This window comes from Oryzias latipes, chromosome 1 (assembly GCF_002234675.1).
Source record: "Oryzias latipes chromosome 1, ASM223467v1".
Taxonomy (NCBI): domain Eukaryota; kingdom Metazoa; phylum Chordata; class Actinopteri; order Beloniformes; family Adrianichthyidae; genus Oryzias; species Oryzias latipes.
Window position 1 is genome coordinate 921,638 of NC_019859.2, and position 128,810 is coordinate 1,050,447.

General features: G+C 48.8%; 8 protein-coding genes, 1 long non-coding RNA gene and 2 other non-coding genes across 17 annotated transcripts in view; 5 read left to right on the top strand and 6 right to left on the bottom strand.

Annotated features, from left to right (window-relative positions):
• The window catches only part of LOC101157104 (phosphomannomutase 2), a 15,307-nt gene extending 5,036 nt beyond the window's left edge, over positions 1 to 10,271 (top strand). The window contains exons 5-8 of the mRNA XM_023953849.1: positions 7,938 to 8,037; positions 8,116 to 8,191; positions 8,625 to 8,740; positions 9,674 to 10,271. Of these exons, the coding sequence (XP_023809617.1) occupies positions 7,938 to 8,037; positions 8,116 to 8,191; positions 8,625 to 8,740; positions 9,674 to 9,778 (397 nt within the window). The 3' untranslated portion in view covers positions 9,779 to 10,271. The remainder of the gene's footprint in view (positions 1 to 7,937; positions 8,038 to 8,115; positions 8,192 to 8,624; positions 8,741 to 9,673) is intronic.
• Positions 10,272 to 18,904: 8,633 nt separating this feature from the next.
• On the bottom strand, positions 18,905 to 30,179 carry LOC101157342 (myotubularin-related protein 7). The gene is made up of 14 exons (XM_023953851.1): positions 29,953 to 30,179; positions 29,030 to 29,155; positions 27,822 to 27,984; positions 27,591 to 27,748; positions 26,983 to 27,111; positions 25,955 to 26,089; positions 25,754 to 25,886; positions 23,792 to 23,901; positions 22,198 to 22,323; positions 22,061 to 22,110; positions 21,771 to 21,971; positions 20,989 to 21,123; positions 20,737 to 20,903; positions 18,905 to 20,403 (listed from the first exon to the last, which is right to left on the bottom strand). The coding sequence occupies exons 1-14, from the start codon at positions 29,974 to 29,976 to the stop codon at positions 20,342 to 20,344; spliced, it is 1,719 nt and encodes a 572-aa protein (XP_023809619.1). The 5' UTR covers positions 29,977 to 30,179; the 3' UTR covers positions 18,905 to 20,341.
• Positions 30,180 to 32,349: 2,170 nt separating this feature from the next.
• On the top strand, positions 32,350 to 77,708 carry LOC101169996 (microtubule-associated tumor suppressor 1 homolog). 6 transcript variants are annotated; one of them, XM_023953866.1, is made up of 19 exons: positions 35,950 to 36,073; positions 36,151 to 36,297; positions 45,351 to 46,418; positions 46,919 to 47,233; positions 50,971 to 51,130; positions 55,359 to 55,526; positions 56,359 to 56,463; positions 56,540 to 56,683; positions 64,741 to 64,868; positions 65,064 to 65,369; positions 72,832 to 72,898; positions 73,230 to 73,353; positions 73,419 to 73,509; positions 73,796 to 73,901; positions 73,971 to 74,044; positions 74,789 to 74,887; positions 76,311 to 76,427; positions 76,498 to 76,595; positions 76,666 to 76,879. In XM_023953866.1, the coding sequence occupies exons 3-19, from the start codon at positions 45,495 to 45,497 to the stop codon at positions 76,877 to 76,879; spliced, it is 3,240 nt and encodes a 1,079-aa protein (XP_023809634.1). In that variant the 5' UTR covers positions 35,950 to 36,073; positions 36,151 to 36,297; positions 45,351 to 45,494. The 6 variants fall into 6 exon arrangements, with proteins under 6 accessions (XP_023809629.1, XP_023809641.1, XP_023809625.1 ...); XM_023953861.1 differs by lacking the exons at positions 35,950 to 36,073; positions 36,151 to 36,297 and adding an exon at positions 32,350 to 32,475 and having other exon boundaries at positions 76,666 to 77,708; XM_023953873.1 differs by lacking the exons at positions 35,950 to 36,073; positions 36,151 to 36,297 and adding an exon at positions 32,350 to 32,475 and having other exon boundaries at positions 76,314 to 76,427; positions 76,666 to 77,708.
• LOC101169757 (fibrinogen-like protein 1) lies at positions 77,700 to 84,297 on the bottom strand. 2 transcript variants are annotated; one of them, XM_011492905.3, is made up of 8 exons: positions 83,924 to 84,297; positions 82,524 to 82,716; positions 81,754 to 81,922; positions 81,459 to 81,618; positions 79,631 to 79,728; positions 79,479 to 79,567; positions 78,089 to 78,279; positions 77,700 to 78,015 (listed from the first exon to the last, which is right to left on the bottom strand). In XM_011492905.3, exons 2-8 carry the CDS (start codon positions 82,578 to 82,580, stop codon positions 77,781 to 77,783), a joined length of 999 nt encoding a protein of 332 aa, XP_011491207.1. In that variant the 5' UTR covers positions 82,581 to 82,716; positions 83,924 to 84,297; the 3' UTR covers positions 77,700 to 77,780. The 2 variants fall into 2 exon arrangements, with proteins under 2 accessions (XP_011491207.1, XP_004084666.1); XM_004084618.4 differs by lacking the exon at positions 83,924 to 84,297 and having other exon boundaries at positions 82,524 to 83,747.
• On the bottom strand, positions 83,151 to 83,243 carry trnar-ucu. The gene is made up of 2 exons: positions 83,207 to 83,243; positions 83,151 to 83,186 (listed from the first exon to the last, which is right to left on the bottom strand). It is a non-coding gene; the product is annotated as a tRNA-Arg (tRNA).
• A 465-nt stretch (positions 84,298 to 84,762) lies between the features above and the next one.
• Positions 84,763 to 84,835, top strand: trnak-uuu. The gene has a single exon. It is a non-coding gene; the product is annotated as a tRNA-Lys (tRNA).
• A 3,837-nt stretch (positions 84,836 to 88,672) lies between these two features.
• On the bottom strand, positions 88,673 to 97,096 carry patl1 (PAT1 homolog 1, processing body mRNA decay factor). The gene is made up of 20 exons (XM_023953883.1): positions 96,992 to 97,096; positions 94,404 to 94,509; positions 93,770 to 93,952; positions 93,530 to 93,700; positions 93,344 to 93,414; positions 93,186 to 93,266; positions 92,912 to 93,112; positions 92,734 to 92,835; positions 92,581 to 92,658; positions 92,147 to 92,346; positions 91,926 to 92,070; positions 91,578 to 91,698; positions 91,411 to 91,508; positions 91,281 to 91,340; positions 91,067 to 91,212; positions 90,842 to 91,001; positions 90,348 to 90,473; positions 89,505 to 89,596; positions 89,285 to 89,434; positions 88,673 to 88,942 (listed from the first exon to the last, which is right to left on the bottom strand). Exons 1-20 carry the CDS (start codon positions 97,004 to 97,006, stop codon positions 88,921 to 88,923), a joined length of 2,328 nt encoding a protein of 775 aa, XP_023809651.1. The 5' UTR covers positions 97,007 to 97,096; the 3' UTR covers positions 88,673 to 88,920.
• Positions 97,097 to 97,119: 23 nt separating this feature from the next.
• On the top strand, positions 97,120 to 102,915 carry LOC101169262. Its single transcript, XM_004084616.4, has 5 exons — positions 97,120 to 97,241; positions 97,867 to 98,047; positions 99,922 to 100,029; positions 100,093 to 100,720; positions 101,164 to 102,915. Exons 2-5 carry the CDS (start codon positions 97,910 to 97,912, stop codon positions 101,379 to 101,381), a joined length of 1,092 nt encoding a protein of 363 aa, XP_004084664.1. The 5' UTR covers positions 97,120 to 97,241; positions 97,867 to 97,909; the 3' UTR covers positions 101,382 to 102,915.
• A 98-nt stretch (positions 102,916 to 103,013) lies between these two features.
• On the top strand, positions 103,014 to 105,951 carry LOC105357655 (CD209 antigen-like). The gene is made up of 6 exons (XM_011492902.2): positions 103,014 to 103,794; positions 104,460 to 104,576; positions 104,657 to 104,836; positions 104,984 to 105,123; positions 105,255 to 105,355; positions 105,472 to 105,951. Exons 1-6 carry the CDS (start codon positions 103,170 to 103,172, stop codon positions 105,677 to 105,679), a joined length of 1,371 nt encoding a protein of 456 aa, XP_011491204.2. The 5' UTR covers positions 103,014 to 103,169; the 3' UTR covers positions 105,680 to 105,951.
• Positions 105,952 to 108,199: 2,248 nt separating this feature from the next.
• On the bottom strand, positions 108,200 to 115,255 carry LOC101169013. Its single transcript, XM_004084615.4, has 6 exons — positions 115,142 to 115,255; positions 112,584 to 112,883; positions 112,154 to 112,432; positions 111,967 to 112,074; positions 109,566 to 109,627; positions 108,200 to 109,239 (listed from the first exon to the last, which is right to left on the bottom strand). The coding sequence occupies exons 1-6, from the start codon at positions 115,176 to 115,178 to the stop codon at positions 108,964 to 108,966; spliced, it is 1,062 nt and encodes a 353-aa protein (XP_004084663.1). The 5' UTR covers positions 115,179 to 115,255; the 3' UTR covers positions 108,200 to 108,963.
• Positions 115,256 to 117,644: 2,389 nt separating this feature from the next.
• LOC110013614 lies at positions 117,645 to 119,028 on the bottom strand. The gene is made up of 2 exons (XR_002288766.2): positions 118,245 to 119,028; positions 117,645 to 118,163 (listed from the first exon to the last, which is right to left on the bottom strand). It is a non-coding gene; the product is annotated as an uncharacterized LOC110013614 (long non-coding RNA).
• Positions 119,029 to 128,810: the final 9,782 nt, after the last annotated feature.

A 128,810-nucleotide genomic window follows, 5' to 3' on the forward strand; every position in this document is an offset into this window, starting at 1 on the left:
TGCAGTCATGTTCTGCAGTTATGTTCATGTTCTTCAGTCTTGTTCTGCAGTCATGTTCTGCAGTCAAGTTCATGTTCTGCAGTAATGTTCTTGTTCTGCACTCATGTTCTGCTGTCAAGTTCATGTTCTGCAGTCATGTTCTGCAGTTATGTTCATGTTCTTCAGTCTTGTTCTGCAGTCATGTTCTGCAGTTATGTTCATGTTCTGCAGTCATGTTCTGCAGTTATGTTCATGTTCTGCAGTCTTGTTCTGCAGTCATGTTCTGCAGTCATGTTCTAGAGTCATGTTCATGTTCTGCAGTCATGTTCATGTTCTGCAGTCATGTTCTGCAGTCATGTTCTGCAGTCATGTTCTAGAGTCATGTTCATGTTCTGCAGTCATGTTCTGCAGTCATGTTCTGCAGTCATGTTCTGCAGTCATGTTCATGTTCTGCAGTCATGTTCATGTTCTGCAGTCATGTTCTAGAGTCATGTTCATGTTCTGCAGTCATGTTCATGTTCTGCAGTCATGTTCATGTTCTGCAGTCATGTTCTGCAGTCATGTTCTGCAGTCATGTTCTGCAGTCATGTTCATGTTCTGCAGTCATGTTCTAGAGTCATGTTCATGTTCTGCAGTCATGTTCATGTTCTGCAGTCATGTTCATGTTCTGCAGTCATGTTCTGCAGTCATGTTCTGCAGTTATGCTCATGTTCTGCAGTCATGTTCTAGAGTCATGTTCTGCAGTTATGTTCTGCAGTCATGTTCATGTTCTGCAGTCATGTTCTGCAGTCATGTTCATGTTCTGCAGTCAAGTTCATGTTCTGCAGTCATGTTCTGCATTCATGTTCATGTTCTGCAGTCATGTTCTGCATTCATGTTCATGTTCTGCAGTCATGTTCTGCAGTTATGTTCATGTTCTGCAGTCATGTTCTGCAGTTATGTTCATGTTCTGCAGTCTTGTTCTGCAGTCATGTTCTGCAGTTATGTTCATGTTCTGCAGTGATGTTCTGCAGTTATGTTCATGTTCTGCAGTCATGTTCTGCAGTTATGTTCTGCAGTCAAGTTCATGTTCTGCAGTAATGTTCTTGTTCTGCACTCATGTTCTGCTGTCATGTTCATGTTCTGCAGTCTTGTTCTGCAGTCATGTTCATGTTCTGCAGTCATGTTCTGCAGTCATGTTCATGTTCTAGAGTCATGTTCTAGAGTCATGTTCTGCAGTCATGTTCATGTTCTAGAGTCAAGTTCTGCAGTCATGTTCTGCAGTCATGTTCATGTTCTGCAGTCTTGTTCTGCAGTCATGTTCATGTTCTAGAGTCATGTTCTAGAGTCATGTTCTGCAGTCATGTTCATGTTCTAGAGTCATGTTCTGCAGTCATGTTCATGTTCTGCAGTCATGTTCATGTTCTACAGTCATGTTCTAGAGCAGAGGTGGGCACTGAGGGCCGCAGTCCTGCATGTTTTCCAGCATACCCTGCTCTGGCATGTTCTAATTGGCTGGACACACCTGAACCAGGTAATCAGCCATGAGTAGGGCAAGACTATCTGGAAATCATGCAGACACACCGGCCCTCAAGGCCTGGAATTGCCCACCCCTGTTCTAGAGTCATGTTCTGCAGTTATGTTCTGCAGTCATGTTCATGTTCTGCAGTCATGTTCTAGAGTCATGTTCTAGAGTCATGTTCTAGTTCTGCAGTCATGTTCATGTTCTAGAGTCATGTTCTGCAGTCATATTCTGCAGTCATGTTCTAGAGTGATGTTCTGCAGTCATGTTCATGTTCTGCAGTCATGTTCTGCAGTTATGTTCATGTTCTGCAGTAATGTTCTTGTTCTGCACTCATGTTCTGCTGTCATGTTCATGTTCTGCAGTCTTGTTCTGCAGTCATGTTCTGCAGTCAAGTTCATGTTCTGCAGTCTTGTTCTGCAGTCATGTTCTGCAGTTATGTTCATGTTCTGCAGTTATGTTCTGCAGTCAAGTTCATGTTCTGCAGTCATGTTCTGCAGTTATGTTCATGTTCTGCAGTTATGTTCTGCAGTCAAGTTCATGTTCTGCAGTAATGTTCTTGTTCTGCAGTTATGTTCTGCTGTCAAGTTCATGTTCTGCAGTCATGTTCTGCAGTTATGTTCATGTTCTTCAGTCTTGTTCTGCAGTCATGTTCTGCAGTCAAGTTCATGTTCTGCAGTAATGTTCTTGTTCTGCACTCATGTTCTGCTGTCAAGTTCATGTTCTGCAGTCATGTTCTGCAGTTATGTTCATGTTCTTCAGTCTTGTTCTGCAGTCATGTTCTGCAGTTATGTTCATGTTCTGCAGTCATGTTCTGCAGTTATGTTCATGTTCTGCAGTCTTGTTCTGCAGTCATGTTCTGCAGTCATGTTCTAGAGTCATGTTCATGTTCTGCAGTCATGTTCATGTTCTGCAGTCATGTTCTGCAGTCATGTTCTGCAGTCATGTTCTAGAGTCATGTTCATGTTCTGCAGTCATGTTCTGCAGTCATGTTCTGCAGTCATGTTCTGCAGTCATGTTCATGTTCTGCAGTCATGTTCATGTTCTGCAGTCATGTTCTAGAGTCATGTTCATGTTCTGCAGTCATGTTCATGTTCTGCAGTCATGTTCATGTTCTGCAGTCATGTTCTGCAGTCATGTTCTGCAGTCATGTTCTGCAGTCATGTTCTGCAGTCATGTTCATGTTCTGCAGTCATGTTCTAGAGTCATGTTCATGTTCTGCAGTCATGTTCATGTTCTGCAGTCATGTTCATGTTCTGCAGTCATGTTCTGCAGTCATGTTCTGCAGTTATGCTCATGTTCTGCAGTCATGTTCTAGAGTCATGTTCTGCAGTTATGTTCTGCAGTCATGTTCATGTTCTGCAGTCATGTTCTGCAGTCATGTTCATGTTCTGCAGTCAAGTTCATGTTCTGCAGTCATGTTCTGCATTCATGTTCATGTTCTGCAGTCATGTTCTGCATTCATGTTCATGTTCTGCAGTCATGTTCTGCAGTTATGTTCATGTTCTGCAGTCATGTTCTGCAGTTATGTTCATGTTCTGCAGTCTTGTTCTGCAGTCATGTTCTGCAGTTATGTTCATGTTCTGCAGTGATGTTCTGCAGTTATGTTCATGTTCTGCAGTCATGTTCTGCAGTTATGTTCTGCAGTCAAGTTCATGTTCTGCAGTAATGTTCTTGTTCTGCACTCATGTTCTGCTGTCATGTTCATGTTCTGCAGTCTTGTTCTGCAGTCATGTTCATGTTCTGCAGTCATGTTCTGCAGTCATGTTCATGTTCTAGAGTCATGTTCTAGAGTCATGTTCTGCAGTCATGTTCATGTTCTAGAGTCAAGTTCTGCAGTCATGTTCTGCAGTCATGTTCATGTTCTGCAGTCTTGTTCTGCAGTCATGTTCATGTTCTAGAGTCATGTTCTAGAGTCATGTTCTGCAGTCATGTTCATGTTCTAGAGTCATGTTCTGCAGTCATGTTCATGTTCTGCAGTCATGTTCATGTTCTACAGTCATGTTCTAGAGCAGAGGTGGGCACTGAGGGCCGCAGTCCTGCATGTTTTCCAGCATACCCTGCTCTGGCATGTTCTAATTGGCTGGACACACCTGAACCAGGTAATCAGCCATGAGTAGGGCAAGACTATCTGGAAATCATGCAGACACACCGGCCCTCAAGGCCTGGAATTGCCCACCCCTGTTCTAGAGTCATGTTCTGCAGTTATGTTCTGCAGTCATGTTCATGTTCTGCAGTCATGTTATAGAGTCATGTTCATGTTCTGCAGTCATGTTCATGTTCTGCAGTTATGTTCATGTTCTGCAGTCATGTTCATGTTCTAGAGTCATGTTCTAGAGTCATGTTCTGCAGTCATGTTCATGTTCTAGAGTCATGTTCTGCAGTCATGTTCTGCAGTCATGTTCTGCAGTCATGTTCATGTTCTGCAGTCATGTTCTGCAGTTATGTTCATGTTCTGCAGTCATGTTCATGTTCTAGAGTCATGTTCTAGAGTCATGTTCTGCAGTCATGTTCTGCAGTCATGTTCATGTTCTGCAGTCATGTTCTGCAGTCATGTTCTAGAGTCATGTTCATGTTCTGCAGTCATGTTCTGCAGTCATGTTCTGCAGTCATGTTCTAGAGTCATGTTCATGTTCTGCAGTCATGTTCTGCAGTCATGTTCTGCAGTCATGTTCTGCAGTCATGTTCTGCAGTCATGTTCTGCAGTCATGTTCATGTTCTGCAGTCATGTTCTGCAGTTATGTTCATGTTCTGCAGTCATGTTCATGTTCTAGAGTCATGTTCTGCAGTCATGTTTTGCAGTCATGTTCTGCAGTCATGTTCTGCAGTCATGTTCTGCAGTCATGTTCTGCAGTCATGTTCTAGAGTCATGTTCATGTTCTGCAGTCATGTTTTGCAGTCATGTTTTGCAGTCATGTTCTGCAGTCATGTTCTGCAGTCATGTTCTAGAGTCATGTTCTGCAGTCAAGTTCATGTTCTGCAGTCAAGTTCATGTTCTGCAGTCATGTTCTGCATTCAAGTTCATGTTCTGCAGTCATGTTCATGTTCTGCAGTCATGTTCTGCATTCAAGTTCATGTTCTGCAGTCATGTTCATGTTCTGCAGTCAAGTTCATGTTCTGCAGTCATGTTCTGCATTCAAGTTCATGTTCTGCAGTCATGTTCTGCATTAAAGTTCATGTTCTGCAGTCTTGTTCTGCAGTCATGTTCTGCAGTTATGTTCATGTTCTGCAGTCTTGTTCATGTTCTGCAGTCATGTTCTGCAGTTATGTTCATGTTCTGCAGTTATGTTCATGTTCTGCAGTCATGTTCTGCAGTTATGTTCTGCAGTCAAGTTCATGTTCTGCAGTAATGTTCTTGTTCTGCACTCATGTTCTGCTGTCATGTTCATGTTCTGCAGTCTTGTTCTGCAGTCATGTTCTGCAGTCAAGTTCATGTTCTGCAGTCTTGTTCTGCAGTCATGTCCTGCAGTTATGTTCATGTTCTGCAGTTATGTTCTGCAGTCAAGTTCATGTTCTGCAGTCATGTTCTGCAGTTATGTTCATGTTCTGCAGTTATGTTCTGCAGTCAAGTTCATGTTCTGCAGTAATGTTCTTGTTCTGCACTCATGTTCTGCTGTCAAGTTCATGTTCTGCAGTCATGTTCTGCAGTTATGTTCATGTTCTTCAGTCTTGTTCTGCAGTCATGTTCTGCAGTCAAGTTCATGTTCTGCAGTAATGTTCTTGTTCTGCACTCATGTTCTGCTGTCAAGTTCATGTTCTGCAGTCATGTTCTGCAGTTATGTTCATGTTCTTCAGTCTTGTTCTGCAGTCATGTTCTGCAGTTATGTTCATGTTCTGCAGTCATGTTCTGCAGTTATGTTCATGTTCTGCAGTCTTGTTCTGCAGTCATGTTCTGCAGTCATGTTCTAGAGTCATGTTCATGTTCTGCAGTCATGTTCATGTTCTGCAGTCATGTTCTGCAGTCATGTTCTGCAGTCATGTTCTAGAGTCATGTTCATGTTCTGCAGTCATGTTCTGCAGTCATGTTCTGCAGTCATGTTCATGTTCTACAGTCATGTTCATGTTCTGCAGTCATGTTCTAGAGTCATGTTCATGTTCTGCAGTCATGTTCATGTTCTGCAGTCATGTTCATGTTCTGCAGTCATGTTCTGCAGTCTTGTTCTGCAGTCATGTCCTGCAGTTATGTTCATGTTCTGCAGTTATGTTCTGCAGTCAAGTTCATGTTCTGCAGTCATGTTCTGCAGTTATGTTCATGTTCTGCAGTTATGTTCTGCAGTCAAGTTCATGTTCTGCAGTAATGTTCTTGTTCTGCACTCATGTTCTGCTGTCAAGTTCATGTTCTGCAGTCATGTTCTGCAGTTATGTTCATGTTCTTCAGTCTTGTTCTGCAGTCATGTTCTGCAGTCAAGTTCATGTTCTGCAGTAATGTTCTTGTTCTGCACTCATGTTCTGCTGTCAAGTTCATGTTCTGCAGTCATGTTCTGCAGTTATGTTCATGTTCTTCAGTCTTGTTCTGCAGTCATGTTCTGCAGTTATGTTCATGTTCTGCAGTCATGTTCTGCAGTTATGTTCATGTTCTGCAGTCTTGTTCTGCAGTCATGTTCTGCAGTCATGTTCTAGAGTCATGTTCATGTTCTGCAGTCATGTTCATGTTCTGCAGTCATGTTCTGCAGTCATGTTCTGCAGTCATGTTCTAGAGTCATGTTCATGTTCTGCAGTCATGTTCTGCAGTCATGTTCTGCAGTCATGTTCTGCAGTCATGTTCATGTTCTGCAGTCATGTTCATGTTCTGCAGTCATGTTCTAGAGTCATGTTCATGTTCTGCAGTCATGTTCATGTTCTGCAGTCATGTTCATGTTCTGCAGTCATGTTCTGCAGTCATGTTCTGCAGTCATGTTCTGCAGTCATGTTCTGCAGTCATGTTCATGTTCTGCAGTCATGTTCTAGAGTCATGTTCATGTTCTGCAGTCATGTTCATGTTCTGCAGTCATGTTCATGTTCTGCAGTCATGTTCTGCAGTCATGTTCTGCAGTTATGCTCATGTTCTGCAGTCATGTTCTAGAGTCATGTTCTGCAGTTATGTTCTGCAGTCATGTTCATGTTCTGCAGTCATGTTCTGCAGTCATGTTCATGTTCTGCAGTCAAGTTCATGTTCTGCAGTCATGTTCTGCATTCATGTTCATGTTCTGCAGTCATGTTCTGCATTCATGTTCATGTTCTGCAGTCATGTTCTGCAGTTATGTTCATGTTCTGCAGTCATGTTCTGCAGTTATGTTCATGTTCTGCAGTCTTGTTCTGCAGTCATGTTCTGCAGTTATGTTCATGTTCTGCAGTGATGTTCTGCAGTTATGTTCATGTTCTGCAGTCATGTTCTGCAGTTATGTTCTGCAGTCAAGTTCATGTTCTGCAGTAATGTTCTTGTTCTGCACTCATGTTCTGCTGTCATGTTCATGTTCTGCAGTCTTGTTCTGCAGTCTTGTTCTGCAGTCATGTTCTGCAGTCTTGTTCTGCAGTCATGTTCTGCAGTTATGTTCATGTTCTGCAGTTATGTTCTGCAGTCAAGTTCATGTTCTGCAGTCATGTTCTGCAGTTATGTTCATGTTCTTCAGTCTTGTTCTGCACTCATGTTCTGCTGTCAAGTTCATGTTCTGCAGTCATGTTCTGCAGTTATGTTCATGTTCTTCAGTCTTGTTCTGCAGTCATGTTCTGCAGTTATGTTCATGTTCTGCAGTCTAGTTCTGCAGTCATGTTCATGTTTTGCAGTGATGTTCTGCAGTTATGTTCATGTTCTGCAGTTATGTTCTGCAGTCAAGTTCATGTTCTGCAGTCATGTTCTGCAGTTATGTTCAAGTTCTGCAGTTATGTTCTGCAGTCAAGTTCATGTTCTGCTGTCATGTTCATGTTCTGCAGTCATGTTTTGCAGTCATGTTCTGCAGTTATGTTCTGCAGTCAAGTTCATGTTCTGCAGTCATGTTCTGCAGTCTTGTTCTGCAGTCTTGTTCTGCAGTCATGTTCTGCAGTTATGTTCATGTTCTGCAGTTATGTTCATGTTCTGCAGTTATGTTCTGCAGTCAAGTTCATGTTCTGCAGTAATGTTCTTGTTCTGCAGTCATGTTCTGCAGTTATGTTCATGTTCTGCAGTTATGTTCTGAAGTCAAGTTCATGTTCTGCAGTTATGTTCATGTTCTGCAGTGATGTTCTGCAGTTATGTTCATGTTCTGCAGTCATGTTCTGCAGTTATGTTCATGTTCTGCAGTGATGTTCTGCAGTCATGTTCATGTTCTGCAGTCTTGTTCTGCAGTCATGTTCTACAGTCAAGTTCATGTTCTGCAGTCATGTTCTGCAGTTATGTTCATGTTCTGCAGTCATGTTCTGCTGTCATGTTCATGTTCTGCTGTCATGTTCTGCAGTCATGTTCTGTAGTCATGTTCCACATTCACGTTCCGCTGTGTTTCAGGGGAACTTTCATTGAGTTCCGTAACGGGATGTTGAACGTCTCGCCGGTTGGACGCAGCTGCAGTCAGGAGGAGCGGATCGAGTTCTACGAGCTGGACCAGGTAACAAATGGGGGGGGGGGGGGGGGGGGTTTGAACCCCCAACCGCTGCTGCTTCACCGACTGTTGTTGTTCTGACAGAAAGAGAAGATCAGAGAGAAGTTTGTTTCTGCGCTGAAGGAGGAGTTCAAAGGAAAAGGCCTGTCGTTCTCCATCGGTGAGTTCTGCGTCTGCCTGCAGAACGTTCTACATGTTCCAAATATTTGGGAACGAAATGAAAACTTAACCAAAAAGATAATTTAAAAAAAAGAATCACCCAGATGGTTTGGTGCTCCATTCTCCAGTCATTGGTTCATTTGTCATTTAAAAAAATGTACATTTTCCAATAGTTTTAGTTTCTGTGTTTGCACGACTCGATTATTTATCCATCAATAATCTGGAGGATTGAGGAGTCTGAGCCGTGCAGGAGACTGAAAACACCTGGAGCGGATCGGAGCCGGCTGTTCATCATAGAACGGCAGAAATGTTCCTATTCATGTTACGGGGCTTCAGCAGCAGGATGTGGGTGGTGGGATTCCAGCGGTCTGCCTGGATTCTGGCTGAGATCCGACGGTTTTCCAAACATAAACAGGAATTCTGTCCGTCTGCAGGAGGTCAGATCAGCTTCGACGTGTTTCCTGACGGCTGGGATAAGAGGTACTGTCTGGGCATCGTGGAGAAGGACCACTACTCCACCATCCACTTCTTTGGAGACAAGACCAAACCTGTGAGTGTGTCCAGCACAGCAGAACCTTTGGAACCCTAGAACCCATCAATATAAGAAAACCCAGGAAGTCTAAACGTTTGTTCTCTGTGACACTTGTGCTTCGTTAGCATGGCTAGCATCATTAGCATCGTTTCAGTCTGAAGCTTTATTTAACCATTTAAGGTTTTTATCTCCTGAACTCTTGGATTATCTGAACTGAAATCCCACTTTTCAAACATTTCGTCTTCTATTCCACGATCACGTTCTTTGTTTAGCTACTGTAGCATTTTAGCCGTTAGCGTCCTTCTCAAACAGGAAGTGTCCTTAACAGCTGTTATGCTGCGACGGAACACCATTCCTGCATCTGATTTTGCGTTGCTCGTCCAAAAACCTGTTCATAAACCCCGGACACCTGTGGGAGGAGCTAAAGACTGTAGCCTTATCACTACACGGCAGCATACCTCAAAAACAGTCCACGTGTGGACGACACAGATGATGCTGAGAGACCATGTGTGTGTATTTGAAAGAGTTCTTGAAAAGCATCGGTACTCCCGCCTTCTACTCTGGGTTCTTTTTGTTGATGCGCTAACACAGCGCGTCATTTTTAGCGCTCTAGTGTTTTTCTGTATTTGAACGTTGGATCTTCTATTCGTCTCAATAGGTTTAGTTTTCGTCAGTGAAGTTAGCATTTTGCATTGTCTATTTTTCTAACTGTCTTTCTCGAGGGTTTGGCTTCGTTCAGAAGCGTTGCGTTTTCTTGGGTCAGTTAGCATCGTTCTTGCGTTCCTGCGTTTCTTTAGAACGTCTCCTGACCCCAGAGCCGCACGGAGCCTTCAGCATTTCGTAAACTCCTAATCTTTTGTTTCCGTAGATGTACTCGGACTCAGCGTCTGAGTGGGACACACGAGTCAGAGTTCCGCGTTCGAGTTCCTGCTGATGCGTTTCCTGTTTCAGGGAGGAAACGACTACGAGATCTTCAGCGACCCGCGGACCGTCGGCCACGAGGTTTCCTGTCCGGAGGACACCAGGCGTCTCTGCGAACAGCTCTTCTTCTGCTGAAGCTACTGGAGGCTGAAGGGGAGGAGCCTCATCCTGACCTGGGGGAGGAGCCAAAGACTTGTTTCGGGTTTTCATTGATCAGTTAAATCTATTGATGTTCTTTGATCCGTCCCATGTGACCAAGAGAGCCAATCACCTGCAGCAACACGGGATGTGACCTCATTGCTTCCTGTGAGGGACACTACAGCAGCTTCCATGGCGGCGGCGATGAAGACTTTTCTACTGTAACCAATAAAGAGATCAAAGCACCTGTTGAAAATTCTCTCTGATCAATTCTTCATCTGATCGTCTCAGCAGTCCACCTCCTCCAATCAGGGATCACTTCTGCACATTCTGAGCGTTCTGTTACTTAATGTTACTGAATAGAATCGCTTTGATACTGAACTGCAGTTCAAACTATTATCTGTAAGATTGTGGCTCCATCTGTGAAGTTTTTAAGGTGGTAATGAAAACTGAATGCAGAATTAAACTGACTTTTACATTATTTCCATCAATCTGTGGTCACATTTGGTATTTTTGGACATCAATAAGCCCCAGCCCCCAAAGGAAACATTCCATATTTGGGAACCACAGGGTTGGACTGTCGGTTCTTTGAGTTTTACTGTTATGAAGCAAGGCATCAATTTACAAGGCAGTGGATGATGGAGTTTCCATGGCAACACTGATAATCATGATCTGCAGGTGAGGGTCAGTCTGTGAGACAACTTTTCTTTGGCTTCCATGTAGGTGAATGTCCCTCCGTTGTCATGGCGACGGTACAGAACCCTCAAAGTGTCCGTTTAACCCTTGTGCTATCCTATGACCCCCCCCTCCCCCCCCTTCCATTGAGGTGTTCTCCCTACCATGACAAAGGTGGATAAAGGTGGAAAGATTTCATGTAATCCATGGACACCAGTGAAGATCACAAACCATTGAAGAAAAAAGGTTCATAGCACTGTCTAGTGGGTCTAGATGACCCAACTCCCAACGTTAACCTTTGTGCCATCCTAGGCACTTTGGCAGAACACGTCAATGTAAGGGCGGGTCATCTAGGATAGCACAAGGGTTAGATGGTTAACAGACGGACATGCATTTCTAACAGGATGGCGTTGGATGTGTGGATGGATGCAGACGTTTCCATACAGTTCATGGTTGGATCGATATGAAGGCGGTTCTGGAAGGTTCTGGATCACACAGAAGCTCACGGATCTGAGTTTGAAGCTCAGGTTTCATGACGGGCTTCAGACTCACCTGTTCAGAGGAACCGACCCCCCCTAAGGATTGTCTCCCCCCACCCAGTCACCTGAGTCTTCACGCTCGTTCATCAGATCAGCTGATGCTCCGGTGACACGTGAGCTCTGATTGGTTGAGGAGAAACTTATATGGGACAGCAGATAGGAAGTATTATGGGATGTCAGGACCTTCAAAGCGCTCAGGAATGATTAACTATAAAAGGAAGGCAGACGTTGAAACGCTCTGCTGGTGGTGGACTAGCGTTCTCCACCCAATCATCAGAACCAAAGGCAGGGAACGGTTCTATAGAACTTCCAGAAGAGACCTTCAGTCTGATGTTTTGGAAACAGATCGTTTCAGAAACAACCACTAACTTCAGGTTAGAACACGTTAGCTTCCAGGAGCAACAAAGAGGTTCTGCTGGAATTGGACCACCAACTCAGACAAAATCCAGACCATTTTGAGAAAAGGACCTGGATCAGAATCTTCTGGTTCCTCCTGCAGAGTTTCTTCCTCGACTGAAGTCATCTTCACGCCCTGAGACGACCACAGTTGCTCAGGAATCAGTTTGAAGAGATTAAAATGATGCGACGGCTGACGTTCTGCAGCCGTTCATGGAAGAAACAAGCTTCCATCAAACATCTGAACCCAAACAGGGAAAATAAAGTCCAGAGTTCTGCTAGAACCTTCCTATTGGGAACCTGAAAGCTTCTGTCAGAGCTCCTCAGATGTTCTGTTGTTCCTCCAAAGCTGATCGGATCCGTGTCAGCAGGTCACTCGTGGTCCAGTCTCCAGCGTCTAAGTGTTGCCGTGGCAACTGCTGGTCCATACTTAACCCGGACCTTTAGACGGGTTCTGCAGAACCTTGAGCTGCAGATGATTCACCAACTACTGGAGCGTGGAACCTCCCCTCCGGCTGCCAACTTCAGAGTCAGCTCATAGATAAAAGTAGCACTTCACTGCAAAGCACTCTGGGTAAAAGTTTACATCCATGTAAACAAAAACAAAAAAAAAAAATCACCAGAATGTCACATTACCTTACAAGTCTGTTTGGAATTTCCTAATTTCCGTTATGACCAAAAGCGTTCCACAGAAACCATCTGCTTCAAGAGAAATATTTTGATTTAAAATATATTTTTCTTAAAAAGCTCGTCATTAAATATACGATGCCTCCAGGCGACTGCAGTCTGACATTGTGCATTAAAAACTAAACACAAAAAGGCTGTAACCTGGCAGTAAAAATGAGTTTTATTACTTTTAATTTCCTAGTAGTTTGAAGAAAACCGCTTTAATATTGTTTTTCCGTGTATTTTTTTTATTATTCAGACTTTTCAGTGATCCTATGGCAGGTCTGTAAATGTGAGTTTAATTTACACGTTATAAAAAAAGAAAAACCCAAAGAGAGCCGACCATGACCCTCGATTGGCTCAGTCCGATTGTTCTTTGAGTTTCTGACCAGAGTTCTTCCTGCATCCTGTTAAAGGAATCTGCAGTAGTGAAATGGAAACTGAGTCATATCGCCATGGCAACACTGATCAATAATATGTTAATTCATCGATTGTGCGGCCGATAGAAACACCAAGACCTTGATGTTCAATGGGACAGTTGGTTCTACAAACTGAAGACCGTCAGCAGGTCCTTTTCCAGTAAGCATCCGTTCTACATCAGGAACGTACTGTTGGATCAGAGGTTCTACCAGCAAAGACTAAAGTTCTGCATTCTGACCAGAAAACACAGGTTCTGGTTTTTCCTCAACAGCATCCTCACCGTTGAAGGAAACCCTTTGAGAAGACAGTTGTAGAGAGTTTTGGTTCTACAACAGCAGGAAGTTCCTTCCCACAAACAGAACCTCCCATTCAAACCAACATTGTGCGACTCCAAGAACCCATCTGAACGTTCTCATCACAAGTTTAGATGGACCCCTTCAAATGAGACAAACCAACACAGAATCCATGAAAAGTTCAGTTTTTGGTCAGGAGTCAAACCAGAGACCAGAGGCGTCGGACCGCCTCACCGGCTGACCGCTGTGGTTCCTGTGACGGTGCTTTAGAGGTGCAGACGCCTGGAGGAAAAGAGGCAGTTTGTTCTGCCTCCAGAAAGAACCACAACAGAAAGCAAACCCCAGAACATTCTACATGATTTTAGTAAATGTGTTCCACAGGAGTTTACCGATAACGACACGCATCACAGAACGACACAGCATTTTAGAAACGTCAGGTTATTCAGGTAAATGAGTCACAAATCTCCATCCAGTTCATATTCAATGGAGAAAACCAAACAGACAAATGTTTTAACCTGCAAGAAAGAATTTCAGGGTTTTGTGCAACTAGTTTGCTTGTTGCAGCTTTTTGTCAACATACAGGAATGACTGAATAGAGGTTAGTAGAGAGAAGACCAGCACACCTGTGAGCAGGTAACCAGGTAGAGCTTTAGATGCATCAACATGTCACTGTGGAGCTTTGGATTCAGATGGACCGACGACAACAGAATAAAAACATCTAAAACCTTTTGGTTTTAAGGTTTTAGTGGAACTCTGCTCCAGGTCAAACCTCCACACAGACCACCTTAACCATGAAACATAAAGGTTGAAGACCATTCAGAGGATGTTCCAGCAGGAACCGGACCTTCCAGACCCGGTCTGAACGAACTGACCCATATGACCTTCAGTCAAAGAGGACTGGCGCTGAGCAGAGTTTGTTCATGAAATGAAACTCTACCGGCCTGCCTGTGTTTGCAGCAAAACTGCTTTAGTAGTTTAGAAACCTGGAGGTTGTCGGTGAGAAACCCAATAAAACCAGAGGCAGTGAATGCAGAGAGAAACCTGCAGATTTAAAGGACAAAAGTTTGGACGGGTTATTCTTACAGTCGGACCAAAAACAGGTTTGACGGCTGTGACCAGACGAGGCAAAGACAGGAGTTATGTTCATTAAAGTGAAGAGGTCGGTGCAAAATATACACAAAATTCAGGACAGAATTCTCCACCTTTTACTTACCAGGACAAGCCTGTTGGTTCAACCAGAACCTCCTCAGAATTTATATTGAACCTGTGTAGAACCAAACCGAAAACAGAGGAACGCGTCACAAGGCGTGGCTCCTCCAGAGTCCTGAGTTTGTGTTTGAAAATGTAAGTGATTTCATGAACCACAGACATCCCATTAATGAGTCGCTACTGCCCCTTGCAGACCCAAACCAGAACATGGTTGGGTCACCTGAACTTACACCTGACGCCTCAGGTGTGTCGTCTTAGAACAGGATGGCTACAAACTTACCTGGAAAACTAGATCTCTGATCTGTTGTCTTCTTGGGTTCTTCAGCTGTAGGACACAGTCCACAAATTCTGATCAATTCTACCGACCGAACGTCCTCAGGAAATCAGGAGCAGAAACCGGAGAGTTTGAACTTTTCCTTTGGTTGAACTCTTCAGCAGCTTTTCCTTTGAAGGCTGGTTCCTGATCCGATGTCCAGTTTAGTCGTTGGCTAACCTTCAGTGGGGTTTAAGTTTTAGTCGACATTGATCCGGTTCCACATCGCCCCGCTGACAGTGATGAGTCTGTGCGGCTCCAGTTCCAAAGACTCAACCCCCCTCTGTGGGGCCTTTAGGTTGTTCCACAGGTTTCCATGAAGCGACCATCGTCTGAAGGTTTGGTTCCACATCCACCGTTCATGATCTTTGCTTACTTCAGTCCGCCTCGGAGCATCGTTCCGACGTTTGTCCACTGTCCCAACGGAGAATCCGTCCTGGATGTCGGAATCTGCAGAACGTTTCAGCTTCAGATCTGAAGTTCTCAGGAAGCGTTTGTTTACAGATGAGTAAAGCATTGAAGTTAAATCCTCTGCAGGGAGGCGTCCCGTCACTCTGCCGGGCGTTAAAAACTCAAACGGTCCAGGAGGAAACCTGCTGAAGACCAGACCAAACATTTTACATTTATCATTTTCAGCTTGTTTCATCTTCACACTAAGCCTTAATATTTAGTTTAATAAATTCATTTTTGTAACAACTAAAAGGTTTTTTAGAATTAGTTTTTAATACAGCTAAAGTTGAATTTAAAGTTTTAGACCAAGAGAAGGTCTGAAAGGAAAGATTGGTCTAGAAAAGAGAAAGAACGAGGACAGGAGAAGATTTAGAGGAACGTCTGAGGAAAAGAAAGAATCTACAGGAACCAGACAGAAAGATCCATGCAGCAGAACTTCAAGACAGAACCAAAAAACCCGAACCAGCGAGGAACAGACTGGTTCAACACTAAAGACCAGAGAAGAACCAGAAAGATCCAAAGTGAAATGAGAGATCAGAGGGTCTAAATGTGAGAACATTGACAGAAAAGAGAAGATTCCACATGAACAGAACCCGAGTGGACCCAGGAGAACTCCAGTGTTCTGTGACAGAAAGACCCACCCAGACATGCAGCACCAACACGGGTGTATGTGACGGGTGGAGCATGCAGTCCTCCCTCATCTACAGCTCCCTGGTTGTGGGCTGGGCTTTCACAATCATGGACACGACCGCACCAACAGAACCACAAGATCCAAGCCTTCAGACCAGTCGGTGTCCAATGATCCACCATCAACGATAAACTAGTGAACCATCGATCACGACTGAAACCCTTTCAGAGTCCAGAGGACCTTTGATGTTCTGAACCAGCTCAGTAAAACGGCTCAACCACGGCGGGAAGGCCGAGCACACGGACGTCATGAAGGAATAAAAAAATAAAAATTGGTCTTACCTTTCGTAGCACCACCTGAAAAAAAAAAAACATGACCTACCGATCCAACCACAGAAGAAGAACAGAATCTCTGATGGACCTCCAGACCAGAACTTCACTGATTCAGCTCCAGCCCAACAACCACAACCTCTGCGGGTCAGAACAGCTTCAAACTACAGACTTGCAGGAACCCAGCAGGAACAGAACCTTCCTGAAGATCTGATCCTGACCAGACTGGACTCAAAAATGTAAAACCTGACCCTGAACCTCGACCTTAACCTAACAGACAGGAAACGGCGTTGAAGGTGACTCTACCACAGATGAGGAGGAACTTGGTGGACCAGGATCCAAGAGAACCAGACAGACCATAAAACATTTAAAACTTGTAAGTGATCATCGCAATGATCAACCATCGATCAACGGGCGCAAAAACGTCGCAAAAATGGACACAAAAGCATAACGCTGAAAGTAGAGAGGCGGCACGGCGCCAGAAGGTGGTAGAGAGGCGGGAACGGCGCCAGAAGGTGGTAGAGAGGTGGCACGGCGCCAGAAGGTGGTAGAGAGGTGGGAACGGCGCCAGAAGGTGGTAGAGAGGTGGGAACGGCGCCAGAAGGTGGTAGAGAGGCGGCACGGGGGACTGAATGGAAAGAAAGCAGGAGAGTTTGATGGACATCCCTTCAGAGGACTCCGTGAGGGGTAATGTGGGTGTGTGCATTAAAACCAGTGTCTCACATACCTTCATGAAGATCACTCCAAAATGGAAGCGAGCGCGCAAATGGAGAAGTCTGGTCCACGCTGAAGAAAATTCTGGAACTTTTAAATCGGAAATCTAAGACCTACAGACTGATAAATCCTGGATGCGTGTTCTAGAATCCAGAACTGATTCCATTTTAGTTTACGGCCGCAAAACGCAGTTTCTATTCAGGAACTCCATGGCAGGAGGTCAGACAGGAAACAAAGTTTCAGCTGCAGCTACCGATCTGAAGATCTGCAGCTCCCAAAGACGGCAGCTGAACAGATCCTGAATCCAGAAGTTCCATCCTCATTGTGACCAATCAGATTCATGGAAAGGAAGTCACCTTCAATGCAAGCTTAGAGACGGAGGAACAGAGCGGCGTGGCGGCCAAAGCAGGAAACAACGACTTACCGGCTGAAGATCTTCCTGCAAAAAAAAATTAAAATAAAAATCAGTAAAAATCAGTTCTTTAGGAATGAATTAAACAAACATGGTTCTGTCTATTAACTTTAAATACCTCTTTGTTTTAGTCTGTTTGTGCTCCAGGTCCACTTCATTTTCCTGAGCAAGGCATCCTGGGAAAGAGAAGAGAGCAGCCGTGGTTACTCAGCAGAAAACTCTTCACTTCCTGTAGGAGTTTAAACATGGCCGACGGACACCGGAGCATTTAAGGAAAATAGAAACACTATAGAATCTAGAAATGGTGTCAAACTGCAAAAACGTCCCTTTTTTAAATCCAGATTGGTTTTGTCTAAGGACTTAAGCTAAACATTAGAAACATCTTGGTTCTCAAAGTTCTACTGCTTCACTGATTCTATTTAGGATTTTTTCTACAGAAAATCTGTTGAAATGAAAATCTGACAGAAGCAGGAAGCAGCAGCTGACTCCGTCCTGGAGCCTCTGAGCACCGGTTATTACTGTGTGTGAGTATCAATGATCCAGAAGAGGTTTGAATTGATCAGAACCTCCTCCTGGTTCTCATGTTCTCCATGAAGGAACCTCTGAAGTTCTCCCAGCAGCTCCAGAGAAAAACTTCCCATTTGACCCCAAAGTTCCGGTTTTTCACCAACAACCCAGCAAAGAGAAGAAGAACTGACCTGCAACTCTGCCTCAGACCCGCAGAACCGAACCGCTCGGACGCACCTGGACCCACTCACCTTAATGAGCTCTCTGCAGCAGGTGGAGCATCACGTGATCAGACGCACTTCCGGGATGACGACCAGTGTCTTGGAACCTTCGACAGTGACGTCATGCATCTGTCTGAAGCCCACCAGGAACCCCCCCCCCCCCCCTTATTCAAAAATAAGAAATACAATAAATAAATAAAATAAAAAAGCCGCTCAGTCGGTTTTTGAAGCCCCGCCTGTTGATCCAAACTCCGCCCGGTGGGCGGGGCTTGTTGGAGGAGGAGATCCAGACCAACTTCACAGCTTTTAATGTGAAAGGGAAGAAAACAACACGACTCCAAATAATCACTTAGGTGCGTTTTAATAATCATAATTATTATAACGACAAAAGTTATAATAAAAATAAAAGTGGTTTTTAGTCTCCGCGTCTGTAATGTTCTCTATGTTAAACTGTGACTGAGCAGCTTTTAAGCTCTTAATCTTATTTATTCCATATTTATTTATTTGATTTCTTATTTTATAATATATATAAATACAATATACAGATAGTTCCATACATATTTGCATAAATATTAAAAAAGTTTAACTTGTTACAAACTCAAAACAACATAAAACAAATGAAATTAAAACTTAATGTAGGGATCTGCCAGTTGGAAATAAAACATTTAAAGGTTTGAAGTTAATTGATTTTTGATCATTTGTGGATGTTTATTTTTTGTTAACTATATTTTTAAATCAGTTTCTTTAACATTTTTAGGAAGGGGGATTTTACTCGACCATTTTCATATTTTGCTCATATAATATATAATGTTTCATTTGTCATCAAAGACAAACTCTGTCCTTTGTGTGGATTTTTGACCCAAACATGCTCTGATTCTCACAGCTGTCAGCCTCCGTCTGCTTCTGTTTGTGTTGCAGCTGCTGCTTGTGTCCTGAACTTTGTGAGTCTCTCTGCGCCACACGTGTGTTTGGTTCCCGTGTTCTCAACATTTCTGCAAACTCACCCTGATGAAGATGAGCAGCTTGGAGGAAGAGGAAGCAGAGCCCTTGGACATGTGACCGGTCCAAACATCAACCAGACAGGACTGGCAGACCCAAAGCCAGATAGTAGCTGCACTGCATTATGGGAAACTGAGTTTGTTCTCTGGCAGACCCAAAGCCAGATAGTAGCTGCACTGCATCATGGGAAACTGAGTTTGTTCTGGAGAGGACCTTCAGAGTCTCTGCTGGACATGGAAGACCGTCCTCCAGAACCGGTCCTTCTCTGACGTTCTACACTTCTTTAAGCTCTGCAACCTTCAACTCATGTGAAAGAGCGATGACTGACCCAGAACCAGAACCAGAACCAGAACCAGGAAACATCTGAGTTTATTTAAACTCCCCACATTTGTACATCGATTTAAAACGTTTTTTAAAACACGGATCCTCTTGGTGGAAGACATGATCTCTCCAGGACGCAGGTTCTCCTGGTTCCTCGGGTTCTTTCAGAACTCCATTCAGGTGTGAGTGTATGTCTGTGGTGGATAAACCCCACATTCACCTGACAGCAGCTGGGATAGGCTCCAGCAACTGGAGTGGAGTGTGTGCTGCTGACTGGACTCGAACCCACAACCAGAGCAGGAAGAGACGTTCAGGAGCTCCAGAAGAGATGATTGGACAATCTGCTGGATTCCCAGAATTCACTTCGCTGCAGCTTCAACATTTATTCTTCCTTCTCGTCAGTCATGTACATCAAACACCAAACAGAAATCAAGGCTGTGAGGAAGACGAGATGAAGGTTCTTCATCTGAAACTCTGAAACCCACGCAGACCCCAAACGCACCATCTTCAAACACCAGCTTGAACTCAAACCCACCTGAGTCAAAGTCTTTCCTTTACAGATGAGGTTCCATCGTCGGGCCCTCAGAGGCCCGGCTCAGAGCCGGTTCTGTGACGTTTGGATCCCGAGTCACATCAACCAGCAGATCAAACACAACCAACGTGTTCCTGTTCAGAACCGAGCTTCAGCTCCACGAGACGTTTTTACGTCGTTTTTGCTTTGATGGCAGAATGATCTACTGTGGCAACAAACCCAACGTGGAGGACATCCTCGCTCGTGGGACGTCCTCGCTCGTGGGACAGCCTCGCTGGAGAACGCCGGGTCTACAGAGGGTCATGTTCTAGAATCACAGGTCCGTTTGTTCCAGCAGGAACTCCTAAGTTGAGGGAACCTTCCTGAAACGCCTTTGGAAAACATGGCGAGCTGCACTTCCTCACAGCGAACACCAGGGGGCGTCAACAAACGCTACGGACTCAGAGTGGAGAACAGAAAAAAATGCAGACGTGAAGATTTGTTAACGCTGCCAACAAACACCACGTCTCCCACGGTAACGCTCCAAACGTTCTCCGTTCAGGTGGAACGGCTCGGGAACACCGTTGGTGGAGGAAGACCCCGCTGCTGCAGCAGCTGTGGCCCCGCCCACAGCTGCTGCAGCAGCTGTGGGCGGGGCCACAGGGAACAGGTGCTGGTTAAAAACGTATAAAAGTTTTAATAAGTAGAGGGCACAGTGTTGAGTCTGCCCAGCAGGGGGCGGAGCTTCCCCCTCATTCAGTCAGCTTCCCGTTTTCCAGTCAGGCAGCAGCACGGACAGCCCCCCCCCTGCTGGGGGTCCTCGCTCATTTCTGGCTGTCTGTCCTCTGGGTCCATGTTTTAGGACACGGGCGAGGTTTAATAGAGCGCTGGTTGGTGATTGGGTCAGAGTACATTGGGGGGGGGGGCTCCGGCCCGCGGCGTCTGAGCTGCAGCCGGTCAGTCCTTCGCCTCTGGACTTTGCGCCTCGTGATTGGCTGCCCCGTCAGTGTGGAGATCCTCTGTGGGAGTGACACAAGACAGTCAGCTGACCCCCCCTGTAGCCAATCAGAGCGGAGACACGGCGCCGCCTGTCGCCTGTAACGCTGACAATAAAGAATTATTCAAAGAAAACACTGTGGGGGGTGGGGTGACTTTTAGAACATTGCTGACCCCCCAACTTAAAGGACCCTTCATTTGATTTCCTGCTCTCCCCCCCGTTAGGTCTGTGTCCCCTTAAGTTCTAATTTCCAAACAGACCCTGAACGCCTCATGTCTGCAGCGGTCAGACGTGCTGATTGGACGAGTCCAGCCAATCACAGCCTGCGGCGTGTGGGGGAGGGGGTGTTCCATACCTTGTCTGGGGCCGGAGTGGTGGTGGGCGGGTCCTCCTGCTGGCCCCTCCTTGTGATTTGTCAGCTCCTGCCCCAGCTGCTGGCTCTCGCCCCTGACAGCGGGGGATTGGCGAGGGGGCGGCGGCCTCTCTGGCCTCTGGGCGTGGTTGTAGAGCCCCTTCCACATTCTAGAACCATCAAGGCTCACAAGTGACTTTTGAATTGAAAACAGAGGAAGAGGGCGGAGCATCATGTGTGGGGGCGGGGCCTCACTTGAAGCAGTAGGGCGTGGTGTTGGGCCTCAGGACGCCCTGGCTCTGGCTCAGCTCGGCCTGGTACAGCGGGTTGGTGAACTGGGCTCGGTCCTTCCACAGCTGAGGCCAGACGGAGTGAGCGCGCTCACGGAGCCTGCAGTCATGCACGCACACGTGCACTCTCATCAGCACAGCCCCCACCCTTTGATCTGTTTTCAACGCCGTCTTTTCATTCTGATGACGCCGTTTTTAGCTCAAATTAAAAACCTGTGTGGTTTTCTAGGACATAGTTTCTGCAGAGCGGCAGGAGTTCATTAGAAATTCACCTCTGAGTTGGGGTGGAAGTAAGCCTCGCCTTATTTCCCATCATCCTCTTGTTTACACTCTCTCCCACTAGCTTACAGCCCCTCACCCCCCAACCTTACATTAGCAACGCAGCAGTCTCGCAGCTATCTGATCCGGTTCTGATCCAGATTCCAGGAAAACAAAGACTTTAATTTGTCTGCATAAGAAAGGGGCGGAGCTGGGAGGCATTGACTCCGCCCATCGTGGCTTCTGCGTAACAACTGAGCGTTTTCCAGCAGCATTTTTTCGTCGGCTCCTGATTCACATGGACTAGAAATAGAAATACATTCATCAGAATCTTAAACTCGGTTCTCCGTCACCAGAACAAATGCTGCTGGAAACCCAAACCCAGCCTTTTCTTTGGACTGGGTCTCTAAAGCGGTCCGGTCTTCCCGGGCCCAGAACCTTCAGGAACGTAAAGCAGAATGGCGGTTCCGGTGCCAGACGACGGCGTACCTCATGTCTCTGCGCTCCTTCTCACAGTTCCCCAGGAAGCTGCCGAACTGACAGGAGTACACGTGCGCGCGCACGGCGATGAGGAAGCGCTCGTTGAACTGGAAGGCACACGGGAACTGCTCGGACAGCTGCCACACACACTCCAGGAACTGGTCCATGACGGGGGACACCTCCTTGGGGTCCCCATCCAGGTGGGCGTACCTGCAGAGCAGCACCCATGACAAACTGTCCTGGGGGGTCTCAGCATTTACCTGTCGGTCTTTCTGAGACCCGGATCAGTCGGAACCGACCTGTGGGAGAACTTGTGACCAAAGGAAACCCAGTCCCTCTCAATCAGCAGCTGAAGGAGACGAGGAGAGAAAGGTCAACATCAAGAACCCAGCAGGTTTGGGTTTGAGGAGGTCCGGTTCTAGAGCGTGTGGGTCACCATGAGTCCTTTGATGGTTCTGTAGAACGGGTCCAGCAGGATGCTGGCCACAGAGCAGGCCTGTGCTGTCCGGTCCCAACCGTCAGAGCAGTGGACCAGAACGCTGACGCCTTCGTCTGCCACCGCCTGGACCAGAACCAGAACACCAGAGCGAATCAATGAAGGGGTCTGTGCCAGCGTGGCTGTGGGCCTGCATTATGTGCTATATATTGTGTGTGTGTGAATTGTGTCTGTGTTGTTTTTGTGTCGTGTCTTTGTGTTGTGTTTGTGTCTTTCTTTGTGTTGTGTCTGTGTTGTGTTTCTGTCGTGTCTTTGTGCTGTGTCAGTGTTGTGTGTGTTTGTGTTGTGTGTCTTTCTTTGTGTTGTGTCTTTGTCGTGTCTTTGTGTTGTGTGTGTATTGTGTCTGTGTTGTGTTTGTGTCGTGTCTTTGTGTTGTGTTTGTGTCTTTCTTTGTGTTGTGTCTGTGTTGTGTTTGTGTCGTGTCTTTGTGCTGTGTCAGTGTTGTGTGTGTTTGTGTTGTGTGTCTTTCTTTTTGTTGTGTCTTTGTCGTGTCTTTGTGTTGTGTGTGTATTGTGTCTGTGTTGTGTTTGTGTCGTGTCTTTGTGTTGTGTTTGTGTCTTTCTTTGTGTTGTGTCTGTGTTGTGTTTGTGTCGTGTCTTTGTGCTGTGTCAGTGTTGTGTGTGTTTGTGTTGTGTGTCTTTCTTTGTGTTGTGTCTTTGTCGTGTCTTTGTGTTGTGTGTGTATTGTGTCTGTGTTGTGTTTGTGTCGTGTCTTTGTGTTGTGTTTGTGTCTTTCTTTGTGTTGTGTCTGTGTTGTGTTTGTGTCGTGTCTTTGTGCTCTGTCAGTGTTGTGTGTGTTTGTGTTGTGTGTTTTTCTTTGTGTTGTGTCTTTGTCGTGTCTTTGTGTTGTGTGTGTATTGTGTCTGTGTTGTGTTTGTGTCGTGTCTTTGTGTTGTGTTTGTGTCTTTCTTTGTGTTGTGTCTGTGTTGTGTTTGTGTCGTGTCTTTGTGCTGTGTCAGTGTTGTGTGTGTTTGTGTTGTGTGTCTTTCTTTGTGTTGTGTCTTTGTCGTGTCTTTGTGTTGTGTGTGTATTGTGTCTGTGTTGTGTTTGTGTCGTGTCTTTGTGTTGTGTTTGTGTCTTTCTTTGTGTTGTGTCTGTGTTGTGTTTGTGTCGTGTCTTTGTGCTGTGTCAGTGTTGTGTGTGTTTGTTTTGTGTGTCTTTCTTTGTGTTGTGTCTTTGTCGTGTCTTTGTGTTGTGTGTGTATTGTGTCTGTGTTGTGTTTGTGTCGTGTCTTTGTGCTGTGTCAGTGTTGTGTGTGTTTGTTTTGTGTGTCTTTCTTTGTGTTGTGTCTTTGTCGTGTCTTTGTGTTGTGTGTGTATTGTGTCTGTGTTGTGTTTGTGTCGTGTCTTTGTGTTGTGTTTGTGTCTTTCTTTGTGTTGTGTCTGTGTTGTGTTTGTGTCGTGTCTTTGTGCTCTGTCAGTGTTGTGTGTGTTTGTGTTGTGTGTCTTTCTTTGTGTTGTGTCTTTGTGTTGTGTGTGTATTGTGTCTGTGTTGTGTTTGTGTCTTTCTTTGTGTTGTGTTTGTGTCACACACACCCTGGCGATGAAGACTCCGGCGTCCAGGATGGCTTTGATGTGTTTCAGCCATCCCGAGTTCTCCAGCCCCCACAGGAAGTCGCTCATGGACGGGGAGCGCATGTCGCCCACTGCAGGAGAGGAGGAGTCATGACACGTGGCAAGGCAAGGCAAGTTTATTTGTATAGCACAATTCGTACACAAAGTAATTCAAGGTGCTTCACAAAACAGAAAAATGCATTAAAATCACAATACATCATAGAAATAATCAACATAAAATTTACTTTAAAAGAAAAGAAAAAAAAAAAGATTTAAAAAGAAAGGAAGGAAAGAAAAGTGCAGATAGGACCTTTCAGTCATATACACGGCTAAACAGAAATGTTTTGAGTCTAGATTTGAACATGAACACAGAAGAGGCCTGTCTTACGACTTCAGGGAGGCTGTTCCAGATTTTAGCTGCAGAATATTGAAACGCTGATTCCCCTTGTTTAGTTCTGACTCTGGGAATCAACAGGAGGCCGGCCCCTGAGGTCCTCAGAGTACGAGATGGTTCATATGGCACTAACATGTCAGAGATGTACTTTGGTGCGTGGCCATGGAGAGACTTGTACACAAGCAGAGCTGCTTTGAAGTCTATTCTTTGAGGTACAGGGAGCCAGTGCAAAGACTTGAGCACAGGACTAATGTGATCATACTTCCTGGTTCTGGTCAGGACTCCAGCAGCAGCATTCTGGATGTACTGAAGCTGTTTTACAGCTCGTTTGGAGAGGCCGATGAGCAGGCCGTTACAGTAGTCTAACCTGCTGGAGACAAATGCATGGATAAGTATCTCCAGGTCTGGCTTTGACACTATGTTTTTGATTTTGGCAATGTTTTTCAGGTGGTAAAATGCCGCTGATGTTACTGACTTGATATGGCTGTTAAAGTTCAGGTCAGAGTCCATGATTACCCCTAGATTTCTGACTTGATTTGAGGGTTTAAGAGACAGAGAATGAAGGTAGCTGCTGACAATTTCTCTTTGTTTCTGTGGGCCAAAAATAATAACTTCGGTCTTGTCTGAGTTTAGCTGGAGAAAGTTGTTCTGCATCCACGCACTGATCTGTTGGAGGCAGTGGTTGAGTGAATCCACCGGCCCATATTCACCTGTTGTCAGTGACACATAGATCTGAGTATCATCTGCATAGTTGTGATAAGATATGTTATTACTGCGTATTAACTGCCCTAGTGGCAGCATGTAGAGGTTGAACAGAAGGGGTCCCAGGATTGATCCCTGGGGCACACCACAAGTCAAGGCCATGTAGTCTGAGACACAACTCCCAATTTCAACAAAATATTTCCTGTCTTCTAGATAAGACTTGAGCCAACTTAGGGCAGATCCAGAGATGCCAACCCAGTCTTGGAGTCTGTGCAAAAGGATCCCATGATCAACAGTATCAAAGGCAGCACTCAGGTCTAACAGGATTAAGACAGAGACTTTTCCATCATCAGTGTTCAGGCGGATGTCGTTGGTTACCTTGATAAGAGCAGTTTCTGTGCTATGATGGGGTCTAAAACCTGACTGGAAAACATCAAATGAATTGTTTAATAAGAGAAAATCAGTGAGCTGTTGGTAGACAACTTTTTCAAGGACTTTTCCTAAAAATGGCAGATTAGAGATAAGTCTGAAATTATTCAGTACAGTGGGATCAAGACCGCTTTTCTTCAGGAGAGGTTTAATGACTGCAGTTTTTAAGGCCTCTGGAAATATTCCAGATTGAAGAGACATGTTAACTATTTAATTAATTGATGGCAACACACTGTTCAGGACTTTAGAAATCTAGTGGGTAACACATCAAGGCAGCATGTAGACGAGCTCAGACGGGTGATGGTCTCTTGGACAGTTTGGTCAGTGACAGGTACAAAGTGAGTCAGCTTAGAGTGAGTACACGTGCACTGCAGCGTGCGCAGACGTGCACTACAGCGTGCACGGGCGGCTCCACTGACCGTCGATCAGCTTCTGCTGGCTGCTCCTCATCACGTGGATGTTCTCGATGCCGATGAAGGTCAGACGGATGTTGGTGTAGTGGTCCTCGTTCTCGTAGCCTTTTCCCGCCGCTCGGTTCGCCATGGCGTTCAGCTGCACACATGTTAGCGTTTGGACCGTGCAGGGCAGGTGTGTGCGTGTGCGTGTGCGGTGACCGTCACCTTTGGCCTGGTGTCCACGACGTAGATGAAGTCGCTGCCGGGGTTGGCCTTCATCACGGCCTGCAGCATCATCTCGTCCTCCTGACTGCGGCCGCTGAAGCCCGACAGCGGCTGACTGCAGCGACACACGGCAGCCTGCGGGGGGAGCTCTTCATCATCCTCATCATCCTCACTGTGCTTGTGTGTAACCCGGGTGAACCACCCCTCCCTCTGTCCTATGTTAGCATTGCTTCTGTGTGCTGCTTCACTCGGTCATGTGACTTCCGTCGGCCAATAGGGCCTGATGCAACTGTGTGGGGGGAGGGGGGACTGTGAGTGCATTGTTTATGCTAGCTTTAGCCTTAGCCTCACCCGTTACATTGGTTTCTATTTAGGTTAGCATGGATGCTAACGAGCTCCTGCTAGCCTAGCGTACTCCAGTGTGCGTGGGTACGTATGTGCATGCGTGTGTGTGCATGTGTGTGTGTGCATGTGTGTGTGTGCATGTGTGTGTGCATGCGTGTGTGTGTGCATGTGTGTGTGCATGTGTGAGTGTGCATGTGTGAGTGTGTATGTGCATGTGTGTGTGCATGCGTGTGTGTGCATGTGTGAGTGTGCATGTATGTGTGTGCATGTGTGTGTGTGCATGTGTGAGTGTTCATGTGTGAGTGTGCATGTGTGAGTGTGTATGTGTGAGTGTTCATGTGTGAGTGTGCATGTGTGAGTGTGCATGTGTGTGTGTGCATGTGTGAGTGTGCATGTATGTGTGTGCATGTGTGTGTGTGCATGTGTGAGTGTGTATGTGTGAGTGTTCATGTGTGAGTGTGCATGTGTGAGTGTGCATGTGTGTGTGTGCATGTGTGAGTGTGCATGTATGTGTGTGCATGTGTGTGTGTGCATGTGTGAGTGTGCATGTATGTGTGTGCATGTGTGTGTGTGCATGTGTGAGTGTGTATGTGTGAGTGTGCATGTGTGTGTGTGCATGTGTGAGTGTGCATGTATGTGTGTGCATGTGTGTGTGTGCATGTGTGAGTGTGCACACCACTGACCAGAGTGTCCTGGTGGAAGTAGGACAGAACAGGAAATCGCCCTCGGCTTCGGAACCTGGCGCTGCCCACAATGACGGTGGGCGTGGCCGACTTTGGGATGAAGAGCTGGGAGGGGTAGGTGTCGCACACCTGCGGGGAGATGAAGGCGGAGCAGGTGAGTGTGACACGTGTTCATAGAGGAGTGCTGCCACCGTTCCTCTTCTGATGTTTGAACCAACGGGAACTGTTGCATGTGAGGAAGAGGAAGATACAGAGAACAGATCATGAAGCATCAATCAGCCCTTTGATCTATGACCAATCAGCTGCAGGAGAAACAAAAATCTGCGTTCCTTCACAGGAAAGCTGGCAGCTGGAGAACGTCCTTCTCTTGTGGTTCTCTGGTCGTTGGAGGACATTGCCCTCTGGTGGAGGACGCCAGCCACTACAGAAGTGACGGTTCCTGCAGACGTGACGGTTCCTGCAGACGTGACGGTTCCTGCAGACGTGACGGTTCCTGCAGACGTCATGGTTCTTGCAGACGTGACGGTTCCTGCAGACGTCACGGTTCCTGCAGACGTCACGGCTCCTGCAGACGTGACGGTTCATGCAGACGTCCGGTCTCCACTTACCCTGAATTCACTGTTGGCGGGCGTGGAAACCCACAGGTTGTTGGGAACGCCCATCCTCCTGTAGTCCGCCATCAGGTCCAGGAATTTCCAGGACTCCTCGCGCTCCTCCTTGTTCACGCTGGGGTTGAAGGACAGACAGAAGAGCTCGCTGTACTTCTCTGAGGAGGAAGAGGAGTTCACGTCTTCATCACAGAGCAGCCTCAGGACACAAAGGCGCAGGCGGACTCAGACCTGGTCGCGTCAGACGGACCAAAGAGGCGTGGACGTCCAGACAGTCTTTCTCCTGTGGGATGAAGATGTGGAAGAGCCGGAAGTCTTTACAGCGCAGGATCAGCTGACCTCCTGAGGGCGTGGCGGGAGGCTTCTCCACGCCGTGGACCATGCTGTGCAGAACCTGTTCCACACGGAGAACCAGAGGAACGGAGAAGGTTTACGCTTTTACGCAGGTGTGTGTCCGCTCTGACCGTTCAGACTTTCCCACATGAACCACTGCTGTATCACGTTTACATCACGTTTACATCACGTTTACATCACGCATACGGCGCACAGATGACGTCCAAACGGCGTAATCGACACACGAATTACTGATGAATGAAATGATTTCATCACAGCTCCTGCTAAACGTCTGAGGAGACGGAGAGACGTGGAGGTCAGAAGGAAACGTTGGAGGAGAGCCCCCGTTTGCCCGCGTCCTCACATTAGTTTCAGGGGGCGGGGCCACAGCCTCTGGATCTGTGATGTCACAGAGCCTGATTAGTTTGATTAGTTCAAAACGGAAAAATCTGAATCTGGACTGGAATAGTTTCAACGCAGACGCTGAAGGAAGTTCACAGGAAGTCATTCCATTGCCATTTTCTAACCAGATGGACGCCGCCATGTTGGAGCCAGACGTCAGGCAGTGATGGATCAGAGTTGGTCTGAATGAACGTTTCTATGGCAACCACTCTCACCAATCAGGAGTGAGCCTGTTGGAAGGCCACACCCCCAACACTTGAATGCAGGCTACACGAAATCTGTCAAACGTTTTGAGCGTTGTGGAGGCCAGCAGGCTCCGCCTACTTTTGATGAGGGATCTGAATGGTCAGTTTGTGATGGAAAAAAACGAAAATCCAGAACGGTTCTACTGACCAATAGAACAACGGAGGAACAGCTGTTTGTTTCTCTGTAGACGCATGTGGGATTTTGGCTTCTTGGAGCCACTTCCTGTTTGGAACGCCAGGGGGGGAGGAGTCACAGTTCTCAGATACAGTCGACGATCTAAACTCGACTATGTCCATTTTTGGGACGTTTTTAAGGAGGCGGAGTAAACTCAGATCAGTGTGGCCGACTGAAAATGACATAAACCCTGGTGGACATAACTCGTCCGTCCGTCTGAGACCGCAGAGACGTCCATCAGCGGCCCGGGGCGGAGCCGGTCAGGAGGTTGGCTTCCTGCTTACCCACGTCTCCCTGCGGCTCTCGGGGTCGTTCTCCACAAAGATGGTGTGCGTGGCGGACAGGTACAGGGTCCCCACACGGGCTTTCCTCTGACCCGAGGACCGGTCCAGGAGACGGACGTGTTCCACCTGAGACACAGGACAGGAGGTTGAAACGGCGAGTCTGTCAGGGTTCAGGTAGTTTCAGGTGTTGCTCAGACGCGTGATCGTCAGATCTGGCAGAACCACACGGGTCGGATCAGGGTCCGCTTTAAGGGAATGAAACGCTCAGAGATTGGAAAAATGAGAAAATAAACTACAAATGAACAGACTGTAAACTTAATTATTGAACATTTGATGAATAAAATTGTAAATACAAATTAAAAAAAGTTAGAATTAAATAAAGACTTGAATAAAAAAGTAAATCAAAAATAGAATCATTATTTTTGGTAACAGCTTTAGGTCTAAAGTTTTTTGTAAATTTAAGTTTGAGATTTTTTACATTTATTTCAAGTTTAAAAAATATTTGTCTTCATATTTTTCAGTAATTCCAATCAGGTTTTGCACTTTCTCCTTTAAATGTGATTTTCAAACGATCCTGATGGAACCTCCCCAGAAGGCGCGCGCGGATGTTGCACAAAGCTCGCGCGCGCGCGCGCCTTCTGAGAACCATCCACCCCACAAGCTGGAAGCCTGATTCCATTATCGGACACTGGGTGCTCATCCCAAAGTTCTGGTTCCGTTCAGCCTCTGGAAATGAACCGAACCGGGATAAATAACGGGGGCCTGCAGGTGACCGCGACTGTCCCCCTCCTGAGATACCGGGACCGTGTTCATCCCGGTCCAATAACGGTGCCGTTACACCAAGACTCTCGCATCAATAAACTCCGGGATGAAGCGGAACAGAACCCGAACGGAAAGGACCCAAAGGGCGCGACCGTCCTTACCTTGGGTGTCCGGATGAGCTCCATCACCGACGGCCAAAATGGAGGAGGCGGAGAACCGGCCGTTCCGTTTTTGCTTTCGGTCCGTTAAACCCGCGGATTCACGCCGACAAACGCGCTCCGGTCTGGGCGGCGGCTGCTTCGGAGCTCCGCGGGGTTCCCCATGCTGGTACCGGTCCAGTCTCCGAGCCAGAACCGCTGCCCCTGCGCGCGAGACCCTCCCTTCACAATAGCAAGTGTTAGCATTTCCGGCTCCGACTTTCAAAATAAAACCCCGCTGAGCAAAAACGAGTTTAAGATCATTTCAGTCTCTGCAAGAACATTTTGTGTTTGATACAAAAAAAATCTTTATGTTTCCTGTTTTGTATAAATTTGTTATTTAAACAAAATTCTGTAATATTCGAGTTTATTTTGAAAAGGGACCAACTTCCGTCTTTCCATGGAGCCTTGAATTAAATTAGCATAAATAAACAATCCAGTTTAGAAAATAATACACTGACACAAACGCTGTGATGGTTCAGGTCTGTTTGTCTCCAAAGGAACCAGGACGACGGATCCGGATGAAGGACAGGATGAACGGGTCCGAGGATGGAGACACTTTGGACAAAACCCCCCTTCCATCAGTGGGAACACTGAAGGCCCGTACACACCGGGACGAATATTCGCCAGGCGTTATTCGCCAGCGTTTTTCGTCACGTTTTTTGTGTTCACACCCAGGCGATTTTCGCTGACGATGAGCCGAGCGAACATGCAATTTCATTCCCTGACATTAGATGGCGCTTAATGTAAAACAGAAATACTCCTGTACACAAGGTGGCGCTGCGCAACTTTACGCTTCTTAAAGTCGCTTTTCACTCAGAAGAAGAGAGCAAGTATTTACACGCTTGTCAGAATAATACAAAGAAAACATGAATATTTCAAGCATCAGTAGCTCCAACTGCTGCTTGGTTCGGGGATATTTTAGAATGTCTGTCATTATTTCGTCGCGGCTGTGTAGACGCTACTTGGCGTCTATCTTCTTCGCTGGTATGTTTGCTCAGAAAGGCAGTTTTGTGTTTGAGCGCCCCCAAGTGGTGTTTTACTGTAACTTCAGAAGCTCCAGACACGTGTGCAAAAGCGCCATTCTCATTGGTCGAATAGATCCATTAGACACGCGTCAAAAAAAAAAAACGAACCCGAGGCATTTTTTTTTTTGACGCGTGCCGTTTTTTCGCGTCAGTGTTTACACTCTCATTGGTGCCCTTTGTTTAGTCACGAGGCGTTAAACGTCGGCGAAAATCGCCGGCGAAATTCGTCCCGGTGTGAACGGGCCTTGAATGTGAAGCATCTTCCAGCAGGACAACGATCCAAACACGTCACCATGGCAACACAGGAGCGTCTACGTAACAAGCAGCCCGAATCTGGACCTCAATCCAACAGAGAATCTGTGGAGCTCTGGAAGAGAAAGCTGCTGCTGACCTTTGACCTCTGTCACTGGGACCAGGCAGCAGAAGCGGCTCCTGCAGCTCCATGCGGTTCTCGTCTGAGGGACGTTTCAGTCAGTCTGGTCTCGGCCTCTAGGTGGCAGCATTTACCTGCAGGTGGCTTCAGGCCCTGAACGCAGCAAATGCCCCGAACTTCAGGGCAAAGATCAAGTTCAGGCTGAGCAGCGCCGTGGATCATCCTGCGCCTTTTCAGACGGGAGTGTGGAGCTGTCACTCCTCCCAAAGCCCGGAGACAGAACTGGAAGGAAAACCTCCAGCTTTCACCTTTAGGACATTCATCCTGTGGTCTGCTGGGGGGGTGTCAGTGACCCAACACAACAGACAGAAGAAGCTGATCAGGAAGGCGAGTTCTGTCATTGGCTGCAAACGTTTGAATCAGTGATGGAGAGGAGGTCACTGAAGAAGACTTGTCCATCCTGGACAACCCGGTTCTGGACAGACAGCAGAACTCCTTCATAGGAGGCTCAGACAGCTCCGCTCCAGAACTGTCCGGTACCGGAAAGCCTTCCTACCAAATACAACAACACTGTACAATAACTAACAATGCAACAGATAACCTTTGCACATTTTTTGCACATCTTTTACCTGCACTGTCTGTAAATAGCTTTTTAAATTCCCACGTGTGGGATCAATAAAGTGATTCTGATTCTGATTTATGACGGACGGGTTGTGATGAAGAGCCGCTCCTCTTCCTCAGTTAGCCTGGGCAGCGTTTAGTCATCCTCCACCTTTGGTTTCATTTTTTCTTTTACTTTTGTGTTTTTATTATTTTCCTGTTGGAGGTTCGAGCATTTGAAATGTTATAACTTCAGTTTTCAGCTCTTTTCCTAAAAATAAACGCCAATTAAAAAAAACAGAGCCCCTTGCTGCTCCTTTGCGCGCGTGCGCGTTCTGCAGCCCCGTGAGCTCTCTTCCCTCAGCCATTGGCTGCCCCCCCCGCACAGGTGCGTGCGTGTTTTTCGTGACTCAGCCAATCATCCATGCGCCGCTGCAGAGACGATCCAGCTGGATGGGGGACGCACGCGGACAGCGGCGCGCTCAGGTGAGGGCGGAGACCCGCAGGTGTTCTTGCATGAAGTGGCGCTCGCGGCTGGTTCCGGTGAGTCCAGATTCTGCTCGTCATGGTCAGTTTGGGTAAAGAACCCGGGAATGCGCGTCCGTGCGCAGCGCACGCAGAGCGTCACGCACGAGGGACACTGCGTAGATGTGTAATTATCTCATGGTGGATGGTTTATTATGACGTCAGAGGGACCACGTGCTGCTGGTTAGTGGGGAAACGATCATCTCAGTGGAGGTTCTGTTTGCGCGTGCCCATTCGTGCTAAGCCTGCAGGCGGGCACACGCACTCACTCAGCGTGTCTTCAAGGTGCACGCGCACATCGGGGCGTTTGTGCTGCTGCAGCACTTTGCAGGTTACATAACAGGTTGTCCTCTGCAGAAATGACCCCCCCCGCAGCGACTGCCGCTATGCGGGACACAGTTTTAGCTTTGAATCAAACCAAACAAACATTAGTTTAATATTATTGTTCAAATGTTAAAGAGTTCTAAAGGTTCTACAGGAACCGCTGGTTGCAGGATCATCAGCTTCAAAATGGTGACTAAAAAACACAGAAAAGATGCACGAAAACCGTAAAACAAAAACTACAAAGTAAACATAAACAACAGATACTGAATTCTAAATTCAATAGAATTCATTTATTGACAAATCCTCACCATGGACTGTACCAGAGACCTGGACTGAGTGAGTGTGACGTCATTCCAGTTCTCATATACAGTCAATGGTTCAAGTAGCTTCAACGAAATTCTTTTAGAGAAAAAAAATATGGAAGAACATTCGGAGAACAATGGTAGGAAAAAATCAAAAACCGCCATCAATCAAAGTCCAGCAATGAACCCGTTGGGGGGTAAAATACTTTATGTCAGTCGAACAAACTCCCATGTGAGGTCATCACCTCCCAACTCTTTGAAGAGCTTTTTAGCGTTTAAAATGTTCATTCCTGACAAAAACAACCCCACGGTGGTTTTTGGATCCGTTCACGCATATTCCTGTAAAAACCAGCACCAGCCCCTCCCAATCCACGAAAACGAGCGGTTCCTCACGAGCTGATGTAGACCAGTGAGGAACCGCCCCTTCCAGGAAGAGTCTGCAGTGCCAGCTCCGCCCCCAGGCTGACAGACACACCCACTTTCTCAGTGGAGCGAGTGGTCGGCTGAACGCTGTCTTTACGTTTGCACAATCTGCACATCCATCTTTGCAAAAGTTCAGACGATGTTTGTTTTCGCTTGGAGACGCTGCTGAGACCGACTGTAGGTCATGAAATGGGCGGCACCCGCACGCAGCAAAGGGCGGGGCCTCAGAGATCGTCGTCTTACTTCCTGGTAGGAAAATAAGCTGCGAAACATATTTAATAAAAAATTGTTGTTTAGTGTGCTAATGGTAATTTATGATCATATGAATGGATATAGTTTACTATAAAAGGCTTAAGAATAGCATAATATAGTAGGGGTGTAAGAAAAAATCGATTGGGTAAAATATCCCAATACTTCATTCGGCAATACTTGTATGGATTCAAAATGCTGCCAGATCGATGTTTATTTAATTATTTCTGAGCGTCCTTCAGCGTCTGACTCTTGTTGTCCACTTCACCCTCCGACCTCTAGTTGGCAGCAGAGAACATGGAGCCTCTTTGAGCAGCTCTACTCTGCACAAGACAACAGGAAGACTGCAGCCAGAGGCAGCTGGTTCTGTTGTTCTGAGACATGAAATACTTCGTTTTTACTTGAAGGGATACTAGACAGAAACTCTGAGCCATGTTGCTGCCAGTAAGATAGAAAAACGAGGATTTCTGTGCTTTTTAGCGGCTCAGATAAATACGAGTGAAGCACGACAGCAGCTAATAGGCTAATGCGCTTAGCATCTGCTAACATGCTAGCAAAGCGGGCTAAAGTTCTGCAGAACCTCAAAGCAATGGATTCTAGTTTAGTGACCTGATGGATCAGAGGGATGTGTACATCGCTCTGAAAAAGGCTGACTGTGGTGATCAGTGTTACCAGTTCCTTCTGTGTGTGAGAAGCGTGTCTGCAGGCAAAGGTGCAGCAGAGCAGACTGTAAACATACAAAGCACCTTCTCTGTTACATTAAAGCAACTTTCCTTCGTTCTGTCCTGCTGCCTCATCATCACATTTTATTGTTTCTGGAAAGAATCAGTGCCCCCCCCCCCCCCCCCCCCCCCTTTATTTTTGAAGCACCATTCAGGCTCCAGAACCGTTGAAAAGCACTAGAGAAGCTACATTAATGCTGAAAATAAACAGCATTTTATTTCCCCAATAGAAACTTATTGGTTAAGGAACATTCATTCTTTGTTTTTTCTTACACTGATAAAAAATAGATATTTTTTAAATCAGACAATGTTGACTTTTCCCTTTCTTTATTTTAACTTACCAAAATAAAAGCACTGCTTTGGTAAACGCAACTTATATATGAGATACAACTGCAGTGTTTAACATTGTGATCATTAAACCGAATTTGACCATTTTATTACAGTGGAAGACATTAAAATTCAGGTTGAGTTTTTTCAAAGTCATTTTTAAAAAAACAGAAAGAAAACATGTTTCGGTAAAATATCGGGATACATATCGTATCGCCAGACTCTTGCCAATACACACCCCTATAATATAGGTCCTTTAAGCCACGCCCCCACCTTCCTAAACCAGGCAGTTCCTCCAAAGACCACTGGAGGCAGAAGGGAGCAACAGAACGTTAAGTTCCACACCCACATTCCATTTTCTAGATGTTGTGGAAGTGGGCGGAGTTAACTGTGGCCACCTCGCCCGTCCCACTTTAAGTTTTTCGGCGTTCAGGTGCTGCAGGTGACGTCAGACCCTCACGATGGTTCTGTGCAGGCCCCTCCCCTCGGGTGGTGTTGGGATGAAAAGCGAGCGCTGCAGGTATGACGCAGCCACGCCCGGCCTCAGGGCGGAGCCGGGCGTTCTCTGCTCAGACTTGTTTCTGGGATCGACTTGGTGAAAGTTCTTACCTGAGCGGCTCCTGCAGCCCCGCCCCAGACCACACAGAAGAGGAGGCTTGTTCTGGCAGCCCCCACCGCCCTAACGGATTCACCTCAGGGGTTCGTCCTCCACCTGCAGATGAAGCCACATGTCTGAGCTGTCAGTCGGGGAGGAATGCTCCGCTCCAGGCTGGAACCGCCAGGAGAACCGATGGAACCTGAAGGCAGCAGGAAGGGGAGTCCAGATCCAAAAACCTTTCATTTCTGGATTCTGCATCCGTTTAACAACAGTTGGGGGATTTTAACGAACGTTTATAACAAAAACTTCTTAAAAAATCAGCAGACCACTGTTGTCAATTCTCATAAATCCATGAAAAAGTCCAAACAGCTTTACATGTGGAGGATTCAAAATCCAAAAGGTTCTGATCCATTTTTAAAGTTTTGTTAGATGTTTAAAGACCTGTTCTGAGTTTTTTTTTATTTTTGCAGAAACTATGTCCTAAAAAGGACTCATGTGTTTTTAATTTGAGCTAAAAACGTCGTAATCCTCGTTAAAAGAGCACCGGGAACGCTCTGACAACGGATCAGAAGACGGTCGGAGTGGGACTTCTGGAACCAAACGGGAATAAAATGGTGATTTTTGGTTTAATGGAAGGGTCTGCATGGTTTCACATGGATGTAAACTCTACCAAACTGGTTTTAACTTTCAGGAAAAGAGTCCTAATCCGGAAAAAACGAAGAATCTCGTGTTCCAATGTGGGCGGAGCTTCTTTGTCTTCTTTCATCTCCTTGGAGATAAACTCTGTTGGTCATGAAGATTGAAGCGTTCCTTGTTTTTCATCACACAGCAGATGGATGTGAGTCACCCCCCCCCCCCCCCCACGCTGCATTCGTGGTTATTTTGAGCTGCCGTCGGTACAGGCGGAGGTGGAGTCAGTGAAGGCATCACGGGTTTGTGTGGCCTTCAGGATCTTCAGCAGCTTCATCCTGATCCTGGATTCTTCCAGAACAGTCACTCGTTCACTGAAACGTTTTATTTGATTTTCCTTCCAGTCTAAACTGGTTTGTTCTGCTATAAAGTTTTCTTTCATTCTTACATTTTTAAAATCAAACAGCATAAATTCATGGATTTGATGAATCCATGTTGCATTTTTATAGACGTCTCATTTAAACCACAGTAGCCCCGCCCCTCCTCCACCCCCCCTCCCCTGAGCATCATTTAAAAACCACAATGAGTAAGAAGATTGATTAGCTGTAATTAGAAATGTTCTGGATCTCTGGGTGGACCGTCGTGGAGGAACACGGCGTCCTCAGGGTTCCAGACGGCGCTGGTTTGAACCCCGGACACGTTTCAGGGCGATTTCTCAGCCGCTCATCAACGTCTGCTGCTTTGAAAAAACGGATTCTGTTGATGATTCAAAGAAACGGCGCCTTCAGCGTTTGCAGCGAGCAGAAACACGCCGCAGGTCTCCTGAAACCGTTCCTTAGTGTTTCTTTTTTCAAATAACTGTTTTTTCCAAAACCTTCTTAATTCTGCTAAACTCATGCTTTGGTAATCAGATTACATTTTTTTAATCAGGTTATGCTTTAGTAGATCAGATGACTCCATAGTTATTACATATTATGATGTGTTTAATAAGAGTAATCTGTTTAATTAGATTACATTGTGCTTCAGATTATGTGTTGAGGTAATCAGATTACCCTGTGTTTAATCAGATTTTGTTGTGGTTACTTAGATTACATTGAGGTTAATCAGATTATTATTCAGAATATAATGAGTTAAAAAAAACATTTAATGAGATTACTGTGTTTAATCAGATTATGCTGGTTTTACTGGGATTATCCCACCCCCACCATGCAGGGGGGGGGGCTTGGTGGGGGTGGGGTGGGGGGGTGGGGTGAGGAAGTTCACCTGATCTCAGGTTTGGACCAAACAGGAGAACTCTGATCCTCTTCAGTACCGGGTTCTCTGTTCTCCTTCAGATGAACTCAGTGACAATCCCTCAGTGAAAGTAGGCGGAGTCACGTCGAACGCTGGAAGGGTTCGATTGACAGATTCTTCCGAGCCCACTTTCAGTGGAAGGGGTGTTGTCTCCTAACAAGCTCACTCCTGATTGGTGATAGTGGTTGCCATAGAAACTCAGGCAGACTCGACCAATCCCTGCATATTGACGTCTGGTTCCAACATGGCGGCGGCCGTATTGCGAGGACAATGGCGACCGAATCGACGTCATTTGGTTGGAACTGGAAGTGAAATGTTATCCATGAGTGACGTCTCAATCACTCGGTCCAGGTCTTTGATACGGTCGATGGTTTGGAGGAGAACCAAACATCCACGGCGTGAATCTGAAGGTCGGAGATGTCTGCTGGGTAAAGGAGGAGCAGTGAGGAGCTGTGAGGAGCTGTGAGGAGCTGTGAGGAGCCGTGAGGAGCTGTGAGGAGCTGTGAGGAGCAGTGAGGAGCTGTGAGGAGCTGTGAGGAGCAGTGAGGAGCACTGAGGAGCTGTGAGGAGCAGTGAGGAGCAGTGAGGAGCACTGAGGAGCTGTGAGGAGCCGTGAGGAGCCGTGAGGAGCTGTGAGGAGCAGTGAGGAGCACTGAGGAGCTGTGAGGAGCAGTGAGGAGCTGTGAGGAGCAGTGAGGAGCAGTGAGGAGCACTGAGGAGCTGTGAGGAGCAGTGAGGAGCTGTGAGGAGCAGTGAGGAGCAGTGAGGAGCTGAGAGGAGCAGTGAGGAGCTGTGAGGAGCAGTGAGGAGCTGTGAGGAGCAGTGAGGAGCTGTGAGGAGCTGTGAGGAGCACTGAGGAGCTGTGAGGAGCAGTGAGGAGCTGTGAGGAGCAGTGAGGAGCAGTGAGGAGCACTGAGGAGCTGTGAGGAGCAGTGAGGAGCTGTGAGGAGCAGTGAGGAGCAGTGAGGAGCAGTGAGGAGCTGAGAGGAGCAGTGAGGAGCTGTGAGGAGCAGTGAGGAGCTGTGAGGAGCAGTGAGGAGCTGTGAGGAGCTGTGAGGAGCTGTGAGGAGCAGTGAGGAGCTGTGAGGAGCTGTGAGGAGCTGTGAGGAGCTGTGAGGAGCAGTGAGGAGCATTGATGAGCAGTGAGGAGCATTGAGGAGCTGTGAGGAGCAGTGAGGAGCTGTGAGGAGCTGTGAGGAGCTGTGAGGAGCAGTGAGGAGCTGTGAGGAGCAGTGAGGAGCAGTGAGGAGCTGTGAGGAGCTGTGAGAAGCAGTGAGGAGCTGTGAGGAGCAGTGAGGAGCTGTGAGGAGCAGTGAGGAGCTGTGAGGAGCTGTGAGGAGCTGTGAGAAGCAGTGAGGAGCTGTGAGAAGCAGTGAGGAGCTGTGAGAAGCACTGAGGAGCAGTGAGGAGCTGTGAGGAGCTGTGAGGAGCTGTGAGGAGCAGTGAGGAGCTGTGAGGAGCTGTGAGGAGCTGTGAGGAGCAGTGAGGAGCAGTGAGAAGCAGTGAGGAGCTGTCAGGAGCTGTGAGGAGCTGTGAGGAGCAGTGAGGAGCTGTGAGGAGCTGTGAGGAGCAGTGAGGAGCTGTGAGGAGCAGTGAGGAGCTGTGAGGAGCAGTGAGGAGCTGTGAGGAGCTGTGAGGAGCTGTGAGGAGCAGTGAGGAGCTGTGAGGAGCTGTGAGGAGCTGTGAGGAGCAGTGAGGAGCTGTGAGGAGCTGTGAGGAGCTGTGAGAAGCAGTGAGGAGCTGTGGGAAGCAGTGAGGAGCACTGAGGAGCTGTGAGGAGCTGTGAGGAGCTGTGAGGAGCTGTGAGGAGCAGTGAGGAGCTGTGAGGAGCAGTGAGGAGCTGTGAGGAGCTGTGAGGAGCAGTGAGGAGCTGTGAGGAGCAGTGAGAAGCAGTGAGGAGCTGTCAGGAGCTGTGAGGAGCTGTGAGGAGCAGTGAGGAGCTGTGAGGAGCTGTGAGGAGCAGTGAGGAGCTGTGAGGAGCAGTGAGGAGCTGTGAGGAGCAGTGAGGAGCTGTGAGGAGCTGTGAGGAGCTGTGAGGAGCAGTGAGGAGCTGTGAGGAGCTGTGAGGAGCTGTGAGGAGCAGTGAGGAGCTGTGAGGAGCTGTGAGGAGCTGTGAGAAGCAGTGAGGAGCTGTGGGAAGCAGTGAGGAGCACTGAGGAGCTGTGAGGAGCTGTGAGGAGCTGTGAGGAGCTGTGAGGAGCAGTGAGGAGCTGTGAGGAGCAGTGAGGAGCTGTGAGGAGCTGTGAGGAGCAGTGAGGAGCTGTGAGGAGCTGTGAGAAGCAGTGAGGAGCACTGAGGAGCTGTGCGGAGCAGTGAGGAGCTGTGAGGAGCAGTGAGGAGCAGTGAGGAGCTGTGAGGAGCAGTGAGGAGCAGTGAGAAGCAGTGAGGAGCTGTCAAGAGCTGTGAGGAGCTGTGAGGAGCTGAGAGGAGCAGTGAGGAGCTGTGAGGAGCCGTGAGGAGCTGTGAGGAGCTGTGAGGAGCAGTGAGGAGCTGTGAGGAGCTGTGAGAAGCAGTGAGGAGCACTGAGGAGCTGTGCGGAGCAGTGAGGAGCTGTGAGGAGCTGTGAGGAGCTGTGAGGAGCAGTGAGGAGCTGTGAGGAGCTGTGAGGAGCCGTGAGGAGCTGTGAGGAGCTGTGAGGAGCCGTGAGGAGCTGTGAGGAGCTGTGAGGAGCAGTGAGGAGCTGTGAGGAGCTGTGAAGAGCAGTGAGGAGCTGTGAGGAGCAGTGAGGAGCCGTGAGGAGCTGTGAGGAGCTGTGAGGAGCAGTGAGGAGCTGTGAGGAGCTGTGAGAAGCAGTGAGGAGCACTGAGGAGCTGTGCGGAGCAGTGAGGAGCTGTGAGGAGCTGTGAGGAGCTGTGAGGAGCTGCGAGGAGCAGTGAGGAGCTGTGAGGAGCAGTGAGGAGCTGTGAGGAGCTGTGAGGAGCTGTGAGAAGCAGTGAGGAGCACTGAGGAGCTGTGAGGAGCACTGAAGAGCTGTGAGGAGCACTGAGGAGCTGTGAGGAGCTGTGAGGAGTAGTGAGGAGCTGTGAGGAGCAGTGAGGAGCAGTGAGGAGCTGTGAGGAGCTGTGAGGAGCAGTGAGGAGCTGTGAGGAGCTGTGAGAAGCAGTGAGGAGCACTGAGGAGCTGTGCGGAGCAGTGAGGAGCTGTGAGGAGCAGTGAGGAGCTGTGAGAAGCAGTGAGGAGCTGTGAGGAGCTGTGAGGAGCACTGAGGAGCTGTGAGGAGCACTGAAGAGCTGTGAGGAGCACTGAGGAGCTGTGAGGAGCTGTGAGGAGTAGTGAGGAGCTGTGAGGAGCAGTGAGAAGCAGTGAGGAGCTGTGAGGAGCTGTGAGGAGTAGTGAGGAGCAGTGAGGAGCAGTGAGGAGCAGTGAGGAGCTGTGAGGAGCAGTGAGAAGCAGTGAGGAGCTGTGAGGAGCTGTGAGGAGCTGTGAGGAGTAGTGAGGAGCTGTGAGGAGCTGTGAGGAGCTGTGAGGAGCTTCTTGAGAGATGACAGTTACAGGGCGTGCAGGTGAGTGGGAGGAGCCAGGGAGCGTGGCGTGCAGGTGAGCGGGCCTCCAGGTAAATTCTGCTTGGTTCCGTGGATCAGAGGCCCGGCGGTTCTGCAGACGTTCTCCTCGTGTTCTGAGTGAAGCTTTGGGGTTTTTCTTTGGATTCTCCGCAGACGTGATTCTCTGATGTCACCCCCCCCCCCCCAACTACACTGCTTTCCATCCATAGAAGTTATTAAGGGGGTGGGGCATCTCAGGCACTGAGTAAATATTCATGAGGGAGGGGGCAGGCTCGGGCTGCAGCACGCTCCTGTTCCAAAAGGGGAGGTGCGCTCCTCCCCCTCCTCCCTCTCAGCCTGCGCAGCCTTTTCCTCGCCGCTCCTCACAGTCGGGTCGCCAGGCGAGAGGATGAAGATGAGCGAGGGGGGGGGCGTTTCACTGCAGAGAAAGTTGTGAGCTCTGCAACAGAGCCGCTGTTTAACGGACCTGTTTCTGGGGTCTGGGGTGGGGGGGCTGTTCTGCCGGGTGGGGGGGGGTGCTCTGCTGCATTCAGGAAGCATCTGGAAACGACGGCCTCCAGTTACAGTCGGGATCTTTCAGCAGCAGGTCAGTCTCTGTGTTTGGATTGAGGGTGAAGCTGGGGGGGGGGGGCATTAGTGGGGGGGGGGGGTTACCTCAAAGAAGAAGTCGATTTTTGTTCAGCGTTCTGTCCTCTTCTGAAGGACAGCTGGTTCTGGTATTGGAACCAGGGTTCTAGTGAATACTGAGTTATGTCATAAAAGCAGCTCTGGTTCTGATCCAGAACCTTCCCTGTGTCTCCTTGTGCTGCGTTCACTGCCCGTTTGAAAGTCCAGTTTCAGCTGAATGATGCAGGCTTTCTTTGCACAGAAGTGGTACTGCTCCGTTTTGAGGAGGTTCTGGATGAAGGAGAACACGAGGGTGGGGGGTGTGGGGGAGGAGGGTCAGACAGAGGAGGAGGATTGGCTGCAGACTCCCCTGATGAGAGGAGCTGACAGGCAGAGAAAAGGAGGTGATGCTGCTCTTCTCTGCAGGGTTCAGCTGCCAAACCCCCCATGAACGATGGAAAACCACATCTTTGTGCCGTCGGAAGGAAGAAGTTTCTGAAAGAAACTCAAAGACGATCCAGAAGGTTTCTGCTCCATCAGGAAGTCAGACTGATTTTCAGATCTTCCTAAAAACGATGGAGTTCCACTGAAACCAGCTTCAGGTTCAACTTCAACACGAACACAAGAAACAGAGAATTTAATCCATGATCTGCATTTAAACGTTTGTAAAATCACTAAAACATGCCGGGAAATTTTATTTTGAAAAGTAATTGCCTTGATGTGTGAGTGTGTAAATGTGTGTAAATGTGTGTACATGTGTAAATGTGTATACAAGTGTGTAAATGTATGTAATTGTGTGTACATGTGTGTACAAGTGTGTACATGTGTGTACATATGTTTATGTGTGTGTGTTGTTGGTCACAATTCCTGTTCTTCTGCTCAAACATCAAAGTAGTTTCTGAGTCAAAGATGAAAAACTCTGATCCTAGTGGATCCTAGTGGATCCATGCAGAACCCTGCAGAACCCTGCAGTGGGTTCTGGTACTGTAAAGCTCTGTGTGTGCTGCGTTCAGGGCCAGACTGAAACTGGAGCTTCTTTGTGTCACTGATCCCTGAAAGGCTGGACCTTCTGAATAATGAAGAAGCTGCTGAATGTGTTTGGTGTTTCTGGATGAAGATGATGAAGAGGATTCAGGAGGAGCTGCAGGATAATCTGCTGCAGCAGAATCTCTGATCCCAGAGCCTGAAATACAAGCTCCTCCTCCTCCTCCTCCTCCTCCTCCTCCTCCTCCTCCTCCTCGCTCGTGTCTGTCACATCCAGCTCCTGACAGGACCGGACGAGCGTTTCGGGTCAGAGGCTTAAAGGAAATCAGTTCCGTTTGAGGAGCTCCTCATCATAGGCGGCCGCTCCACCACTCCAGATCTGGGACGCCTCCTGACCGCTGAAGAGGAGCTCAGAGATGGGGGGGGCATGAACTTCCTCTCTGACTCCTGCAGCCTCTGTCCTCTGAAGGTGGAGGTCTGGACTGTTCTTGTCAGAGAACGTGGTTCTGGAGTCTGGGTGTGGGTTCAGTTCTATCCCCTCCTCGTCCTGCGGGGGGGTTGATAACAGGATGGGGGGTTTCTGAGGTGACCTTTTGGTCGTCTCAGGTCTTCCTTCTGACACGTGTTCCTCATAGATCTGGCAGGGAGGGGTTCCTGTTTACAGTTATGTCCAGTCTTCCATAAATGGTCTGGATATGATCAGATGGATTTCTGAGTTTTAAAGTGATTATCGGTCATCGGTGTCGGCTCATCGCTCCTTCATCAATCCTCAGCTCAGCAGCTCCAGACTCTGCTTGATCTGCATCCGTCTGCTTGTGTTCTGCTGTTTCCATCTTCTGCTGCGCCTCTTCCTCCTCCTCCACCTCCTCCACCTCCTCCTCCTCCTCCTCCTCCACCTCCTCCTCCTGTATTCTCCCAGAAATGGAGCCTCCTCTGCGGCTGCTCCGAGGCCCCCCTGTCATTTCTGGATAATAGAAAATCTGTCCTAAATCTGACGGCCTTTATTTAGCCGACCCGCTGCTCCGGGTCTGTGCTGACCCACATGCACCGACCCGCTGGAGGAGGAGCGTGCACGCCGCCGGTGTGTCCTGCACACGCTCTACGCGGTTTCATGAACACGCATTCAGCCGGTGAGGACCAGAACCACAGGTAGCAGGACGGAGGAGATACTTCTTCTTTGGTGTATTTACTGCTTCATAGCACCCCCCCCCCCCGCCTACAAAAGGTCAAAGGTCAAAGCAGTGAAAATCCTGCTAATCTAACAAAAAAGTTTTCACAGCTTTCTTCCTATTAATGCAATCCTGGTGTCATATTAATCTAGTCGGACATATCCATCCATCCATCCATCCATCATCCATCCATCATCCATCCATCATCCATCCATCCATCCATCCATCCATCATCCATCCATCATCCATCCATCATCCATCCATCATCCATCCATCATCCATCCATCTATCCAACCATCATCCATCATCCATCCATCCATCATCCATCCATCCATCATCCATCCATCATCCATCCATCATCCATCCATCCATCCATCATCCATCCATCATCCATCCATCATCCATCCATCCATCCATCCATCCATCCATCCATCCATCATCCATCAATCATCCATCCATCCATCCATCATCCATCCATCATCCATCCATCCATCCATCCATCCATCCATCCATCCATCCATCATCCATCCATCATCCATCCATCATCCATCCATCATCCATCCATCATCCATCCATCTATCCAACCATCATCCATCATCCATCCATCCATCCATCCATCCATCATCCATCCATCATCCATCCATCATCCATCCATCCATCCATCCATCATCCATCCATCATCCATCCATCCATCCATCCATCATCCATCCATCATCCATCCATCATCCATCCATCATCCATCCATCCATCCATCCATCATCCATCCATCATCCATCCATCCATCATCCATCCATCATCCATCCATCCATCCATCCATCATCCATCCATCATCCATCCATCCATCCATCCATCATCCATCCATCATCCATCCATCCATCCATCATCCATCCATCATCCATCCATCATCCATCCATCCATCCATCCATCCATCCATCCATCATCCATCCATCATCCATCCATCATCCATCCATCCATCCATCATCCATCCATCCATCCATCATCCATCCATCCATCCATCCATCATCCATCCATCATCCATCCATCCATCATCCATCCATCATCCATCCATCCATCCATCCATCATCCATCATCCATCCATCATCCATCCATCCATCCATCCATCATCCATCCATCATCCATCCATCCATCCATCCATCATCCATCCATCATCCATCCATCCATCCATCCATCATCCATCATCCATCCATCATCCATCCATCCATCCATCCATCATCCATCCATCATCCATCCATCCATCCATCATCCATCCATCATCCATCCATCCATCCATCCATCCATCCATCCATCCATCATCCATCCATCATCCATCCATCATCCATCCATCATCCATCCATTCCAAACAAATAAGACCACGCCCCCTTCAGAGCACAGCTTTGATCACAAACAAACAAAGTTCATGAAAATTCCATCATCAGAGATGAAAGATTATTAATCTGAAATATCCTGCTTTGGAGAAAAATGAGGACTAACTTGATTTTGAAACATGCCCCCTTGAGGCCATGTGATGAACTGATTTGACCTCTGAGGTGCTTTTATTTTGAAAGCAGCATCAATAAGGAAGTGAAAGTTTTGCCTTTGACTCACAGCAGAGCCGTTCCCTCTGCTTCATCTGCTGCAGGAAGACGGCGAAGCAGACATGTTTGGGTTTTTCTCAGAACTAACAGAACTTTTTCCCTTTTTTTCAGATTGGAGCCGCCAAGAACAAAAAGAGCTGGAAGAAGAAGAAGCTCCTCTAAGAGAACGTTTGTCTGACATCTGCATCCCATGAAGGTTCCCGAAGCTCAACGTACGACCGGATTTTTTTCAAGGTCCTCGTCGTGCAGTCGGAGATGAGCGTTCAGGAGCCCCCCAGTGGTTTCTGTGGCAGGGGGGGGTCCGGCATGAAGCTCCCTCTGCGTCGTGCAGGAGACCCCCACGGGCACGCTTTCCCCATCTCCTCTTCCTCCTCCTCCTGCTCCTCCTCGTCCTGCATGGGGGAGTCGTCCCCCGAGTCCCTCCGGAGCCTGAGCAGCCTGAGCGGGGGCCGCACCGAGAGCCCGGTGGGGGGGACGGACGTGGTCCTGTCTGAATGGACGCCTGAAGACGGAAGACAAGCGTGTGATGAAGGTGAGGAGGAGGAGTCTTATGGAAGAACCGCTGCTAAGTTCTCCGAATCCAATTCCGCCTCCATTTACCTGGACGCCAAAAGCGGCGAGTACCTGCGCAACACCTGGAAGGACCTGACCCTCAACACAGACAGCCGCAGCCATGGCAACTGTGGTCATCTGAGAGGCAGTGGGAGGGGGCGGAGCTCCTCAGACTCGGATGCAACAGAGATCCCGGCAGATGAGGATGATGATGACGACGAAGAGGAGGCTTTGTTTGTGTCCGTGAGCTCCGAGCTGTTTGTCCGAGGAGACGGCAGGACGCTCTCACACGTGAATCCGATGACCGAGCTCCACGCCGAGGAGGAGGCGGCCAAAAGTGAGGGCTCACGGGGGGAGCCAAAGGTCTCCTTCTGTCCGGATCCACCGTCTGATGACCTCAGCGAAGCTTTAGAGACATCCTATTCGTCACCGCTCTACTTTGACTCCGCCCAGGATGCTGCCACGCCCTCATCGCCACCTCCTGAGAGACCCGAGAGACCTTCAGGAAGATCTAAAACTGCTCAAGCCGAAGTGAAGCGGAAGGGCCCACCCTCAACAAAGAAAGCTCCAGAAGTGGACCTAAAATCCATCAAAGCCAAGACGGGGTCCAGCGGATCGGCCAACCAGGTACGGCAGGTCCAGCTGTGCTGGCAGTTCTGTCTGGGTCAGAACCAGACGCTGGGGTTCTGGGCTGGTGTTAAAGAGGTGTGTTTGTGTGACGTTAAAGCCTCAATAGTGACCAATAGTGACCAATAGGTGACCAATAGGTGACCCGCGGGAGACGGTGGTAGATCGCTCAACGGGCGTCCTGCAGGCGACTGGTCGTAGAGAACACTTATACAACATGTAAAGGTCAGTAAGGGGGAAATAGATGAGACGCAGTCCCTGCATCGCGTGCGTGCAGCGTTTGTGCGGTCAGTCAGGATTCAGAACTCGACAGCATCACCTGTACGTCATAAGTGTGTGGAATTTCCATTTTGTGTATGAATAGTTTACCATACATTCACCACACGCACCACAATGGTACGTTCCATTTACATGTCTGTGACTGTCAGTTCCTTTGAACTGAGATTCCCCAAAGATGCAGCCGCTCCTCTCATGGTCCCAATCCTGCCTTCTCCCTGCAGGCCAAGCCCTCCCCGGCCCACAACAAGAGGGGCTTCCCCAGGAAGGAGTGGTGCAGCGTGGGTAAAACGCCCCTGACATGTCCGGTCAAGGTGGCCATGGTGCTGAGACCAATGGGAAGAAAGAGCAGCAACAAAGCTCAGCTGATGGACAGGACTGGGGCTATCGCTGCAACCCCATCTGACTCAGCGGGGGTCAACCCAAATACCCCCAAGAGGGCTGTGCGGGACGTTCCTGACAGACCTGCCGACATCTCAGGAGAAGATCCAGGAGAATCTTCAGAGGAAGGTTCAGAGAAAGCCGGAAGTCCTGAAAAGGTGAGCAGAACTTAGGCTGCTTCAGTCCCAGCTGCTGCACCGAGGCTGTGCGATAGCGTCCGCATCAGCTGCTGTACGTTAGCGTCTGCATCAGCTGCTTTACTTTAGCGTCTGTATCAGCTGCTTTACTTTAGCGTCTGCATCAGCTGCTTTACTTTAGCGTCTGTATCAGCTGCTTTACTTTAGCGTCTGCATCAGCTGCTTTACTTTAGCGTCTGCATCAGCTGCTTTACTTTAGCGTCGGCATCAGCTGCTTTACTTTAGCGTCTGCATCAGCTGCTTTACTTTAGCGTCTGCATCAGCTGCTGTACCTTAGCGTCTGCATCAGATGCTTTACTTTGCGTCTGCATCAGCTGCTGTACCTTAGCGTTTGCATCAGATGCTTTACTTTAGCGTCTGCATCAAATAGTTTACTTTAGCGTCTGCATCAGCTGCTGTACCTTAGCGTTTGCATCAGATGCTTTACTTTGCGTCTGCATCAGCTGCTGTACCTTAGCGTTTGCATCAGATGCTTTACTTTAGCGTCTGCATCAGATGCTTTACTTTAGCGTCTGCATCAGCTGCTTTACTTTAGCGTTTGCATCAAATAGTTTACTTTAGCGTCTGCATCAGCTGCTGTACCTTAGCGTCTGCATCAGATGCTTTACTTTAGCGTCTGCATCAGCTGCTGTACCTTAGCGTCTGCATCAGCTGCTTTACTTTAGCGTCTGCATCAGATGCTTTACTTTAGCGTCTGCATCAGCTGCTTTACTTTAGCGTCTGCATCAGCTGCTTTACTTTAGCATCTGCATCAGCTGCTTTACTTTAGCATATGCATCAGCTGCTTTACTTTAGCATCTGCATCAGCTACTGTACCTTAGCGTCTGCATCAGATGCTTTACTTTAGCGTCTGCATCAGATGCTTTACTTTAGCGTCTGCATCAGCTGCTTTACTTTAGCATCTGCATCAGCTGCTGTACCTTAGCGTCTGCATCAGATAGTTTACCTTAGCGTCTGCATCAGCTGCTGTACTTTAGCATCTGCATCAGCTGCTTTACTTTAGCGTCTGCATCAGCTGCTTTACTTTAGCGTCTGCATCAGCTACTGTACCTTAGCGACTGCATCAGATGCTTTACTTTAGCGTCTGCATCAGCTGCTTTACTTTAGCGTCTGCATCAGCTGCTTTACTTAAGCGTCTGCATCAGCTGCTTTACTTTAGCATCTGCATCAGCTGCTTTACTTTAGCGTCTGTATCAGCTGCTTTACTTTAGCGTCTGCATCAGCTGCTTTACTTTAGCGTCTGCATCAGATGCTTTACTTTAGCGTCTGCATCAGCTGCTTTAGTTTAGCGTCTGCATCAGTTGCTGTACTTTAGCATCTGCATCAGCTGCTTTACTTTAGCGTCTGCATCAGATGCTTTACTTTAGCGTCTGCATCAAATAGTTTACTTTAGCATCTGCATCAGCTGCTCTACCTTAGCGTCTGCATCAGATGCTTTACTTTAGCGTCTGCATCAGCTGCTTTACTTTAGCGTCTGCATCAGCTGCTGTACTTTAGCATCTGCATCAGCTGCTTTACTTTAGCGTCTGCATCAGCTGCTTTACTTTAGCGTCTGCATCAGCTGCTTTACTTTAGCGTCTGCATCAGCTGCTTTACTTTAGCGTCTGCATCAGCTGCTTTACTTAAGCGTCTGCATCAAATGCTTTACTTAAGCGTCTGCATCAGCTGTTTTACTTTAGCATCTGCATCAGCTGCTGTACCTTAGCGTCTGCATCAGATAGTTTACCTTAGCGTCTGCATCAGCTGCTTTACTTTAGCATCTGCATCAGCTGCTGTACGTTAGCGTCTGCATCAGCTACTGTACCTTAGCGTCTGCATCAGCTGCTTTACTTTAGCGTCTGCATCAGCTGCTTTACTTTAGCGTCTGTACAGCTGCTTTACTTTAGCATCTGCATCAGCTGCTTTACTTTAGCGTCTGCATCAGCTGCTTTACTTTAGCGTCTGCATCAGCTGCTGTACCTTAGCGTCTGCATCAGATGCTTTACTTTAGCGTCTGCATCAGCTGCTTTAGTTTAGCGTCTGCATCAGTTGCTGTACTTTAGCATCTGCATCAGCTGCTTTACTTTAGCGTCTGCATCAGATGCTTTACTTTAGCGTCTGCATCAAATAGTTTACTTTAGCGTCTGCATCAGCTGCTGTACCTTAGCATCTGCATCAGCTGCTTTACTTTAGCGTCTGCATCAGCTGCTGTACTTTAGCATCTGCATCAGCTGCTTTACTTTAGCGTCTGCATCAGCTGCTTTACTTTAGCGTCTGCATCAGCTGCTTTACTTTAGCGTCTGCATCAGCTGCTGTACCTTAGCGTCTGCATCAGATGCTTTACTTTAGCGTCTGCATCAGCTGCTTTAGTTTAGCGTCTGCATCAGTTGCTGTACTTTAGCATCTGCATCAGCTGCTTTACTTTAGCGTCTGCATCAGATGCTTTACTTTAGCGTCTGCATCAAATAGTTTACTTTAGCGTCTGCATCAGCTGCTGTACCTTAGCATCTGCATCAGCTGCTTTACTTTAGCGTCTGCATCAGCTGCTGTACTTTAGCATCTGCATCAGCTGCTTTACTTTAGCGTCTGCATCAGCTGCTTTACTTTAGCGTCTGCATCAGCTGCTTTACTTTAGCGTCTGCATCAGCTGCTTTACTTTAGCGTCTGCATCAGCTGCTTTACTTTAGCGTCTGCATCAGTTGCTTTACTTTAGCGTCTGCATCAGCTGCTGTACGTTAGCGTCTGCATCAGCTACTGTACCTTAGCATCTGCTTTCTGAATTTGAACACTATGTGAATTCCTGAACTGGATCAGAAAAAAGCGACGAGTCAGCAGGAAGCTCAGGTTCTGAGGACGAGTTCTGGTCTGAGAATGTTTGGACTTGTTTTTCTGGTAACAGCAGCAGAGCGATGCTGACCAGGTGTGCCTGAAGCCAAACCAAACCAAAAAAAAAAAAGAAAAAAACAATAAACAAATCTGCTTTTCAGAGTTGTTGCTGTGGTTTGTATCTTAGTTCCTGTTGTAGTTTTGATTTTCAAGTTTCTGTTTTGAACTCTGTGATTCGATTTTGTTGAGACGCTGATCCACAGGCGGGTTTGAACCCCTCCCCTGGCTCAGCTCTGCAGGCCTGGCTGGCATCAAGAAGTTGGAGTGAACTTGATGAATTCTTCTAGCTTGTTTAGCAGTTTGTTGGCGGGAGCAGAGCGGTCAGCACGTGCTCCAACGGCCGCAATAATCAAGTGAAAGCTGCTGCACGTGCGGCGCGTCTCAGTCAGCGGCGAGCGCCGGCGCTGCCAGCGGCGTGTTCACACATGATTTACATGCTCTGCAGTAATCCTGAGAGGACCTGCAGTTCCAGAGCATGACGTGATGCAGGAAGCCGGACCTCCATGCAAACCAGGACCATGTGTGTGGGGGCTTAAGGGGGGGGGTGGCGCTGGGGGAAGCAGAACCCCCCCAGGGGGACACATACCAAACAAGAGGAACTTTTTGGTCTGCAGCACACTCCCAGTTCCCCTCCTGTAAGTTCCTCCTCTCCCTCCACTGGAGCTGCAGCACTCCTCCTCCCCAGCAGTTCTCCTCCCCCCTAGCAGGTCTCCTCCCCTCCCTCCTCCACAGCTGTGGAGTGGGGAATGGCGAACGCCGTGGTGTCGCTGCGGAGCGCCCAGCTGCGGCCGTTCGGCTGGAATCCCATCACTCACCATCATCTCCTTCTGCAGACGGCCCCCCCCAGGCCGGGGCCAAGGGCCCGCCAGCAGGAGGGGGGCGGCCGGGGGGACAGGGGGACGGCGCCACCCTCTGGCACAGGGACCGGACCTCCAGGACCGGCTGAGGGGGGAAGTGGATCTCCTCCCCAGGGGGAGCAAAGTCAGACCCAAAGTAAGTTGACATCAAACCTCCTGTTGTGTGTCTGTGTGAGTGTGTGTGTGTGTGTGTGTGTGTGTAAGGGGGGGCTCCTCTGCAGGAAATGAGTCGGCGTGTTTAAATGCGTCCACATTCCTGTGATTTCTGCTGGTTTCTCTGCGGCGCCGTCGTCATCCTCGCTTCAGTCTGTCTGCCCGAAGAACACAAAGCTGTTTGTTTGCAGTCCGTGTGTGTGTGTGTGTGTAAGTCTGTGTGTGTGTGTAAGTCTGTGTGTTGGGTTTTTGCGACGGTGCACGCATTTGTGTTGTTGATCACACACAGAACATGCCTGGACTTTCACACGTTTGCGGCTGCAGTCGGGAAGTCGTTTGGTCTGAAAAGTTGGTAGTGAGTTGGTAGTCCGTCCTCGCCGTCCGCCTCTGACATCAGAACCATCAGAGAATTCCTTTGGTTGTGAGTCTGTGTTTGTGTAGTTTTATTACCACTGTGAAAAAATGAGAAAAGAATTCAATTCATTGTATTTCTTTGCCTGATATTGCAACAACAGTCGTCTCAACGGGCTTCATGCCGGTGATTGTGTAATAAACAGGAATCATGAAGAACATGAAGTCAGAATTCAATAGGTAAAGACTACACTAAACCAAACCGAACCGAACCAAACCACATCAAACTAAACTGGGTATCTCCGCCCTTAAAACCTCCTTTTTGTACACAAAAATCTTTTGTAAACAAAACTTAACGATGGTTTTGTGGTTTTATGTTTTGTGTTTTTCTTGTTTTTGTGGTTTTTATGGTTTGTGTTTTTATGATTTGTGATGTCTGACGTCTTTCCGTATCGCCGCTCTTCCTTCTTAGAACCTTTTATGCGTTCGTCCGCTTTATTCTCGTACAGATAGGGGGCGCCGTCTCACTCGTGGATCCGGTCTGTGTCTTTTTAAACACTACGATACCTCAGTGCAAACACAAACAGGGTTTTCTTTTTTACTCAGAGAGTTTTAAGAAATGAATTCAGGTGTGGAGGTTCTCCAGGAGAACTTTAGACGAACTTACATGTCACATGATTGTAGCAGCCAATCAGATGTCAGCGCTTAAGGCTCGGCAGCCATAGTGCCGCCGCTGATCGGATGGAACGCCACGCACTCCGTCTGCAGCAAAACTATCACCAACACAGCAACAGTAGAAACCAGGTTTAAAAACACAAATTACTGGGAAATGTCGCCATGGAAACCATCAACGCCTCCCTTCTCCAAACTGTTTTCCTTCCGTTGAGCTTCATCAGACTCAAAGAAGAAGAGGAGGAAGAAACTCACACGAGAAGATTAAACCCAAGTAACAGTCAACCAATAGAAACGCACTCAACGTTTGAGAATCTGTCTGAGTAAAAAGTTGTGGTTCTTCGTATCTCATCTATGGTGGCCCAGGAGGGTCACAACACTTTAGATTCTTAACACAACACAAAATAACACACTAAAATTCATCACAACACAATAACTCACAACACAACACTTCATTGCTTCACTTTATCTCAAAACAGAAGTATACCTGCAACTATAAAGTATTGTGTTGTGATCCTTCTCGGCCACCGTACTCATCTTCATCACTTCAGACCTAGCTGAAGAGGGAGGAAACGGGAGGAGGAGGAGGGTTTCTGGCAGAAAATTCGTTTTCTCAGCTATCCGACGTTCCGTCAGACGGCAAACAGGATTTCTGACGTTTTTTCAGGATTACGGTGTTTTAACCTTTTAACACCGGCGACGGAAAGTGACAAAATCTCTGGGAACTTCTACCGTAAGTCTTGGACGTAACTCTACAGTAACTACCGTAACTTTACCGTAACTACCCGAACTACCATAACTCTACCGTCACTACTGTAACACCACCGTAACTCTTCGACGTAACTGTACCGTAACTCTAGCCTAATTCTTCCATAACTCTTTGATGTAACTTTACCGTGACTACCGTAACTCTACTGTAACTCTACCGTAACTCTACCATAACTACCGTAACTCTACCATAACTCTACGACCGTCAACGTAAAGCTGAGACTGTGACTTTCAGAGCATCAGCAGAGACGCCACACAGTGTTGATAGAAGATAGACAAAAAAATGAAAAAGTAATTAGAATGTGAAAAAATGTGTTGAGGCATTGAACCAGGAAGAGGAGCTGCTGCAGATATTTGGAGGAGGAAGAGGAGACACAGGGTGGTACTTTCTTCCAGATGCAGTAAATAAAACATTTTAGCACAAAAATGTGATGATCAGATTTACCAGAATAATGTAATAAAATATTTGATATATTATGTTATTTTATTGTTGCCTGTCTGTTCTCACAAAACAAGCTTTTGTTTTAGCTGAGATTCTTGCTGTTGTACATAAATGATACAGATTTGTTGTCAGTCTGCCCCAGGGCAGCTGTGGCTACAACCGTAGCTACCATCACCAAGACTTTCCTCTGATCGGGGGACATCAGGAAAAGGAGGGTTTTCTGCTACAGAGCCCCCCCTCCGATGTGTTTTGCCGTCAGCTGAACAGAAACTGCTTCCAATCCAGCAAATGACCCAAAAACGTCCCTTTCTGTTTGCACTTGAAGAAGCTGTAGCACGAACATGAAATCGTCCAGACCAACAAAACGTCCTGCGATGCTGCGGTTACAGTTCAGATTCTTTTCAGGTTTTAGGGAGAAAAACCTGAAGGGACAACAACAGCGCTCCCTCACCTGTAAACTAAACACAAGTTACGTATCTAGAACATTAAAAAAATGACTCTTTCTTGAAAGATTTTAGTTTTTTTTCTGAAAAAGGGGCAAAATATTTCACTCATGAACGTATTTTGAGAGATTATGTGATGAATAAGAATATTGAAAGGTCCAGGCTGACTGTTCCTATTATACGAGTTAAGGAGTTATGAAAAATGAAAAACAATGCCGTTGAAGTGTGCGTTATCAGAAATTAACGCCCGACGCAGAAGCCTGAAGCATCTTTCCGTGAAGTACGTTTTCTGATAATGCACTCTTCGTCGACCGTTAACCCGCTTATACCAGGGTCACAAATAGTTAACCCTTTTTCTGTCTTTTACTCTTTGGTTTGGATCGCTTTTTTCACGAAAAGCGGACACAAAGAGGGCGTTGTCACGTTACCATGACAACGCCCTCCCCCGTTCCGATCTCGACTGCAGCGGCACAGAAAAGCGACATCTATGCTGACGACCACGATGTGTTAAAGACAGCATCAGTTCAGAGAGAAAGTTCTCCTCTAACCGCTTGTTTTTTATGTCCAGATGATGAAGATAAAGTTTGTTTTAAAGAAGCCGGCGCAGTGATACACAACATTAAGGTTATGTGACCAGAACTGCTTTTTTAGGTATGCATTATCACTTTTTAATGCACACCCAGCAGCCAATCAGAATCGAGTATTCACCTGGTGCGTGGTATAAATGAAAGGTAATTTCTGAGTGTACCGAGTGGCGGCGGCGGTGGCGGCGGCGGCGGCGATGGCGGTAACAACCCTCTCCATCTCCAGAGTCTGTCTGTGGCTCTGAAGTTGAATTGAAAGCGACATACGGTCGATTCACTTTGGTTTTTATTGGAACGAGGATGGATGGACGTTTTTCTCTTTTAACACTCTGAGACGTAGAAATCACTCACTGACTTCCTGATTCCAACGGAAAAAGTTTCACCTCATTTCTGTTTTTCTGTAAACACCGTTTCCAGAAACACAGAAGGTTGGGGCGGTCCTGATGTCTCCTTCAGGGCTCGCCAGGATGTTCTGATGAAGCCACGCCTCCTGCCAGCCGTCTGGCTCCTGGACGCTCTTTGTGCTCATGATTCATTTCCTGGAAGGAAAGAATCTGATCCCACGGAGGATGAATGAGGCTCTGTTTCCCTGATGCTGAAGCTCCGCCCCCTAATGGAGTGAAGTCCAGATGAAGCTTCCGACACGTTTGTGGTTGGAATTCTTTCCAAACTCGTGAAGGTTTCTGTGGAACGTCCGGATCTGGCTGGTTGAAGAGGATCCGTCAGAGGAACAGAACCTAAAGTGCAGTCGTGTTTCATCACCGATGAGTCCGGCAGGATTCCTTTATGTCCAGAACATTTCAGTTTGTTCTCCTGGAGAACTCTGTCTTTGTTCTCCAGACGTTCTTCTGTTCCTGCAGCAGCGTTTTCATCTCTTCTGGAGCATGAAAGTTCTGTTGGAGTCCCGGCCCGTGGGCCTTTCGGGCGTTGACGTCTGCTGTCTTCCTGCAGGTGTCCCCGAGCTTTGCAGCGCCGCCGACCGAGCGCCGCAGAGTCCCGCGTCCAAACCAGCAGCCAATGAACAGTCAGCAGGTCGAGCTGCCGCCTCCAAACTTCCCGTCAAAGGGTGGAACCCGGGCCCGGCGGGGGGCGGCGGGACCAGCGGAGCCGCAGGTAGAGGTGAGGATGAGCTCAGGACCGGCGCTCCAGGCGTCCATCAGTGAGATGAGGTTTCTGGGAAAATCTGGATGTGATTGGATCAAAACTCTGACCTTCCTCAGAGGTGATGTCACGTGTCTCCATCCCTCCTCCATCTCTGACCACTAGATGGCAGAGATGTTTTGAAAGTCATGGTTACCATGGTTACCGCAGCTCATTCTGAGTTTCAGAGAAGTTTCCAGTTTACAGGTCGCTGTTGTCATGGTAACCAGCGGTGGTTTGAGGCTCCCCGTTGCCATAGTAACGCTGAGGATCCTCTTGGAGACGACGTTCCCACCTCTGTCAGGCCGACTCGAGGGCTTCTGCGGTCTCCTTCAGACCGGCGATGAAGATGGAGGAAGAGGCTGTGGGATCTGATGATTGAACACACCACTGAACTGGTTCAAGCTTCACATTTGCTCCCAAATAAGTGATAAACTGATTGGGATGAAGCCCCGCCCACTTCCTGATGTTTTTTTTCAGTTTTTGTGAGGCTAAATCAGATGATTGTTTTCTTTTGCTTCTCATGACGTTGAATCGATTCAGACGGACGTTTTTGACCCTTTAAACGTGAAGCCAAACAAATCCTTTTGAAAATTATTCTATGGATAAAAAACCTTCAAGGCTCCATTATTTTGACAGCATCTGCTTTGATATTTTCAAAATAAAGGCTTAGCCAGAGGCGTGTCTATGACTCAGTGTTTGTTCTAACTTTTTTTGTTTACAACTTTATCGACAAATACGAACAAAACCAGGAAACAACATCAGCCTCCGTGGGGGCCACAGTGCTTCATGCTGGGTTTGTTTTCTGCAGGATCTCCAGCTGTGAACCAGCAACCCCTCAGGAGGACGCTCTCCCCCCCTGGTTCCAGCGCCCCTCAGAGGCCTCCCGTCTCCAGGAGCAGAGCGTCTGCAGCAGGTGAGGAACCATCTCAGCTCTTCAGACGGCGTCCTGCAGAAGGAAACAGGTCTCACTGACGCTCTGCTGCCCACAGGACTCAAACCTCCAACCACCGCTAAAGCAGCCATCAGCCAGACTGCAGCCAGGGCGCCCCCTGCTGGCGGTCCGTTGCAGACCAAGCGGAGCGCCCCGTTCCAGCGGAGCGGTTCGGCTCGGTTCAGTCGGCTCGGCGCCGCAGGTTCGTAGGTTTGACTGTTTCCTGTCTGTAGGGAGGAGCGGCGGCCGTCCTCTTCTCTCTGTTCTTTCTTTGCATTTACTCAGCGTGTGAGGGGGCGGAGTCAAATGTCTTGGTTCTGAGAGCGCCCTCATAGCCTCCCGTGAGGCCTTCAGGGCTGCGTGTTCTCTGCATGTTCTGCTTGACTGCTGATGGGCTGCTGTAGCGTCCATCAGCAGGTAGAGAGGCTGACCTCCTGGTCCTGCTGCTGGTGCTCCTGCAGAGTCAGAGAGGTTCTGGTTCTGGTTCTGTGAGGCAGCGTCTGGTCTGATCTGGTGTCTGATCAGAAGGTTGCAGATCCTGTTGTGTCCATGGGCAAGGCATTGAAGGCATTAATCAATCAATCAAACTTTATATATGAAATAGCGTTTCTCATGCATTTGTGCAGCTCGAAGCGCTTTAGCATTAAAAGAGAAAACACATGGCCCCCACCTGCAATGAATAATGACTACATAACCATGTCAGGCTCGGCTCTGCTGTGAGGAAACAGTATTTGGGAATCTCTTCATTCCAGGAGCAACTCGCTCATGGGAGCATCGCCACAGCTTCATCAGCGGGAAGATTAGTCTTCCTCTCATTTCGAAGGGGAGGGGGCAGAGGGGGAGGGAACAGCAGAGGATTATTCTGGCCCCTCCCCCTGCAGCATCCCTCCCCTTGTGTGCGGCGGCTCATCTTTGTGTTGGTCAGTGGGACACAATGCTGCGCAGACGCTCTCACCCCCCCACCTCACACACACACTCCCCCCTCCAGCTGCCCTCCCCCTCTCGTCATTCGCTGTTGGATCTCCCTGCGAAACCTGAAGCACGCCTGTTTTTGGCGCCATTTTCTCCACGCTCCGCTCGCGCTGCAGCAGCTTGGTGACGGGCGGATGCCGGACTGACAGACGGGGATTTCCTTCGTCCTCGTTTCCATGGACACCGTGAAGATCGCCTCTCGCCATCACGTCCTTCAGAGCGCCGACGGTCTCCGTCTGAGGAGCCAAACAGACTTTCAGTCTCTGTCCTCCGCCGACCAGCGGAACCAGCAACTCTGGAAACTAGGTCAGATCTGCCCTTCAGCCTGAAGCCGGTTGTGTTTCACCTGACCCCCCCGGTCTGACCCCCCCAGACGGCGTCAGAGATGCTGTGGTCTCCACGACTGTCGCTGTCCAACTTCCACGTGAAGCTGACGGCTAAAGGGCTTTTCCGGAACCTTCAGCTGCTGCCGGGATGCCGGAAGAACACGGTGGTTTTCCACGCAGGTCTGGATCTGTCCATCACCCCCCCTATGCCCCCCCCATCCCATCTTCATCCTCACAGACATGTCATCCTCTTCATCACCTCCTCCTCCTCCTCAGAGCTGCTCATAGAGATCTTCCTCTGCAGGCCTGAAGCTGATGGATGCAGGTGTGTTTGTGTGGTTGGGGAGGGGGGCTTTCAGGGGGCTCACCTGCAGGGGGGGGGGGGGGGGGGGGCACGGGCACCCAGAGAAGCTGTACCTGATGAAACAGATCCTCTGAGGCACCGTAGCTGATGATAAAAGACCCCCCCCCCCCCCCCCCCCCCCGCTGTCCCTTAGCCGTCACGGAGGGGTGGGGCCCCATGTGCAAGCCCCTCCCTCCGCTTGGAGGACCCCTGCCCACGTGACCCTGGAAGCAGCTGCAGACTCCTTAAAAGGGGGCGGGGTTTGGTCCTCATCTTCACTATGATGAAGATCCGGCTGGTCCTCCAGGGTCCGGCCGGATCCTATGGTGCCCCCCCTCTGTGCAAGTAAAAGGTCAAAGGGGCGGAGCTAAAGTCAACATTTCCTTTAACAGATTTTGGGTCCTCAACAAACCCTTGTGGTCACACGTGGAAGTGCGGCGGCTTTACTTCCTGTCAGCTTGAACCCTTTCATGCCGCAGACGGCGCCCGCGGCACAGAGTAACTCGACCTCCAACTACTGTCACTTGAAACATCCGAATCAGCTGATTTGTCTCTAAGTGTTGTAAGGCGTCAGAACGGTTAAAAAGTTCTGGTGGTCCAAAGAGCGGCACACTGGAGATGAAGGTCAAACTCGTCTTCCTCTGGTTCCAAACTCGGCTTCACAGAGTTGGTTGCAGTTTAGAGGTCTGTGAGGACGGACCTCGTCTCTGCTGGACAAGCCAAGCGGCTTCAGTGACCTTTGACCTTCCGGCCTTTGCTTTTCTTGGCAGATAAACTCTCCGTGTTCCTGTCATGTCAGAACATCTACAGATGGAAAAGCTCTGCTGGGATTAAACTCACAGATTTCTGTCTCAGACCCTCTGACAGCAGAATGTGGATTAGCGTCTGCCCGCCGTTTCATGTTCAGGATGTTCCTCGTGGCGTTTGGGCGCCAGCGCCGGACCGCCGTGGCGTTTTGTCCATCTGAGCCCAGCTGCACGTATTCGCCAGTTTTCTGGGTCTGAGCGCCACAGACCCACTTCTGGTGCGGTCGCCCTCCAATCCGTGTCAGGGCAGGCTTTACTCGCCACACGTGCACGCCGCAGTCAGGGCCAATCAGGCCAGCTTTAATCTGCAGCTGCTCCAGATGTAAAGCAGATGGCAGGGTGGCTGCTTCGGCTGCTGTGACGTACGTGAAGATGTTCTGTGCTGTGCTGCTCACAGATCAGGAACCGGAGGCAGACGAATCCTTTTCCCTCATTCCTGAAGCGTTTATCCAGAACATCCTAACATTACTGGCTTCATACGATCAGAACGTTCTCACAGAATCACCAGAATTAAAAAAACTTAGGAATTACTTTTAAAACGTGATCACATCACCATGGCAACCATCCTAACTTTTGTTAATGGAGCACAAAAACCTGTCCAGGTGGAACTCCGCCTTGCCCCGACAGTAGCTGATAGGCTCCAGCAACAGTGGATGGATGGACAGAGAGGTGAATAAACTGAACTCTACTATTCCCAACAAACTCAACGAAGAGTAAAAGGACATCAATACGTGTGGCGGCGTCCTCTTGAAGACAGAACCCAAAAACCTTGTCTTCCCTCTTAATAACCGTCATGCTGCAGCCGGTAACTCAGCCCCTCCCACAGGGCTGACAGCTGCAGGTACCAGACAGACGTGAACTCCTCTGTTGAGTTTTCCTGCTCCTCTTTGCTCTAAACGCTGAGTCAACAGGCTCACCTGCTCCAGCGTTTCACCTGTCTGCGCTGAAGGTCATGTGACCCGCATCAACTCCACTCTTTTGGAATGTGACCATATTGCTGTGGGCGGAGTTTGTGTCAATACCTGTTTCTATGGGAATCGAATAGCAGTTCTTCAGCATAAAAACACCTCCATGGAGACTGGCCTCGCTGGAAGGTTGTTGGTGAGATCCCTGGCCTGTCAGCGCTGCTTCCTGTTGTTATTTTGGATCCTTCTACCCACAATGCAGTGGGTTTCTCTGTCTTGAAGGTCTGTTGTGTATGAAGCGCTCTGCTCATGCAGAAAGTGAAAGTGTAGTTGCTGAGAAACCAGATGATCTGGGACTGTGCTCCTAAAGACCTGCATGCCTGTTTCTATGGTAACAGGCCTGTGTGGGACCGTGAATGCAGCGATGAGTGAGCAGCTGCAGGAAAACACGCCAGGTTTCAGATGAACAAGAACGGAGCTGAGAAGGATGTCCAGAAGGACGTCATGGAGCTCTTCGGCGGTGTGGGGGCTTGTCCGGGATGATCCTGCAGAGGTCCTCTACCAGGTGTCCTTGTTTGTGCTGCAAACACTTGGACTCTGTAATCCTGCAGTAATCCCAGCTTTAACTGTGCAGCGCCACGTGGAAGCGTGCCAACCCCCCCCCCATGTGTGTTAACGAGGCAGCTCATTAAAGACGGACCGTCAACCAGTCATGATCTCATTAGGGTTTGGTGCTGATGGGTCAACCGTCAATCCGTTGGTTCCTTCCAGATTCTGCAGCCTCACTGGGAGTCTGCTGAAGGATCTCAGGAGATTCCTGCTGGTCCAGAAACAAACTTACTGCCACTTTGTTTCCGTTAGCAGCCTTTCTGCCTTACAGAAAGAAAGAGAACTCAGGAAGGGGAGGTGAGGAGCCCCCACGGAGGAGGGGGGGCAGGTGAGCAGCCCCCACGGAGGAGGGGCTTCCTGCGGAGATGATATGCCTGTTAATCCACGGCTGCTCTGAAGTGTTGCTGAGCTTCAAACAGATGCATTGGTCCCAGTTTTAGAGTCTTTCAGAGAGAGAACCTGAACTCAACATCCTCCCCCACCCCCCACCCACCGCTGACCTTCATCTCCAGACATCAGCTCATCTTATGAGGACCGTCCTGCTGGACGTCTTCTGGAACCATCCATTGCATTGATGGAAACAGATTGTGTTGTCCAGCTGGAGTTGTCCTCCATGTGAGCGCATCATGTGACCGCATCATGTGGCCGTATCATGTGGCCGCGTCATGTCACCGCGTCATGTCACCGCGTCATGTCACCGCGTCATGTCACCGTATCATGCGACCGCATCATGTGACAGCGTCATGTCACCGCGTCATGTCACCGCGTCATGTCACCGTATCATGCGACCGCATCATGTGACAGCGTCATGTCACCGCGTCATGTGACCGCATCATGTGGCCGCGTCATGTCACCGCGTCATGTCACCGCGTCATGTCACCGCGTCATGTCACCGTATCATGCGACCGCATCATGTGACAGCGTCATGTCACCACGTCATGTGACCACGTCATGTGACCGCATCATGTGACCGCATCATGTGACAGCGTCATGTCACCGCGTCATGTCACCGCATCATGTGACCGCATCATGTGACAGCGTCATGTCACCGCGTCATGTCACCGCATCATGTGACCGCATCATGTGACAGCGTCATGTGACCACGTCATGTGACCGTATCATGCGACCGCATCATGTGACCGTATCATGTGACTGTATCATGTCACCACGTCATGTGACCACGTCATGTGACCGTATCATGTGACCGTATCATGTGACAGCATCATGTGGCCGCGCCATGTGACCGCGTCATGGGACCGTATCATGTGGCCGCGTCATGTGACTGTATCATGTGACCACGTCATATCCCCGTGTCATGTGACCACGTCATGTCCCCGCGTCATGTGACCACGTCATGTCACCGCACCATGTGACCATATCATGTGACCGAATCATGTGACCGCGTCATGTGATTGCGTCATGTGACCGCATCATCTGGCCGCATGATGTAACCGTATCATGTGATTGGTCATCTGGCCGCATCATGTGACCGAGTCATGTCACCGCCTCATGTGACCGTATCATGTGGCCGCATCATGTTACCGTATCATGTGACCACGTCATGTGACCGCATCATGTGACCGCATCATGTGGCCGCGCCATGTGACCGCGTCATGTCACCGCGTCATGTGACCGTATCATGTGGCCGCGTCATGTGACTGTATCATGTGACCACGTCATGTCCCCGCGTCATGTGACCGTATCATGTGACCGAATCATGTGACCGCGTCATGTGACCGTATCATGTGATTGCGTCATGTGACCGCATCATCTGGCCGCATCATGTGACCGCGTCATTTGGCCGCATGATGTGACCGTATCATGTGATTGGTCATCTGGCCGCACCATGTGACCGAGTCATTTCACCGCGTCATGTGACCGTATCATGTGGCCGCGTCATGTGACCGTATCATGTGACCACGTCATGTCCCCACGTCATGTGACCACGTCATGTCACCGCACCATGTGACCGTATCATGTGACCGAATCATGTGACCGCGTCATGTGACCGCATCATGTGATTGCGTCATGTCAGCGCGTCATGTGACCACGTCATGTGACCGCATCATGTGACCGTATCATGTGACAGCGTCATGTCACCGCGTCATGTGAGCTGCATGCTAACGGTCTGGTTTCTCCCTCAGTCTGGGCTCAGCAGCTCTGCATGTCCACCTGGCAGCCTGCAGGTACATACGGCCACGCCCTCGCCGACCATGCTCGACACATACGCTGCACCATCACACATGAATCTGCAGGGTGAAAGACTCGCGTCTCTGAGCTTCATTGTTTTGTTCACTTGTTCCACGGTCTGACACCGGATTCTATGGAAAGCTACACGGCTAACGACGAGCTTTAGCTGGTATTTTTGGTGGAACTGAGAGACTTTATGAGCAGAATCAGAACAAGGAAGTGAAGACTTTAAGCACTTCTGATTGGTCAGACTGATGACATGTGATTAAGCCCTCCAAGAATGATTGGCGGAGACAGTTAAAGGGGCGGGACTTTTCCGCAAACTGCTATAGCTGCAGGTAAATCGCGGTACCGTCATTCTTATCAAAATGTCTTTAATAGAATCAAATAAACACAAAGAAAAAGTAATTTTAAGATTTTTTATATTCCTAACTACTCAGGGCCTGTTTGGATGAACAAAGAGCTGATATCCTGGAGATGGAAAATGTTGTTAGAGCAGTTAATGAGGGCAATTTAGTGACCTAAAGTGTGCCACGGCACACTAGTTGAAAAACACTGGTCTAGATGACCCAACGTTAAAGTACCTAGGATAGCACAAGGGTTACTGAAACGGTTGTTTTTCCAGCTTTAAAGCGTTTATAAACTGGAACACTTCTCAAAAGTCTCTACAACCGTCCCAACCTCACATCAGAGTTCAGTCCTAAAAAAAAATGTATTCATGGAATCAAAACCGGACGTTAAAGTCATGACTGGAAGTCTGATGTGACGAGAAGAGAACTATGACCTGGTTCAGACCTGTCCCAGAGGCGCATCAGTCCATAGCTGATTTATACCTGGTTCATATCCAGTTCAGACCTGGTTTGGACCCAGTTCAGACCCATCTCAGGCCCGGTTCGGATCTGGTTTATGTTTGGTACAAACACGGTTCAGATCTGGTTCAGACCTGGTTTACGTTTGGGTCAAACCCGGTTCAGATCCAATCAGATCTGGTTCAGACCTGGTTTAGACCCAGTTCAGACCAATCTCAGGCCCGGTTCGGATCTCGTTTGGTTTAAACACGGTTCAGATCTGGTTCAGACCTGGTTTAAGTTTGGGTCAAACCCGGTTCAGATCCGATCAGATCATGTTCACACCTGGTTCAGATCCAGTTCAGATCTGATCAGATATGGTTCAGACCTGGTTTAGACCCAGTTCAGACCCATTTCAGGCCCGGTTCGGATTATGGTTTATGTTTGGTTCAAACCCGGTTCAGATCTGGTTCAGACCTGGTTTACGTTTGGGTCAAACCCGGTTCAGATCCAATCAGATCTGGTTCAGACCTGGTTTAGACCCAGTTCAGACCCATCTCAGGCCCGGTTCGGATCTCATTTGGTTTAAACACGGTTCAGATCTGGTTCAGACCTGGTTTAAGTTTGGGTCAAACCCGGTTCAGATCCAATCAGATCTGGTTCAGACCTGGTTTAGACCCAGTTCAGACCAATCTCAGGCCCGGTTCGGATCTCGTTTGGTTTAAACACGGTTCAGATCTGGTTCAGACCTGGTTTAAGTTTGGGTCAAACCCGGTTCAGATCCGATCAGATCATGTTCACACCTGGTTCAGATCCAGTTCAGATCTGATCAGATATGGTTCAGACCTGGTTTAGACCCAGTTCAGACCCATTTCAGGCCCGGTTCGGATTATGGTTTATGTTTGGTTCAAACCCGGTTCAGATCCGGTTTGGATCAGGTTCAGACTCAGTTTGGATCTGGCCTCAGACTGGATTCAGAACCAGTTTAGATCACTCCTGCAGCAGCTGCTCTTCCCGTCAGTCTTGACTCTCAGAAACCTCTAATGGCTTTTCCTCGGTAATGGATCCTTAATGGATCATAGATTGACGCTCTGCAGTCAGAACATTCCCATGATGCATCTGTGTTTGCCGGGGCGTTTTCTAGCTGCTGTGTGGAGGTCTGTGTGAGTCTGAGCGAGAGTTTGGGGGGGTCATGCTGCTGCTCTGCTCCAGAGTGCACGTTAGCTTTGGAGTGCACGGTGCCTCTGGAGCGCACGTTCACGTGCGTGGTCACCATGCCGAATGTTGCTCCCGTTTTAAGACGTCGCCGCTCTCTTGCAGTGGACAGAAACCAAGCGCGGGAGGCGGCCCGACCCCCCAACGGCAGCTCCCAGATCTGCCCGTCTGCAGAAGGGAACCAGCAGAACCAGCAGAACCGGCAGAACCAGCAGAACCAGCCCCTGGAACTGGTACGTCTACTTCTTCGTTCAGCAGAATCTGACTTGGATTTACATTTAAAGCATCTCAGAAGTTCTATTGATCTGCAGTTTTTGTTTCTGATTCCATCGGTGACGGCCGGACTCAGCAGAACCGCTCTGAACAACTGGGCCCAAACCCAGACTCAAAATGTTCCTGAAGATCTGTCTCTCCTTTCTTCATCTCAGGTGTCGGACGTCACAAACGGAAACTCTTCAGGGTCTGCGATTCTGCCCGCTGCTGACCCCCCCAGCCCCACTGGACCTGCAGTTTCTGGGTTCAGAACACGAACCGGGCCCCGGTCGAACACAAAAACCGCATCCCGCCTTCAGAATGCATCCAGGCCGGCTGTGGGCGGCGCTGCAGATAAGCAGAACCAGAACAAAGAGACGGAGGGGAAGAACCAGGCGGTGGTCCAGCTGAGGAGGCTGCTGCTGCAGGGGAACCGCCGGGTGGAGGCTCTGGCCACTGTCATCCAGCACCTGTTCTCCGCGGTAACCCTCACCTCCTTCTGCTCTTTGCTCCTCCCACTCCCTCCCTTCTTTGATGGCACAACATCCTGTTCAAAGCTTCCCTGAGAATCACAGATAAATCTTTGTTTGAGACATTTTTAGTGTTTTAAAAACAACAAACAAAAAACGACGGATGCTGATGCTCCATCCCGTCTACAGGGGGCAGCAGTGAGTCAGAGAAAAGCTGGTTTTATCCAGACTGACAAAAATGCGAAGAAGCTGAAGATCTTTTCCAAACAAACAAACTCTGCTGACACGAATAGTTTGCAGGAATCTGCAGGAAACGCTGGCGGGGAGAAAAAGCCGTCCCTGCAGAGACTCTGCACAGCCGCTTTAGACGTTTTCAGAATCTGTTCTCTTCTATTTATTGCTTTTGTTTGTTGTAAACAATGAAACGTTCACGTCAACAAACCAACTTTTTAATATCTTTATAACAAATGTTTCAGACTAGAATGCTTCACAGAATAAAAATATCTTTTCACATATGAATAAGAATAAATGAGGCTGTATTTCAAATAAATGAAAACATATTCTACAGTTTTAAAATGTTCTAAAGCAGACACAGACGGCGTTTAGTGAACAGAGAATTCTGGTGGTTCCGTCCGTTTGACCCAAACCTGCTTATGGAGCAAAAAGAACAGAAGTTTGGTGGGAAACCGGCGGCGATTTGGTTCGCTGATGGCTCCTCCCACAGCGCCTTCAGGATGGGTGTTTGTGGGAGGAGCTGCAGGTCTATGCAGTGATATTTATGCCACCACGGTCAAACAAAGTGTCAAATGAAAATATTAAATACTTGCTTTCAGAAAAGCAGCTGATGGGCTTCAGATCTCCGTCACGCGTGTGAGCGGTTAGCGGCGTCCAAAGAGCGTGAACGGCGGTGAATCCAGGATCTGAAACCTTTCAGGCCTGAAGGGGTTAAAGTGAAAGTGGAAAGCAGCCGTTTCTGCATGGGGGGGGGGATCCCGTGCTGGTGACTAAGCCGTCACTCACCTGCCAGGTATTTGTCAGTGACCCAGCAGGAAATGGGCGGCGGTTTCCACAGAATCAGACGGAGCTCCTCCAGGTGACTCGTGGAAACGCCCGGATCACAGCTGCAGCAGGATGTTGGGGGCGGAGTCCCGGACGCTCAGTGTTTGCTTCGATCAGCTGGTGTTTGACATCACGATGCTGCAGCGCTGAAGCTCAACCCCGTTCCCTCAGCGGTGGGACGCTCAGCCACAGCTGAGCGACACAAAGGCTTCCTGCCGCCTCGCAGCGGCGTGTGTGAGAGGCAGACGCCGCCGCCGCTTCTCTCTGATCTTTAGTTGAGATGTTATCTCCAGGCGGCTGTTATCGGCGCTCAAACAGCTGAAGGTCACATGACCTCCCGCCCTTTGATCTCTGCTCCGGTTTGAGACGTTTGCAAGAAAATCAGTTTAAGGAACAAAATGAAAGAAGACAGAAAAGCTTAAAAGAATAGATTGAAAGTGTTTGATGTTTTTTATATTTCTAAACATTTTGATCAGTTTAGAAAAAATCTTTTGGTTTTTAGTTTGTATCTAATTTCAGACATTTTTGGGTTCATTTGTTTCCGGTCGTCTTTAATAAAGATTTTGTTAATCTAATCTGGGGGGGGGGCTGAATGGGGGTTGGGAGCAGGATAGGGTGGAGTTTGGAAAAGGGGTGGGGCTCTGAAGTGGTGTTGGAGATTAAATGAAAACTTCCGTTTGAAGTTGTGTGACTGACGTCTGCAGACAAACAACAAACCCGTGTGAGGAGATCAGAGGAGCGCAGGGAGGTGCAGGAATGACTGGCATTCTAGGAGGGGGGAGGACGGCCCCGCGGGGGGAGGGCCGCGAGGCCTGAACAGGTAGAGCGAGAGCAGACGCTTTGTGAGGAGCCGAGGAGCAGCGGCTGGTCTGGAGTCATGGGCTCCGCGGAGAGCAAAGCCCCCGCCGCCCCCGGCACGGCGGCCCCCCATCGCCGCAAGAGGAAGCGCAGAAAGGTCTGTTTACGCCCCCCTCATATGGATCCGCTCGCGTGGAGGTTGTTTGCAGAGAAGGCTGCTCCCGTCACGGTGGAGCGCGGCTCCTCGCCGCCGCTGCAGAAACTCCTGCAGGACGTTTGAGTGGCGGTTCAGGAGCGTGCGACAGGTGTGGGTGTGGGGGGGGGGCTGCAGATGTGCAGCTGCTGGATCACAATGTTCTGGTCTGGAGGGCAGCTGCTGCAGCTGCTGGGACGGCGTGCACGTGTGGCGCTCGGAGGTCAGGCGGGAAACAAACGGCGGCGACCAGAAAAACCAAACCAGCGGGAAGAAAGGCTGAGAAAACCTTCAGATTCTCCTCCAGAGACGACGCTGCCGATTTGGAGAAGAGAAAAATACAGACGGTTTCTGGGAAATGCTGAAAAGAACCGTAAACCTTGTCAGGAGTTCAGGAGTGAAAGTCAGAACGTTAAATGTTTCCAGCAAACATCAACGATCACTGAAGGTTAAACGCAGAAAAAGAGCCGAATGAAGAACAGGAAGCTGGTGTCTGCCTCAGCTGTAGAGCTGGACGACCAAACCAGCTGAAGAACACAGGAACTCCTGAAAAAGAAAGAACAGCAGCCTGGATGGACGAGTTTGGGGTTCGAGGTTCCCCTGTTGAAACCTGAAAACCAGAACAGAACCGCCGCAGAGGAGCACCAGTTCATCCTGGAGGAAAACGCTTCCAACAGGCAAACAAACCGAGCCAACATTCCTCTGCCATCATCGTGAGAGAACGCTGGATGACTGCGGGCGAAGATTTGGGAACTTCTTCAGCTGCAACCCGTCTGTCAGGAAAACGCCTGCAGCCGAGCTGAAGCCGTCAGACGCTGGCTGAGCTCAGCGGAACGCCGCTGTGGCGCTCCGGGTTAAAAACAGAGACGCCGGTTCATCGGAGGTTCACGGGGCAGTCCAGAGCTGTTCTAGTCCGAAGCTGTTCCAGTCCAGAGCTGTTCCAGACCAGAGCTGTTCCAGACCAGAGCTGTTCTAGTCCAGAGCTGTTCTAGTCCAGAACTGTTCTAGTCCACAGCTGTTCTAGTCCAGAGCTGTTCCAGACCAGAGCTGTTCCAGACCAGAGCTGTTCCAGACCAGATATGTTCCAGTCCAGAGCTGTTCCAGTCCACAGCTGTTCTAGTCCACAGCTGTTCTAGTCCAGAACTGTTCTAGTCCACAGCTGTTCTAGTCCACAGCTGTTCCAGTCCAGAGCTGTTCCAGACCAGAGCTGTTCCAGACCAGAGCTGTTCCAGACCAGAGCTGTTCTAGTCCAGAGCTGTTCTAGTCCAGAACTGTTCTAGTCCAGAGCTGTTCTAGTCCAGAACTGTTCTAGTCCACAGCTGTTCTAGTCCACAGCTGTTCTAGTCCAGAGCTGTTCCAGACCAGAGCTGTTCCAGACCAGAGCTGTTCCAGACCAGAGCTGTTCCAGTCCAGAGCTGTTCTAGTACACAGCTGTTCTAGTCCAGAGCTGTTCCAGACCAGAGCTGTTCCAGACCAAAGCTGTTCCAGTCCACAGCTGTTCTAGTCCAGAGCTGTTCCAGACCAGAGCTGTTCCAGACCAGAGCTGTTCCAGTCCAGAGCTGTTCTAGTACACAGCTGTTCTAGTCCAGAGCTGTTCCAGACCAGAGCTGTTCCAGACCAAAGCTGTTCCAGTCCAGAGCTGTTCTAGTCCACAGCTGTTCTAGTCCAAAGCTGTTCTAGTACACAGCTGTTCTAGTCCAGAGCTGTTCCAGACCAGAGCTGTTCCAGTCCAGAGCTGTTCTAGTCCAGATATGTTCTAGTCCAGATATGTTTTAGTCCAGAGCTGTTCCAGACCAGAGCTGTTCCAGACCAGAGCTTTTCCAGTCCAGAGCTGTTCCAGTCCAGAGCTGTTCCAAACCAGAGCTGTTCTAGTCCAGAGCTGTTCTAGTCCAGAACTGTTCTAGTCCAGAGCTGTTCTAGTCCAGAACTGTTCTAGTCCACAGCTGTTCTAGTCCAGAGCTGTTCCAGACCAGAGCTGTTCCAGACCAGAGCTGTTCCAGACCAGAGCTGTTCCAGTCCAGAGCTGTTCTAGTACACAGCTGTTCTAGTCCAGAGCTGTTCCAGACCAAAGCTGTTCCAGTCCAGAGCTGTTCTAGTCCACAGCTGTTCTAGTCCAAAGCTGTTCTAGTACACAGCTGTTCTAGTCCAGAGCTGTTCCAGACCAGAGCTGTTCCAGTCCAGAGCTGTTCTAGTCCAGATATGTTCTAGTCCAGATATGTTTTAGTCCAGAGCTGTTCCAGACCAGAGCTGTTCCAGACCAGAGCTGTTCCAGTCCAGAGCTGTTTTAGTCCACAGCTGTTCCTGTCCAGAGCTGTTCTAGTCCAGATATGTTCTAGTCCAGAACTGTTCTAGTCCACAGCTGTTCTAGTCCACAGCTGTTCTAGTCCAGAGCTGTTCTAGTCCACAGCTGTTCTAGTCCACAGCTGTTCTAGTCCAGAGCTGTTCTAGTCCAGAGCTGTTCTAGTCCATATATGTTCTAGTCCAGAGCTGTTCCAGACCAGAGCTGTTCCAGTCCAGAGCTGTTCTAGTCCACAGCTGTTCTAGTCCAGAATTGTTCTAGTCCAGAGCTGTTCCAGACCAGAGCTGTTCCAGTCCAGAGCTGTTTTAGTCCACAGCTGTTCCAGACCAGAGCTGTTCCAGTCCAGAGCTGTTCTAGTCCACAGCTGTTCTAGTCCAGAATTGTTCTAGTCCAGAGCTGTTCTAGTCCAGAATTGTTCTAGTCCAGAGCTGTTCCAGTCCACAGCTGTTCCAGTCCAGAGCTGTTCCAGACCAGAGCTGTTCCAGACCAGAACTGTTCTAGTCCATATATGTTCTAGTCCAGAGCTGTTCCAGACGAGAGCTGTTCCAGTCCAGAGCTGTTAGCATGCCAAGGCTTTCATGCTATTATTAGCCTGCTAAGGTTTTCATGCTAACCTTAGCATGCTTCTCTGCATTTGGCATGGTTTAAGCCAGAAGTCGAGCTGTGATTTCGGTTGGCTCGTAAACCTGCGGTGAACGTTTTTGGAGAACGTCGCTCACTCAGAGATCTGCTTAAAAATCTTTTTATCCGTAACCAAAGCTAGCGCTAGAGGGCGGAGCTGCTTCATGACGACAACATGCTAGCAGCTCCTAAACCTCTAAGACGTTTTTACAAACGGACAGAAGCCCTGTTTTTCCCGGGGCCAAAGGGGCCAAAGGGTCAAAGGCAAACAAACGGTCAGACGCTGCCATCTAGAGTTTAGGGCTGTTATTGCAGCTGTGAGGTCTCAAAGGTTCTGTTCACCGGAGCTCCAGGCTCCAACAGAAAGCAGCTGATCTTTGTTCTCCTATAACAGTTCTGAAGGAAAAACGTTGAAGGAAAAAGAAGTGCTCTAAGACCTCCTCCTGAACCTCCTCCTGAACCTCCTCCAGACCTTTTCGGGATTTGATCCTTTTTTAGGCAGATCTGTTTTCCTCAGTCAGAGTTATGTGAGGAAGAAGGTTCAGCGAGGATCTGAGTGGAAAATATTTAAGAATGTCTCCCAGGTGAGAGGAGAAGCTGCTGATGATTGACGGCGGCTAAACGAGCCCAGAGGAGGGTTCAGGTGGACGCCGCGCTCACAGCCGCCCAAATATGGGGTCCGAGTCGCCGTTCAGAAAGGAACCTTTTCGTAGGAGAAGCAGCAGAATCAGGAGATTCAAACCTGCGGACTCTGCTGCACTTCTGGTGACGCATTCAGGTGTCAGCGCATGTGTGGAACATCATAACATCCTGTGTTTTGGACGTGACGATGCCTCCATTGGACCTGCAGGTTTACGGTAAACACGCCAGTGTGGACGGTTGACACTCGATTCTAGAAACGGGTCTGAAACCTTCTCTCAGCTGAAAAACTATCTTTAGTTTGGTGAACAGCGTCACCACTAGAGGGAGCCGATGGGTTTACCTTCCCTGTCAGTAAAACGTCACACGTCAGAGAACGTTAGAGGTTAGATTCTCGTTGAGACTTCAGAAGGAAAGAGGTTCAAATCTGAGCCCCTGCCTCCTCTTGCAGGCGTGGAATTAGTTATTCTCAGGCTCCGCCTCCTCTTGCAGGCATTGGTTTAGTTATTTCAGGCTCCGCCTCCTCTTGCAGGCATTGGTTTAGTTATTTTCAGGCTCCGCCTCCTCTTGCAGGCATTGGTTTAGTTATTTCAGGCTCCGCCTCCTCTTGCAGGCATTGGTTTAGTTAATCTCAGGCTCCGCCTCCTCTTGCAGGCTTGGATTTAGTTAATCTCAGGCTCCGCCTCCTGTTGCAGGCGTGGGTTTAGTTATTTTTAGGCTCCGCCTCCTCTTGCAGGCGTGGGTTTAGTTATTCTTAGGCTCCGCCTCCTCTTGCAGGCGTGGGTTTAGTTATTCTTAGGCTCCGCCTCCTCTTGCAGGCGTGGGTTTAGTTATTCTTAGGCTCCGCCCCTTCTTGACTCATGTTTGGGAGCAGAACATTTCTTCTTACGTCTGCAGACGTTTTATTTCCGGTAGACGTTTAGTGATGGTGGGGAGTGGCCTGGAGGGGGTTTCCTCGGACCGGTTCGTGTCTAGGGTTGGGGGGGATGCACAGGACTCCAAAGGTTGTGGGGGGCGTCTTGTCTTGGGCTGCGGGGCTCTCCAGGGGTGGGGACCTGACCTGGGCCCCCTGGTGCAGCTGGAGGGCTGTTCTTCTGCCTTGGCTGAAGTTTGCATTCTTCCTGCTCCTGCACCCCCTTCTCTCTGGTGTTGGGGCCCCCTGTGGTGGTCCTTCTGGCTGTGGTCTGGGTAGCTGAGGTGGGTCTGGGGGGTCAAAACAAGCAAACAAAGATGGACGTGCTGTGGTTTGAATCCTTTTCGGGACAGTTCCCTTCTGAAAACGTTATACGTCGATGATCAGTTCTGAACGTCTGGAAGAAAACGTTTCACGCCTGACTTTGGTGCGATGTGGATCCGGTTTTAATGAGGCTGCGGTCATCCGACCACATCTCAGTCCGTTTCTGTGTCTCAGCGTGGATTTTAGAGAATTCAGTTCAGGAACTCTGAGGCAGCTTTAGGATGACGTCACTGCAGCGCTGCGGCTGGGATAGGCTCCAGCATCATCGTGACCCTGAACAGGAAAAAGCAAATTCAGAAAAGAATTTAACGAAAACTAACATTTAAACAAAACATGCTTTTCTGTTTGTGATAAATGAGTTGATGAGGTTATATCCGGATCAGCTTAAAGTGAAGGGAAAACCAGAAAAAAGAAAATCTTAATCCAGAAAAGTGTTTTCAACTCAAAGGCAGACGGTGTCAAATGTTTCCATGAAGCTCCGAGGCGCTGGAAGTGACGGCGGTCCGACTCTGCGATGGGTCCTGCTTCCTCTTCTTCCTCGTCCGTGACGTTACGTAACCTCTGTTTGCTGCAGACAACGTTCCTGCGGCGCAGTAAAGCCAGGCTCCTCCTCTTTTTCTCCCTGCAGCGTGAGGAGGCCCTGAAGCAGAAGACGGAGCTGTCTGCGCAGCTGAGCGGGCTGCGGGAGGAGCTCGGTAAGAACCCCCCACCTTCCTCGTGCAGATGTTTGGCGCTCGGGGCGGGCAGCAGGTCCTGACCTGCAAACGGGTCTGACAGCTGCAGGTCCATGAGAAACCGCACGCCATCATGAGTGAAAGCTGCAGACGCCGCAGCAGCTTCCCGACCAAAAGGTGGATCTTCTGCCTGCAGGACTGCAGCTGCTGCAGAACCTGCAGGCAGAAGATCCTTCTTTTAGCGGGAAACTCTGACGGCTCCTTGAACCATGGATCCATTCTGCAGATGTGTAACTCCGTTAGGTTCCCTCTGACCCTCCTCATCCTCATCCGTCTGCTGAATCCTCCTCAGCTGCGTCTGCGCAGAGCTGCCAGCGTCTGCAGAGAGAGAAGGAGGAGGCGCGCCTCAGTTTCGAGGAGTCCCTGAGGAGGCAGCAGGAGCAGCATCGGGAGGAGCTGCAGCAGCTGGAGGACAGGTGAGGTGCCCCCCCCCCCCCCCGGTTCTGTTCGTGTTCTGACTGCAGGTTCGTCTGCGTTTCAGGCTGAAGACCTTCTACCAGGCGGAGTGGGACAGAGCTCTGCAGGAGTACCAGCAGGAGGCCGACCGCTTCCAGGCCAGCATGGAGCAGCAGGTCAGCGCACGGGAGCATGTGCACGTGCACGCTCCTGAGTCACCAGAGCACTCATGTCTGCTATTCATGACAAATAAATGGAAATATTTAGCTCATTCAGTTCATTTGAACTTCAAAAACATCAGTTAAACTGATCTGAAAAGATTTTTTTTACTGAAATTAATTCATGTAAAAAAAATCTGTCAAACAGCTGAAAGTGGAACTAGAAATGTTGTTTTTCTTGCTGTAAACTTTATTTGTTTTTTTCTTGTGTTGGGTCGGTTCTGATCCGGCTTCCGATTTGCAGCTGGAGGAGCTGAGGAGTCGACATGAGGAGGAGCTGAGGAGCCAGGAGGCGTGTCACAGCCAGAGGGTGGAGTCTGTGCGGCAGCAGCAAGCGGCGTCCGTGGAAGGTGACCTCTGACCTGCAGCTTCTGCTCGGTTGTGTGTTTCTGTGGAGCTGAAGGGAGTTTGTGCTGCAGAAATGAGGAGCGTCCACCAGGGGGAGCTGCAGGAGCTGCGGAGCGCGCTGAAGGAGACGCAGACGTCCCTGGAGGTGAGGCGCCTCCACAAATAAACCCATCACTGCATAGAGAAATGTCAAATTCACTATTATTCCATTTTTATCATTACTTTTTAAAATAACAAATGCTGACATCTAGTGGTTGGATTGGAAATTGCAGCTTTTTGAACACGATGCGAACGTTTGAGCGCGCTCAGATCTGAAACTTTACACACAGGATGCATCATTAAAAAAAAAGAATCAAATACATAAAACTAAATTATAATAAAGATTCACAGAAGAAAAGTTTCTGTTCTTTAGGATCAACTTGAATCAAACCTCTGACATCATTACGTGGAAACATTTCTGTTCTTATTTTGAGAAAAACTGTAGAAACATCTAAAATCTCCAGACTAGAGTTTGGGAGGAAGTTTGTTTGAACCACGGATGATTTTTTATTTCTGAAAAGTGAGTCACAAATGTTTTAAAATAGTTGATGAAAGTGTAAAATAAGGATCATGTGAGCTTTGATGAACATCTAAGGTCTGATGATGGGATGGAAGAGCTGACAGAACTGAGCATGCTCAGATCTCATATTCTCCTTCATCGTCATCATCTTCTTCCTCAGCAGGAAGTGGCAGAAACGGCCGTTCTGCGCATCTCTCTTTACATTTTGGGTCTTTTTGGTTCTCAGTGCTGATTGGAGGAAACTCATTCAGAGACGAAACCTCCAAGTTCATGAGGACTTTAGGCAGGAAGTGATGTCATAGAGTCTAATGATGTCACCATTCCCTCCAGGACAGGATCTCGGCGCTGACGGCGGAGACGGAGGACCTGAGCCAAAAGCTGCGAGCAGAAGAAGAGAGAAGGCGGCAGATCCTGAGCGATAAGAACCTGGTAACCTTCATCAGAGTCTTCATCATCTGCAGCTGAGCAGAGGAAGACGTTCTGTCATCTTCATCGTCATTTAAAATCCTAAAATTGCTGGACGGTTGATGAGTTTCACGTGAAACGCCCCCTGGTGGCCAGAAATCTGCAGTTGTGGCGTTCGGTTCTTTTGTTCGGACGTTTTCTTACGACTCAAACCAAAGACGTTAGCTGTAGCTAAGCTAGCTGTAGCTAAGCTAGCTTTAGCCAGGAGAACGCAGATCCTGACGCCGAAGCTTCAGCACCGCCAAACCTGACGAGGTAACGGCGCCACAAAAGGAGGACCGCCATCGGTTCAAAGGTCAGGAAAGTCAAGAGCAGGAAAAACCGTCACCTTAAAGCCTCCGTCATCTGAAGCTGACTTCTCCAGTGCACCGCCGCCACGCCCACGTGACACTTTTGCCATTTATACGTCGTCAATGTCCGAACTTTAAATTGTCTTCACAATTTAAGAACTTTTTGGTACGCTAGAACCGTTAGCGTTAGCATCGCAGTGACAGACGCCGATGGCTGTTTGCTGGATGCCAACGAACAGACTCGTCCTAAAACGGCGAGCAGTCAGACGTGGCTAACTCCGTTTCTAAGGATTATTGCTCTTAACTGATTTTTTCATAAATTTGTTGAAAACCTACAGAAACGGCCTCGACGCCTTTTTGACCGTTTTCTAATGATAAGAAAACGATCAAACATAAAGAAATCGTGTCATTTACATGGCTGTCAATCAAACTGTCGCTTGACTTGATTTATTGAGCTTTCAAAGGTTCGATGTCCCGCAGAAACCAGAGGGAGAAAATAAAAACTAAGAAAATCAGGGACTTCCTGATTATTGTCTCCATGAAAACATGACAAATCTCCTAAAGTTCTGCGCCCTGCGACAGACTGTCCCGGAGTAGCGGCTTCACCTGACGGGACGGGTTCGGACGTGTACCAAATCCCACCGCGCTGCTGCCAGACGCCGCACCTGCCGCTCAAATCTGACCTCAGATGGCGTCCGTACCGTCAATGCAACTTTAAAACGCAGCGTTACCGTAACCCTGAAGTCAGGCCTTCCTCCTGATCTGGAAAAGGCTTCAGATAAACAGGAAATATGGATTTAAGGTTGTGCGATTTGGTTAAAAAACTTCATAATCAGAATTTTAAGATAGTCATGGGGGATTTTATAGAACGTCAACACCGTAGCTAAAGGATTCAGAAAACGAAACTCCCCGTCTCGGTTCACATCTGTTTAAGTTTCTAGGAGACGATCAGAGAACTGGGTAAAGTAGTTGATCATCCAGATCAGGGGTGGGCAAACTACCCGTGGGGCGTAGTTTGCCCACCCCTGATGTAGATGAATGTGTGCTGCACTGGTCTGCCCCCTGCTGGTCAGTCAGGAGAAGTGTCCTCTGTGCAGAAGGACTCGCACACCGTCTACCTGGAGAGGGAGCTGGAGAGCCTGAAGGTGGTTCTGGACCTGAAGAACAAGCAGCTGCACCAGAAGGAGAAGAAGCTGATGGAGATGGAGAAGCTGGTGAGTGATGAGGAGGAGGAGGAGGAGGAGCTCCTGGGTGAGCAGGGCTGAAGGTGCGACTCTCCTGCAGGCGGAGGCCAACGTGAAGCTGGAGGAGACGCTGACGAAGGTGCAGCAGGAGAACGAGGACTACAAGGCCCGGATGGACAAGCATGCGGCGCTGTCCAGGTAAGGCACACCTGAGGTTGGAGGTTCTGGAGGAGGTGCAGGACACTGACAGCCCGCCCCCCCCCCACAGGCAGCTCTCCACGGAGCAGGCGCTCCTGCAACAGACGCTCCAGAAGGAGTCAAAGGTCAACAAGCGGCTGTCCATGGAGAACGAGGAGCTGCTGTGGAAGCTGCACAACGGCGACCTGCTGGCGAGCCCCCGCCGCCTCTCGCCCACCTCGCCCTACGGCTCACCGCGGAACTCCGCCTCCTTCCCCACAGCGGCGCCACTGTCGCCCAGATAACCAGACCGGACTCAAACGCGCCTGTCTGTCCATCAGGAGGAACAGCAGATGCTCCTCAGGGTGTGCTGAACCCCCCCACGCCGTGGCTTCAGCTCCTCCTGGACCTTTAGGGCGGGTCAGGAGAAGGCGGGTCCAGGTGTGGTTCTGCATTCTTTTGCCTCTTCTCCCAGAGTGAAGCTCAGTCATGGTTCTGGACTTATATGGACCCGAGCGACCTTTGATCCTGTGGATCTGCCCCCCCCCCCCCCTGAATGTACCTGATCCGACTGGGACCGTCTGGTTTTATGGAGTCAGAGACGATCTCGCCACGTTCAAAGACAATCAGGCGAGTGGAATCCTCGACCTGACGGACGAACAAATGTTTGTCCCACAACCTGACCTGGACCTGAATGCATCAGTCACCTGTTCCTGAACGCTTCAGTGATGTGTACTTCAATGCTGGGTTACCTGGACCTAAACGCCTCAGTCACGTGTTCCTGAACGCCTCGGTCACGTGTTCCTGAACGCCTCGGTCACGTGTTCCTGAACGCCTCGGTCACGTGTTCCTGAACGCCTCGGTCACGTGTTCCTGAACGCCTCAGTCACGTGTTCCTGAACGCCTCAGTCACGTGTTCCTGAACGCCTCAGTCACGTGTTCCTGAACGCCTCAGTCACGTGTTCCTGAACGCCTCAGTCACGTGTTCCTGAACGCCTCAGTCACGTGTTCCTGAACGCCTCAGTCACGTGTTCCTGAACGCCTCGGTCTCATGTTCCTGAACACTCTGGTCACGTGTTCTTAAGTCTTTGGCTTCTCCTGGTGTTGAACAGAATAAACCAAACCTCAGATGAAGCAGCTCTTTTTTATTTCGGGTCTTAGCTTCATGGCGGGCGGGGGAGGCGCGGCCCCGAGGGCGGGCGCCTCCTATTGGTTGTAGGGATCGTGGTTGGTGCCTTCTGTCACTGCGGCGGTGTGGAACTGCCCCGGCCAGCGTGCGATGATGGGCGGCGGGTTCTCCAGGTCTGCGGCGCGGAGCATCATCACCACGGACTTGATGGCGTAGGACCAGCCGTGCCACAGGTACCACGTCACGCCGTCGTCGGTCATCGCCTCGAACGGCCCCTTGTAGTACCGCCCATTCAAATTTCCTGAGTCGCACCTGTGGCAAGGAGAAGAACCGGGTCAGCCGCGGTTCAGAACCAGAGGGCGGACACGTGCAGCGAGCGCCTTACCGGCAGAACCACCAGCCGGACTTGCTGTGCCTGATGCAGCGGCCTTTGTCGTCGCCGGCGTTGATGTAGTTGGGGTGGTCAAAGGTGCTGAACTTGATGCCGCCGGAGCACGGGCTGTTGGGGTTGAGGGCGTCGGCCAGAGCGTCCTCGCCGGTCCCCGTGTACTCGCCCACGTGGAGCTGGTACTGGTCCTGAGAGACAGAGAGAGAGACCAAATCCTGAGGATGATCCCAATTTCAAAAACTCTTTTCACTTTAGTTTTATTCTTCTAATGTAGCTTTGATCTCTTTGATCTTTTTTCCAGCGTCTTAGTTCTCGTTCCTACATTTTCAGGTCTTAACCTCCTTCCAGCATCTCCAGCTCTCAGCTTTTCCCCGTTTCCTGCTCGTCCTCACTAAGCTGACTCAGCGGTTTTAGGAACGGCGGCGGCGGTTCCGATCTTCAGACTGGAGGCAGACGGCTGTGGACCTCCTCGTATCGCGTGACGCTGCCTTCAGGGAAACGACGGGGAGTTCGGAGAAAACACGGATGTTCAGCCTCGAGGACGAGGAGGGAGTCGGTTCAGGGTCACAGAAATGTTTCAGACCAGAGAAATGAGGAAAGGAGGAGTTTGTCGTTCCTGTTAGACATGTTAATAAAGTTTTAGTGAATTTAAAACGGCGTGCTGACCAACTGCTCTGACAGCTGCTGGTTGAGCTTAAATTTCAGGGTTTTTCCTCCTGAGCGTCAGACGCTGAACCAAAGCCTGGACTCCAGCTTGGGTCCTCCTGAGGAGATCCTCGCCGCTCCTCCATCAGTTCTCCTCGTTGCTGAACATCTGTGCTCTTTGTTTTGCTCCAACCCAGAATGGCACGTACAGCCGGGCGACCTTGCAGCGCGTTTCCATGGCAACGCACAAACCGGCATAGTCTAAATAAGAGCAGCTGCTGTGGGAAACTGAGGAGGCAAGGTTGGGGGGGGCAGAGCAGCTCCTCAGGCTGCCTTCACGCCAACCGCCGCCACTCATGTTCAAGCAGCCCCCTTCAATGGCGTGTTGGGCCTCCGTGGTCAAAACCCTCGCCATCAGGCGTCGTCTGGCCGCTCCAACGAGCTGAGCTTTGACCAATCAGACTCCGGTGTGGCAGTGATGTACGGATGGCGTCCTTTGACCACGAAGGATAAACGAATATTTACAGTTTGTTCCCGCCTTTCACAGATCGGAATAGAACTGTGAAGGAAAAGCCAAGATCTAGATCCACTAGATTTACTCCACTTAGACATTTCACACCTAGACTCTCTAGACAAGAGCTAAAACAGTAGAAGAAGAAGAACCCCCTCCCTGCTGGTCCGGTCTGGTGTAGCATTGCAGCCCCCCCCCCCCCCCCCGCGCCTCCAGGCAGAATTGTCTCACCTGCTCGTCATCCACCCTGAAGTTCCGGTACTTTGCAAGGCGATGGTTCCCCTTAAAGTCCTCCATGTCAATCTGCAGGTCGTAGTCACCTGCAGGGAAAGGGGCGTGTCAGTAGGTGGGGCTGGTGGGAGGGGGGGCACAGGTGGTCTCACCTTGGGAGGTCAGCTGGTGCAGCGGCTCGTTCCCGAGCCAGAACTCTCCTTCAGGGGAGTGGACGTCCCCGAATCCGTGCTTGTACTCCACCCACGCCCTGCACACGTGCACACACACACACATGTACACGTGCACACAGGTAAACATGTACGCGTGCACAGTCTGTGTTCCATTTTTGTGTGAATGTTTGTGTAGATTTTATTTAACAATCAAAACTGTTTAATAAAAACATTAAAGCTTGAAAATATATAATTATTTCTTTGTTTTTCATCTTTTCTTACAACTTTTATGTTTCACTACAGTTTTTCTCACCATTTTTTTGTGTTTTATAATTATACGATTTAATTGTTTTTTAAACAAGATATTTTTGTGGATTTGAAATCATATTTCTAGTAACTACAAACGGTTAAATCCGTTCACCTGCAGGAGTCGGTCCACCTGTCCAGCTGCTCGTGCATAGAGGTGTGACGATGACTCATCACCATCACCACGGTGACGAGTCATCGTCCACGTTTTTTCTTCTGAAAGTTACAGTTATGCTGATGGTGAAGGACTTGAACTATAAAAATCACTTTCATCTTTGCTAATAATCTACGTTTTCCATCCTGTGTTCAAACATCAAAGGCTTCTAAAGCTGCATCCAGTCCTTTAAACATTATGTTGGTTTTTTTTACTGAGTCTGATTTGAATGAACTGCTGCCATGTTTCAGTCCTTGTGATGTTTCCAGATCACGTTCAATTAAACACACAAACACGGACATAAAGGACAACAGCGTGACCAAAACAGTCCAAAGACAATCAGACGCTGAAGTCAGGAGACGTTTGCAGCAGGAAGCCTCCATCTGAGCCGCCGGCCTGCTGCTCATCAGGATCCAGGCCCTGTCTGTCAAAACACGTGTCTGTCTGCTCTACCAGCACGCCATCGGATGGCGGGAACATGTGCGTCTGTCTGCTCTACCAGCACGCCATCGGATGGCGGGAACATGTGTGTCTGTATGCTCTACCAGCACGCCATCGGATGGCGGGAACATGTGTGTCCGTCTGCTCTACCAGCACGCCATCGGATGGCGGGAACATGTGCGTCTGTCTGCTCTACCAGCATGCCATCGGATGGCGGGAACATGTGTCTGTATGCTCTACCAGCACGCCATCGGATGGCGGGAACATGTGTGTCCGTCTGCTCTACCAGCACGCCATCGGATGGCGGGAACATGTGCGTCTGTCTGCTCTACCAGCACGCCATCGGATGGCGGGAACATGTGTGTCTGTATGCTCTACCAGCACGCCATCGGATGGCGGGAACATGTGTGTCTGTATGCTCTACCAGCACGCCATCGGATGGCGGGAACATGTGTGTCCGTCTGCTCTACCAGCACGCCATCGGATGGCGGGAACATGTGCGTCTGTCTGCTCTACCAGCACGCCATCGGATGGCGGGAACATGTGTCTGTCTGCTCTACCAGCACGCCATCGGATGGCGGGAACATGTGTCTGTCTGCTCTACCAGCACGCCACCAGAGCGTGATTCAGTGCAGCTGGAAACACCATCACCCCGTTAAGGAAACCTGACACGGTTGACATGTTGGTGATCTGTCACGTAACATGAAGACGGACAAAAGACGCCACTTTGGTTGTTAACGGTTACTGAATAGTTAGTTGTTGTTCCTGTGATGTGTCTGCTATTTAATATCCTGCGTTCTGATCCATTTTCAATCCAAGCTGCGTGCGTTCTTGAGGGCTCCATGAGGATTTTTTGTTGGGGGGGGCACCACGCCTCCTGCTGCTTCATCACCGCGGTAACCGTCACAGCTGGACTCGCGCACGCACCTGTCGAAGCTCTCCTTGCCGTCCCGCCGCCTCTGGAAGACGGTCCATCCGCCGCCGTTGTTCATGTCGCAGAAGACGCTCAGCGCCGTGGGCGACCCGTCCGGCCGGATCACGTACAGCCCGCTGGCCACGTTCCCGTCCTGGAACACCTCGGAGCAGTCTGCCCCCCCACCCAGGAGAAGAAAGACAAAGTCCAACAGTTACTCCAAGCCCCCCAGGAATGGAAGAAACCGCCTCAGAACCCCTGCGTATAGACCCCCCCCATCAAACGCCGGAGGCCCCCGCCCCCACCCACCTCTGTACAGGTTCTTGGGGCCCAGGTGTGTGTTGGGGATCTGCTGCAGCTGCAGCGACTGCGTGTTGTGGAGCTCCAGGATGTAGCGGTGCTGGTCGTTGATGACGTTCATCAGGCCCCGGATCTCCGCCTCCAACCGGACCACCCTCTCCTCGCACGGCACCGGCGCCTGGACACGGAACCAGAACCCTCATCACACAGAGGAATCCGGGCAGGACCGTGGGCCGAACACGCCCCTGCCTCTGACAGGAAGTGACGTCACAGCAGACATGAAGCACAGAGGTGGCAGCACCATGCTGTGGTCCCTCCCAGCTGCTGAGGGTGAGTGAGCTCATCGTCTGGAGGCAGCGGCGGCGGCGGCGTGATGTTTGATAAAAACATTCAGCAGACGAGGCTGAAGGACGACGATGACAAATATCTGCAACACGTCACCTTCACTCATTTTCCCACATCTGCTCACATTTCAGCAGCAAGTTGAAGCAGAAAACATCTAGAGGAGTTTTTCCCACAGGATCTCCAACAAACTGCTTTAATGTCAGGAAATGCAGAAACGTTTTTGACACAAAGAGGCTCAAGCCTCCAACTTTACAGAATAGAACAGAATAGAAATGCACCAAAGCAAAGATGAGCCGTCTTCCTCCTTAAGCAGTTTCTAAAAGTCATTTGTCTCCAAAGACAAACTGCAGTTTCAGCAGCAGATCAAACCTCAAATGTTTCTCTGCAGTTCATTTAGGTTCAGAAAGTTCTGGTACTGGAGCGGCCCGTCTTACCGCCAGAGGAGAAGCCAGCTGCAGGAGGAAGAGCAGGAACGTCCTCACAGCCTCCATGACGATGATCTGAGCTGTGACTGAGGCGTGGGGGGGTGTGGGACCTCTGTGTGGGCGTCTGTGTGCCACAGCCTCCGCCTGCTGGGGGGGAGCGGACACGGCCGCCCCCCACCGCCTTCCTGAGCTCCACCATCCTCTGGAAAAACACCAGCGTACAGACAGACGTGGTTAGAGGGGCGAGAAACAATAATTCAACATGAACCTTCATGGCTGAAGGTAGAAACTCCAGAAGTAACAGAAAAGCAGGTTTTGTCTAAAAATTACAACAAATTAAAAAATTTTTTTTAAAAAAATCAATAGATGAGTGGACATATACATGTTTTTTGTCATCATTTTCTACAGCTTTAAAACAGAAAAAAAGTTCTCTAGAAAATGAATCAGCTCGGGTCGGACTCGAACTCACGACCTTTGCATCATCAAAATGCAGCTACTAACTGCTTCAAAAGGCTCGATCACAACCGAACATCAGCTGTTGGGTTTGCTGATTTATTGAGAGAAAATTTTGAAATTATTTTTAACCATTTTTCCACAAAGACAAAATGAAAAAATGATCTATGGAGCAAAAAAATTCGACTCCGGTGGGACTCGAACCCACAACCTTTGAATCACTTCACTAGAGATTTAACTAGAAGTCCAATGCGCTATCCATTGCGCCACGGAGCCACTTGTTGCACGCGGAGAGATTACGCGCTAAGAATGATCGCTTCGGAATGGGGGCACGCGCCTTCCGGTTTCGGTGAGATCGTTAACCACGACAGTGTCCGATGAAACAATAACACACAGAAACAGCTTTCCGCGCCGTGTGGCTCTAAAGATACTCCTCAAACCGTCCGACGAAGCAGAAGAACAAATTGCCTTAGCTTCCATCTACAATGCCGTAAAGCGGAGAAGACCAGAGCAGATGATTACGACGATTACGACAGTGGGGAGCCTTTACGTTTTACTTCAGATACTCCACTCTGCCCACATATATTACATTAAGAAAAACAAAACTGCCCACATGGATTCAATTCAATTTCACAAATACAGCCCAATATTTCACTAATAATCGTTTTACAGAGCTTTTTTTTTAAACTTTATCGAACAAAGCATAAACATACAAAATCCAGCATCAATGAATCAGAGAGAATATCAGCAGTGAAAGTCAATGTCATCAATCCAAACTTGAATCCTCTCAAGTAAAAAAAACAACAAATAATCAGAAAAATATCAAAAATAGAATATGCTGATAGAAAAAATAAAGTATCTTAAAATATTTAAAATGGGATTACAAAATAATGATAATAATAGTTATAATACAAAGTTTTAATCGTTTTACAGAGCTTCACAGTGGTTCAACCCACCTATGACGTCACTCTCCACGGGGCGGCGAATATCGCTTTGAAGATCTTCCAGTTGCGCTGGAGAACTGTCCGGGTCCCATACACCGCACGACTCCTAACAGTCTCAGAGTAGAAGACGAAGTTGGGGGAACCGACTGCGTGTCCTCCCCCCACCTTCATCACCATTACGCACAATGGGGAACATCGCACAGGTGTCATCACCCTCTCCCCCTCCCTCAGTCATGGTACAACAAACAGAAGTAAATACATCAGGAAGAATTAACTAAGGGTGGAACAACAAAAGCGCCACATGAAAAGAAACATAGGCAAAAAGAAACACCCACGCTAGACCCTATTTTGACCAGAGCACCGCATCCCACAATCCCACGCGCTGCCCGCAGACCCGACGTGCACGTGACCGCCACCACAATATCGATAATTGTATAAGAACAGGAAATCAGTCATAAACGCGATTGATAGTTGGTAAATTAAACTAAACAGACACAGCTAAAGTGGGCATCCCTGCCCTCAGACCCCCCCTTTCTTGGTAAGGAGAAACTCCTAAAAGAAACGGATTCTGGAAAAACCAAGAATCCTCAGTGGTGAAGGAGGGATCCTCCCCCAGGACGGAATGTAGACGGGAAAAGCTTTTATTACGAAAGGCCAGATCGGAAATAGTTTCTGCAGTGCTATAGCGGAGAACAACAGTTGGTGACATAGAAATATGAACTGAAACACCAAAACTAAACTATAAAACCGTGTGGTCTTCTTAAATTGTCTCCAAGTCTGCGGAACCTGCGGACAGACCACCGCGGATCGCGATTTCAGATAAAAGGTTTGGCCGCCGGCCTCGTGTCAGAGCCCGGATAGCTCAGTCGGTAGAGCATCAGACTTTTAATCTGAGGGTCCAGGGTTCAAGTCCCTGTTCGGGCGTCACTTTTTTCTTTCTTTAACTCTAACTGAAGTAAGTGAACACCGACGTCGGCAAAGACATTCCTGTACATGTTATCGAAACCTTTACATGCATTCGGCCGCTTGTTCTTTGGGCTCAATCCTTGTTATTTTTGGTGGTGATGTCCAATCAAATCTCTCCCCTCTACCAAGTATCGAACCTCTCCTCCAATCAGCGCTAAGGCCGTAATAACACGTTTATTCTGACGGCCGCGCTTCCTTTAAACAGGATGCAGTCCATCCACAGAAAAAGTATATTTGCACACCCAAAGCACTTTTTTATATTTGATCATTTTTATGCTTTTCTATATAGATTTTTTTAGTAAAACATTGTAATGATGACATAATCTTTTAAACGTTTATTTTCTGTAATATTTTATTGGTGTTTTATGTAAGAATGATTGTGTTTTTTAAGCTTTTAGTTAGTTTTTCCTTTAAATTTGCTATTTCTATACTTTAGTATTTGATTAAAATCGTTGTGAATTTTTGGACAGAAACGGTCACACGGTTGGCAGAATATTGTTTTTTGTGTGAGAAATCTCTTTGTATTAAATAACTTTTGAACATTTGAGTATTTTAATTTTATTTCTAATAAAAAAAGTTGCTTGTCATGTTTGTTCATCTTTTACATCAGTTTTTTAAATATTTTTACAGAATAACTTTTTTATGTTATTTTGCTGTCGTACATTAAATAAACATACATTTTGATGCCTTCAGGGGAACTATTCTTTTATTTGGTTTATTTCCATTATTGACAAATCTCATATAAGGAGTGCGCATTTCATGAAAGCCAAAAAAACTCCATCGTATATGTCTGATGCGGGGCTCGAACCCGCCACCTGTGGTTTGATTGATGTCAGTTATCTACTCATGCTATGTTTTATACTGCAACCATCCATGGGGTAAAGTTTCCAGCTGGTAAACTACGTACACATAGGTTGCGAGTTCGAGCCCCGCATTGAACGTGAATGACTAAGGAGGTTTTGGCCCCGTGGCTTTCATAATCTGCTCTGATAGCACACGAGATTTGTTAATAATGGAAATATAAACCAAATGAAAATAAAGAAATTCTACTACAGCAGACTAACAATATAATCATTTGTGTAAAAACTATAGATGCAAATTATGGACAATATTAAAAAATCTTTTGATTTAAAAGATGAACACAAATGACAAACAACTTTTTGTTCTTAATTAGAAATCAAATTAAAACAGTCAAGTGCTAAAAGTTCTTCATTTCCTCCCTTTTCCCTCCATACGACTGAGTCTCTGTGGATTCACAGAACCAGTTCCTGAAGTTCTGACACTGAGACGGCGTCTGTCTGTTTCCACCACATTGTTTTGTTTTTTAATGCATTTCCTTTTCATTCCACCCGTTTGTCCTGCTTCAGTTTTCTCCTCCTGTGTTGCTGCGTTGCGTGCGGCGTGTTGGAAACAGGCTGAGGTGATGGCGGCACAGAGAGTACGACCGGCACAGCAGGAGGAGGCGTGACGACACCGAAGGGAACGTTTGAAATGGGTCGAGCCAAAACCTGCAAAGTGGACCCTGATGGCGCGATGACGGCTGTAGGGCCATCAGCAAAAACGCGTTGTTACGTTAGCACAAACATTTAAAGTGACATTCCACAATGACAACTCCGTACTTACTGTGAAAAGACGCGATCAACGTTGAAAACTGGATCAAATTCAACTCCGACACTTTTAACGATGTTTGCAGATGTAAATGAAGGCTCTTCTGTCTGGTATCTGATTGGTCAATCCTTGGTCATCGCTCCGGTGGTCCATCGTGGCATCTGATTGGGTAATTCTTGTTTACACTTCCGCCGGATTTCAGAAGAAAGAAGACAGCTGATTGGAGGAGAGGTTCGATTCTTGGTAGATTCTTGGTAGCAGGGTGTGATTTGATTGGATACCAAGAATGACCCAGATTGAGCTCGACTGAAAAGCGGCGGCAGGAATATGCTTCAGAATTCCATTCTAGTGTTCAGAATCTGGGTTCCATCATGAAAGCTGAATGAATCGAGAAAAGCTGATTGTAAACCATAAACGGAGAGATGAGAAGGATTTAATACGGCTTCATTTGATTGGATAGAAGTACTTGTATTATTTACTTTGACATTTTTTTGTGTTCATAAATACCAGTTGCTTTTTTTGGTAAATGTTATTGTAAACGTCATTATAAATTATTATTAGCCTAAACATTAAACACAACAGAAGAAAAAGAATTTACGGAATGTATTACAAAAAAAAAAGATCCATTGTGTGATTCCCTCCTGAAAAAAAAGATTTTAAATCATAAAAAACAATAACTTTGACTAAATCAATATTCCTGTCAGTTTTCTGACAACTTAGCCCCATTTTTACTAAAGTTTTTGAAGAAAGCATTAACAGGGGAGCACTCCCTCCCACGTTGTCTCAAGGACTGATCACCTTGATCCCTAAACCGGGAAAGGATCCTCTCTCCTTAAATAACTGGCGACCGATCACCTTGTTGAATTGTGATTATAAGATATTGGCTTTGATTCTTGCAAATAGAATAAAGCCAGTCTTAGATACAATTATTGATGAAGATCAGTCTGGGTTTATGCAGAATCGTCATATCTCAAACAATATTAGATTAATTTTAGACATACTAGATTACTCAGAACTCGTGCAGGATGACAAGTCTCATTCTTTTTCTGGACTTTTATAAAGCCTTTGATTCTTTAGAACACAGTTTTATTATTGCTGCTTAAGTAAATTTGGTTTTGGTCAATTCTTCTGCAATGCTGTTCAAACTTTATATGTCAACAGTAATAGTTCTATAAAACTCGCCAGCAGAACTTCTCCTAGATTCTTCTTGAAGCGTGGGGTAAGGCAGGGATGCCCCTTATCGGTGTATCCGTTTCCTCAACCTACATATCAAACTCAGCCCATAAAAGGTTTAATTGTGGCTGAGAGGGAAATATTCATAAGTCAACTGGCAGATGACACTGCTCTCTTTCTCAGAGACGCTCCACAAGTAGCTGTGGCGATTTTATCATCATTTTATCATCCAGTCCTTTTCTAAAGCTTCAGGATCTACCCTTAATTTAAATAAATGTGACATTCTGCCTGTTAAAAACTGTTTACTTACATTTATCCAAGGTATTCCTGTAAAAACATCTTTAACATACCTTGGTATTCAAATCACTAAAGATATGCAATCCAGATGTTCTACAAATTTCTCTCCTTTAATAGATAAAACCCAAAAAACCCTAAACCAATGGCTGCAAAGAGATTTGTCTTTGAAGGGCAGAGTTCTGCTTACGAAAGCAGAAGGGATCTCTGTTTAACGTATGCAGCTCAATCTCTACAGGTTAATAACACAGTCTGCAATGCAATTAATAAAATATGATAGAACTTTCTATGGCACTTTCTGTTGGCACGTGCAAAACTCTTTGGGCACGTGCTACAACACGCATCGCTGCCCCCAAGTGGTGGGAGGCTGCAATGACGCCCCGCGGCCACAAATTCAGGCAGACTTGACTATTGCGGTTCACTCCTACACGCACACGGACCAGGACTGGGCCACTGGGCCACTGGGCCACTGGGCCACTGAGCCGCAGCCCGATGGTTACGAGTTACTGGACTAGGAGGAGGATTTATGTGTCCCAAGTGGACGTGTTCCTGTAGCTGACCGAAAACCCATCACAGGTGAGACCAGGTGAGTCTAAAGCTGCTGAGTCATGTTTGGATCTGAAACCTCATGAAGAACTGGATCACTGGTATCGTCCGTCCACACCGGACGGACGAATCAGGAGCTGAAGAAGAGCAGAAGAAGAGCAGAGCACACCTGTGTCTATATAATAGAAATACTTTTTATTTTGTCACAGGAATAATCGTAAACAAGAGATTTAAAAATGCAGATTCCATCTGGATCTCCATTCAGATTCAAACACTAAACAAACCAGATTCTGCTGCAGTAAAACAAGTCTGCTAGATGAAGCTCAACGACACACAAACACACTCGCTCCTCTGACGCACAAACACACACACGTTCTGCATGGGCTGGGTGGGGGGGGGGCGTGTGGATGTTGAAGTCACTTCTACCTCGATGAGGCAGAGATTCTGGAAGACAAAACGGATTTAGAAACCATTAGGCTGACTGTGCACGTGTGTGCACGTATATGTCTGCATGTGTGTGCACGTATTGTGTAGGTCTGCATGTGTGTGCACGAGTGTGCGTGCATGTTTATGTCTATGTCTGTACCCGTGCGCACATTCAGGTGTGCAATGGTGTGCACATGTGTGTGTGTGCAGGTATGTGTGCATGCAGGTATGTGTGCACATGCGCATGTGTGCGCGCACATGACAGTACATGCATGTGCGTGCGTATGTGAGTGTGCATGTCTGCGTATGTGAGTGTGCATGCGTGTGCATGTGTGTGCGTGTGCATGTGAGCGCGCTCACTGCAGCTTGTCCTGCAGCAGCTCCAGCCTCTGCCGGTCCACATATCTTGAAAAGAGGGACAGCAGGTTGGGGGGGGTGAAGAGTGGAGGGGAGAGCGATGAAGAGGAGACGCTGAGCAGCTCCCTCATCACCGAGAACACCAACTCAGTCCTGGGGGGTCAAGAGGAAGAGTGTGTCAGTCAGGAAGGAGAGGAAGAGGATGTGAGGAAGAGCGGCTCACCATCGATTGTCGTCCATCAGCTGACAAACGGGGTCGGAGCTCTGCATCCGCTCGCCCTCGCTCAGGATCAGATACAGCAGCGTCACGCCGAACTGCACACGTGCGCACACACACACACACACACGCACAGGCAGAGAGGAAACGCTCAGCTGCTGGTGTCCAGAACAGAAATGGTTACTTTTAAAAAGGTTTCCTTCCTGTTTGGAGCGTTAGCATTAGCCGTTCTATGGGAAATTCCATTATGTGTTAGCATCAAGCTAGCAGACTTCTCTACTGCTGTGATGGGTTCAGTACCGGAAAAAGAAAGTCATAAAAGATCAATGTCTACTTTTATGGATCGATTATTGATCTATCCACCTTGGATCTATTCAGATGAATTGATTTTATCAACCCAGCCCTACTTTCTGCAGAAATCAGACATTTTAAGGCAATTTCATCACAAATGAAAAAGGAACAAAAACTAAAATAAAAAATATTCATAAATGATGAAAACAAGAATAAAATGAGGGGAATTTTTTAATTATTGTCTTTCAAAATAAGTAAAATATCATGAGGGCCGACAGGCGGCCTACCCACCCCGCAGCGGCGTGACAGGCTGATGACCTGTCCGGGGCGTTTCCCGCCTTCGCCCTACAGAAGCCGGACGGGCTCCAGCAACACGGCGGGTTAACGAAACGGATGGAAGTTCAGGACAAATCGCCGCCATTGGATGTATTTTACCCGCCCATCGGGTCAATGAAAAGGTCATAGACTTAACATTGAAACTGCCCGCCACTGCCGCGAAAATGGCGTTCGGCGTGAACGCAGTTTAAGGCGGAGCCTCCTCCACGCAGTTTGTCTCACCTTGTTCTGCAGCACCGTGGTCAGCTGACCCTCGCTCCCCTGCAGCTCCTGCAGCAGGTCGGTGAGGGCGGAGCTCGCCAGCGACTGAACCACCGCCGACACCGGATCCAACAGGCAGCACAGCACCTGCACAGGTGAGGAGACAGCTGCTGAGAGAGCAGGAGGGGGAGGAGCTTCAGCACGCCGCTGACCCACCCCACCCCCATGGAAAGACGGCGTGAAAGCGAACCCTGCTAACTGAAGCAGTGGGTGTGTGTGGGAGGGAGGGGCTGTCAAAAACAGAACCGCAGGTGGGGGGGGGGGCAGCCCCACCCATCTGCCAATCAAAAAGGGTTTTATTCTGTCTTTTCAGAAGCTGAACCAAAGACTCCGCCCACAAACTTCAGATTCTCCGTCCACCTCGGGTCCTTCAGAATTAGCTTAGGAAAATAAAAGCTTTGACACCCATTTTTACAAAATAAAAGTCTTGAGAGCACATCTGAAGGGGGGGTTACCTGATCCTGCTTGTCCTTCTTGGCCAAGACGGGGAGGTTGCGGGCGATCGCCATGACGACGGCAGCGGCCTGGGGTGCAGGCAGGAAGGGGAGGAGCCTACCCATGAGGCGCTTGCCTTTCCTCACCGACATGATCATCACGCACAGGTCGTCGCTCACTCTGAAAGAGAGGGTAACGTGTCAGCCACGCCCCCACCCTGCAGCCACGCCCCCTCCCCCACACACCTGTGCTCCCAGTCCTTGTCCCGCAGGGCGGCGCTCAGCTGCTCCGTGTTGGTCTTGTGCTGCTCCAACAGGGCCGAACGCTCCTCCTCGGGGGTCTGCACGAAGCGCTTCTCGAAGTCCTGGACCTCCAGCAGCAGGCTGAACATCTGCAGACGAGGGGGGGCGGGGTCAGAGCAGAGCCTCACCTGCAGACGTGCACGCGTACGTGTACTACCTTCTCCACCGTGTACAGGATCTGCCGCCGTTTGTTCCACACCTGCTTCTCCCTCTTCTCCTGCGGGGGAAAGACAGAGCGTCACAAACCGACCCCCCCACCGTGAAGGAGGCATCGATGAAGCGGGAACCTCATCGTCCGAGCGGCTCGTCACCACGGCGTCGATCATCTTTCGGGGGTTGTTGACGCTGGAGACCGTCAGCTTCCCCAGAGAGCCTGCAAACTGAACTGTGGACAGAGGGGGGTCAGGGGGGATGCGTGCTGCCTGAGGAGGGGGGAAGGGCTGGGGGTGCTCACCTGGCCTGTAGGTGTGCTCCACCTTGGCGACCTGCGGCGTGATGAGCTTGGTGGCGTGCTCCTTCCTGCTGCTGCTGTCCTGCTCCTTCTCCTGACGCTTCTCCATTTTCTCGTAGTAATTCTGCAGAACCAACATCCGCCAGTCAACCTTCAGGGGGCGGGGCTAAGAACACCTGATCACTCCAGACACTGAAAACGATCGGATTCCCGCCAGACAGGAAGGTGACTTTGGTAATCACGCAGGGAGAGGTTCAGGTTTTCCAGGAAGTTCCCATGTCTGAAGCGGGGGAGGCCCCCAGGTGCCCCAGCGGGGGCCGTGGTGGTGGTAGTGGGGCGGTGCTGCCTCACCTGGTAGTAGTAGTCGTCCAGGTAGGGGTCGGTGCTTTGCAGCTGCATCATCTGGATCTTGGTGACCCACTCCTTCTCCTTCTGGCTCATCAGGTTGCTGTAGGGATCTCTGGGGCGCCGGTCCCCCGCGGTCCTGCCTCGGTCCCTATGGGGGCCCCAAACACACAGGTGAGCCGTCAAACGCCCGCAGTCACAGGCGGGGGCGGGGCTGGCAGACTCACCCCCCGCGGCTCTGCAGCCGCTGAGTGAGCAGGCGGCGGTGCTGCGGGTGCAGGTGGGTGGTGTTGTGCCGGATGGGGGGTATGGGCGGGGGCGGGCCCATTCTGTGGCCGTGTGGAGGAGGAGGGCCCCCAAAAAACGGTCTGAAACCGCCGCCCGGCAACAAGGGAGGGCCGGGACCACCACGATGAAAACCTGCAACCTGAAAATAAACAGGACGTTAAAATGTAACCCCCCCCCTCATCACAGGAGGATTGTGTTTGTGCCCCCCCCCTGCTGGTCAGGGGGGGTGATGAAGGTTTGAGGCTGTCAGGGAGGTGTTTGAATTGAATTGACCCAACCCTGGATTTGAACCCTCACCCTCCCGGAGACTCCATCCCCTCCTCACTTGTTCGTGGGGGTGTCGAGTGTGCATGTGCGTGTGCACGGTCGGTACCTGAGAGTTCAGCAGCTGGGCTCTCTGGATCTGGGACAGGACTCTGGGGGGGAACGGGCCGCGGCACAGCGGGGAGTTCTGCAGACACAAGACGTGACGGTTAAGGAGGGGAGCGTGACTGCGCAGACAGACAGACGGGCGGGGGGCACTCACTGCTATGTTGAGGAGGGTGTTGGGGGACAAGCGCTCGGGGAAGGGAGGGGGGTATCTGTGCTGGAGCGGAGCGCGCACGTGAACCGCCGTGGGGTGGTGGATCTACGGACACAGAGAGGCTCACCAGGACCCCTTCTTGGGGGGGCAGGGTTTCAGAAATGTTTGACGCTTCGCTCACCTGATGATTCAGGGCGTGGCTCATGGGCTGCTTGGGCGGAGTCCCTATTGGCACCGCCCTCACAGGAGGTGAGCCAATAACAGGGGAGGAGGAGCGTGGGGGCGGGACCCTCTCGGAGAGGTCCCACCCCTCCTCGGTCCTGCCCTGCAGAGGTCGTTTGGGAAGCCCCACCTCCTTGATGATGGACATGAGTGGGCTGTCCTGGGGGGGCACAGATCAGCCATTTGAGGCGCTGCAGGCGCATTTAAAAGAAAAGGGCGTCGGCTTTCCTCACCTCCATGTGTGCGGCCAAGGCGGGCGGGACGCCGACCGGTCCGAACCCCAGGCTGCTGTCCCAGATGCTGTGAGAGTTCATCTGAGGTCACAGGAAGACACGTTACAGCTGATCAAAACACGGCGAGCTGAGAGGGAGCGCAGGAAAACACGCCTCACCTGCGGCGTGGGGGCGGGGCCTCGGAGCAACAGCTGCTGCTGGTAGCTGAGCATGGACGCGGCGGGCGGCGCTGTGGCAGAAACATAAACTGAACGTCACAGCAGGTTTTTCCGCGAAGAAGAAAACCTTGGGAGGCGTGGAACCAGGGGAACCACCTGGGGAGGATCTGCGCAGACGCTGCTCACCTGTGACTCCGGGCGGCTTCTGGGGGGGGCGCGGCTGCTGCAGGCCGTGCAGGCTGGGAGAGGGGCGGGGCTTCTCTGCCGCTCCGACCCCGGCGATGGCGGGATCCGCCTCCAAGATGAGGCGGGCCACGGACTCGGCCAGCTCCCCCCCACCTGCTCGCTCGTCCGCATCTGCAGAGGAAAACGAGGAACGTCAGAACGCAGAAGGCCTGCGGGGCGAGGGAGGGGCAACCACACGACCTCGAGGAGGAAGGTCAGCAGAAGACGAGGAGAAGCCCAGGGAGGACGGGAGGGAGGGAGGGTCTGCAGAGGAGGGCGGGGGCTCTGCGCCTCCTGGCTCCGCCTCCTCCGGCTGCGCCGCTCCATGTTCGTCACGCTCGTCGAGCTCAGCCAGCCGCTTGTGCTCCTCCTGCCAGTCGTCATCTGGAAGAGGAGGAGCAGGAGAACAACATGATGAAGAACCAGAGGTGGGCGGGGCGACACGTCAGGCGCCGTCTTCAGTCTGAAACCCCCTCCTCTCTGAACTCCTCTGAATCTGCGGCTCCCAGCTGAGGTCTGACGCCTCCTCAGCTGCTCCTCGTGATAGAGGGGGGAGCAGAGAGGAGCCCATTCAGAAGCTCCCCCCTGAAAGGGGGAGGACGCTCCGAATGCTGAGGCTGAAACCGAGGTAAAGCCGGCGCTCAGACCGTCTGAGGATCTGAGTCCTGAACCCATGTCCTGATCGGGGATCAATAACGGTTTATCAGGAAAAAAGGCTTAAGCTAGTTTCCATTTGACAACCTGGACTTTTGAAACATGATCAGTAACTGATCAATCATATTGATCTCTGAGGCTAACCTTAAAGAAAACACAAAGATCCTGAAGTCCGACTCACCGATGGCTCCAGCTCCAAAGGTGTCATCGTTGAACTGATCAATTTCATCTTCCTCCTCTACCAGTCCATCGTCTTCCTCCTCCAGCGTACAGTCGTCATCCAGGGACTGCAGGAGGAAGAAACGAGACGTCAAACTCCACGGAGGAATGATGCAGATGCTCCGGTTCTCCGCCTGACCAACATCCCTGAGCTCCACCTCTATGCCGACGACTCTCAGCTGTCGCAGACGGCATCTGCAGCTGCGCAGACGAGAGCCCAGGTGCGGAGCTCAGCAGCTGAAAGAAGGCAGACGCCGCCACCACGTACGGCGCCATCGCATGGATCCACAGGAACGAGATAAATGGTCTCCATGTGGAGGAAGGGGAACATGTGCAGGAACACCTGAACGTTTCTGTACGTTCTAAAGTTCTGTGGTTTCAACGTCGGCTAAAGCAGTGGCCCCCACCCCCGCGCCGCAGACCTGTACCGGTCCGTGGGTCATTTGGTACAGAAAAAATAAAAAACGTACATTTCTTCCGTTTTATTTATTTCAGAATCTGAAAGAAGTTTTATTTTGAAAAATTGCCTGATTCTCTGTTCCGTCTATGTCACTCTTGATGCAGGCCAAGGCGCTCTTCTTGGTTACCGCTAAAATAAAACCCAGACTAGCAAAATGAGTAAAAACAAACGTCTTTGGAAAGTTTCTTTGCCCAGATAGGAGACAGAAGAGGAGCCCTCCACTTCCAAAAAAAAGAAAGCTACATTTACAGAGAGTACTTCTTTTTTGCAACATGAGTGTGGGAAGGGGAGAGGACAATGACACCTGTATGATGTCCAATGACATGCGTGTCAAAATAAAAGCTCAAGCTTCGTCTTGCCTCAGTCACTTGTTTATCATGGCGTAGCGACAATGTCCATCTGTCTACAAACTTCAAGATGGGTCCGTGGAACCTTTGTGTGACGTCATACCGGTCCGTGGAGTTAAAAAACGTTGGAGATCACTGGGCTAAAGAACCAAAACTGGAATTGATCAGGAAGAAGCCATTGATTGTATCAGAGAACCGGAGCGATTGTGACGTCATCCAGAGAAAAGCGTTTACTGCCGGCTCCAACCAAATGAAGACCGTTCACTTTCACAATACGGAAGCAGACATGTTGGAGCCACACGTCATCAGGAAGCAGTGATTGGTCCAAGTCAGTCTGAGCCATTGTTTCTGTGGCAACCACTCTCACCAATCAGGAGTGAGTTTGTTAGAAGGCCACACCCCTACCACTTGATAGTGGGCTACCAAATCTATCAAACGTACTGAATGTTGGGCCAGCAGGCTCCATCTACTTTTATTGAAGCGTCTGATTGGCCAGTTTAAAACTTGATCTACAGAAAACACATCTGTGAAAAATGGGGGTATAAAGAAAAGTATCAGATACACAACGGTTCTCCTGGCCAATAGAACGACAGAGTCACAGCTGTCACAGCCACTTCCTGTTTGGAAAGCCAGGGGGAGGGGCCACTCAGTCCACTTCTCTTCTACAGTCAATGGAAGAAATGCACAAGTTTCTGCTTTCCGTAAAATAGGGTTCTAATAGTGTGAAGGATCAATGAGTGACAAATATTGATTAATCTTCACATTTCCATAAAACCATATTTCACATGTTTACACCGACGGCATCCCAGCTCCGCCCCTTTCTGATGCAGACAAATGGATCCATGAACGTTGTTGTTTTCCTGGTCTGAGCTGGAATCTGGATCCAAATCTGGATTGATCCACTATCACTGCCATCTTCGTTACACTGCTAATGTAATTGGGGGGGCTAGTGGGACAGCCTGCAAACAAATGGATGATGGGAACTAGGGGCAGGCTTACTCCTGCCGCTCTGCAGAAATGATGTCCTAGAAAATGGTATTTCATGAAACTACTGGAAACACTTTGAAAACAGATCAGAAGACGATGGGAGCCGGAATTTAACGTCGTCTTCCAGATGAACTGAATTCAGGTTTTACGTTTTTAGACACAAACTGGTTTCTGTTCAAACTGAACCTGTAACTGAACCCGATGGTTTGGGTTCCTGAGCAGCATCTGGGTTCTCCGTGAGGAACCTCCGTTCATCAACGATGAAGGTCCAGAAGGTGGAAAGCTCCAACCAGCTCCAGGAAAACTGGAGGCAGGTTTTCTGCAGACGTGAGAGCAGATTCCCGCGGGAAACCTAGTCCCGGGGGGTCAGGGCTTTAAAACCTAAATAAATCACATCAGGACTCCCGGTGTGGTGGGGCTGCTTAGCCGGGATGCTAACGTGATGTCACATCACGGAGGACCTGGCCGCTGCCCTCAGGAGCACCGGCGGATGTTCCCCCCGCCGCCCGCGCCCTCACGCCGGCGGAGCTTTCTTCACCGAAGCGCCGGCTCTCCGCTCACAGCACGGCCGGTAGCTGAGCGCACCTCCGCGGCGCAGCCAGCAGGAAAGCGCGCTGCTTCACAGGCCGCTTTGAAATGCGACTGAAAACAAAAGCCGCGGCGAAAACCCGCGGAGCAGAACCGGACCGGAACCACCGAGGACGCAGTCTAGCACCTGAGCAGGTCGCGCGCGTGACCTGAAGCCACGGGTCTCACCTGAAATCGAAACATCGATCTTGTGAGGAAGAGAAGCGCATCAGGAGCGAGGCGGCGCGCGAATGACCCAGCACGGACGTCAACACACGAACGCGCGTCACGTGGGCTTGAGTGCGCGCACGCATGCTGTTTACGTTGAGGGCGGAGCCAAACGACTGTTTTCGTCTCCCCGGAATGAGGAAGAGGAGCGACGGACGGATGAAGAAAGATAAACAAACAGCCGCGCAGCGGGGCTCCTGCGGACCCGCGGGTCTGTTTAACCCACATCAAAGATTTACGGCATTTCCACTGATTTGATTAGGATTTCATTTTTGAGACATTTTTATTAACAATTTAACAAAACAGCCGCAATATCGAACATATAACAGTATTTATGGATGGAAAAATTACAGTCTTGTTTTGATTTGAAAACAATTTATTTATTTATTATTTTATTGTTTTCATGTACAGTATTTAAGTGAAACTGTCGACGCAGGTGACGTCATAACTCCATATGTGTATTTGTTTCGTTTCCGGTCCTTTCAAATTAAAAGTAGTCTAAATATAATCCATTCTCCAATAGAACCACGCCCCCACGTGTCCCACGCGGATTTCAGGGTTCTCCCACTGACATTCCAGACTGTTGCACTTTTTTAAACAAAAAATAAAGAGAAAAGGTTTTCCTCAGGTCAGAAAATCACATGACGGCAGCGAGAATGTCCTCATGTGACCTCACCTGTCCAGGTGATGATCGCTGAGAGAACTTTGGAAGGTTCTACTGAAACCTGTTCCTTCTTGTCATCATTTGCAGAGGACATGAGTTCTCCTAACAGCTCAGATGTTTAAGAAGATGTTTTTATTTATTTATTATTATTCATTTGTTCCGTCCCTTGCAGAAGTTCCTCTGTGAAGAGCGAGGTTGTTGCGCGATGCCTCACCATGGTTCTGTGGCAGCTCTGCACTCTGGAGCACCTGAGGACCTCCAGCTTCGGGTATCCTCCTCCTCGCCACGGCCTCCAGCTGCTGTTCTGGTTCGCCAACGACTGTGTGACCTCTGACTCCCACATCACCATGAAGGTCAGGAACCGGCTCCTGTCAACGACAGTGTTCATGAAAAAAGTAAAGATGTTCAGAGAAACTGCATTTCCTGCCTGGACAGAAGAGATGGTTCCCCCAGAAGAGAAGACAGTCATGTGACCTCAGGGACACGCGGGACTCAGGTCCTCTCTCCAGCGTCACAGGTGTCTGTCATCAGTCGGTCTGCTTGTCTGAAGGGGACACCAGTCTGTTTGGAGTCCCTCACAGAAAATCACAGAGAACATCTCCAACAGTTGGATGTTCCTGTGACTAAACTGAAGAAACCAGAACAGACAGTAGAGGTCATCCCCAAGGTCAAAGTGCATCAGAGTCAGATCCAGCATCAGGACCAGAGTGGAGGAGGACACTACTGATGGGGTGGGAAACGGCTTGTACTTGTACGACGCTTTACTGCCTTCTTAGAAGGTCCAAAGTGCTCTGCAGTCCCATCCACACACTGATGACGGAGGGTGATGCTCAAGGACACTTCGACACATTAGCGCGCAGAATGGGAGCCGAACCTGCAACCTGCCGATCGGAGGTTGACCGCTCTACCTCTGCACTATAACCACCCCACGATAGAAGGAAGTCCTAAAAAAATCCCATAATCGAGCTCAACAACCTGAAAGAAGACTGTCCGTGCTGTGAAACACGGAGGAGGCTTGGTCATGGTCTGGGCTGCTTTACCACCAGAAATGCAGGGATTCTTGAATCTGTGGTCTTTATCTGAAAACCATCAACCGTTTAGGAGACAGACGTTCTTCCTGCTGTCAGGACGTTTGGTCTCAGTCTTCATCAGAACAATGATCCAAAACACCAACGAATGGTTCTGAAGCGTCCTCCTCTGAACCGATCTTCATCCTGCTGAGTGTCTGTGGATGGAGGAGGAACTTCTGGAGGAGGAACCTGCAGACAGGAGCCCTGCCCACAGAAACCTTTGATTGACATGAAAGGGAGGTTAAGGGGAGCCATCACTTCTGTCCTGACCCGATTCATTTTAAGGACGAAGACGATTAAAAACTGATTTTAAAGGATTAGTTGTTTTTTCTTTGTTTTGTTCTCTAGTTTTTCTGTCCAGGGTTCTCCTTCCTGAGGAGATCATTGGTTTTGTGCTCCTCTGACAGCTGAGAGCGGATCTGTGGAGGATCTCCTGCTGATCCTTTTGTGTTCAAATACGATTCAATCAAATACGTGAATTCATCGTCATTTTTGTACATTTTAGGCCAAATGATTTCTTCAGTTTTAAAGTTTTAAATAATTAATTATTAAATATGATTTTTCCCCCTGAGTTCTTTTCAATCCTGAACTAAGACGACTGGATCCCTGAGGCTCCGCCTTTCTCTCCGTGTGGGCTCCGCCCATCTCTTGACATCAACAGAGTGTCGTCTTTGGCAGCGTTTCGCCCACGAAAATAAAAATCTTCTGAACTTTTGCACAGATGGATGTTCATATTGTGCATGTAAACTGAAAGCGTGTAGCCGATCGCTGCTAGCTCTGTGGAGAAAGTGGGTGTGTCCGTTAGCCTGGGGGCGGAGCTGACAGCGCAGACTCTTCCTGGAAGGGGCGGTTCTCACTAGTCTATGTCAGTCCGTGAGAACCCGCTCATTTTCATGGATTGGGAGAGGCTGTTGCTCAAAATATCGCTTCAGGGTTTGTTTGTTTTTTATGAGGAATGAATATTATGATTCACTGAAAAGCTTAAAAGGGTTGAGTTTTGCATGAAACAGGCCCTTTAAATAAATCCATGTTTCTCAGAGGGACACAGAATATTCCTGAGTCACATAAGAATAGCGTGTTGAAGCCCCAGGATGGTTTTTCTTGTGCGCTGCCTCCGAACCTGCGAGTAAAAGTCGTCTCTGCGCCTCCTCACACAGCTGCAGTCCCACGTTCAGCCAGAGGAGGGCGACTTCGGCTTCCACGTGTTCGGAAACGTGGAAGAGCTTCTTCCCGCGCTGAGCAAAGCCAAGAAGCGTAAGAAGCAGGTGAGAGAGGATGGCTGTCAGTTCTGCTGCCGCCGCTGCGGCTGAACATCTCTGTCTCTGCAGTTGGTGTACTTTGTGGTTGGAAACCTGAACGCTGACAGGTACGCGGCCGCCGCCAGCCTCCCGCCGTACGTGAGGGAGAACTACAACACGTTTGGCGGCTACGACTCCAACAACACGGACCGCATCATCATCAGCTACCAGAGGACCAGCCGGCAGGTGGAGGCGGTCTACGTCACAGAGCACGACGACGCCGACCTCGGGATGTTCAGGCACGACGGGACCTTCCAGGTCAGCGCCGAGCTGATCCGAGCTCTGCAGAACCCTCAGCTGGACCTCAGCGCCTTCCTGACCCAGATGGGTTACTATGGAGACGTGGAGGTGATGGCGGGTTCGGCGCAGGTGGACCCGCTGGTGCTCAGCATGATGCAGAACGACCCCGTTGGGTTCTTCACGGAGGCCTTCAGCCGCCAGATGCAGCTGGACGTGGAGCCGTTCGGCTGCAGGTCGTTCCCTGAGTGTGACGCCGCTGCAGGCGACCGTGCAGCCCAATGCGGCGCCCTGCAGCGGAGAAACAGGAAGCCCAAAGCCAGCAGGAAGGCCAGGCCCTCCAGGCAAACGCAGCTGCCTCTACCCTGGGAGCCATGTGGGCGGAGCTACGGATGGGAGCCGATCGAGTCCTTCTACCCAGGTAAAGGTTCCATCAGGTTCTGAAACCATAAAGTTCCAAAACCCAGAACGCTACACAAATAAAACAAGCTAAAGTTCTTCACGAGTGTCGGACCTCAGCTGGACTCTGAGGTCCGACACTCGTGACGTCAATGGTCTGTATTTGTGACGGCCACAGCGCCCTCTGCTGGGAACATGCCACACCTGCCTGTACGTCAGGTGGAACCGCCTCCAAACGCGGAGCGTCTTCTCTGCATGTCAGCCCAAACTGAAGGAAACGTCTCCGGTTTTTCCCTGATGACGGTCCTGCTAACAGGCTAACGTCAGTGAAAATGTAGATAAAAGGTCTGAGACAACAAGAAAAACCCAAATGAAGCTGCAAGCAGCAGGAAAATGCTTCGTCTCTGAGGACGTTCTGTGGGCGGAGTCTTGGTTTTTGACCAGCTTGTGCGATGTTCTCTTCAGGTTATTACCGCGACGATAAGAAGGGGCCAGGCGGTGGGGGCATCAGCTTCTGGAAGATGCTCCTGGGCATCGGCGCCCTCTATGTGGCCTTCAAATGTCTGCGCTGGTGGCTGAGCAGCTCCAGCAAGGACGACTGGAACAAAACCGTCCTCAAGATATTTCCACGGAAATCCCCCCGTCATCCCGGGACGCACGTGATGCTGGACTACGTTTACTAGAAGGTCAAAGGGTCACAGCGACTCACACCTGATCCTGAAAGAAGAAACCTAAACCTTTTCAGGTTTGTTGAAGGATCCGCTTCAGATCTGGTCACAGGAAGAGTGTGAAGAAAAAGACCTTAAAACATTTGATGATCAAAACCGACCATCCGAACACTTTTAACATTTAAATTATACTATTAATGCAAACATGAAAGTAAAACAACCTTTTTTTAAAACACTGAAGGAGCTACGGACAACTGGAAGGTTTTGACCACCAGCTTTGGTCAAAAGCTCCAAACATTTTTTATCCTTAATTCTTAACATTTAAACAGTGTTGCCAGGTTGGGCCGTTTCCCGCCTAATTGGGCGGTCAAACATTGCTTTGGGTGGGTTCTGAGTCGGTTCGGCTGTTTTTACTTCCTTATTAAAATGTGTTTCCATGGACATGCAGTCAAAGCAGGCCGTGCCTCACCTGCCATCTTCCTCACCTTCCATCTTCCTCACCTGCCATCATGAGATGTATACTAATAATAATACTTTTAGTGGACATATTTGTCCAATAATCTGTGCTACTAATGAGATTTATATGTATATTCTAATCATTTTAATCATTTTCATCCTCAAAATTGTTGTATTTTGCGTGTTTCCTGCTCAACAACAGTGCAGATCACACAATCCCGTGCACACTGGGTTGATTACGTGCCTTTAGCTTACTCAGCGTATGCTAATGATGTGATGCTTTTTAAAGAGATTTTATTTCATGTCCTCAGTGTTTGCATCTGACATAAAGCTGCACTAAAACAAATACGTACAGTCATGCAGTACCTCCGCTTTAGCTGAAGAGGGCGCACCTGAGCTTTTGAAAACTGAACATTTTTGCCTTTTGAAGTATTTGTGGTAAATTTAAATCAAATGAGAGAAAACACAGAAATAATATGATAAAAGTGTCTCCAAATGTCCTTAAGTCTGATCAATAATAATGATCAGATGCTGCTTCCTTCTCTGATGTTCTATTTTTAATCCATAATTATCCAGTTTGTTTATGCGGGTTTTGTTTTTTTGTTTGTTTTTTTGTTTTGTTTCCAACTTTCACAAAAAAAAATGCAATGTTAGAAAATGACCCAAAAGATGAAAATGGAAAGTTAAAGTCTAAATTTGTCAAATTTCCTTTTCCTCCAAGGAAATGATGATGATGAGGATGATGATGATGATGATGATGATGCTTCTCCAGGAAGGAAAACAACTTTTCTATTAGTGATATTGATAAGGAAACAGTCGATCATTTATTTTATGAATCTATTTATGTTTTGGAGAATTTTAGTGTTGCACAAAACTGTTTACACATAAATAGGAAAATCTCAGGTAAAACGATGTTTGATTTAGCTGTTAGTGTTTGATTGACACTTGGAAAATGTTGTGTTCATAAGAAAAGGTTTTTAAAAATCAAACAACTCTTTAATATGTTTCATAGGGAAATCTGCTTAATTACTCACTTAAATTGTACGTGAGGTCGTGTTTATTCTGTGGTGGATGTTAATAAAGTTCAACAGGATGTCTTTCCTTTTGGGGGGGGGGCAGAATCACAGGGTTTGGACCCAGTGGAGGGCAGGAGAGAAAGATGGATGGATGGATGGATGGATGGATGGATGAATTTAAAATACCAAAAAGAGAGTCTACCTTTATGCTGATGACACAACTCAGGAAGCTGACCTGTTGGTGAAATCCCATTTGACCAAAAGTCAAGCGTGAGTCTAATATTCCGACTGGAGGCGTCTCTGTGGGACTTTAAACATCTTCAGGTCTTTGATGTCTCTGCTGCTCCTTAAAGGGATCAATGGTAACATCTCTGGGAGACAAAATGTCCCAGAGTCCATCTGTGGAGGTGACAGTATGTCATTGACCGACCTTCCTCTGTTCAGGAGCAAAACCAGAACAAATCTAAAGGTTGTAGACGTCTTCCAGGTTTCCACAGAGATCATCTGCTCTCAAAGCTTCTTCATTTCTCAAAACAAACTCCTGTTTGGCTCACAGGTTTCATTTCTCATGAGCTTAAATGTGTTTGATATTTGGGCTGAATGGTGTAGAAACGGAGGAAGATCTTTTACATTTGAAAGATTCTGTCCACATGGGAGGATGTCAGCTTTAAATCCTGTTCCTGAGGATCCTCAGGTGAATCCTGGACAGACAGGAGCTTCACTCTTTCATGATCAGCTCCATAAACCCTCTGAGAACCTGAAACTTCAGAACCGCCAGAGGAAGAGGAACAGAAACCTCTCCTCCTTCTCGTGTGGAGGACCTCTGCATTCAGACGCAGCCGTCATGTCTGCGCAGTCACTGAAGGACGCAGCCGCTCGCATGAAGCCAGAAGAGGAGATCTACGTCAACCTGAAGGAGCTGGTCCACCCAGAACCCGGAGGAGCAGGAGAGTCAGGTGGGTGAAGGATCGTCCAGGCTGTTTAGACGACCAAATACACTCCAGAAGGTTTCAAACAGATAATAGAGAAACGTCTGACTCCAACCCTGACGGGGCGTTTCTGGAAAACGGGCTCTGACGTTGAAGAACGTCCTGGTGAAGGACTCCTGACTGCTTCACGGCTCTGACGGCTCCTGTGAGCGCTCAGGCTGTCCGGCAGCTGCAGCGCTTCAGATTTAGGAGGAGGAGGAGGAAGTGAGAGCAGGTCTGCGGCCGGGGTTCCCTCTAAAGATGCTGAGAACCAGCTGACCGTTTAACCACAGGAGCTGCTCGGCTGAGAACATTCTGTGACCTCATGGCGTCGGTGATCGTCTCTCTGTGGTCGGATCTTCAAGGTTCTGCTGTCACGGTTGTTGACCGTGTTCTTCAGCGTGTTCCATCCAAACAGAAACAGTTTCTTTGCTGATGTTGTCACTGAAAAGGGCTGAGTGGGGCCCCTAGCTGGCTGAGTGGGGCCCCTAGCTGGCTGAGTGGGGCCCCTAGCTGGCTGAGTTGGCTGGCTCCCTGAGCGAGGCCCCGGGGCCTCTTCAGCCTTCTCAGCGAGAAGGCTGAAGAGTGAATGTTTTCTGGATGACTCGTTCTGTAGACTTCCTCATCACATGAACCCTGCTGTGCACCTGCAGGTGTGAGGAACCGCCAGCAGGAACCAGAAACCGGGACTCCCCTGAAAGTGGCTGCGGTTGTTCTGGCTCTGCTGAGTTTGGTCCTGCTGGTTCTGGCGGTCTGGGTCTCGGTTGTGTGTGAGTTGGAGCGCAGAAGAAGGCGGAAAACTGCTGGAAATCCTGATGGATTCTGTCCTGATGGTTTCCTGTCGCCTCAGACAACAGAGACTTCAGTCAGCTGTCCGGGGAACTGACCAACCGGACGGCAGAGAAGAACCAGCTGCAGAGCCGGAACCAGAACCTGACAGAGGAGGTGGATCGTTTGGAGAGCCAGAACCAGAACCTGACAGAGGAGATGGACCGTTTGGAGAGCCGGATCAACAGACTGGAGAACGGTGGTGAGGGTCTGAGTCCGGCCAAACGCCATCCTTAGTACAAACACTCTACCGTGCCGGCTGGATGGACGTTTTGGTCGATTGTGGCGGTTCCTAAAGCTTCTACAGATGTTGGACTGACTGTCAGACCCTGAACCTTGTGTTCTGCAGTGATCTGCCCTCATGGATGGAGGAGGTTCGGCTGCAGTTGTTATTGGTTCTCCACGTCATGCAGAAATTGGCAAAACAGCCGACAAAACTGTTTAAACCAACAAGCAGACCTGGTGATCATCAACGGCCGAGAGGAGATGGTGAGGCCTCGACTATTGACTATCCCGTCTCTCCTCTGATGATCTCCTGTCTGTTATTGACTCCTGCGGGTCATGACCTCTGTGTGAAGGGGAAGGAGTGACCTCCTCCTCCTCTTCTTCTTCTTCTTCAGGAGTTCCTGAATAAACTCGGAGTTGGGCTGAAGTTCTGGATCGGTTTACGGAAGAACTCCATGGGATGGACGTGGACCAATGACAGATCCCCGTCACCAGAGTAGGAGTTTGTGTTCAGACCTCACAACAAATCAGAGACAAAAACATTCAGAGAATAGAGTCGGTGTGGAGGTTCACAGATCTTCAGGTCAAAATGGTCTTTGTGCTCTCTTTCAGCTTCTGGCAGAACGGACACCCAGTGTGGAGAACCCAGTGGAACCAGCGGAACCAGCGGTACCAGGCCAGCCTTCAGGACTGTGGAGCCTTCAACAGCTTTCAGACGGGGAGTTTTTATTATCCAATCAAATCCTGGAGCAGTGAGCTGTGCAGCGCATGTCTGCAGTCAGTCTGTGAGAAGGAAGCTGTTCCTTCTGGGCTCCTGTAGTTCCGGTTCTGAAGGCCGAGCTCAGCTGGGATTAAGATGTTTTGATAAAGATGAGGAGGATGAAGAACCTAAAGCGTGTTCTTCGTCCTGAGCGCCGTGAACATCAGAAAAACCACGTTTCTCTCAGAATCACGAGGAAAACTTTTTGTGACTGATATGCTTTGATCCGTGAATCGGTTACGCTGACGAATGTTTGAACATCCACTCAGATGAAAATGGTGTTTCTAACATGTTCTGGTGGCATTTTTCTAAAGTTGGAGGACATTTATAAATAAAATTGATCTTAAAATTGCATTTCTGCGTTTTTCAATTAGGAGCAGACAAAATGTGATGTAGGACCTGCAATGGGCGGGGCCACAGCCTCCTTGCTCCGCCCCATTCTGATGCAGTCCAACAGATCCATGAACGTCTGTGTTTTCCTGGTCTGAGCAGGAATCTGGATCAGAACTGGATCTGATGTTGCTGCTATTTCTGTTGGACCTTGACTGCTCAAACCTGGATTAAATTATGATTTAGGTACTGAAGAATACATTAAACACATATGTGGAAATGTGATCTGGACCGGGTCCTGATTTAGGTTTATGAACAGGACCTAGTCTAAGGTGGACTCAGTACGCAAAATGCTATTAAAACCATCCTATTTCACATTTTCACAAATCAGAAACTGTGTTTAATGTATTCTTCAGTACTTAAATCAAAATGTATCCTGGTTTGAGCAGTCAAGGTCCAGCGGTTTTTGAACAAGACCTGGTCTAAGGTGGGCTCAGTGCGCCAAATGCAGTGGAATGTTCCTTTAGTGCCTTTGCAGTGGAAAGGAAGCCAACTTGTGTAGCAACACATTCACACACACATTCACACACTCCGCTGCCAAACACTGGCGCCCGCCTAACCACCAGAGGGAAGTTGGGGTTCAGCGTCTTGCCCAAGGACACTTCAACACATGGGCGTGCAAGGCGGGAATCGAACCTGCAATGTTACGATCATGGGTCGACCGCCCTACCGCTACACCACGGATGGAGGTCTGAGGTCAAAGGTCAAATCCGGGATTGAACTCACAGGCCTTTGGTCAGATTTAGACCCAACAAGGACAGAATTAGAGGAAAAAGATCCATCGTCCGAGTTAGATCAGTCTGAGTTCACGTCACGGACACGGTCAATTCCCATGATGGACTGATCCATGGTAACCCTTGTTCTATCCTAGGCGTTCTATCCTAGGTCATCTAGACCAGTGTTTTTCAACCAGTGTGCCGCGGCACACTAGTGTGCCGTGGGAGATGGTCAAGTGTGCCGTGGGAAATTACCCTCATTAATCATTCACTGATCTAAAAACATTTTCCATCTCCAGGAAATCAGCTCTTTGTTCATCCAAACAGGCCCTGATAAAACACTGAGTAGTTAGGAATATAAAAGATCTTAAAATTACTTTTTCTTTGTGTTTATTTGATTCTATTAAAGACATTTTGATAAGAATGACGGTATTTACCTGCAGCTATAGCGGTTTGCGGAAAAGTCCCGCCCCTTTAACTGTCTCCACCAATCATTGTTGAAGGCTAAATCACATGTCAGCAGTCTGACCAATCAGAAGTGGTTAAAGTCTTCACTTCCTTGTTCTTAATTCTGCTCATAAAGTCTCTCAGTTCCAACAAAAATACCAGCTAAAGCTCGTCTTTAGCGGTGTAGCTTTCCACAGAGTCCGGTGTCAGACCGTGGAACAAGTGAACAATACAATGAAGCTCACACACGCGAGTCTTTCTGCCCTTTTTCGGCAGTTTTCACACTACATCTCCCATGATGCATTGGCTTAAAGGGCCAGTGTCCCAGCGCACAATGAGTGCGCGTGAAATGTCTAGAAACCTCAACGGACAAACAAACAGTTTCTAAATTTTCTAATTTAACTTTTATTTCATCTCTTAGAAAAAACAGCCGCAACTTCCTGCTTTTTGGGCCACAATTATCACAAAATGCACGTGAGATTGCGGCGGGGGGGGGGGGGGGGGCTGTCGATCAATAGAGACCATGCATTTCTGCTTTTTTTTTTTTTTTGGATGCTGGTGTGCCGCGGGATTTTTGTCAAGGTTAAAGTTTGCCGTGGCTCAAAAAAGGTTGAAAAACACTGATCTAGACCCACTAGACAGTGCTCTGAACCTTTTTTCTTCAATGATTTGTGATCTTCACTGGTGTCCATGGATTACATGAAATCTTTCCACCTTTATCCACCTTTGTCATGGTAGGGAGAACACCTCAATGGAAGGGGGGGGGGGGGGGGGGTCATCTAAGATAGCACAAGGGGTAAAAGAAACCAAACAGAAACATGGGGGGGCATGTCCTCACTATCAGCAGATCTTTGTGAGAACCAGATCCACACCAACATCAAACATTTCAGAGGCGTCCTCCTCCTGTGGAGCTCAGATCATTTCTACCACCTAAACTCCAGATTACAGAACAGACGGCACACAGTTCCAGACGCCGACACATGGGGGCGATGTTGCCTGAACAAGAAAAGTGAACTCAGACAAACAATAAGGTCGATTCTGGAGTTTATTCTTAGAAAAAAAAAAAACAGAACTTACATTCAGCTGAACAGAGGTGGGGCAAGGTGGTCTGTTGAGGATTAACATGTTGTTTGAAATGAAATAATCTGGACTACAGAAATCTGAGTTTGCTCTGTTTTGTTCTTCAGTCTCAGTCCGTCCTTTTTTTATGTATAACGTAGGGATGAAGGACCACAAACATCTGGAGGTTCATGTTTAGGTGAGGACCGTCCACAGCGGTCTCTGTCTGGGGGGGGGGGGGGGGGGGGGGGATCTGGGTTTCATCACCAGATCTGCTCCTCTTCCTCCTTTGGCTTCAGTTTTTATGGACTCTGCTGTCAGTCCATCGATGAAGAGTTTCCCACTTCCTGTCCTCTACACACAGTCCTGCAGCGACACCTTTAAATCTGACCAGAACCTTCAGGTTCTCCTCCTTCAGACGTTCACGTTAAGGTTTGAGGACGGCCCAGAAGCAGGAGAACCAGAGTCTGGATGAGCAGAACCAAGACAGAACTTTGAAACAGAAACGACTCGAGAACATGAGAACAAAAGAAAACCAAAAACCGTCAGGAACGTTTTTTCTGCTCTAAGCTGCTTCCGGGAACCTTCTGTGCATTTAAACTTCAACCAAAAACACAAATGAAGACAACAAACGGATTTTTACCAAAATGTTCACAGATATATTATTAATAAATATTCTTCATGAGGCCTGCAGGAAAAGTGACGCATCTGCAGGACGTTCAGGCTGATGCTTCACTCTGCAGGTCCCGTCCGGTCCATGCGATGACTCTGCAGCTGGTCGTACACCGTGGCGGATTGGGGGGCTTCTGTCGGGTCCATGTGGTCCTTCTGTAGGTGGTCGTACACGGTGGCCAGGTGGGAGGCCTCCGTCAGGTCCATGCGATGACTCTGCAGCTGGTCGTACACCGTGGTTGGATGGGAGGGTTCTGTCAGGTCCATGTGATCCTTCTTCAGGACGCCATACACCGTAGCCAGGTGGGAGGCGTCCTGCATGTCAGACGTAGTTCTCTAAACACAGAAGAAAAAACAGGATCATTCAGAGGAAGTGAGGCTTCTGGAACCTCCAGGTTCTGATTCTGCAAATGAACCCTGAGGAGTCCAGAGACCCAACAGAACCCCTCCTGGAGCTGCAGCAGCTTCTGTCAAACAGAACTTCTGCTTCTGAAGGAAATAAATGGAGACCGTGATCGACTTTCCCAGCCGGTATCGGCTCAGCTGGCGTCTGAAAGGCGGCGGCTGCTCAGCAAACGGCGCCTGTGGCTTTGTGTGCGAACAGCTGAGCAAACACTGGCGGCCGGGCGTTCCCATCACCATAAAGCTTCAGCGGGAAGTACCTGCATGTTCCTGTCCTGGAACTGTATTGCCGTATACTGGACTGAGTCTTCGCTTCCAAGTCCTGCAGAGAAAAACATTCAGAACTTAAAGAATAGAATCAAATCAAACCTTTGAGCTCAAAAACTGAAACTCAATGTGAGAAAAACACAGAGAAGAATTTAGAAACATAAATCTACTGCATGATGGGAGATAAGAAACCAGAAAACTTTAGAACTCTGCAGCTTCATGAGGACTTCTGACCACATCCTCAAAGGATGGATGGATGATGGATGGATGGATGGATGACGGATGGATGGATGGATGATGATGGATGATTCAGTGGATGGTTCTGTTTTTTAACCTAAATGTTCTTATTTGTAACCTTGTGTCTCCAGTGTTTTGGATGTTCTCTTCTTCTCATGAAAACAGAAATGTGTTGAAATCTGTGCAGAAGCTTCAGCTTCAACTTCAGATCAGCTTCAACCTGAAGATGTGAAAAGAATCTGCAGATTTTCTGATCTCTGCTTTTCTACAGATGCTCCTCACAGCTGGGAAGCTGTAGGAACCAGAATCAGCAGGACCATGTCACTGTTCATCCTTAAACCCCCCCAAGAGGAAACCATTATATATCCTGGAGCTCATGGGTGGACCGGAGCTGCAGGTTGACAATCTTTACGTTACGGCATGGTTGTCTCTGTGAGGCGTTAAGGTTTCAGGGTCGACGGACTGACGGTCTGAGCCTCTTTGGTTGATGCTAACCTCAGGATGGATCTGTTCAGTGTCAGAGTTAATGATCTGCTTCTGTTTGTTGGTGTCGCCATGGCAACTCAGAGTTTCTGCTAACACTCATGGTTCCCCAGGAGACCAGGACTCATGACACTGAAACAAACACGTCTGTCTGCATGTGCATGTGCATGTGCACGTGCACCCATGTGGATTTGGTCCATTTGACATGTTGGCGTTTGCTGCAGCCAAAGATTTAATCATAATTCGGCAAAACTGTTGCTTCTTCCAAAACGAGAAGCGGTTTGTTCTCGTGAGCTTTTCTTCAAAGGGACTTCCTGTTAAAGCTGCTCTTTGGTGACCAGAACTGATGAGAAGAACAGATCACAGATCAGGAAGCTGCATCACTTCCTGCCTCAGTTTGGTGTCGCTCTTTGACCTGCTGAGATCCGCCTAACGTGTCCAAGCGCGGAACGGAGCGACGCAGCCGACAAACGCAGAAACCCAGAAAAGTCCTTCAGGTTAAATCTGCCGTCCGCCTCAAACCAAACGATCCCCAGAAACTGCTGGAAAGAAAACTTTGATCCCTTTGATCTGCAGAAACCGAAACCTTTTGATGAGCTGTCAAATGCAGGTCGATTTCTCCCGACACACCAGGAAACGCACAAACTCAGATCTGAAAAGGCTTTAGAAACAAAGGCGCCACCGGCCGGTCACACGCGTGGAGCCTCAGCGAGCGACCGAACCTTCAGTTTATCAGAGGAGAATCATGGAGATCAATGAGCTTCTGCAGAAGTCTGCACCTCCTCTGCACGACTGCAGGAGGAAACGTGAAAACACAGAACCTATCTTCATCTTCATCTTCATCTTAAACCAACCTTTAGAGTCATGAAATGAAGAGAATCTGCTCTGAAGGTCCATCACAGCCTCTGAGGTCTGGACTACAAACACGTTGGATCTTCTTAGATCTGCTGCCAGACTTCAGGTTCTTGTCCTGATGACGCCTTTAGAGGCGCTCCACAATCTGGTGTTCAACATGCTTCCAGACGTTTGGACTTTCCAGCACAGTCTGGTTCACTTCTGGATCATGTGACAGACATTGAAGGTGTGGCTGAACGGCTTCATGTCAGGCGGGTCCCTGAGCTTTGTGGGGTTCCTCAGGGCTCAGTTATAGGTCCTACTTTAAGATCTTCCTCAGACTGTTTGGGTCGACTTCCTGATCTTTTTGACAAAGCGTGGAATCATTTCTATGCAGATGACATTCAGCTGTATTCCTGTGGCTCATCACTCTAGACCGCCCACTGCAGGATGCCCCCCCCCACTCCTAAACCTCATCTTTCCAGATTGTTCTGGTTCTAGAGTTTTGTCTTTTAAAGTGTTTAGAAATGAAACGTTTGCTATCAGGTAAAAACAGAAAATCTGATTTTCATTCTGTTTCAGATCAGATTATGTTTTAAAACGTTACAGGACAGACTTTAGCAAATAAACAGGGTTCACAGACCTTCAAACATGTCTGGAAATGGCCTTGAATTAGAATGAAATGTGGATTCTCTGCATTTATTGCAGTTAGCAGAAGAGTTTTGTTTAGAAACGTCTAAAACCGTCACGTTTACAGAACAGCCGTCCTGCTTTCATATTTACATCAAAAACAGATTCTGAAAGTGAAAGGAAGCTCGGTGATCGAGTGAGAATACCTGCCTCGTCTTGAGTTTCTGCGTCTGAGTCTGAGTTTCCACTTGATTAAACAAACGACCAACGCAGTGATAACAACTATCATTGCTATGGAGATGCCGATCGCTGCCCAACCTGCAATGAAGATAAAAGCAGGAAGTCAGACATCTAGAACAATGTCTTCCTGTGAGAATGAAGGGAAGGTGAAACTTACGGAGCCTGGTTGATTCTTCTGAAATGACATGTGAGCAGAGCGTCTTCACCTCCACAGTCTGAGATCTGTTTTCTGCCAGGTTGGAGGACTCACATCTGAAAGAGGCGTCCAGGTCCTCCTTGGGTATGGAGACATTCAGAGAGAGCACAGAGTCCCTCCGCTCCAGCTTCTCCTGACCTTTGAACCATGACAGAGAGCTGTGTTTGTCCACAGAGCACAGCAACCAGCAGCCGTCTGAGCTGGAGTTCAGTCTCTGCACAGCAGGGGGCGCCACCGAGTCTGCAGACAGAGAAGGAGAAGGGTCAGGGTCCTGAGCTGTCCAGCTCCAGACCAGCAGAGACCCAAAGAGGAGGGTCTTCTGTTGGCTCGGGAAGCTGCAGAGGTTCTGGAAACGTCATCGAACGGACAAAAGAACAAAAAGACGACTCACCAAAAACTGTCAGGTTGTAAAAGACAACATCTTTTTTGTTATTAGAATCAATGCTATAAAGTCCAGAGTCGCTCCTCTGCAGGTCTGTGATTGTAAAGAGTCCAGAGGATTGATCCCACAGAATTCTGTTCTTGTAGGGTTCCCTGATTATTCTCAGTTTAGTCTCTAACACCTGAGCAAGGTTTGTTGATTCCCGTAGCAGAAATCCTTCCTCAGGAATAGATTCAGGCAGAGTGACGTTTCCTCCCACAACAGCCTTCAGGAAGGTCTTCTGTCCCTCTGAAGCAGCAACAAGCATCACTGGAAAACACCAGGAACAGATCAAACTCTACAGACGTAAACATTCATCACATTTTACGTCTCTGTTATTATAAAATGCTGAGAGAGTTAAAGGTCCAAACTCCTGTAAGGGTGTGGTTGCAGAGCGTGGAGGCGGAGCCTGACTGGCCCGGGTTGGTCCCGCTCAGCCTCCGTGCTACAGCTGAGAGGTGAAACCAAAAAAAACAGTTTCTGTCAGAAGTCAGAACTCTGTCTCGTCTTCTGATCACCAGCAGGAACCATCTCTAGAGTTCAACCACTACATCTCCCAGCAACCCCGGCGCACACTTCCTGGATGCCGCACACCTAACTCCCATTTCATCCCATCAATCACAGCCCGCTTAAACACTGCCCTGAGCGAGGCTCAGTGTGAAGAAGTTTTCTGTCAAAGAGTTAATCCAGACGCTGAAACAGCGGTTTACCAGGCGCCCCTCCTCCATCACCCGGACCCAGCCGGGCAGTTTATCGTGGAGGTGGACGCCTCTAACAGAGGGGCCGCAGCTGTACTTCTCCAGAAAACTCAACAACTCAGAGCGTAACTATGACGTGGTCGACCGGACCTGCTGGCCATGAAGGAGGCGTTCATTGAGAGGAGGCATTGGCTGGAAGAGTCGGTTCAAGCCTTCCTGGTCCTAACCGACCACAAGAGCCTAGTGAAGATGATTAGTTCAAATGCTGCTGGAATGCTGGGTCATCAGAATTTTCACCACTTTGAACTTGGATTGTGAATAATATCTAGTAAAACTTTCTCTACTTTCTTAAACATATGAAACAGTCGTCCATGCTCTGATCACCTCTGGATCAGGTCTGAATCCAGCAGAATGAGTCACGCTTGAATGAAAAACACAAACGTGGTCCAGAGAAGGAAACACGAAGCCTCGCCTGAAACAGAACATGTAGAGGATTTCCTCCAGAAAAATGACCTTTATGATCAATGACCTGGTCTGAACTCATTTTCCCGGTGATGTTGATAAATTCTCAGTAACTGAGAGTCATAGCTGCTGGTTTCAGCCAGAACGCGACTGACTTCAGACTCCTGAACCATCAGGTCATCCAAACTCACATGACCGTCTCCAGACGCCTTTCTCTGGTCACATCTGTCTCTGACGGAACCGACCCAAACCCGACTCCACCCACAGACGTTGAACCTGATATTTGTCTTCCTGTGACTTCTGTTGTCGTGTCAGTGATTCTGTTTCCTCATCGTCATGCAGTGAACGTCAGACTCTGATGACAATAAACTCATTCTGAAATGGAGAACAGGAAGAAGCAGCAGAACATGACCTGTTCCAGGGAACAGGAGGGGTCTGCTGGGACCCGAGGACCGGAACCAGACCCTTTGGGCTTCAGAACCTCAGAGTAGATCCATGAGGAACCAAAGAAAAGCCTCTTTTCACGTTCTGTGAGGATCCGTATTGACTGTAAACCTAAAAATCTACACAGTCAACAAATATGTCGGTTTAGAGTAAACAGAAGACTGAGATGGATTTAAGGCGGTTGTCATGGTAACCGAGCTCAGCTGATTATTCCCGCAGGTCTCAGTGTTTTTCATAAACACAGTGACGTCCCTAAAAACTGACAGATCTTCTTTCCTTGAGACAAACTGAAAGCAGAAGATTTTTCTCTTTCCTTCAGTGATCAGATTCAGTTTGAGCTGCTTTTCCAAACCGTTGGTTTCCATAACAACCAGATCAAACATTTACAGAGAACCTGCATTTTCATAAAATACAAATTCATGCAAATATTTCAGCTCTTCTGTTTTGCTGCCAGACAAAAGGAAGTGCATCTCAGGATCCGGGTTTGTGTCCTTAACCAGCTTCCGCAGGTGAAGACCACACCTGTTCAGCCTCTAACGACTGATTCAGCTGCTGCACCTGGACAGGTGAAAACACGGACCCAACGGGCCAGCTTTTCCTGCAAAGATTCAGACCGGGATGGACCTCCAGGTTTTAAAAAAACCTCATTTGACGTTAAGCTTTTATCTAAAAATAAACTCTCTAATTAGTAATACATGTCTAAGATGTTTTCTGATAAAATCCTCCGGGAAAAATGATGATAAAGCAAAGTTGATTTTCAGAATATTCAGAACATTTTCCAACAAGAGCCTCCCAGAAGAAGCGCGAGACGCTCCGGTTCGAGGGGGGGGGGGCAGTGCTGAAACACCGAGCATCCGAACCGAACCAAACCGGAAATAGAAACTCCCGCAGCTTTTCCAGCGAAGAAATGAAGCAGAAACTCACCAATATAAAAGCAGACGGTTCTTTTCAGCAGCTCCATCAGAGGAACATCAGAGAATGACTGACGAGCTGCAGCCGCGAGACCCGGGGAGGGGAGGGGCCTCTTCCTCTTCCTCTTCCTCTCAACTCTTCTTTTTTTTACTTGTCCAGCAGCTGAGCAGACAGATGAGAGCTGAAGGCCTCATGCTTAAGACAGATTTTCCTGTTACAACAGGAGTGATGGCTCTTCTGACACAGCAGAGGTATATCTGAATAAACCCTTTAAGGAATCTAGACTAAACTTTATTTGTATGAATTACATTTGTCTTTTTAGTTGGACCGAACAGAAAAGAAGAAGAAAGAAAGAGAGATGTCTGTGTGTGTGTGTGTGTGTGTGTGTGTGTGTGTGGGGGGGGGGGGTTGTTAAAGCTATAAAGCAGCATGAGGCAACAAGTTGCTGGATGTTCATAGTTATTACTGTCAGGTGTGGATGCATAAAAAGTCTAAAGGGGCGGGGCCTGTCTACACACTCAGATGTTACAAACACACCTGTTGGCTCCAAAAATGTTCACTGCAAATTTGTCAACATGTACACAATACAACTCATCTTCACACACGCATAGTTACACATTAAGACCAACACAAGTGAAATATTTCATTCAGCCACGCCAACTATTGGTGCAAAGGTGAGCTAACACCTGTGCTCAGGTGAGTCTTTATGTTCTTTTAAAATGGTTGGAGGATGGAGAACCCCCCCCCAACGCCACACGGCAGCAGGCAGAGAACAACCGCCCCCCAGGTGATCGCATCGGCCCCCCAGGCCATGGCCAGGAGGACTGCTGCGGGGCCCCCAGAGCCAGAGAGCAGGGGGGGGGGGGGGGGGGGGGGGGGACAGAGAGTGCAGCTCCAGCCCAACCAGGAGAGCAGCTCCCCCACACCCTGCAACAGACGAGCACCCCACCATGCAGCAACCATGGGAGGGGTGACACTGCCAAGTAGCTCCTACCCCTGAGGTGCATCGCAGGCTGACCCCCCCATCACCTTAGTAAGTCCCTCTTGGGGCCTGAGGTCGCTCTGGACGACTCCTACCATGGGATGTGGGGGGGCAGGTAGGCAGGTTAGTTGGCCCTTTAAGGTCTGTTCACACCGGGACAAATTTTGCCGGCGATTTTCGCCGACGTTTAACGCCTCGTGACTAAACAAAGGGCACCAATGAGAGTGTGCACACCGACGCGAAAAAACGGCACGCGTCAAAACGTCACTTTTTAAAAAACGCCTAGGGTTCGTTTTTTTTTTTTTGACGCCTCGCGTCGAAAATCTATTCGACCAATGAGAATGGCGCTTTTGCACACGTGTCTGGAGCTTCTGAAGTTACAGTAAAACACAACTTGGGGGCGCTCAAACATCAAAACTGCCTTGCTGAGCACACATACCAGCGAAGAAGATAGACACCAAGTAGCGTCTACACTGCCACGAAGCAATAATGACGGACATTCTAAAATATCCCCGAACCAAGCACCAGTTGGAGCTACTGGTGCCTGAAATATTCATGTTTTCTTTGTATGATTCTGACAAGCGCGTAAATACTTGCTCTCTTCTTCTGAGTGAAAAGCGACTTTAAGAAGCGTAAAGTTGCGCAGCGCCACCTTGTGTACAGGAGTATTTCTGTTTACATTAAGCGCCATCTAGTGTCAGGGAATGAAATTGCATGTTCACTCGGCTCATCGTCAGCGAAAATCGCCTGGGTGTGAACACAAAAGACTCTGGCGAATATTCGTCCCGGTGTGTACGGGCCTTTAAACTGCGGCTGGTAAGGTGGAAGGTTCCAGGGTTCGATTTCCGGAGGGAATGAACAATGGTAATTGGGCAATTACCATATCAATGGCAAGCAATTAACATTCCTAGTGAGGCCAAGACTCCTAACGCTGCGGCTCGTCTGCAGGGGAGGGGTCAAATGCAGAGAACAACTGTCGCACACCTAGGTGTGATTGTGGGACTTTACTTTACTTTAAAGGTGGAAAGATTTCATGTAATCCATGGACACCAGTGAAGATCACAAATCATTGAAGAAAAAAGGTTCAGAGCTCTGTCTAGTGGGTCTAGATGACCCAACTCCCAATGTTAAAGTGCCTAGGATAGAACAAGGGGTACAGATAAATCATTAGACCCGAAAATTCAACTTTAAACATTATGGATGTCATCTTAAATCCTGAGGACACAGTGGTTTCCTAGGAAACGATGACAATGGTGATGAAGATGATTGATCTGTCCTTTTTTCTGATTTTAAAGCTTTTTATCTGATAAACTTTTATTTTTGACATATTTTCCTCTCCTATGGCATCTCTAATCCTCTGTTTTAGAAAAACCCAGAAAAAAATTAAAAGATTTTTGATCCCAGGGTGTAAATACATTTACATTCTGAACAGGAACTGTGCCATGAAGAAAACTGTCTGTAAATTCATCCAGAGACTTCCTTTCACTTCCCTCAGTTGATTTATTTAAGCTGAAATCAATGAAGAACCAGATTAGAACAAGAAACCCTTTATTTTCCCACAGTGCATGGGGACATTTCCATGTTATGGCGTCACAGATAGAGATAAAGTAAGTACACCTCCAATGGCGACTCAAACAAATGAAGCCTGTTTTTGTGGGAGGAAGCCGTAGAGAGACATGCATGAGGAGAACACGCTAACTACACACAGAGAGAACACGGCTGGGTTTTGAACCTTCTCACTGTCAGGCTGACCAGCCAGCAACGTCTGCAACATGGAGGAAACCACACGCTCCCCTCAGAAATAGAGCACGGGGGAGGGGGGCAGAGCAGAAGCAGACACGGTGTTGCAAGCTTTCCACCCCCAAAGGCCCCCCAGCACCCGAGAGAAACCAAAGAGGAGCCTTGATGAGTGAAAGCAGGTCAGCTGATGGCCGACAGTCAAACCGAAAACTTTCCGTCCTGCTTCTCCTGTCAGCCACTCGTCTTCAGCGGACGGCCTCTTGTTTCCTCTGACGCCTTCGCCGAACGGAAACACAACACAAGGGGCTCAAACTGCAGACACACAACCACACAAGACCAAGTCGCTGCAGCAATCAGTATTGTAAATTGCTTCTGAAGGGAGGAGCAACCAACCTGCTGAACACAAAATCAACGTAGTCACTGAACTCGTCTCATGTTCCTCATAAGAAGCTTCATTTAGGGTCAGTGTTGTCCAGAAATGAGGCGGACCAGAGGAGTGGGTCCACTCCAAATGCATCGATGCAACCCGGGTCTTCGGGTGGGATGTATAGATACTAGAGATGGTCTCTTGACCCCTCAGGGTTCAATTCCTGGTTCATGCAGTCTCTTGTTAACGTCCTGGGTCGATGAGTCCATCTGCCACTCAGACAGTCCCTGCTAAAACCTCATTCAGGTCCTTCTATGGAACCCAGCGTCAGAACCCAGCGTCAGAATCTAACGTCAGGACCCAAAGTCAGGACCCGACGTTAGGCTCTGAACCACCATGATAACATTCTGGATTCACATGCAGAGACTCGCCCTGGTTGTTGGTTAACTTCTCCATCCCAGAAATGTCATCAGAACCCTTCAGGCTCGGCTGACAGACGCGTCTTTCAGCCTGAGGCTGAAACGGTTCTGAATGTTGAAACTGAAGCGGTTCAGACTCTGACAGGGCCGCCGGCAAAACCAGCCTGGGTTCAGCTGTGATGGTTGGACGTGGATGGAGGAGTATCAGTCTGAGGATTGTTCTTCCTGTCCAGCTTCACTTTGGCCATGCAGATCTGGTTCTGGGTGAATGCCCCCCCCCCCCCCCCCATACAGCAGGTGGCAGTTTGCTCTCTTTTCATTGGCTTACCATCCACCAACAAATGAGGGCGGGGCTTGGGGACGCGTAGAAAACAGTCCTCTGGAGCTAACACAGTGGTTCCCAAACTTTTTCTGCAGAGCCCCCCTTTCTGAAGATTAGAATATTTTTGAGCCCCCCCCCCTCCCCACACTGACACAAACATACAAATCCTTTGTTTCTACACTCCACCGCGCCCCCCCTGCAATAGGGGGCGCGCCCCCCAGTTTGGGAACCACTGAGCTAACAGGTACTTGAGACTTTTGACTATGGTGTGTCTTTAGAGCTCCATGTTGGGGGGGGGGGGGGGGGGGGGGGGGGGTTCAGAGTCCTCTGAACCGGGTTCTGGACCTCCTGTCCAAACCAGACTCTAACCCTCTGAGAACAAAACGACCACTACGCACCAACAAATGGACTCTGGCGTGGTACAGGTCACATCTGGATCTCAGGGACTCTATAACCAAACAGAACCAGTCAGACCCGTTTTGAACGATTGATTATGAAAACAGAATCATTTATGGAAGACTAACCTAAAGAAATGTTGAGCAACACTTCCATCTAAAGAGCGCTGCTTCATAACTGACTTTGAGCGGGAAACGTGGCGGCTGTGGAGAGGAAGAACCTGCAGCAGAACCAGGGAAGCCTGCGGTGACCTTTGACCTGTAGGAACTCTGGTCTTATAGTTTTGGACACCAGGAAAGAACCACCAGCAAACACATCTTCTCCTGCAGGAGGAGGAGGAGCAGTGGGATCACGGTCTCACCCGGACCTCCTTTCTCTGGAGGCGTCTGAGCGTAGCGTTCTTCCTCTGGTCTCACGTTCCTACAGCTCAGTCGGGGGTTCAAGAGCCGGAACCGGTCCAAACGAACCGTCCAGAGTCTGAAAGCAAAGCTTGGCCAGCAGGTCAGACACCAACCTGGATTTGATCCTGGGGAGGGATCTGCTGCAGGCAGAGCACCTTTTCCAGGTTCCTCAGCAGGTTTTCAGACTGGGGGGGTTAGCCTGACGGGGAGCGTCAGTACTGACTGCAGAACCCTGAGTGTCAGGATGAAAGGATGAAAGCGGAGAACACGGCAGCCTCCTGCAAACACAATGACAGCTGGAAACCCCCACCTGCCAGAGGGGGCGGGGGGTCAGACTGGGAAACTCCAAATGCTGCCCCACCCTCAGCACCTCTCCGGGACCCGCCCTCGCTGGCTGATCGGCTTATCAGGGAAAAGCCCCGCCATAAAAGAAGGGGGGGGCTCTTGTGCAAAGACAGAACTCAGATTTCTCCCTGAGGGGTCCAACGGCTTTTCTGTTGGTTTCATCTCCATAGCAACCATTTTCTGCTCTGGTCGCCTGGGGGGGCGACTGTCAGGTCCCTGACCTTTTCAGGAGAATCTGCAAAAGTAAATTATTATTATTTGTTGACCACGCCCACATTCCTAATATGGTCATATCGTCTGTCAAATTGGTTTGTTCACTTTAAACCGACAGTTAATGTTTTAAATTTTCCCTCTATTCTGAAACTATCGTGTGAGCAACAAGGAAACGACCTTTTGCTAGCTCGCCATGCTAACGGCGGTCAAAACCTGGATCTTCAAATTCCAACCGTTTTTCCTGATGATGGGAGGAGTCAGACGGCGAAAGATCCAAACCGCTGGGAGGAGTTTGGATCTGTAGCTGCTACTACAGGCATTTTATCTTTTTTAGTTCAAGATGCTGGCCTCCTATCAAACTCTCACCCTTGGGCACAAAATGGCTGACAAACGTGCCACCATCCCATAATAATCTCAAAACCTCCCTTGGTTATCTCTGACAAGCCCCATAAAAGATTTGAGCTCCCATTCATCTTTGTGATGGTTCCTGTGATGTCATGACAGTTTTTAGTTATTTATGGGGGGGGGGTCCATGAGGTTTTTACGAGTTTCGTTGAGTTTTTGAGACATAATCTGATCCTTCAGAGCAGAAGTGCTGCAGGAGAAAAGCCGTGGAGGTTTGACGTTAGCGATGCTCTTCGTTTGTTTGTTCACTTCCTGTGACAGCAGCCCCCCCCTCAGCCCCCACACCGCCGTTTCCGTGCCGGTGCTGAACCTTTGCACAGATGAGTTGGACCTGAGGACTAAGCCTACCCTGTGGTTGGACGATTGCAGAAGCTGCAGAGATGTGAAAGCGGGGCTGGAGGGAGGGGGAATCAAACCTTCAACCGTTCTGCAGGAGCCTTCAGCAGAGGTGTCCCACAGGGAGCAGCGTTCGCCCCCGTTCAGTCTGTGTTCTTACGAAAATCAGCTGAAATGTGTCAGACAGAAATAACATTTCTAGACTCCTGATTGCAAAACTAAAGCCGCGTCTTCTGCTTTCAGAGAACCACAGGTCTGTTTTAAGTTCTGGTGACTCATCTTCTCATCATCTTCCTCATCTTCATCGTTCCATAACTTCCCATCATGACTGAGGTTTTCAGCCACCACGGCCCTCCGCCTTCTCTCCTGAAATAAACCGTCCACCTTAAACAAATATTTGATCCTGGATGGCCGCCGTGGGAACAGTGGGTGGAGGACGGCGGGAGGCGACTCCGTTCCCGCCTTTTGTTTGACAATGTGAAGAAGAGGAACAAGAGCCGAAGGCTGCAGTTCCTCCAAAGACCACTAGAGGCCGGCTTCAGAGACCAGCAGCTCCCCAGACTGGTGTTTGGTGTTTGTCAAGTGTTCCTGCAGCGCCACCGTCTGTCAGTAAGGTTGGGTTTGGGCTTCTGCTCTGTCTGAGGGTCTTTAGACGTGTTTCTGTGGTGGAGATCCACCGCTTTGCCTCCAACAGGCTGCTGGTTCCTGGTCATTGGCCGCGGGGCGCCTTCCTCCCTGAGTGGCAGGCGGGGCCACGAGCGGCGTCTGCCGTGAGGCTGCAGCCGGAGGCGGCTTGTTCTGAAACCACAGCAGCAGCAGAAACATGCCCACAGCCCTGTGAAAGTGGAAACAGAGTCAGAGGTCCATCCTCCGTCTGTTCTTATTTCCAGCCTGAGGATGGCGATGAGCGTGCACGTGCACATGCACGCGGCCCGTGAGGTCTGTTCTCACCTGCGTCTGCACAAAACCCCTCCTAAGCTGTTGCAGGACCTCGTTTCTCAGAAGAGCAACCCTCACTGAGACGCAGTCTGGTTTTTTCACACCTTTGAACAGAAACCTCCCACCCGCCGATCACAACGATGTGTTCAAAGAAACAAAACCTGCAGAAGCAAAAGTCTCATCAGCAGAAGAAAGTAAACAGTCAGAGTCTGGACCTGGAGAAAAGTGAGGGAACAACTGCAGAAATCTAAGCCGTTTCCTGTCATTTCTGTACCATGGAGCTTCACCAACCACCATACTTCCACCGCCGTGCTTCCCAGTGCACATGCACTTCCTCTTCCTGTTTTCACATTTATCAGAAACCATCTAAATCAGGGGTTCTCAATGCTTTTGGAGCAGAGGGCCAAATTAGTAACTCCACATTAGACTGGAGGCCAATTTTGGTGAAAAAAATGGATAAACCGTAAAAGTAGTTTTTATTATTTTTAATGACTGAATGTCATTAGTACAGTTAACCAGACCCTCCAGATGTTTTCCAGAGGTTACTGTCCAGATCTTCTACTCCTCTAGTAATCGTATCATTTGCAGATTTATTTCTTCAAACTTACTTTGGACAAACAGTGTCAGCTACTTTCAGCATTTATTCTTTTACAGACTCCCCGTCACTGAAGGGTTTCCTACACCGGGCCCTTTCCAGAACCGCACCGTAGCTTCTGTCTCAGCTTCACTGGATGTAGTCATTTTAGTGGACATCTGCTGTGCAGCATCGCCTCGTTGTAGCTGTTGGAGCTCATTGTTGTTCTCCTCAACCATAGATTTGTCATAGTTTCTATGATTTGTAACACAGTGACACAGTAACATTTACCTGCATGCAGATAAGACACATGACTTTATCCATGAGGTACAACAAAGTTAGCATTTGTCCATTTAGCTAGAAAAGGCCTTTTCTCCTCGCCAACACAACATTTTTGGCTCTCCTTTTCTTCTGCTGTCGTCACGCTCCTTCCTTCTGCAGAGGCAGTGACGTAGAAAATGTTGTCTGCCTTTGGCCCCCTGTCTAAACTCTGAAGAAGTTCAATATTTGACAGAGCTGGGACTTCCCCCTGAAGGACTGGACGGTCTTCATTGGAGTCCCGGCTCCACCTCCTGGTCCTTCCTCTGTCATTGAAGGATTTCGGACGTCTCCAAACATTTCTGAAGATGCTCCAAATGATTCTGGTACCCGAGTCCGTTTGAGCCCAGAGATTGGTCGGTTTGATGGCTCTGTTTCATTCCTGGAGTTGAACCGGTGTCACGTTGACACGTTTATGCACTTCTCTTTTGAAGGTTGAGGGTTTGAATTCCAGCTGCACAGTCCTCTCTCTCTCCTTCTCCTCGTGAATCCTCTGGGTTTTGACCTGAAGGTGGGTTTGCTTCAGGATGGATCATCAGGAGAAACTTCATCCGTCTCAGCTGTGTTGAGGCTTCAGGAGTGAACAGGGATTCAATCCTTGTCGTCAGTGTCTTGCTCAAGGACACAACGTCCACCCGGGAATGTGTCTCCGCTCTGTGAGCTTCAGCCACGGATGGACCAGAAGATGAGGATGACGTTGGTTTGTTTCCAAAACAAGGAAACAGGAGCCTCCGGTTTGTCTCTAATCCTGTTTCCACAGAAACAGATTTGACGTCTGACGGGATCTACTGGATCTCCACTGTGTCTGTCTGCACGAGGAAAAGAACAAACCTGACTCCAGGTGAGCTTCAGCAGCACCACCTTCATCCATCCACGCCACAGCAGGTGGGAGGACGATGGCGGTGGTCTCTTCTGCTGGAAGAAGACAGGTTTCTGTCTTCAGAACCCTCTGAGGTCCAGCTGAGAAGATCCCAAACACGTCAAGGTCTTCAGATCACAGATCCCTGATCCAGACTTCTTCTAAGCCTCACACAGAAACCTGAACACGGCTGTAAAGACGCGAGACGTTCCAGCAGGAAACGTCCAGCGGAGGCGTCACCAAAGATCAACGTGGAGCTGAAGGTTTGGGTTTCAGTCCAGAAGAACCAGAAGATCTTCAACTGTGATCATTTCAACCTTCATGTAGATGTTTAGATCACCTGTAGGGGTCACGAGGAAGGTCAATGTCCAGTGAAACTCCTGACGATGAAGACGAGGCTCACAAAGAAGCAGTCATTTTAACAGCAGATCGTCTGAGACGTTCTACAGAATCAGAACCTCTGATTCTGATCTGAGAAGTTCTACAGAACTCTCAGTCTGACCTTCAGCTGGAGTCATCGTCACCTTCAGGCCTCATCCAAACCGGAGACGATGGCGTTTGCCTCCAAACCCAAACAGGAAGCTGAAGCATGTGGTGTTGCCGGGCCCGACCCGGCTCAGCGGCTGAGATCAGGTGGCCCCCCGGTGCAAACCCCCCCTTTGACCTTCATGATGGAGGTCTTCCTGTTTGAGGAGATGATGTAGGGAGGGCGGAGCTGAAGCCTTGGTACCCATGATGCTTTGCTTGGCATAAATAATCATGGATCCTGAGGTTTGATGAGCAGTTTTATAGAGCTGCTGTCATGGATGCTCAGATGTTTCCATCCCACAAACGGTTTCCTGTTGGAGCGAGGACGGACTTACCTGCATCCAGGAACTCACCTGAAGCTGACGGTTGGTGGAACTCTCCACCTGTCGCACAGGTTAGCTTTGAAATTTGCATACAGCTGTCAGGAAGGTCGAGGTCACTGCAGGTGACAGCTGCAGTAATCAGCCTTTATGACGTGTCGTCGTGGAAACGGTCAACAGACCAGCTGAGGAGGGAGGGAGGGAGGGAGGGGGAGTGGACTGCCTCTGCTCTTGCTGCAGCCAGCAAGTGGTTAAGATCACAGATCCAGGAGCAGACATGAGCTTCCTTCTGGGAGGCAGCGTCTCCACGTGGGAGGAGCAGCTGAGGAGGTTTGGACATCTGGAGAGAAGGACAGCGTTAGACCAGAAGGAGGCGCTGCAGCACAGCCAGAACACTCAGAGAGACGATGTCCCTGCTGGTCTGGGAACTCCTGCACCTCCTCCTCCTGGAGAGGCTGGAAGAAGGAGGTCAGGGCCTCCTCATTGAGACTTCTCCCCCCATGACCCAAACCCCAGATGAATTATGGATGGATAATGGTGGATAGGGGGGGGGGTCCTAAAACACGAGAAAAAAGCTTCATGCTGAAACTTAAAGACTCACACTCCTGACGTCATGAGGAGGATCTGAGGACAGGAGAACCTCACCAAAGATGGAAACCATCTTTGGATCTTTAGTGCCTCCTGCTGGACACTCGGTGGTTCTGCAACACAGACACAGAAGAATGTGTCTCTGCTGATCCAGGTGAAGGTAGAGCTGATTCTGTGTCTGCAGGTGAGCTGACCCACAGAGCAGAAGATCAAACCTCCTCAGAACCACAAACAGAAGTCTGAGAACCTGAGACAGTTCCTACTTCTGTCCATCTTCAGCAGAAACCCAAACAGGAAGTGGTTTCACAGAGTTCCTCTTCACAAAGCTTCATTTGCTGCGTTTCTGAGTTGTTGCTCACAGTCTGCAGGTGTGACGTCCACACGGAGGAGGATGAAGCTGCAGGAGATGGTGGTCTTCACAGGTAACATCTTTCTGTTCAAACTGACCAACCTGCCCGTTTTCTGCTCTCAGAACGTCTGAGGAGAACGTCTCCGCTCAGCCGCTCTGAGAGACGAAGAGGAAGCAGGAGGAAGATTTCCGGCTGATGCTTCAGTCGCGTTTCTGACTAAAAGGATGATTTGATTCAGAACTGACTGTTCCTGGTGTTTTCCAGTGATGCTTGTTGCTGCTTCAGAGGGACAGAAGACCTTCCTGAAGGCTGTTGTGGGAGGAAACGTCACTCTGCCTGATCCTCTTCCTGAGGACGGATTTCTGCTACGGGAATCAACAAACCTTGCTCAGGTGTTAGAGACTAAACTGAGAATAATCAGGGAACCCTACAAGAACAGAATTCTGTGGGATCAATCCTCTGGACTCTTTACAATCACAGACCTGCAGAGGAGCGATTCTGGACTTTATAAAATCGATTCTGTAAAAGGAAAAGTTTTCGTTGTCTCTTACAACCTGACAGTTTTTGGTGAGTCGTCTTTTTGTTCTTTTGTCCGTTCGATGACGTTTCCAGAACCTCTGCAGCTTCCCGAGCCAACAGAAGACCCTCCTCTTTGGGTCTCTGCTGGTCTGGAGCTGGACAGCTCGGGACCCTGACCCTTCTCCTTCTCTGTCTGCAGACTCGGTGGCGCCCCCTGCTGTGCAGAGACTGAACTCCAGCTCAGACGGCTGCTGGTTGCTGTGCTCTGTGAACTAACACAGCTCTCTGTCATGGTTCAAAGGTCAGGAGAAGCTGGAGCGGAGGGACTCTGTGCTCTCTCTGAATGTCTTCATACCCAAGGAGGACCTGGACGCCTCTTTCAGATGTGAGTCCTCCAACCTGGCAGAAAACAGGTCTCAGACTGTGGAGGTGAAGACGCTCTGCTCTGACCTTCTAACCGGGTCTGTGGGAAAAGAAACTGCAGGTGAGGCTGGATCTTCACTGATGATGATGATGATGATGATGATGAGGTGTTTCGGACAGATGAGATCATCCTCTACTGGATTTCTGTGGTTTCCACTGTGATTGGAAGTTCTGCTGTCGTCTGGATCGTCGTTTCAACCATGCAGAAAGATGATGAAGAGAGTTTGGAGTCTTCATCATCAGACCTTCTCACTCGTAAGCACAAAGCTCAGAGTTTAGATCCCATAACAAATCATAAACTAAATATATGGTTCAAACTACTGCAAAAATACAAAATCTTGAATGGTGCAAAAAAATTAAAATGGGTAGAATGACAGACAGTTCAAACCAGCAGAATACGATCAAACTTATAAATGTTGGACTGCAAAAGGAATAACAGCATGGTGCTTGTTTAAAAAGGACGGACTGCTGGAGAGTTTTGAGAATTTGTCTAAGAAATTACACCTTGAAGATCGGGAGTTTTCAGATATTTACAAATGAGAAACTATTATAAGAAAGCAACACAGAGCGACTCCTCTGGGGATGAAGATAGTTTAAACAATTACAAAGGCGTATAGAGACGGCAATACTAAAGTGATTAGTACGCTATATACATCTTTATAAAATCTATATATCTATATATATATATAAATCTTTAAGGGAATATGACAAAAACACAAATTTAAAAGTAAAATGGGAAAAAGACTTAAACAAAGATAACGGAGCAGGACTGGAGACACCGCCATCCCACCACTGGATCACGAACATGGAGAGAGTTCACCTGAAGAGCCTTATAAGATTTTTCATAACACCTAAACTGAAGAACAAACAGTTAAAAACAAATCAGAGCTGTTGGTGTGAATGTGGAGAAGTAAATGTGGACCATTCTCATGTATTTTGGAAGTGTCTGAATGTAACAGGATTTAGGAAGATGGTGTGTGAAATAACATGCAAAGTGCTGGGATATCCAATTCCTCTGGAACCAGAACTGTTTTATTCTTTACATGTTCTCAGGAAACTCTGTCCACCAAAGTGACAAATACTTATTTAAAGTTCTGTCACTAGCCGCCAAAAAATCATTAACCAGGAACTGGGGCACTACGTCCATCCCATCAAAGGAGCACTGGACTCCGATGATGAACGACATCTATTTAACAGAAACAACAACATACAGGCTGAGACTGCAAGAGGCACCATTACACCGAAAGTGGAAAAAATGGACACTATACAATAAATAGAACCAAGAAGCACCTAGAATTGACCCTTTTTTGTGATGTTTGTTTGTGATTTGTGTTCATGTAACAAAAACGAATAAAAATAAAGTTTTAAAAAATAAAAAAGCTCAGAGTCAGAGCTCACACCTCAAGGTTTGCTTCACCTCCTCTTCCTCTGTCTTCTGTCTGCAGGCGTCAGGTTCACGAAGGCATCAGAACCAGGAAGCTGATTGGTTCTCCAAAGGAGGACCGATCATTCCTCCTTAAGTCCTCCATCAGCCCTTCAGGAGGAAGCAGAGAAGACTTCTTCAGATCTTTGTCAAGCAGATGACCTGCAGCTCTCCACTGTTCTCTGCTTCAAAAGGAACTAATGCTCTCATTTTCTAAGCTCCGCCCACACAAGTGACTTGTTGCTGATTGGTTGTCTGCTCTGGGTATGAGGGCTGATCATCTGTTTCCAGTCAGATTTGTGCATTTCAATAAATTATTTCATGTAAAAAAACTGAATTTATGTCTGCAAATTTCTGACTGTAGATTTGAACTGAGTGGCCCCGCCCCCCAGCGTTCCAAACAGGAAGTGGCTCCAAGAAGCCAAAATCCTGTAGACTTCTATAGATAGAGTAGAGGACAAAATAGTTGGTCCCCCTCAGTTATAGAAAGAAAGTCCACAATGTTCACTGAAATGACTTGAAACCTTCAAAAGTAACAATAAATTTAAATTGATTGAATATTAAATTATCACAATCAGCCATTACTTTAGAGTTGTTGATTAACAGAATTATTTTAAAAAACAAACTAATGAAATAGGGCTGGACAAAATGATGGTACCCATAACTTCATATTTTGTTGCTCAACCTTTTGAGCCAATCACTGCAATGAAACGGTTTCTGTATTTGTCAATGAGCCTTCTGCACCTGTCCACAGGTATTCTGGCCCCCTCCTCATGAGCAAACTGCTCCAGTTGTCTCAGGTTTGACGGGTGTCTTCTCCAAATGGCATGTTTCAGCTCCTTCCACTGATGTTCAATGGGATTCAGATCTGGGCTCATAGAATCCACTTCAGAATAGTCCAACGCTTTTCTCTC

Bases quoted from the DNA above. Each gene is read 5' to 3' on its own strand.
- LOC101169996 (XM_023953861.1), top strand. From the start codon at position 45,495: ATGAGCGTTCAGGAGCCCCCCAGTGGTTTCTGTGGCAGGGGGGGGTCC. The intron at 46,419-46,918 runs GTACGGCAGGTC...TTCTCCCTGCAG, and splicing joins CCAGCGGATCGGCCAACCAG to GCCAAGCCCTCCCCGGCCCA. The intron at 73,354-73,418 runs GTGAGGTGCCCC...TCTGCGTTTCAG, and splicing joins CTGCAGCAGCTGGAGGACAG to GCTGAAGACCTTCTACCAGG.
- LOC101169013 (XM_004084615.4), bottom strand. From the start codon at position 115,178: ATGGAGCTGCTGAAAAGAACCGTCTGCTTTTATATTG. The intron at 112,433-112,583 runs GTGAGTCGTCTT...CTCTGTCTGCAG, and splicing joins TTACAACCTGACAGTTTTTG to ACTCGGTGGCGCCCCCTGCT. The intron at 112,075-112,153 runs GTAAGTTTCACC...TCTTCATTGCAG, and splicing joins AGAAGAATCAACCAGGCTCC to GTTGGGCAGCGATCGGCATC.
- patl1 (XM_023953883.1), bottom strand. The intron at 91,509-91,577 runs GTGAGCACCCCC...CTCTGTCCACAG, and splicing joins GGAGCACACCTACAGGCCAG to TTCAGTTTGCAGGCTCTCTG. The intron at 91,002-91,066 runs GTGTGTGGGGGA...CCTCTCTTTCAG, and splicing joins GACAAGGACTGGGAGCACAG to AGTGAGCGACGACCTGTGCG.
- LOC105357655 (XM_011492902.2), top strand. From the start codon at position 103,170: ATGTCTCTGCTGCTCCTTAAAGGGATCAATGGTAACATCTCTGGGAGA. The intron at 105,124-105,254 runs GTGAGGCCTCGA...CTTCTTCTTCAG, and splicing joins TCAACGGCCGAGAGGAGATG to GAGTTCCTGAATAAACTCGG. The intron at 105,356-105,471 runs GTAGGAGTTTGT...GCTCTCTTTCAG, and splicing joins GACAGATCCCCGTCACCAGA to CTTCTGGCAGAACGGACACC.
- LOC101157342 (XM_023953851.1), bottom strand. From the start codon at position 29,976: ATGGAGCTCATCCGGACACCCAAG. The intron at 20,904-20,988 runs GTGAGGCCCCGC...TGATGGTTCTAG, and splicing joins ACCACGCCCTACTGCTTCAA to AATGTGGAAGGGGCTCTACA. The intron at 20,404-20,736 runs GTATGGAACACC...TCACTCCCACAG, and splicing joins CCACTCCGGCCCCAGACAAG to AGGATCTCCACACTGACGGG.
- LOC101169262 (XM_004084616.4), top strand. From the start codon at position 97,910: ATGGTTCTGTGGCAGCTCTGCACTCTGGAGCACCTGAGGACCTCCAGC. The intron at 98,048-99,921 runs GTCAGGAACCGG...CTCCTCACACAG, and splicing joins ACTCCCACATCACCATGAAG to CTGCAGTCCCACGTTCAGCC. The intron at 100,030-100,092 runs GTGAGAGAGGAT...CTGTCTCTGCAG, and splicing joins CCAAGAAGCGTAAGAAGCAG to TTGGTGTACTTTGTGGTTGG.
- LOC101169757 (XM_011492905.3), bottom strand. From the start codon at position 82,580: ATGGAGGCTGTGAGGACGTTCCTGCTCTTCCTCCTGCAGCTGGCTTCT. The intron at 79,729-81,458 runs GTGCGTGCGCGA...GCACGTGTGCAG, and splicing joins GGCAAGGAGAGCTTCGACAG to GGCGTGGGTGGAGTACAAGC. The intron at 78,016-78,088 runs GTAAGGCGCTCG...TCCTTGCCACAG, and splicing joins TCCGGCTGGTGGTTCTGCCG to GTGCGACTCAGGAAATTTGA.